At 38.8% G+C, this 144,179-nt stretch overlaps 10 protein-coding genes and 4 non-coding genes across 18 annotated transcripts; 2 read left to right on the top strand and 12 right to left on the bottom strand.

The window, feature by feature from the left end:
- Positions 1-12,209: 12,209 nt before the first annotated feature.
- Positions 12,210-12,316, top strand: LOC141610164 (small nucleolar RNA R71). The gene has a single exon (XR_012528060.1). It is a non-coding gene; the product is annotated as a small nucleolar RNA R71 (small nucleolar RNA).
- Positions 12,317-44,844: 32,528 nt separating this feature from the next.
- On the top strand, positions 44,845-52,606 carry LOC141606797 (uncharacterized). Of its 5 annotated transcripts, XR_012526826.1 has the most exons (8): positions 44,845-45,139; positions 45,275-45,333; positions 45,420-45,482; positions 47,084-47,316; positions 47,777-47,941; positions 50,893-50,975; positions 51,257-51,364; positions 52,129-52,606. XR_012526826.1 is itself a non-coding variant. In XM_074426104.1 (7 exons), the coding sequence occupies exons 4-6, from the start codon at positions 47,257-47,259 to the stop codon at positions 51,338-51,340; spliced, it is 309 nt and encodes a 102-aa protein (XP_074282205.1). In that variant the 5' UTR covers positions 44,845-45,139; positions 45,275-45,333; positions 45,420-45,482; positions 47,084-47,256; the 3' UTR covers positions 51,341-51,364; positions 52,129-52,606. The 5 variants fall into 5 exon arrangements, 4 of the variants coding, with proteins under 4 accessions (XP_074282205.1, XP_074282207.1, XP_074282208.1 ...); XM_074426104.1 differs by lacking the exon at positions 50,893-50,975; XM_074426106.1 differs by lacking the exon at positions 50,893-50,975 and having other exon boundaries at positions 44,860-45,139; positions 45,425-45,482.
- An 11,814-nt stretch (positions 52,607-64,420) lies between these two features.
- LOC141608821 (uncharacterized) lies at positions 64,421-65,128 on the bottom strand. The gene has a single exon (XM_074428167.1). The coding sequence runs from the start codon at positions 65,126-65,128 to the stop codon at positions 64,421-64,423; it is 708 nt and encodes a 235-aa protein (XP_074284268.1).
- A 51-nt stretch (positions 65,129-65,179) lies between these two features.
- On the bottom strand, positions 65,180-66,508 carry LOC141608820 (uncharacterized). The gene has a single exon (XM_074428166.1). It carries the CDS (start codon positions 66,506-66,508, stop codon positions 65,180-65,182), a length of 1,329 nt encoding a protein of 442 aa, XP_074284267.1.
- A 4,063-nt stretch (positions 66,509-70,571) lies between these two features.
- Positions 70,572-70,645, bottom strand: TRNAR-CCG (transfer RNA arginine (anticodon CCG)). The gene has a single exon. It is a non-coding gene; the product is annotated as a tRNA-Arg (tRNA).
- A 483-nt stretch (positions 70,646-71,128) lies between these two features.
- Positions 71,129-73,501, bottom strand: LOC141608819 (receptor-like protein EIX2). The gene has a single exon (XM_074428165.1). The coding sequence runs from the start codon at positions 73,499-73,501 to the stop codon at positions 71,129-71,131; it is 2,373 nt and encodes a 790-aa protein (XP_074284266.1).
- Positions 73,502-74,918: 1,417 nt separating this feature from the next.
- On the bottom strand, positions 74,919-76,931 carry LOC141608818 (receptor-like protein EIX2). Its single transcript, XM_074428164.1, has one exon. It carries the CDS (start codon positions 76,929-76,931, stop codon positions 74,919-74,921), a length of 2,013 nt encoding a protein of 670 aa, XP_074284265.1.
- Positions 76,932-83,562: 6,631 nt separating this feature from the next.
- LOC141608817 (uncharacterized) lies at positions 83,563-84,072 on the bottom strand. The gene has a single exon (XM_074428163.1). It carries the CDS (start codon positions 84,070-84,072, stop codon positions 83,563-83,565), a length of 510 nt encoding a protein of 169 aa, XP_074284264.1.
- Positions 84,073-96,458: 12,386 nt separating this feature from the next.
- Positions 96,459-96,565, bottom strand: LOC141609547 (small nucleolar RNA R71). Its single transcript, XR_012527466.1, has one exon. It is a non-coding gene; the product is annotated as a small nucleolar RNA R71 (small nucleolar RNA).
- A 13,530-nt stretch (positions 96,566-110,095) lies between these two features.
- On the bottom strand, positions 110,096-112,479 carry LOC141608816 (uncharacterized). The gene is made up of 3 exons (XM_074428161.1): positions 111,941-112,479; positions 110,822-111,168; positions 110,096-110,574 (listed from the first exon to the last, which is right to left on the bottom strand). The coding sequence occupies exons 1-3, from the start codon at positions 112,477-112,479 to the stop codon at positions 110,096-110,098; spliced, it is 1,365 nt and encodes a 454-aa protein (XP_074284262.1).
- Positions 112,480-112,609: 130 nt separating this feature from the next.
- On the bottom strand, positions 112,610-113,464 carry LOC141608815 (receptor-like protein EIX2). Its single transcript, XM_074428160.1, has one exon. The coding sequence runs from the start codon at positions 113,462-113,464 to the stop codon at positions 112,610-112,612; it is 855 nt and encodes a 284-aa protein (XP_074284261.1).
- A 2,294-nt stretch (positions 113,465-115,758) lies between these two features.
- TRNAR-CCG (transfer RNA arginine (anticodon CCG)) lies at positions 115,759-115,832 on the bottom strand. The gene has a single exon. It is a non-coding gene; the product is annotated as a tRNA-Arg (tRNA).
- Positions 115,833-116,132: 300 nt separating this feature from the next.
- Positions 116,133-123,210, bottom strand: LOC141606942 (receptor-like protein EIX2). Its single transcript, XM_074426325.1, has 3 exons — positions 122,337-123,210; positions 121,231-121,323; positions 116,133-118,704 (listed from the first exon to the last, which is right to left on the bottom strand). Exons 1-3 carry the CDS (start codon positions 123,135-123,137, stop codon positions 116,308-116,310), a joined length of 3,291 nt encoding a protein of 1,096 aa, XP_074282426.1. The 5' UTR covers positions 123,138-123,210; the 3' UTR covers positions 116,133-116,307.
- A 5,697-nt stretch (positions 123,211-128,907) lies between these two features.
- Positions 128,908-134,034, bottom strand: LOC141606941 (uncharacterized). Its single transcript, XM_074426324.1, has 2 exons — positions 131,598-134,034; positions 128,908-129,743 (listed from the first exon to the last, which is right to left on the bottom strand). The coding sequence occupies exons 1-2, from the start codon at positions 133,930-133,932 to the stop codon at positions 128,908-128,910; spliced, it is 3,171 nt and encodes a 1,056-aa protein (XP_074282425.1). The 5' UTR covers positions 133,933-134,034.
- Positions 134,035-144,179: the final 10,145 nt, after the last annotated feature.

Genomic DNA, 144,179 nt, shown 5'->3' with positions numbered 1-144,179 from the left:
TCAAACGCTAATCTAGAGGTGTCCTACCCGGTTCTCCTTTCGGTCTCAACCGAGGTCAACAATAGGGTCAAATCTCGGGTATCCAAATCACAACCTAACCAACTCTCGTTGGTGGTCAAGGGTCGTAAGTCGACACTACCCAAAAGTCAACCCATAACCCAAGTCATTCCTCTAAACTACCCTCACCAATTTTCCCAAATAATTAGCCTTTATGAAATTCAATTAATGAAATTACTCATGTTGGGTCAAACCGAGCCCTAGTGGAAGACTACTCACTAATCATGGTCCTAATTGCAAAATAAACAATAAAGATGGAAACTTTGGTCACAAACATGGTGAGAAGGTGAATCTTACTACTAAACATGCAATAATCCAACAATAGTTGTAAAGAAAGGTGATTTAATCTAATAACAAGGGTAATTAAACCTAAAGATGCAATCTTTAACCAAATCAACTCAAAGATTAAGTCTTTGAGGACAACTATCCAAGTATGAACAAATGAAAGAGAAACAAAGGAAAGATGAACAATAAAAAGATGAACAATGATGAGAATAACAACAACAAACAAACAACAACAATTTAACATAAACAATCAAACAAGCATGAAAGAAGAACAAAGTGTAAACAATTGAAAATAGGGAGAGAATTAATACCAACACAAATGCAAAAGAGGAATTTGGAATAGAAATAATAAAGAAGGAAATCCTTCAATCTTCTTACAAACCCAAATTCAAACCCCAATTAATTGAAGAACTAGCTTAATTAGGGAATGATTAGTGAAATAATTAACAAAGTTTGAAACTTGGAAAGGGAAATAATTCAGATCTAGGGTTGTGTGCAAAAGGGTTTAAGGAGAGGGGTATATATAGGTTACACAAGGATTAGGACCGAAATTGGAAATGGGCTTTGAAACACGTATATGCACTCCCGCCGGTCAGTCCGCCCACGGTCATTTGACCGGCTGGGAGTTTCCTGGATTTTTGGTTGAAGTTTTGAAGTCATCAGGTGTGCACGGCCGGTCAACCGGCCGCCGGTCCCTGACCGGCTAGGGCACCCTTGACTTCAATCTTGACTTTTGGCCTTTTGAGAGACTCCCAGCCGGCTAGCCGGCCGCCGGTCATTTGACCGGCTGGGAGTTTCCTGTAACTTTCTTCATTTTCTTTGTCTTCAAGCTCATAGTGTCTTCCCAGCCGGTTAGCCGGCCGCCGGGCCACCGGCTGGGGATGCTTCTCCATACTCCTTCCTTCATTTCCTTGTAATATGTACTCCCAGTAAATGGCTAGCCATTCGCCGCCTACCTACTGGGGTGCTCCTCAAAGATAATTCCCTTCATCTTTCATGCATAGCTTAGAAATCCCGTCTTTCTAGCTTCGTTTCGCCCGTTCCCGCCTCAATATCTGCAAGGGGGCCAAAGTGTCATAGTAAAGGGAATCGGGACTAGAAACGAGAGTAAAGGGGGCACAAAACCGCCTTAAATGGGGTCGAATAAGCATGAAAATAGAGGGGAAAAAGAGTGCAAAATGGTCCTATATCAAACCTCCCCACACTTGAACCTTACTCGTCCCCGAGTAAGTCCTCAACCAATTGCACAAAGCATTATTATGATAGATATGGAGAGTGGATGCACAATATAAGCATCACTCAACTAAACTATTACTTAAGCCGATCGAGTATTAGCGCACTCAACGCCCCTTCAACTCACAATTTGACACCCATGAGGGGAGAGTGCCCTATTGCAAGGCAAGTTGGGTCTTGCTACAAAACTTTCGACACATTCATCATGAAAGCACGTAATCAACAAGTAGAATGCATCTAACAAAATGATCCACTTTCCTCATCTAAGTGGCCGAATTTTTCAAACAACAAAACACGGTTTAGGTCGGGAGTACCGTCTCAGAAGCGCCAATTGAGGTGCCAATCCCCTAAGTATGACTCAAGCAACCCTCGTGTGACCAATGCTCAAGAAACAAATTCAAGAGCGGGGAAAGGGAAGAAAGGGGAAGTCCGTTGAGAATTACAAAACCGACACAAGATTCAACCAAAGGACCCATGACTAAGGAGACCAAGGCAACGACATCCTCACGGTTTTCCACTCGTCACTCAATGAAAGAACAAGGTGATTTTTGTGACAAAAAGGTAACCAAAATCACTCAACTAACTCGACTAGCGAAAACGTGCCCGCAATCTAATATGTAACACCGTACTATGTCCAATGAAATGCAAACAATGGGAAAATGCACAAAACATGAAGCAAGGGTTACAACGGGGCTAAGAAGAAGGCCGAAACGGGATTGGTGCACGCACCATTTGGACATGTGGGGCTCAAATCAAGAATCGTCGACACATCACATCCCATCTCTTATTGCAACACATGAGACACGTCTATGCCCTAACATAGCAATGATGACCAAAACTATGCAAAAATTGCATAAACCCAACTCAAGTAGGAAAAATTTGATAAAACTCCTTTTATTTCAACAAATGGTAACGTCTACACCGTAACAACGACTCGGTTTCCCAAGCCATGCAAAAAATGTGTAAACCCGACTCATCCTTGGAAAAAAATCAATTTGCCCTTTTAATTAGCAACGGCTTTTTCTACCCCTTTGAATGATGAGTAGGGGTGTTGCTATGCCTTTTTCTTTTCTTTATAACATATATACAACATGACTTACTATATTTTTTTTGATTTTTCAAGACTTTTTCACTTTTCTATTTTGCTTTTTCATTACAATTTACAACCTCTTATTTATATACAACACCAAATGTAGACAAGGTTTTTGACCCAATGGACTTGTACTTCGTCCATCACCAAATTCCGACTCCACCACCTAGACACTTCTACAAATCATGACCCATTCTTGATTAAGGAGGGGTGTTTTTGGGATGTAGCTCTTTTAGTGGGTATGCCAAAAGGAATAGGCTAAGGCTCAGAGGGGTGAATCAAAAAAGGAAATCAATGCAAGGGAGAAAACATGGCTATTTGGCTAGTGTGAGGTTCATAAAAACTGATTTTTGCTTCATATCATGTGCACAAAAATGTAATACAATTTCATGGTCTAAGGACGATGCGACACACTTATGCGTAATGATGTGACACGCCTCGCGAGGAGGCCTACTCTCAAACCTAGATGAGGGCGGGGTATGAATGTACCCACCCTAGGAGGCTCTACCCTTACCTTTGAGTAGCTAAGTCGAGCCAAAGGTCTAGTCTACGGCCCTAGGTCTCACAAGATCGGTCTAGACTCATTGGTCAAACCCTCCTTCCTCGGCTAACTAAGAGGCCACGGGTGCGAGTCACGAGGAGGGGAAAGGCACAATTGGGCACATAAGCTCATCATGGGGGTACTTGGTTCCCTTCCTTGACCATGTTCTTCCTTAAAAACTTATTTACAAACTCAATGCAAAAGAAAGAAATGCAACAAGTATTTACATGTGAACAAATGCACGCGGAAATTTAAATAAACATGAAATGAAACGTGCAACAAGTTGGCTAATCCTAGCAGCACATCAACACCACAATCCAATAGTTCCCCGAAGGAACATCCAAGGCACAAAAAACCCGTCCTCCTCCATATTATACAACGATATAAAAAGAGAGAGAATGGAAAAGGGGAAAGAGATAAGAACGTGTATACCAAGCGATCTTCTAGTCTCCCTTTTTGCCTCGAACGGTCAATGCCTATACCAATGGTTAGCCAACAAACAACATATATATACAATGCATTTTTTTTTAATTTTTCAGAAATTTTTCAATTTTTAGGCATTTTCTTGAATTTTCTTAAATTTACAAACATATAATGATATGAACAAATATAAACAATATTCACAAAGTGGATATTTCCCTCCCCACACTTGAAATGTACATTGTCCTCAATGGACAAAAGCATAGGGAGTGAATGAGAAAAAGAAATGAACATATTTTTTGATTTTTGATTTTTGAAATGAAAATAACATTTTTTTGTGATTTTGTTTTTGAAAAAATAAAAAGACATATTTTTGTTGATTTTTTGATTTAAGAACTCCCTCCCCACACTTATTTATTTACATTTCTTCCAAATGGAAATAAATGTGTGGAGGGATTTCAAATTAAAAGCATGTTTTTGTTTTTTTTAGGCCCTCCCCACACTTATTTATAGACATGGGAGGGCAATTTAGTGAAAGAAAATAAAGTGTTTTTGGTGATTTTTGTTCATTTTTCAATTTTTAGTTGGTTTTTTTTATTTTTAAAATGCAATGCATGCTCTATTCTATATGCAAAATTGAAATGACAATGCAAGTTATGCTAAGTGAATGCAATTACTACATGTGACAATATATTACAAAATTGAAATCTAATGCAATCCTAAATGATGCAACTAAATGAATTATCAACTAAATGCATGCGAAAAATTTAAACATGAATGAGAAATTTGGATAAAGGGGAGGGATCGTACTTGTCATTTGGATTGAAAAGGGGAGCATACCGACGGCTTTGGATTGGAAAGGGAAGAAGAAGTGGAGCCCTCATTACTAGGCTCTACTCAAAGTCATCATCACCCTCACCGTCTCCATCATCATCATTACCATCACCATCACCTTGAACTGCCCCGAACTCGGAGTCACGGATGAAATCGTCCGTGTTCAAGTGGACATCCGAGCTAAAATCCTCCATGGCTTGGCTCATACCAACAAACATCTCCGGGTGCCCTCCGGCACCACTAGACCCGCCCTCTTGGAAGATTGAAGGGGCACCCCCGAACCACCTCGCGTCATGTCCCTCCCCTTGGGTGGTAGGCGGGGTGGGAAAGACCGGGGCACTAAAATAGTCGGGCCGCAAGTTAATATCTCCGTAGCGGAAGGTCCCATCTTCCGGATGTCCGCCATCCGGGAATAAATAGTAGGAGGGGTGAAGGCCGGAGGGGTGTTTGTATTGGTTCCTCATACAATCATCATAGACCGGGAATTGACCAAGAGAATGGTCATAGTAAATCCGGTCTAGCCTTTGTTGAAGCCCATGCCGCTCACTTGCGGCGTTTGTCATATTAATTTTCATCTCCGCCATGAAGGAAATGAGGTCGGCATGGAGAGGGGGCGATTGTTGTTGTTGACTGGAGGACCCCTCTCCTTGTTGGAAGGGCCCGGGGACAAATGGAGTAGTCGGTGTGGCATACCGCAAGGTAGACCTTGCGGGAATGATGGGTCGGCCACGAGTATACCGAAGATTTGGGTTAATTTGTTGTGGGATAGAGGGGTCTTCAAGATTTTCAATCTCAAGCAAATAATGCTCCGAGTTGGGCACCACTTTCATTTTGTCGGGGTTGGGAAGAGGGATAGAATTTCGATCAACTCCATCCACCCGAATTTGCCAATAGTCTAGGCCATCATTCGGGTGGGTCTTCAACCAACCGAGGTTGTGGTGGATATAGCTTTTGATGAACATTGTATCACCGATCATAAAACGCATGCCACTCAAGTTGACTCTCCGGTTGAGCCGCTTAATCAAATGGGTGATGAGTCCACCCACGACAACGGCCGTGTTAGAGGCCGGAGAATTGCTAAGCCTTTGCAAAGTGAGGGCCAAATGGTGAGCGATGTCAATTTTGAAGGTAGTTGGGTTGGAACGAAGGTAAGAGCCGAGGATTTCCAATTCCTCCGTTCGGAAATTATGATTTTCCTCTCGGCCAAAGATGGTCCAACCCATGTACCGATGCCACACCCGAATAGCCGCATTATGGACGGTGTTAGCGGCTCTCTTGACCCCCTTGATATCATCCAAACCCGAAATAGCCTTCCATAAGGCCCCATGGTCGAAAGTCTCGGGTGCCTTGTGAGGCGGGCTAGTGTCAAGCCCGAAATGGGATGCAAAGGTCGGGAGGGTCAAGGAGTAGTCCTTGTTCATCAATCGGAAGTGCAAAAAGGCAACCTTTTGGGTTTGGCGATGCTTGTCAAGACGGAGGGAACTCAAAAACTCCCAAGTAAGACGGGCATAGGTCCGCTCATGAATTGCATACATCATTTTCATACCCACCCCCTCAAATAATTCAAGAGTAACTTGATCTAATCCTAATTCCCGCATGGATTGTCGATCAATAAATCGGGTAGGGGCAATAGGGCGTTTCTTGAATAAGACAAACTTACCTTTCATCGTGATTGAAGTGAATTGGATATCCGGGAAGTCGGGATCGGAGCTCATGTCGGTCGCCGCCGCCGCTACCGCCTCCGCTTGTTGAAGTGCCAAGTCTCCTCTCCTCACTCTTTTCTTTGGGGCCATGTTTGTGATTTTAATGGTGGGTAAAAGGTTAGGAGGGAGGTTGAGGTGGTTGTTGGTGGTTGAGGTGGTGGTAGGGGGTGGTTGGGGTGGTTGTTGGTGGGAGTGAAGAAGGGTGGTTAGGGTTAGAGTGAGAGAAGAGGGAGGAAAAGTGTCGAGAATAATGAAGAATTTGGGGCAATTTCGTGTAAAATTAAGCATCAGTGTACTCCCAGCCGGTCAGGAGACCGGCCGCCGGTCACCCGGCTGGGAAAACGTGAAGATTTCAAATCTTTTGGAATTTTACAGAAAACTCCCAGCCGGTCAGAAGACCGGCTGCCGGTCACCCGGCTGGGAGGACACCCTTCTTTCAAATCCTTCAATATGCATTCCCAGCCGGTGGGCCGGCTGCCGGCCTGCCGGCTGGGACTTCCCTCTTAAGCCGACTTGTTGAAAATCCCTCATAAGCGTACCCCCAGCCGGTGGACCGGCTGCTGGCCTGCCGGCTGGGACTTCCCTTCAATCCATTTTGATACATTTCCAATTGTATACGCACTCCCAGCCGGTGGACCGGCTGCCGGCCTGCCGGCTGGGACTACTCTTCCTTGTGTTTTCGTCAAAATTCCATTAAATTTACAGGAACTTCCCAGCCGGTCAGAAGACCGGCCGCCGGTCACCCGGCTGGGACTCCCTTTCATCATGTTTTCTCCAATAAACCCTTATTCCAATTCCCGTCATTTATTGGCCTCGATTTCCGTGTTTTCGACTTTCAAATCCGACTCGGGACGTCGGATAAAGGCCAATAAATGGTCAAACGCTTGTTCATCAAACAAAAACCCCAAATCTTCAACAATCATGGCCGACAACAATCAAATTGACAAGTAGTATCCATCCAAAATTCCTCAAATTCTACCTAAATGCATGATATATACAAAGTTGCATGGGTTGCCTCCCATGTAGCGCCCTTGTTTAATGTCGTAGGCTCGACGGAGTTATGAATAATGATCAATAATTTGGAATAAAAGTGGCGATGGAGCTCACATTCTTGATAATAGGGGTTCCGGCAACATAGTGCTTGAGCCTTTGCCCGTTCACCTTGAAGGGTTGATCCCCATCGGATATTTCAACGGCACCATGTGGAAAGACGCGGACCACGGTGAAGGGTCCCGACCACTTAGACTTGAGCTTTCCCGCAAACAACTTGAACCTTGAGTTAAAGAGGAGAACCAACTCTCCCTCCTTAAACTCTCTCCGAATGATGGCCTTGTCATGAAATCTTTTGGTCCTCTCCTTATACAATCTAGAGCTCTCATAAGCCTCTAGCCTAAATTCTTCAAGCTCGTTGATGTCAAGTAGCCGCTTCTCTCCGGCGCTTTTCAAGTCAAAGTTAAGGAGGCGGATTGCCCAATGCGCCTTGTGCTCCAACTCAACCGGCAAATGGCAAGGCTTCCCGTACACCAACCGGAACGGTGAAGTTCCTATTGGTGTTTTGAAGGCGGTCCGGTAAGCCCACAATGCATCATTGAGCTTAGTAGACCAATCTTTCCTTGACCGGCTCACGGTCTTTTCAAGGATCATCTTGATTTTGCGGTTAGAGATTTCGGCTTGGCCGTTAGCTTGTGGGTGATAGGCAAGATTCCGCCTATGTTGCACCCCATGTTTCTTAAGTAGAGCATCAAGGGTCCTTTCCCGGAAATGAGTTCCACGGTCACTAATCACAATTCGTGGAACCCCAAACCGTGGGAATATGATCGTCTCCATGAGTTTGGTCACCGATTTCGCGTCACAAGTCTTTGTTGGGATTGCTTCCACCCATTTGCTCACGTAGTCCACCGCTACAAGGATATACTCATTCCCATTTGATGACGGAAAAGGGCCTTGATAATCAATGCCCCATACATCGAATATCTCCACTTCAAGTATGTAGTTCATTGGCATTTCATGCCTCTTTGAAATGTTACCACTTCTTTGACACTTGTCGCACTTTTTGACATAGGTGGCCACATCATGGAATAGGGAAGGCCAAAAGAATCCACATTGGAGCACCCTTGCGGCGGTTTTTCGCAAACTACCATGCCCTCCACTTGGCATGTCATGGCAATGAGAGATTATGGGTTGGACTTCTTCATTCGGAATACATCTTCTAATTATCCCGTCGGCACAAGCCTTGTAAAGGCATGGTTCCTCCCAAAAATATTGCTTAAGATCGTGAAAGAACTTCTTCTTCTTATGGGAGTCATAACCATGTGGGATGACCCCGGATACCAAGTAATTGACATAATCCGCGTACCAAGGGACATCCATCAAAGCAAGTGCGAACAAATGATCATCCGGCAAGGAGTCATCAATAGGCAATCCATCCTTACCCTTCACATGTAATAGCCGAGAAAGATGATCGGCTACCACATTTTCTACACCTTTCTTGTCTCGAATTTCAATATCAAACTCTTGTAGCAAAAGAATCCACCGAATCAAGCGTGGTTTTGACTCCTTCTTGATTAGCAAGTGCCTCAACGCCGTGTGATCGGTATGCACAATTACCTTAGAACCCACCAAATAAGAACGAAACTTGTTCATGGCATATATGACCGCCAAAAGCTCCTTTTCGGTGGTGGTGTAGTGTGATTGAGCTTCATCCAAGGTCTTGCTTGCATAATATATGGCATGGAGTTTACCATTCTTCTTTTGTCCAAGCACCGCTCCCACCGCTACATCACTAGCATCGCACATCAACTCGAAAGGTTCTCCCCAAGTGGGAGGTTGCATAATCGGAGCGGTGATGAGAGCTTCTTTCAACCTATTGAAAGCATCCAAACACTCATTAGTAAATTCAAATGGCACATCTTTTCCAAGCAACAATGTTAAAGGTCGGGCAATCAAAGAAAAATCCTTGATAAATCTCCGGTAAAAACCGGCATGCCCAAGAAAACTTCTAATTCCTTTCACATTAGTAGGAGGGGGTAAAGTTTTGATCACTTCAATCTTGGCTTGATCAACTTCCAAGCCTTTACTTGACACTACATGACCCAAAACGACCCCGGATGTCACCATGAAGTGACATTTCTCCCAATTCAAGACTAGACCACTCTCTTGACATCTTTTCAAGACTTTACCCAAATTAGCTAGACAACCATCAAATGAGGTGCCTACGACGGAGAAATCGTCCATAAACACCTCCATGATATTCTCAACATATTCAGAAAATATCGCAAGCATGCATCTTTGAAACGTAGCCGGCGCATTGCAAAGCCCAAAGGGCATGCGCCTATAGGCGAAGGTGCCAAATGGGCACGTGAAGGTGGTCTTTTCTTGGTCATTAGGGTGAATCGGGATTTGGAAAAATCCCGAAAACCCATCAAGGTAGCAAAAATGAGAATGTTGGGCAAGTCTTTCCAACATTTGGTCAAGGAAAGGGAGGGGGAAATGGTCTTTCCTAGTTGCCTTGTTAAGGCGCCTATAGTCTATACACATTCTCCACCCGGTTGTGACTCTTGTTGGAATGAGTTCGTTCTTATCATTGGTGACTACCGTGACCCCGCCCTTCTTCGGCACAACATGCACCGGGCTCACCCACGCACTATCGGAGATAGGGTATATTATGCTTGCATCATAAAGCTTCAACACCTCCTTCCTAACCACTTCTTTCATAGCGGGGTTAAGGCGGCGTTGAGGCTCTATGGAAGATGCACTCTCATCCTCCAAATGAATGCGATGGGTGCAAAAAGAAGGGCTAATCCCCTTGATATCATCAATTGAATACCCAATGACATCCTTGTATTTTTTCACAACATCAAGTAGTTTTTGAAGTTCGGTGTCATTGAGTGCACTATTGACAATAATGGGGTAAGTGTCATTAGGGCCAAGGAAAGCATGTTTAAGAGTAGAAGGAAGAGGTTTCAACTCCACTTGAGGAGGCGTAGATCTCTCCTCCTTTTTACCATCTCCTCTCAAGCTTTCAAATTCTTTGTCCGGGTCTTCTTCAATTGTAGCTTCCATAGCTAGAGCATATTCCCGGTGTTCCTTGCAATCCTTTACCTTGCCCTCAAGGAACCCTTGTAAACCCTTGTCTTCATCAAATTTCTTCATATCAACCCATTCTTCTACCACATCGATCATATAACAAGACTTTTCTTCCGAAGGCTCTTTCATAGCCTTGTTCAAAGAGAATTCAACCTTATCCTCACCCACTTGTAAAGAAAGTTTCCCATTCTTCACATCAATCATGGCACCCCCCGTAGCAAGGCAAGGGCGTCCCAATATGATGGGGATATTTGTGTCCTCGGGGATGTCCATTACATAGAAATCACATGGAAATGCAAGTTTTCCCACCTTGAGTGGGACATCCTCCACAAGACCAATGGGGTATCTTACCGACCTATCCGCAAGTTGGAGAGAAACCCTTGTTGGTGAGAGCTCATAACCCTTCAATTTCTTGAAAATTTTGAGGGGCATAAGACTTATGCTTGCCCCCAAGTCACACAAAGCCCTCTCAATATGCACGGTCCCAATCTTACAAGGTATGGAAAAACTCCCCGGGTCTTCAAGCTTTTGAGGAGCCTCATTCATGAGAATTGCACTACACTCCTTGGATAAGTTCACCGTGGTTGTCGGGCTCAAGGAGTTTTTGTTTGAGATGAGCTCCTTCAAGAACTTTCCATAGCTTGGAATCTCCTTTACGGCATCAATGAAAGGCATAGTTATGTTGATACCCTTCATCATATCCATGAACTTCCCATACTTTTGTTCAAGTTTGGCTCTTGCCAACCTTTGTGGAAAGGGAACCGGTGGTACATAAGTTCTTACCACTTGTTGTTGAGGCTCTTCAACCACCCTTGTTGGTTCATCAATCACCTTTGGAGTTTCCACAACAATTTCCACGAGTTCCTCTTCTCCCTCCTTTTCTTCAATTACCTTAGGAGGTTCAATCACAACTTGAGGTTCAATGACATTACCCGGTCTACTACTCTTCCTTTTCTTGACAAATTCCCGGTCTTCCAAATCTCTACCACTCCTCAAGTGGATAGCATTCATGGTTTTCGGATTTTCCTCGGTTTTACCCGGGAATTTCCCTTGGGAGGCTTGTAGTTGGCTCATTTGGGAAGCCAATTGGGAGATTTGGTTGTCCGTCATCCGTTGAGAAGCTTGCATTTGGGTTCTTAGTTGGTTGATGGATGTGGTTGCCTCTTCTTGTTTTTGAGTGGTATGGTTGATGAATTGCGTTTGAGAACTCATTAATTGCTCTATCATGAGCTCCACATTTGACTTTGGTTGGGTGGGTTGTTGGAATGGTTGGAAATTTTGTTGGAAAGGTTGGGTGTTTTGTTGGAAAGGTGGGTTGCTTGGTGGGTTGAGTGGTTGAAATTGTTGACTTGGTTGGAAGGTTCTTCCTTGGAAATCCGGTGGACCTTGGTTGAATGTTGTATTTTGCTTTTGAGCTTGAAAGTTTGGTTGTTGTGATTTTTGTTGGAAGGTTGGGTTTTGGACATTTTGAGAGCCATAGGAGAAGTTTGGGTGGGCTCTCATTCCGGGGTGATATTGGTTGTTGTTAAATGCTTGCTTGGCCGGACTAGACTCCCATATCCCGTTCACTTGCTCCATACAACTTCCATCTCCAACCACCAAAGGGCACTCATTGGGTGGGTGTCCTTGGTCTCCACAAAGCTCACAACTATAGACTTGGTTTCTCATAGAAGAATTGCTAGATGTTTTGCTTGAGCTCATCAAAGCAACTTGTTGCTTAAGCTCTTCTATCATCTCTTTCACTTCCACATTGTTGGCCGATTCGACCGTTGACTTCCCTTTCCTCTTGTGCCTATCATTGTTCCAATGAAAGGTACGAGAAGCCATTTCTTCAATGAGCTCTTTCGCCGTCTTGTGATCTATCTTATCCAATGCTCCCTTCCCCGAGCCGGAATCAAGGTTCATCTTCATCTCATTGTTTAACCCTTCATAGAAATTGTTGATGAGCTCATCATCCCCAATACCGTGGTGAGGACATAGTCTTTGGAGGCCCTTGTACCTCTCCCATGCTTCATAGAGGGTCTCATCTTCTTGTTGGGTGAACCCTTGGAGCTCACTCTTGATTCTTGCGGTTCGTTGGGGTGGGAAATACTTGTTAAGAAAAGCCTTAGAGACATCGTCCCAAGTCCGAAGAGAGTCGGGTTCGCAACTTTTAAGCCATTCCTTGGCACCTCCCCTCAAAGAGTAAGGGAAAAGCCTAAGGCGTACGGCATCCTCCGTCACTCCATTGGCCTTGAACATGTCACAACTATCCAAGAAATCGTTGAGATGCTCGTTGGGGTTTTCGGTGGCTCCCTGTGGACAGCGGGCCGCCCACGGGGGCGCTTGGTGAAGGGGCTCGAAAACAAGCGTTTGCATTTTGTAAGGAGTCGCCACCAATTTTTATGGGAAATTGGAACCGTTCGAATACCTCATGTCATGTCAAGACATAAAGTAGTGACATGAACACTAAGCAATCGTTACCCTTAGCATTCTATGTCTAGAATGACTCTCGTGGATGCCAATGAACACGGGTGCTCACGGAGATCTGGAGTAAGGGGTGAGGGTACGTATTAGGAAGCTCTTTTGATCGAACACCTAATCCCGCCCGCCTCGATAGCGGCCTCTACTAATGATTAGGGAAGTTATTTATACTTGATATATCGTCGGCTATATGCATGCAATGCAACATCCATTAGATTAATCCTAACATATGAATTAAGACTAAGTCGGTTGACATGTAATTAGCAAACAATTGGGTCGAAATTGGAATTAATATTGATTTACATGTGAAAACATTCAAGCAATAAAAGAAATACAATAAAAGAAAATTACAATAAATGAAAATTACATGAATTACATTGGAATAGGCGATTTATGTCGAAAATACCTTTAAAAACGGATAATTTGATAAAAAGGGATAAAAGAACAAAAGTTAAATAAACGAACAGGAATTAGCGTGATATTACGGATAATAGTTGATTAATACGTAGACTAATTAAACTATGTCAAGGCAGAAAAGGGGTTCAGGGACAGAAATCACCCTGGAACAGGCGCAGCAGGCACTGCGCCCTTTGGAAGAGGCGCAGCAGTTGCTGCGTCTGTTCCAAGGGTGAGTTCTGGCTGTGAAGTTTTAATCGCAAAACCGTTAATGTTAATTGGTAAATTAATGGATTGATTGATTTTAGACTCGGATGAAAGTGATTAATGAATTATTTACATATGATTGAGGTCATAAAACAGTAAAACATGGATGAGACGGAAATAAACGGATTAATTATGTGAAGGGTCGATGTTAATGAATGATTAATTAAACTAACTAAACAAATTAGACTAAACATGATGAATTGACGATGGATTAATGACTAAACAGATGAAAATATATCAACAATGAATCCCAGAAACTCAACATGAACGAATTGAATCCCTAAAACTCGAATTGAATTTAATGACGAAAAACCCGCAAATATTGATTATTAGGGATTTAAGTCGGACTTATGACGATTTAAACATGTTAATGATGATGATGGTTAATATACCTATGAATTATTAAACTATCATGTGAAGAATTAACAGATTTAACAAAACAAAAGAAACAAATTTGATACGAATTACGAGAGGACGGAGGAAGAAGAAAAGAAGGTGAACTGGCGGCCCCTCACGAAGAGGCGCAAAGCGGTGCGCGCTCCTTCGAAGAGGCGCGGCGATTGCTGCGTCTCTTCTCGACGTCCCGTCTCACCGGAAATCCGCAAAAAAGGTTTTAAAGACGGTTTTAGAAATCGGTTTTAATGAGGTACTTTCGACATAAACCTTACAATTGTTATTAAAATACAATAAATAAAAAAAGATTAATACACCCTCAGACTTACATGTTGACGGAACGAGATGAACTAAGAAGATCGATTAGTGAATGCTCGACGCGAATGCAAGGAAAGAGTGCCCTCGAAAGAGGAAAACGATTTAACAAGTTGATTAATTAGATTGATTGAGTGTAGTGGTCAAATTGGTCGGTCATGCAACGGAAAGGCTGGTACCCGGAAGGATCCGAGCTTACGTGGTCGAATGTTCAAGCACGTAGGCGCCAATTAGTAAGAACGAAGTCTAGAATGCAAAGGGAGAAGAGAAGGGCGGACACTCGCGTGAGAAATATGAGGAACGAAAGCTCCTATTTATACTAATCACGTGAAGGTTTAAGGTTTCGGAGACTCTTTGGAAGTGAATCTCGGAAAGATATGAAAAAGATACGTAAATCATGCAAAGAAGGGCCTGGGAAGAGGCGCAGCAGCCACTGCGTCTCTTGGAAGAGGCGCAGCACCTGCTGCGTCTATTCCCAGGAGGTTTCCTCCCGTTTAAGAAAGATCTCCGTGTTTAAGTTATGGTAGGACGGAATTAATTCGATTATCTTTAATATCTTATGTAAATATTACGGGATATTATTTGCCAAAAGATAAAATTTGAGAAATATGGAATAGAAATATCCGGAACATTCCAGAACATTCTGACTCGGGATTTAACAGTTATCAGAAAATGGAGACGGTTTTTGACCCGGACTCCGAATGTACTCTAATTACTGCCAAAACGACCGTATCGGGACGTAGATGACATTTAAGAGGTTGACATTAATATTTGAGCAATCACTTGACGATAATCTTACGAACTGTCACAAATCGTTCCGCGAACCAAACATGCGGCCCAATCATCACCGGGTGGTTTGCGAGGGGTGCAGAAACCAGGTGTCTACAGAGCCCCCACTTTGACTGAGGCTTGGACAAGGCGAAAGTCAAAGTATAGCCATCAGGTCAATCGAAGATTACACCCTGACGACTATGGCGACGCGAGGCGGCTCAAGGGGTCTGAGCCAAGGACTGGCGTCGTCGGGAACATTTTAGAGTCCGTCGACTATCGGGAGGGTCGTTTAAAGTCCATTAGACTACGTGAGGAGGCTCGCCAGCCATAAGAAGAGATCATACCCGAGATTTAATCGAACTTTCATGGGAAACAAGAGATATTGAAAGCAAGCAGGACGTCGGTAGAAGCTGGCTGGGAATCCGCTGCGTCGGTCTCGAGCGAACTCGGCGAAATTTGGAGGTTGAATCTGCTTGCGTTGGTCTCAAGCGGACTCTAGGTTGGAGAATATGTCGACGACTAGGAACATCTTGATCGTCATGAAAGAAAGTCTCGAGTGAGCAGTACTGCAAAATACTACTGCGCTGGACATAAAAATTGAGCAATACTGCGAAATACTGCTGCGCGGGATAAAATGAATTCGGACAATACGCAAAATATCTGTCGCTACTGGATAAAACGCGGGCCGGAACGAAAGGAAATCGTCGAAACGGACCAAAATGATAAAATGTCATCGAGGAAGAGGCGCACCAAAGATGGGCCCACGAATAACGAACCCATAACGGATTTTTGAAAATCCATATGGAGGGAAACAAGGAAGAGGCGCAGCAAGAGCTGCGTCTCTTGGAAGAGGCGCAGCACCTGCTGCGTCTTTTCCCCAATTTGGCAATTCTGCGTAAAAACGCGAAAGTCAGAAGGTTTATGTTCATTTTATTCGAAACATAAATCACTCCATTCTCTCTCAAATCTTCACCATTTCCGTCGAGGTTGGATTCAAAAGCTTGCTTAAAATATGACTAATCGAGGTATGTGCTTTAATCTTGCATTAATCTTCCATATTTGTCGAATTTTGAGCTGCGAACATTAGGGTTTTCGACCCTTTTGATCGAAAATTTGGGGCTTTTCCCCCAAATGGATTTGTCGTGCCAAATTGATGCTAGGAATGGATAATAGGTAATGTTAGGAACATGACCATGTATTTGCTTTGAATTTTCATCGAGTTTTGAGCCCTTGAGCGAATTTTGAGACGGTTTCACAGCTAGACCGTAAATTGCTTCGAAAATGGCCTTAGGATTGCCCATTTGTGATAAAATTTGATATTTGGGACCCTTGGGTGATGGGTAAACCTTCTACCATCTTGGAATTTTGGTTTGTGACAACTTTTTCAGGACACTTTTTAGGGCATAACCGCCATTATAGCGAAATGCTGCCGAATTTCCGACTCGAACCCGGAACTAGGCTTTGACTCGGACTTGACTTGACCCAATTTGTCACATGAGTGATTGAATTGGTGAGAACATGGCCAAGGATGGCCAGAAATGGGGAATTCCCGGGCCTTGAAGGCTCGAAAATTTCTTAACAGAGGCTTGTCGTCATGGGACGCGGCCTGAATTTGCTTTAACGTTGCAGGTGACGATGCTTCTACTTCGGGAGGGATCCCATGGATGTAGACGCCGCCGTTGTTGAGGAGGCGCTAGAGCAGGCCTTCACCGCTGCGGTGATGGCTGCTGCAGACGAGGTTCCCGAGGAGGAGGCCGCTGATGAGGAGGAGATTCCGAGACGGGCCCACCTCGGACGAGGGGGTCGTCAGCTGAGAGAAGCTCCCGCGTGGGCTGAGACCTGGGAAAGTAGGCACCTTGTGTGGGCTGCAGAGGGTCACTTGTCCTACAGGACGGTGAAGAGCTTGGTAAATAGGAATTCCCTAACTCATTACCTACCCTTTTCTATCTTTGTTCAAATTTCTTTTGAATTCACTTCAAAACTAAAGATAGCTTTGTTTCGAATCATAATAGGAGGCTGGAAACATCCGGTCGTTCTCGGGGTACACGACGGCGATGGAGCACTACAAGCGGCTGTCGGCGGAGGAGAGAGCCATGATCGAGCGTGGAGCGTTTGGTCCTCTGGTTCAGGTCTGGAGGGATATCGTGAAGAGGAAGTTGCGGGCCAACCTTAGCCTGGTCCGCGCTTTCTTGGATCGATTTTGGGATACGACTTCCACGTTTCACCTGCCTTTTGGTGAGGTGGGAGTCACCTTGGAGGACTACGGCATGGTTTACAGTCCGTGTGGGACCGAGGAGATGGTGTGGCCGGAGGCCGGCATGAGGGCGGATTCGGCCGAGGCGAGGAGGTTGATCGGTGGAACCGTCGCCGAAGGGTTGTTGGTGCCGGGTTTGGTACCCGGTTCCTACGTTCGAGATTACTTTGAGGGGAAGACCCCGGCATCGGTGGTGATCGACGGGAGGGAGACGACTCCTCCTCCTTGTACAGTTGAGCAGAGGGCTCGTCTGTGGCTTTGGTGGTTCTTGTCTTCGATTTACCTCGGAGACAAGGGTGAGAGGCTGTCGACGAAGCTTCTTCCCTTTCTTTCTGACCTGAGTTCCCTAGGGCGTTGGGACTGGGTCACTGCTGGTTTTGCGGTCCTCATCCGCTTCATGAGGGCCATGGTTCGTCCGGATTTGATGGAGAAGGGGACTTCTCCTGGTGCCGTCGGACCTGGATTACTGTTGGAGGTATGAACCTTCTTTCTAATAGCAAATTCCTTTCTTAATCGAATTACGGAGGACCGTTATTGATCATTCTTGTTTTACAGGCGTGGGTGTACTCCTACTTCCCGAGTCTCGCGCCGAAGAGGACGGATCCACTGGAGAAGGCCTATCCCGTGGTGAGGGATTGGGTGATGTGCCGGACGAAGAGCAAGCGTTCTTCGCACAACGTTTACCGGCGGGATGTGAATGCCCTCCAGCTGAGCAGCGTGAGTATCCCATTCGCATTATTCATTTATATTTCTTTTGCTTTTCCTTCATCTGATCATAGGAATGATCTTTGCTTTATCTTGTCGCAGTGGGTGCCCAGACCTTGGGCGGAGTACGCTGAGGCGCCTCCTTTTGTCGCTGAGGTCCTTCGACCTAGGAGCTCGAGTCGAGCTCTTTGTTATGGACGTCGATGGGTCCCGTGTGGTATCCGGGCGAGCGTTTGGCTCGTCGGTGCTCTCGGGATGCGTTGACGGTTCCCGTTGATCCTCCGAGGACGATGTTCAGGGAGCCTACTGAGGCTGAGAGGGAGGCGGACTTGGCTGGTGCCAGTGGCGACGACCTTCTTCTGCCTGGCGAGGACTACTCGGCGTTTCTTTACGGGAGGTTGGCATACTGGCCAGTAGTGGTGAGTATCCTTTACTTTCTTTGTTTTGAGAGTTGGGAATTACGACGAAAGATCATCGATTAATGAGAGTTATTTGCCTTTTCAGGAGGTCGAGGCGGCGGGCATCGAGCCCCCAGTGTATCCCGAGACTCTCGAGTACACTGACGCGACCGGGAGGACGACGATCTCCGAGCTGCGTGACTTTGACGTAGCGGTGGCGGATGCTGGCCTAGACGACTGGCAGCATCTGATTCGGAGGGTGAGTCTCCAGCTCATTTACCTTTTGTGTAAGAACACATTTGATTAAACTTGTTCAATTTGCTGAGAATTTCTTTTGAAATGCAGGTCGCGCCATCTCGGTTCGTGGCACTATGGAGGGTGGCCAACCGGCTACGAGCTACTGCCATTGAGGCACTCGTCGGTGGTCGAGGTCGTCAGGTATGAACCTTATTTGATTTCTTTTGATTTTTGATTTTGGTTTTGATTGAATTGATCTTTCTTGAATTGATTGACATGAGAGAATTTGTTGCTGTTTACAGGGTGACCGCGAGCTGGAGCGAGAGTTGGCCCAGTCCCGGGAGGAGACGGCTCGCTTGTTGAGGGAGCTCGAGTTTCGGGATGCCGAGAATGCCGTTCTTGCGGCAAGAATTGCTGAGTTGGAGGGCGCCCAGCGGTAGTTTTGTGTAGTTTTTGTAGATTTGTGGATTTGTACATTTGGACATCTGATTTGGTCATTTTTGGACTTTGTTTTGGGGCGCAAGCCCCCAGTTTGCCTGGACTTTTGGAATTGTTTGGGGCGAAGCCCCCAGTTTACTTGCACATTTGGACCTGTTTGGAGCGAAGCCCCCAGTTTGCTTGTACATTTGCTTTTTGTTGTATATACGACGGCCTGAGTGCCTTTTGCTGCTGGGTTGTGTTGTTTGTACCTGCGGGTTAGCTTTTGAACAGGTTTGGTAGACGACGGTCTATGCCGTCATGCTGCCGGAATTTACATAGAAAATCACGTAACACATACATTTTTATATACACATAGGGCCTTAATTAGCGCAAAATGAGACTCGAAAGGACATGAAAATGCAAAAATTTTGTCGGAAATGACCGGACGGTAGGGAGGGTTACCCCCGAAAAAAGAAAAAAAGAAAAATCTATAAGTTAGAAAATGGAAAAAATAGAAATTAAAGAAAATGAAATGACTAAGTAAATGTTGAAATAAAAAAGAATTAAAATGAAAACTAAATATAAAAGTGTGAGAAAATGGCGGAAAATGTCGATGTCGCCTCGAAATGCGCGTCCGTGGATTAAGGAAACCTGAAGCATGGTAAATTTCTCGGATTTACCAAAATAAAATCCCGTAGGAATAGGAAATTATTCGTTTATAGAATTAGGAAAGATCCAAACGCGGAAATCACAGAAGTGAGGTGGGAAGAGGCGCAGCATGAGTCTGCGTCCCTTTGAAGAGGCGCAGCCAGTGCCGCGCCCTGTTCCCAAGCTGTGTCGGTTCGACGGATTTTTGGAAACAAAGAATTAGTATAAATAGAAGCGTCGACGAAGCTTTAAATCATATAATTCTTCCGTCTCTTCTTTGTCGATTCACACATAAAAACTCCCAATAAATTTTCAAGAGAAAATTATCATCATGAATACTTTGGAGATTCGCTTGAAGGAATGGACTAATGAGTTTTCGAACATTGAGAAGCACGATATGGGTGCTCATAACCTTGGGTCTTTGTTGAGTTTGAAACTCATTAAGGTTGTAAAACTGTTCTTGGATGCTTGCCTTGATTATTGGGACCCAAATTATCATGTTTTTGCGTTCCCAGGAGGTGATATTTGTCCTTTTCCGGAGGAAATTGCTGCTATTGGCGGATGGGACCCCGAACATTTACCTGCCATCCCTTCTACTGCTCAAGGGTATAAGAGCAAGTTTAGAGATTTGCTTGGACTTACCAGACTTGAGGTGGATCGCTTAGTTACCCCGAAAGGCGTGAGAATGTTGGACTTTATAGACCGATTCATCAACAGGGCCGACCCTACTGTCTCTTATGTTGCTAGGAGGAGAGCATTTGGCTTCTGTTTGCTTCATGTTTATGTCTTTCAGGGACATGTTGATGAAGAACTGCGAGGTGATCCCCGTCTATTGGGTCTTATTGAGCAAATGGAGCTGCGCAGGAGCCCAGCTTGTCTATGCTTAGGGGAGATTATCTTGGGCTTGGACAATAGGAAATCCGACCGCGATCTTCCATTTTTGGGGAGTCCCGTTATCCTACAGGTAAAAGACACCCTTCTTTCTTTCTTTTTTCTTTTTTTTTTCGTCGTCGTTTTTTTTTCTTTTTTTTTTTCTTTCTTTTTTTTTTCTTTTTCTTTTTGTTTGCGGGTGTCTAATACCTGTTCTTTGGTAGGTTTGGCTTATGGAACGGCTCCGATTGCTCGAGCCCCCAGTTCATGCACTTTCCTATCATGCCCGTATGATTTCGATGAGGACACGGCTGTACATGGTGGACTTCACCCGAGTCTGCGACTATTGGAAGAACAAGCTGAAGAATGATGATGGCCCGCTGATCAGGTGGGTCATACCGTGGTGGCACCTCAAGTCTGTCACTGGAGTGTCTTCTTTGGATCCTACTAGGTCCGTGCGCATTCCTGGATTGAAGTTTATGGTATGCATCTTTCCTGAGAGATTGATGAGGCAAGTCGGGTTGAAGCAGATGATCCCTAGGCTTGACACCGTTCCGCAAACTGCTATGGCGCTTACTACAGAAAGCCGAAGAGAGTGGGCTATGAGGTGGGCCCAAAGAAACATGTGGTTCTTGAACTTCTCCTCCAATGCCTTGTGGGTGTCGGACTCTTATCTGAGGTGGAGAAAGGCTGCAACTTCGGAAGAGCGCGAAAAACTGAGGAAGCGCGAGCCCGTTGACTACAAGTTGCGCGAGGGAGAGAAAGAGAAGGAGAAGCGTCTGACTGAAGAAGAAGAAGAAGCCGGGTTCCAAGTCATTCATCCTTCGAAGAAATCGAAGACTACTCCTGTCGCAGAGATGGTGGTTGGCAAGAATGGAAGAGTCAGGCCTCGAGAAAGACCGTTGGTGATTAGGTCTGAAGTGGGGCAAGAGCGCCCGGCTCGAGGTCGTGACAAGAAATATGACAAGAACGACAAGGGCAAGGGAAAGATGGAGGAATAGCCCAAGTCTTATTTATTATTTGATTATTATTATTATTGTTGTAATAAGAAAGGAGGGATCTTTAGAATCCTAGCCTAGTCTATTTTTATTATTTGCCGTATTATTATTATTAGAAATTGAATGAAATAAAAAGGTTAAGTGGTTATGAAACCGTTGTGATTTTCTTTAATTATTCTTGTTGAATTTCATATGCAATGCAAATGTCCTTCTATTTACATTTTAAATATAATGGTGGGTTGAATCCCGTGAAGGATTGCCTACGTATTCACTTAAAAAAGCGAAATCAAACCATTGCGCGTAGTTCGAGTAAATGTAAAAGAATAATTGTTCGAAGCAAGAGCTTGTAATGAACATAGAAAATAAGCATGAGCTTTTGCTTACTCGGGAGGTGCGAATTTAGTTTGTTTGATGATATGAGGATGACAAGTTTGCCAAGATGCAAGAGCATAGTGACATTCAAATGGGCCAGGGGCCGTTTATTTAGTGCCACAAGAGCGACACGTAGGTGTACGCGAGGCGCGTTTTTGTTCCTATTCTAGGCATAGTATCGTTTCAGTTGGTCGAGATTTGTGGGGTTTGAAAACTCATTCCCATCTAGGTCTGTGATTCTAACCGCACCCCCTGGGAGTATTGATTTGACTAGATATGGTCCGGCCCAGTTAGGTTTGAATTTTCCCCTTGGGTCGACAGGTAAAAGAGCTCTGACCGATTTGAGAACTAAATCTCCTTCTTTGATGTTTCTTGGCCTAACCCTTTTGTTGAAAGCTCGTTTGATACGTGCTTGATGTGTTTGGACATTATGTAAGGCACGTAGCCTACGTTCATCCAGGAGGATGAGTTCTTCATATCTATCTTTCTTCCAATCGGCCTCCGGGATTTGACTCTCTAGTAGGATGCGCAGGGATGGTATTTCTAGCTCAAGGGCGATGAGTGATGATGCTTGATCTTGTACTTGGCTAGCAATTGTTCGGTTTCGGCTTGGAAATGGGACCCATTATCGCTAATGATCTCATGTGGACAACCGTATCGACAGATGATGTTGTTTTGTATGAATTTTGCCACATTTTTAGCCGTGAGAGCGGTGTAGGAAGCCGCTTCTACCCATTTGGTGAAGTAGTCAATTGCCACTAGGATGAAACAGTGACCTCTTGTTCCGGCTGGGGTTATTTTCCCGATTATGTCAATTCCCCATGCGGAGAATGGCCAAGGAGATGTCATCGTATAGAGCAACGAAGGAGGGACATGTTGTACGTTCCCGAAGATTTGACAGTTGTGGCAATGCCTCACATATTTGATGCAATCGGATTCCATTGTGGTCCAATAGTACCCTAGACGTGTGATTTTCTTTGCCATCATAGGTCCACTTATGTGAGGACCGCATTCTCCGTCGTGGACTTCTTCCATCACCTTTCGTGCCTGTGAATGATCAAGGCAACGTAGGACTACACCAAGAGGTGTTCTTTTGTATAATTCTCCTTGCATGAGAACGTATTGTGAAGACAATAGGCGTATAGCTCGTTGTCCCCTTTTGTCCATATCTGGTGGATAGGTACCATTAAGTTTGAAGTTCAGGATTGCTTGGAACCAGGGTTCCTGTGCGATTTCTTCTTCATCGGTAATTTGATGGACATAAGCCGGCTCCGATCGTCGTTCGATACACAAAGGCATTTCCATCATGTAATCTGGCATGTTTATCAAAGATGCAAGTTTCGCAAGAGCGTCTGCAAATTGATTTTCTTCTCGAGGTAGGTGTAAGCAGGTTACGTGATCAAAGAATTGAGCGACTTGGTCTATCCTAGCCTGATAGGGTGCTAGGCTTTCACTTCGGATTTTCCAGGATCATGTAACTTGGTTGATGATCAGTGATGAATCTCCATGCACTCGGAGGTTTTTGATGCCTAAGCTTACTGCCGCTTGTAGTCCAATTAGACAAGCCTCATACTCTGCGGCGTTGTTCGTCACCTCGAAGTCGAGTTTGACAGCAATCGGTGTATGCTCACCTTCAGGAGAAATGAGCAACACTCCTATCCCAAATCCTCTCAGGTTTGATGCTCCATCGAAGTATAGATCCCAGGAGTCTACATCTGTTTGAAGTATATCCTCGTCGGGAAATGACCAAGTATCTATGGTTTGTGCGTCATTGATGGGATTTTCTGCGAAGAATTCGGCGACGGCGCGACCCTTTATTACTTTTAGTGGCACATATTTGAGGTCAAATTCTGAGAGCATCATGGTCCATCTTGCCAGACGTCCGTTGAGAACGGGTTTCTCGAAGAGGTATTTGACTGGATCCATTTTGGAGAATATCTTGACAGAGTAGCTAAGCATGTAGTGGCGTAGCTTCTTCGTTGCCCACACAAGAGCGAGGCATGTCTTTTCGAGTTGTGAGTATTTGCACTCATATTCCAAGAACTTCTTACTTAGGTAGTAAATAGCTCTTTCTTCACTTCCTACGGTTTGAGCTAGCATGGCACCCATGGCGGTTTCGGTTACCGTGAGATACAAACCAAGAGGTTGATCTTGTTGTGGTGGCATGAGTACTGGTGGTTTGGCCAATATCTCCTTGATTCGGTCGAACGCCTTTTGACAATCATCATCCCACATGGTGTGGTCTGTTTTCTTGAGTTTCTTGAAGATAGGCTCGCAAATCATCGTAAGTTTCGATATGAATCGACTTATGTATTGAACTTTTCCCAGGAATCCTCTGACTTCTTTTTCTGTTTGAGGTTGTGGCATTTCAATCAGAGCTTTGATTTTGGAAGGATCTATTTCTATACCTCGTTGGCTAACGACGTATCCTAGGAGTTTGCCAGATGTTACCCCAAATGTGCACTTTTGAGGGTTGATTCTCATGTTGTACTTCCGTAGCCTTGCGAAGAACTTGCGAAGGTTCGCAATATGTCCCTCTCTCTCCTTGGATTTGACGATCATGTCATCTACATATACCTCGACTTCTTTGTGCATCATGTCATGTAGGAGTGTAGTTGCGGTGCGTTGGTATGTAGCTCCGGCGTTGATCAATCCGAACGGCATTACCGTATAGCAATAGGTTCCCCATTGGGTGACGAACGCGGTCTTATGCATGTCTTCCATGGCCATTTTGATTTGGTTATAACCCGCATATCCATCCATGAAGGATAGTAATGCGTGGTGCGCAGATTGTCCACTAATATGTCGATGTGAGGCGGAGGAAGTCATCTTTTGGACTCGCTTTGTTCAAATCCCTAAAGTCAACACAAACTCGGATTCTCCCATCCTTTTTGGGTACGGGTACTATGTTAGCTACCCAGTCAGAATACTCGGAAACTTTGATGAACCCGGCTTTGAATTGTTTGTCAACTTCTTCCTTAATCTTTAGAGCCCACTCTGTTCTCATTCGTCGGAGCTTCTGTTTCACAGGTTTGAAACCTGGCTTAATCGGAATTCTATGTTCGGCAATATCCCTGTCGATCCCTGGCATGTCTTTGTAGGACCAAGCGAAGACGTCTTTGAATTCATTTAGGAGGTCTATGAAGTCGGCCCGTTCGGTAGAGCTCAAGGTAGTCCCTATCCTAAGTTCTTTGGGTTCTAGTTCGGTTTCTACATTGATGGGTTCGGTGTCCTCAATTACAGGTCCCCCTTCCCCTTCCTGTAGTATTTCTTTGGCTACGTAGGGAGGTATTTCGGTCAAGTCTGGGTCTTGGTCGTCCTCAGTATCATCATAAACAGAATTGCACTCAAGATAACGCAAAGAGTAAGCGAGAACCCGATTTATTCATATTAAGATTCGAGTAAAGTTGAAACAAAGAAGCCAACTGATCCATGGTCGGTGGCGGTAAAGGGACGATAATTGGGGCATTTCCCGAACTATCGTGGCTACTTGAAAATAAGCTAGGAGAAACGAAGGGAGTGGGGGTGACGACAGGAGTAGACTCTCTAATGACTTCTCTAGACTCGACTCGACTCCGACTCCGACTCGATTCCGATTCGAACTCGTCGTCTTGGTTCTTCTTTGAACATCTCTCCTTCTCCGGTGGTGAGCTTGAAGAGTCTTCCTTGATTGTTGGTCCATTTGATTGATTTTCTCCATCCTTTCTGCTGCTTTGTGTCGATTTCTGTGATCAATGTGGTGGGGTTGAAGCGATCGTCTTGAAGTATCGTAGTAATGATCTCATCCTGCGCGGCCTTAACAAATCGGTCCTCTCCAAACAAAAGGCTAACAGCTTGCTCGTCTAAGCAAGGTGCTTGACGGGTTTTGACGGTAGGAACCGTTTCTGGAGGGATGAAGTAGCAATCGTGAAAGATCTCGATTCCGGCTAACTTCCTCTCGAGGTAATGCCAAGGTTCGGGAAATCCATGAAAGAGTTCCGAACTTCCTTCTTGAACGAAGTATCCATTCAAGGTAGGGAGATATGGCCTCATTTGGACTCCTACATACGTGCGATTTTGGACTTGGGCAAGCATTTCGAGAACTTCTTCTGTTGTGGGTTTGTACCCTAGTCCAAGTGGTATTCTCGATGAGTTGCCTTTCTTGTATGGCGCGAAGGTGTTCTTCCGAATCGGGTTCAAAGGCATTCCAGGGAAGTATCCCTGATTTTTGAGTATGTGGTTGACCACCAAGTTAGAGTAGGGATTATAGTATAAGGGTGCCAACTCACTTTCTATGACATTTACACTTTGGAAGCCCCCAAGTTCGTATACAGGATCCGCAAGGACTTGATTATTTGATTGCTTCTCGATTATGGCCTTGATGGGTGACGAAGTGATCGTCACAACTTTGCCTTTTAGTGGGATCTTGATCTTTTGGTGAAGGGTGGATGTTACTGCTTTGGAAGCATGAATCCAAGGCCTTCCCAGAAGTATGTTGAATGAAGCTTCGATGTCCACTATTTGGAAGTTAACCTTTCGTTCGATTGGTCCCGTTGCTATGGTTAGGTTAGCAAGTCCTACCACTTTTCGTCGTGTACCGTCATATGCACGTACACCTTGATTTGTAGGGGTCCAGTCCGACTCTTTCATGCCTAGTTTGTATGCCGTTTTGAGGGGTATGACGTTGACCGCGGAGCCATCATCTACCAAGGTCATTGGCACATTTTTCTTTAGACAAATGACGGTGATGTATAGAGCAAGGTTGTGACTGGCGCCGAAAGGTGGCAAGTCTTCGTCTGAGAAAGTAATAGGATTACTTAGCTTCGGTGACTCTTGGAAGACCAAGTTGACTACATCTTCAGGAGTAGAGTTATGTGCTACATTTAATTTGGCCAAAGCTTGCAGTAAAGCTTGGCGATGTGGGAAGGAGCTTGCCACTAGTTGCCAGACTGAAAGATCAGCCTTGGTTCTTTGTAATTGCTTGAGCAAATGATCAGTGGGGTCATCTTCGTTGTCATTTGGTGTGATGACGTTGGTTGGACCGTTTTGAGTAGTGCTTTGGTATGGACGACCCGAACGGGTTAGGTGATCCACATCTTGGTCTTCACCATTTTGGACTATTTCTTTGACTAAGGAGTTTTCGATGAGATATTCGTCCTCGTCGTCATCGGCCCAAACCCCATTAACTGCAGCTAGTTCCCTCATTCTCATGATGTCGCTTTCTAGTCGTATGATTTGATCGACTAGTTTATCGACCACAGTGACTACTTCTTGCATAGTGGTATTTGGAGAGAAGATCAATGGTACGCGTTCTTTAGGTGTTGCATTGGGATTGCGTAAGATTATTACCATGTTTTCTAGTTCCCACACTTGCCTATCTATACTCCTTGCCCATGCGATTAAGTCGGAGATTGCAGGGGAGATAGTGGAGTAAAGCTTTTCTTTCTCAATTGCATGGATTTCGTTTTCGGTGGGAGAGATGAGGTGTGAGCAATCTAAGGTAGATTCGTCACTTGTAATCACTAGAACTCCAAGAGGATTCTCAGTGTTGTTGGGCTTACCTCCTGGTGGGATTGGAAGTCGACCATCTTCAATCATATCTTGAAGCACATGTTTCAATTTGTAGCATTTTTCTGTGTCGTGCCCTTTGCCCCTATGGTATTCACAGTAGGAATTTTCGTCCCAAAACTTGGACTTCCTTTCGGGTTCGGGAGTAGGTCCAATGGGTTGGAGTTTGCCTTGCTTCATTAGCCTTTTTAGAGCATTGGAGTATGTATCCCCAAGGTTTGTGAACTTCCTTGGTGGGCTAGTTTTCTTGGATGGCTCGAGAAGGTTAACTTCGTCGGTCTTGCTAGTAGAGCCGTATGAACGACTTGTGGACCCTTGATATCCTCGACCTACCGTTTTGGACAAGAGTCCTTTGCGGATGTCATCTTCAATTCGTGTCCCTAACACGGTTAAGTCTTTGAAAGTCTTGATATTTTGATATCTCAAATGGTTGGCATATATGGGCTTGAGATTGTCCACGAACTTCTCCACAAGAGTGGTCTCATCTGGGCGTTCTACTAATTGAGTACTAGTCTTCCTCCACCTACTTAGGAAGTCGGTGAATCCTTCCTTGTCATTTTGGGTAAGAACCTCTAGAGTACGCATATTGACTTGGATTTCGGCATTATCCGCATATTGTTTTGAGAATTCGATCGCGGCGTCCTCCCAAGTAGCGACCTTCTTGTGATCTAGAGTATAGAACCATTGTTTCGGGATGGTGTCGAGAGATGAAGGAAAGATCCTTAAGAACATCTCGGGTTTGATGTTGATAGACATATAATCCTTGAAAGCTCGGATGTGGTTTAAAGGGTTCTCGTGTCCTTTGAACTTAGGGATATCCGTCATGCTAAAGTTAGTTGGCAACTTGGAATTGACGGCCTCATACTTGCGATTGTTTTCCCTATATATGTCATCCCCCTTAAGGTACATCAATTGCTCCTCTAGATATTGGAGCCTTTTCTCAGCTGCGGTTGTCCCTATGATTGGATTCTCATCCTTAGACTCGTCATCGGAAAATTGTAGTACTTCACCTTTAATGGGAGGCAACCTTCCCTCTACATCAAAGATACGGCCTTCGATGAGCTCAAGGCGGTCATAGGTTTGGTTTTGGGTAACTTGCATTTGGGCTAGCGGGCTAGGATTCGATCATTACTTTCTTGAATTTGCTGGAGGTTCGTATCATCACTTGACCCAGGCATCTTGGAAACTGGACAAGAGATCGGCGACGAATCAAAACACGATCGACCATTCTATCACACTTGCTAAAAGAGGAAAAGACTTGACTCGTGAAGTGGGTGTGTGCCACTTGTGTTGAGTGAGTTTTGAAGAAAGACAAGGTCTTTGAAAATGTGTGTCCTAGCCAACTGTAGTGTAGTTGTAGGAGTGGACTCGAGGTGAGGTTTGAAATGGGCTTGTGGCCCGACAGAGTTTTGACCGGATTTTGTGCTAATTAAAGGCCCTATTTCGAAATTCTTGATTGAAATTGGGTTTTGATTTTTGAAAATGATTTGTTTTGAAATGGTGATCACGTAAGGTTTACATATTTATACAAGCATTATAACGGGATGCTGAGTGCATTTAGAAGGGTTTTGGTTTAAAGGGTGGGTTGCCATACCGAACCATCAAACCCGAAGTCTGTGGAGAGGCTCGTGCCAAACAAGAGTAAGGCCGATTCCTAGTCCATTTCCTCAAGTAGTGAAGGCCCTTGATACAAACAAGAGTAAGCATCATGGTATGGATGACGTCAATCGCTATCCATCTTTAGGCCCAAATAAGAATTAGGACCGTTTAGACGGGACGATTGGTCGAATGGGTTGGGTTGGGCCTAGGAAGGCCGAATTAAACGGTCTAGGAAGACCGAGTTATGAAAACCGACAATTGTCTTGTACAAACTTATTCCCTAACCTTGTTCAAGTTTCACCCTTGCTACACGTAAGTGTATTATCCCCAATGAGTCGCCAAAGCGTGGACAGCGGGCCGCCCACGGGGGGGCGCTTGGTGAAGGGCTCGAAAACAAGCGTTTGCATTTTGTAAGGAGTCGCCACCAATTTTTATGGGAAATTGGAACCGTTCGAATACCTCATGTCATGTCAAGACATAAAGTAGTGACATGAACACTAAGCAATCGTTACCCTTAGCATTCTATGTCTAGAATGACTCTCGTGGATGCCAATGAACACGGGTGCTCACGGAGATCTGGAGTAAGGGGTGAGGGTACGTATTAGGAAGCTCTTTTGATCGAACACCTAATCCCGCCCGCCTCGATAGCGGCCTCTACTAATGATTAGGGAAGTTATTTATACTTGATATATCGTCGGCTATATGCATGCAATGCAACATCCATTAGATTAATCCTAACATATGAATTAAGACTAAGTCGGTTGACATGTAATTAGCAAACAATTGGGTCGAAATTGGAATTAATATTGATTTACATGTGAAAACATTCAAGCAATAAAAGAAATACAATAAAAGAAAATTACAATAAATGAAAATTACATGAATTACATTGGAATAGGCGATTTATGTCGAAAATACCTTTAAAAACGGATAATTTGATAAAAAGGGATAAAAGAACAAAAGTTAAATAAACGAACAGGAATTAGCGTGATATTACGGATAATAGTTGATTAATACGTAGACTAATTAAACTATGTCAAGGCAGAAAAGGGGTTCAGGGACAGAAATCACCTCGAACAGCGCAGCGAGCACGCGCCCTTTGGAAGAGCGCGGCGATTCTTTGCGTCTTTCAAGGGTGAGTTCTGGCTGTGAAGCCGGAACTGCAAACCGTTAATGTTAATTGGTAAATTAATGGATTGATTGATTTTAGACTCGGATGAAAGTGATTAATGAATTATTTACATATGATTGAGGTCATAAAACAGTAAAACATGGATGAGACGGAAATAAACGGATTAATTATGTGAAGGGTCGATGTTAATGAATGATTAATTAAACTAACTAAACAAATTAGACTAAACATGATGAATTGACGACGGATTAATGACTAAACAGATGAAAATATATCAACAATGAATCCCAGAAACTCAACATGAACGAATTGAATCCCTAAAACTCGAATTGAATTTAATGACGAAAAACCCGCAAATATTGATTATTAGGGATTTAAGTCGGACTTATGACGATTTAAACATGTTAATGATGATGATGGTTAATATACCTATGAATTATTAAACTATCATGTGAAGAATTAACAGACGAACAAAACAAAAGAAACAAATTTGATACGAATTACAGAGGACGGAGGAAGAAGAAAAGAAGCAGGAACTGCGGCAGCCTCACGAAGAGGCGCAGCAGGTGCCGCGCTCCTTCGAAGAGGCGCAGCAGTTGCTGCGTCTTTTCTCGACGTCTGTCTACTGGAAATCCGCAAAAAAGGTTTTAAAGACGGTTTTAGAAATCGGTTTTAATGAGGTACTTTCGACATAAACCTTACAATTGTTATTAAAATACAATAAATAAAAAAAGATTAATACACCCTCAGACTTACATGTTGACGGAACGAGATGAACTAAGAAGATCGATTAGTGAATGCTCGACGCGAATGCAAGGAAAGAGTGCCCTCGAAAGAGGAAAACGATTTAACAAGTTGATTAATTAGATTGATTGAGTGTAGTGGTCAAATTGGTCGGTCATGCAACGGAAAGGCTGGTACCCGGAAGGATCCGAGCTTACGTGGTCGAATGTTCAAGCACGTAGGCGCCAATTAGTAAGAACGAAGTCTAGAATGCAAAGGGAGAAGAGAAGGGCGGACACTCGCGTGAGAAATATGAGGAACGAAAGCTCCTATTTATACTAATCACGTGAAGGTTTAAGGTTTCGGAGACTCTTTGGAAGTGAATCTCGGAAAGATATGAAAAAGATACGTAAATCATGCAAAGAAGGGCCTGGGAAGAGGCGCAGCAGCCACTGCGTCTCTTGGAAGAGGCGCAGCACCTGCTGCGTCTATTCCCAGGAGGTTTCCTCCCGTTTAAGAAAGATCTCCGTGTTTAAGTTATGGTAGGACGGAATTAATTCGATTATCTTTAATATCTTATGTAAATATTACGGGATATTATTTGCCAAAAGATAAAATTTGAGAAATATGGAATAGAAATATCCGGAACATTCCAGAACATTCTGACTCGGGATTTAACAGTTATCAGAAAATGGAGACGGTTTTTGACCCGGACTCCGAATGTAACTCTAATTACTGCCAAAACGACCGTATCGGGACGTAGATGACATTTAAGAGGTTGACATTAATATTTGAGCAATCACTTGACGATAATCTTACGAACTGTCACAAATCGTTCCGCGAACCAAACATGCGGCCCAATCATCACCGGGTGGTTTGCGAGGGGTGCAGAAACGAGGTGTCTACACTCCCCCTCCGAATTGATTCCCTTGGACAAGTTGAAGCAAGGTGGCTTTCACATCGAAATTGTTGGCTTGAATGGGTGGTTTGACGATACTCGGATTCACCACCTTTTTAGGAGCCAAGTTGTCTCTCATAGGAACCGCGGCCATTGTTACTTCCGTTTCCGGTGTTGCAAAAGGGTTTTCGAAAGCTTCAAAGACCCGTGGTTCTTCTTGAAGGTCCTCAATTACTGGATTTTCTTGAGGAATCGGTGTTTCTATAAGCCCTCTTCTACGGAGTGAATTTAGTCTTCTCGCGGTTGCTTCGATCTCGTGGTCAATCGGACGTATTGGTTGACCTCTTCGAGCTCTCCTAACCATGCAAAAAGTCCTACACACTCAAGAGAGGGGTTAGTAACAAAAGACTTAGTCTAAACAAGAACGAAAACAATTAATATCTAGCCGAACTCCCCGGCAACGGCGCCAAAAACTTGATGGTGTCAAGCTATACCTCGCAAGTGCACGATTTTATCATTGTACACTATTAAGGGTCGATCCCACAAGGAGTTGAAAAGATTACTAATTGTTCTAATCCGATCGTTTAGCTAAGTCGAAAATAAAGATGAGGTTGTTATACTAGTGCTACCTAAAACAAAATGAGAAACAAACTTAACAAAAGCAAGGAAAACAAGCAAGAACGAAGGATAAGTTGTATTCAAATGATTAAACGGCCTAAGACTCGGTTCTTCCCAAACAATTCGCAATTCCACATAGTTAAATCTCTAGGCTAATCACAAGGGTAGTTAGGTGAGGAGGTGACGGCTCTAATTCGCCTAAGACCCCCCTCTCGGGTTCGAAATAGGACACTAGCACTACCCACCAACCCCCCTCTCGGGTTCGAAGGTCGGAATCCCTAACTCAATACCCGACTACCCCAAAAACATGCATTTTCCCAAGATAGTCCGATATTTGCTAAGGTCATTAAGCCCCATCAATTCCCGGGTCATCCCACTCCCTCTCTCGAGGGTCGATTTCAAACGCTAATCTAGAGGTGTCCTACCCCGGTTCTCCCTTTCGGTCTCAACCGAGGTCAACAATAGGGTCAAATCTCGGGTATCCAAATCACAACCTAACCAACTCTCGTTGGTGGTCAAGGGTCGTAAGTCGACACTACCCAAAAGTCAACCCATAACCCAAGTCATTCTTCTAAACTACCCTCACCAATTTTCCCAAATAATTAGCCTTTATGAAATTCAATTAATGAAATTACTCATGTTGGGTCAAACCGAGCCCTAGTGGAAGACTACTCACTAATCATGGTCCTAATTGCAAAATAAACAATAAAGATGGAAACTTTGGTCACAAACATGGTGAGAAGGTGAATCTTACTACTAAACATGCAATAATCCAACAATAGTTGTAAAGAAAGGTGATTTAATCTAATAACAAGGGTAATTAAACCTAAAGATGCAATCTTTAACCAAATCAACTCAAAGATTAAGTCTTTGAGGACAACTATCCAAGTATGAACAAATGAAAGAGAAACAAAGGAAAGATGAACAATAAAAAGATGAACAATGATGAGAATAACAACAACAAACAAACAACAACAACAATTTAACATAAACAATCAAACAAGCATGAAAGAAGAACAAAGTGTAAACAATTGAAAATAGGGAGAGAATTAATACCAACACAAATGCAAAAGAGGAATTTGGAATAGAAATAATAAAGAAGGAAATCCTTCAATCTTCTTACAAACCCAAATTCAAACCCCAATTAATTGAAGAACTAGCTTAATTAGGGAATGATTAGTGAAATAATTAACAAAGTTTGAAACTTGGAAAGGGAAATAATTCAGATCTAGGGTTGTGTGCAAAAGGGTTTAAGGAGAGGGGTATATATAGGTTACACAAGGATTAGGACCGAAATTGGAAATGGGCTTTGAAACACGTATATGCACTCCCGGCCGGTCAACCGGCCGCCGGTCATTTGACCGGCTGGGAGTTTCCTGGATTTTTGGTTGAAGTTTTGAAGTCATCAGGTGTGCACGGCCGGTCAACCGGCCGCCGGTCCCTGACCGGCTAGGGCACCCTTGACTTCAATCTTGACTTTTGGCCTTTTGAGAGACTCCCAGCCGGCTAGCCGGCCGCCGGTCATTTGACCGGCTGGGAGTTTCCTGTAACTTTCTTCATTTTCTTTGTCTTCAAGCTCATAGTGTCTTCCCAGCCGGTTAGCCGGCCGCCGGGCCACCGGCTGGGGATGCTTCTCCATACTCCTTCCTTCATTTCCTTGTAATATGTACTCCCAGCCGGCCTACCGGCTGCCGGCCTACCGGCTGGGGGTGCTCCTCAGCATAATTCCCTTCATCTTTCATGCATAGCTTAGAAATCCCGTCTTTCTAGCTTCGTTTTGCCCGTTCCCGCCTCAATATCTGCAAGGGGGCCAAAGTGTCATAGTAAAGGGAATCGGGACTAGAAACGAGAGTAAAGGGGGCACAAAACCGCCTTAAATGGGGTCGAATAAGCATGAAAATAGAGGGGAAAAAGAGTGCAAAATGGTCCTATATCAATAGTTAACACAAGCAATACACATACACCAATACTAACCATGCCAAACATGGTTAGCAACAAGATTAAACAAACAATATAAGATGAAATGAAATACATGTAAACAATTGAAATAGAGTGAAGTTAAGATAAGAAATATACCAACTTAAATTAAAGGAGCAAACTTGGATTGAAAAATGGAGGATGAATGTCTTCTTGTCTTCCAAAATTACAACCCAAAACTAATTGTAAACTAATGAAAGGAGAGAAATTTGTATACTAAGAACAAGGAAAGATTACAAATTTAATTAGGGAGAAATTAAGAGGAAAAATAAGATGGATTTTCTATATCTACCAACTACTCCCTACTGTTTTGCTATTCTAACTCAAGGCTGCCACGGTGGCCAGAGGTGGTAGTAAAAGCTCAGCAAAGACCGTCTGAAATTAGCAGCTGCTCCTTTACTTAGTTTATTTTTCCATGATTTGGCTTATTTTCACCTCCGCCATTTCTTCTCATAATCCCGTCTTGCTCTTCCGCCTCACTTTTTCGTCTTACCTGCACATTAAATTAATATAATAATAATAATACTAATATTATACATAAATACAATTAATTATTAATTATAAACTAATACGACTAATTATTATAAATTAGTAAATAAATGAGCTTATTAGACAATTAAGCACACAAAATCAAGTCGGAATAAGGTATAAACGCGGGGTAAAAAGCGACTAAAATACTACTCATCAAATGGGAATTGGAAAATTCCATGAAATAATATAAAAGGGGGAGTGTTTGGTGGTCAATTATTTGGCAAAATGTAGGCATTCAATTTTTCTAGGCATTTCGAATTCCTACTACACGTTAGCCAAAATACGACGACCAGACTAGACCTTGAAATAAAAATGCGATGACTGATGAATTATACGATGCCCTCAACACATGTCTAAGGTTCCTAGTTTCCTACATATTTTTTTTTTTTTTTTGGTGACGAGGGGGTTGAGTCCCCCCGGGCCCATGCATTCCCGCACCACCACATATGGACCATGTAAGCCACCCCTTCGGGGGCTGCAGTGGCCAAGTGATCATCGCCCCAGCTGGTAGTCGAACCTGGGACCGCTCAACTCCTGTATTTCTGCAAGCTTTAAGGTTTAACCCAGCTACCACTGGACTAGCACTACCTGGTTAGTTTCCTACATATATACTTACACAATATGTATATCTTCGATAGATTACTAATTGTAGTGGATCGTCTACTGCACTTTCCTAATCCTCCTATTCAATAGGCATATGAGTACGTAGGGGAAAAAAAGGTAATAGTTTCGAGGTAATACCCTTTTTTTGGTCGAGGTACATGTCTGTCGAAAGAGCTACCAAATTTTTTTGGACGAAATAAAATAGCATACCTTGGTATGCCGAGAAGAGGCTAAACCAAGTTGAAGCAGGAAGAGTAAAATTAGAAATAATGATAGAGCTGATACACAATGCCAGGCTCAGCGAGGTAATCAATTACACAATTGCGTCCAAGAATACTGGCCGGACTTCTTCATCATTCCTCAAGTGCGGCCCTTTTCTGGCATACCTCATTTGACGTTCAGTTACACATGATGGACTAACGTAGTAACCTAAAACAGTAAACATAATCAATAAATGCAATTCAATCTTGGAAAAAGGCGTCCTGTGTACAGCGAGAAACGAAGTAGAAAACGGTACAACTATACAAGGATATAGGCCATTGACAATAACTATACGAGTGATAAAACATGACAGAAACGAACCATCTTATCTCCTGTTAATCTTAGCCTTGGCTGCTCGCAGCCTCACAGCAACTCTCACATACAACCAGTTATAACCATCCTCAAGACGACGGAAAAATGCATGCCTCCACCTCCTATTCAACACCAAGCACCCAACAACACCCCAAATACCAGTAGCAAATCCCGACATCACAACCAAGTCGGACCCCATTTTCTTGAGCATCTTTTCATTATCGACATTGCCTTCATTGCTTGTACCCTTATCTTGTTTGTCAACTTTGCTTTTGCATTTCTTAGGCAGAAATTCTGCACAAAGATAAGGATTTCCGGCATATACTGAGGCTTGGTCAGAGAGGGCTTGTAGTTGATTTCCAGTCGGGATTTGGCCTGAGAAATTGTTGTAGGACAGGTTAAGGTGGCTCAAGGTGTATATTTCACCTATGCTTATAGGGATACTTCCCCTGAGTTTATTCTTTGATAAGTCCAGTGAGATCAATGATTTCAAGCCCCCAATATTCTCAGGTATCGTTCCAGATAACTGATTATACGACAAGTTAAGACCCATCAAGCCAGAGATCTTTGTCATGTCATCAGGAATGTTACCCACCAAGTTATTACAGGAGAGGTTTATATCCACCAAATATGGCAGAGAGCTCGTATATGAACGCTCTATTCCTTGCATTACCTCACTAACGACACCACGGGAGAAATCCAACAATGGAACATGTGAAGTCATGCCTTTAATGTTACTTAAACAACGAGGGATGTATCCCGTAAAATGGTTATGTCCAAAGTGTAATACTACGGTTTTATGAGTCTTTGGGTACTCTATCGAGTAGGGCTTACTCGGTCGAGTAAGTAGTTTTTGACGCAAATCAGTAGTCTGCCTGTAGGGTACTCGATCGAGTAGGGGGCACTCGATCGAGTAAGTCACTTACTCGATCGAGTAAGTGTGTTTTACGGGTTTGTTTTGACGGGTTTTGCTAATAACGCGAGATTAATATAAAAGGCTTCCGTCATTTTCTTTAATCACTTTTTACCTTTCTAAACCTTTCAGAAGAAAAAGAAGTTACGTAGTTCTCTCTCGTCGTGTTGTTGGCAAATCGTAAGGGCTAGAGTCATCGGATCGTTGTGTTCTTTACGCCGTTGAGACTGTCGTATTGTGGGTAAGGTCCTAGTACAATTTTTATGTTGTTTCATTGATTTTAGTTGAAACCCTAATTGGGTAATTTGGGGGTTTTGGGAGTATTGTGTTTATTAGATGTTGATTGTATGATTGTATGTTTGATAGGAGGTGATTGTATTGAAGAACGATTTTGATTAGCTGCTAGACCGTCTGTGATGGTTGCATTCCAGGTAGGGTTTACCTACTCAGTATTAGTTACATGATGTGTGTGGTGATTGTGCTGTAGTTAGTGATTGTTGATTGATTCAGACAGTTGTGATTTCATATTGTTGATTGATTCAGACGGTTGTGATTTCATATTGTTGATTGATTTAGACGGTCGTTTATGTTGTATTGTGGTTGCTGTTTATCTGTCTGTGTTCTTCGGGGTGCGTACCTGGCTGAGTGGAGTCACTTGAGGGAGTGGCTTCACACCCTTGATTTGCCTTCTGTGGAACCCGCCACATAAGGGATGTGCACATTAATGAACATGGGTTTATCGCTCGATAGAGATGAGCGGGGCTTAGGTGGGAACGGCTGCGGTCCCCCACTGGCGGCGAGGAGTATCTGTTGCGATGAGTACTCCGGCAGGGCTACACACTTTAGTGTGTAGTCAGTTATGAGGTGATTGGAGATGGAGACTGGGATTGTGTGTGAGCTGTTTGTATGATTGTTTCAATGTGGCTTTGATTGTGTAATTAGTACTGACCCCGTTTATTGTTTTAAAAACTGTGGTGATTCATTCGGGGATGGTGAGCAGTTATTGAGCAGGTTTGATATGAAGCGTATGGGATAGCTGGGATGAGTCATCACGTGGCAGTTAGAAGTCTTCCGCTGTGCCAGACGATGTTTTATAGCTTTGATAGTTTTAGTAGTACACCGTCTGAGAACCTTGTATTTCAGTTTAACAGTTTTGGTTTTGATCGTGTAATCACTTTAAACTATATTGTTATTTAAATCATGTTTTTTCATTGTCATTCGGTTATCATTGCTCGGGTAACCGAGATGGTGACGTTCTCATACCTTAAGTGGTCCTGGTAAGGCACTTGGAGTATGGGGTGTCACACAAAGTCCATAATTTGAAGTCGACGCAAAAAGCAAATCTGCTTAGGAATAGAGTCACTAAACTGGTTTCCTCTAAGCCGGAGTATTTGCAGTTTCTTCAATTTGTCGACACTAAACAAGTTGAATATTTCGCCTGACAACTGATTACCACCAATGTCTAGAACACTCAAATATGTGAGATTGCTCAAGCATAAAGGGACCTCTCCGCTCAACATGTTGTCATTCAAATGCAAATAAAAATGAGGATCAAACCCATTTATGTTTTTATTATTAAAACATGGAATATGTCCTTCGAGCTTGTTGTACGAGAGAGTACGTACACATGAAAGAGTTGAAATATTGGTCCAACATTTTGGAATTACCCCTGACAAGCTATTATATTCAATATCTAACTCACACAATGATGTAAATTGGCACAAAGAATTGGGGATTCGACCATTAATTTGATTATTGGTAAGGTAGAGTGTTTCCAAGTTAGGCATTATATGACCTAAACCTTCTAGAAATGGTCCATAAATGAAATTATGTGAGATATCTAAATCTCGCGCTTGATGATAGACTTCACTTTTACTGTAATTTGACAAAAAATCCCAAGAGAGCGAGTTATTAGAGAGTTTAAAGCAACTGAAGTTAATGGGAAAAATAGGAGACCCGCTAAGCTTGTTGTTATAGAGTTCCAACCAGACAAGTTGTTGCATTGTGTGAAACCAGTTGGGCATGACCCCGGAGATGTTTGCATTAGACAAATCGAGATATGATAAGTTCTTTTGAGTTTGAAGCCATGGTGGAAGTCGTCCGTTGATTTTGTAGTGATTGGCAACGAATGATCGAAGTTGAAATGGAGGCACTCAATTAGAAGACAAGTTGATTGTTAGCATGGCATGATCCATGTATAAATACGTCAATCTTGAGAGGTTAGCGAAGTGTGGTTCAGACAAAACTGTACCTTCCAATGAATTGTAACTAATATTTAAAGTTTAAACCAAATACTATTTCACTTTCGGAAATTAGATGATAAAGCGCTCCCAAAGAGATCAGACTTCCAGCATAATACTATATATATACAACACAATTTACATATCAAGGCAAGATGTATCATGTATCATACGGAGCAGCTTTTATAAAGAACAAAAATTCCTAATTGAGCAATCAAGCACCTCCAGAATATGATCCTGAAAAAAATCAGTAACTGGATTACAGTAGAAGCTCCTTAAACATATAAAAACATCAGAAACAGAAAAACAGAATCAGCTCCGAAGGAGACAGTCAAAGAGTTGTTGTTCAGCTCTTTACTAATGGAGTCACAGGGACATAAAGATCATAAGCTCTTTACTAATGGAGTCAATGTGCGGACAGCTGGCTCTAGTCGACTGATCGTAAGGTTCATATCTATATTGAAGTACAAGTAGCATGGAACCAGTTTGTGTCTTGCTCAAGACTGTCTTCACTCAAGACCTCTCATACTTTCAAGTTTCACGTTTATTTTAATCTTATACTCCTATGATCTTGTGTGAGAATCGTCTTAACTTCAGACGGCTATCTGGCCATTTCTACATTTCGAATTTGCAAAACAGATACTCCGTACATGTCAAGCCAATGCATCTCTTAAAATGGACAGTAACAGTATATTCATATCTATAGTCCAAACTAACACTATGTTAAATTCTTCTAATGATACTGTTGTTAAATAACAGTATAACTATAATCCGTATAAAACAAAACTATAAATTTCAATTACTAGATTTGTCACAAAAAACTTCAATTAAAATAATCTGAGAAAAATAATACTAATATGATATCATCAATTTAGTGGTAAAACAAATATTGTAACTAACATCATTATTACGCCATTTCAACTCAAATTGAACATACCAGGCGCCATAGTAGTCAAATTATGGATGAGAGACTTGCAAATTAGGCCACAATCAAATTGTTGGAACTATGCCCCAGAGCAATCGTTATGAAACGTTTTTGAACAAATTTCATACAGTGTAATTATTAATGGAGATTAATAATTAGATGGCTTTTTCTTATTATCTTATTAAGGTATTAATGCGATGATAAGTCCTTGATTAAACTGGTATACTTGACATCATAATGGAGATTATGATAATGAGAGTCGAGTATTATAAAGTTTAGTCTAAAAGTGTTCTTGGTCGTGGGATTATCAGAATGGGACTATGATAATCCGGATAGACCAATATATTGATAACGGTACTCATAAGATGAGTATTAATGGATCTCATTCATTAAAGTTATAATATAGATAATGCATATGGAGATATGATTATTGAACGTGATCAACAGTGAGATTTCCCAAATGGTTATTATTACCTATGCACTGTCAATGTGGAAATTCTCTTAAGGAGTAATTGTATATTTTATCCTTTGACCTGAGATCATCATTGTAGTTAATAGACTACTTATTGTACTTAGATACCGGACACCTAGTGTGTAAAAATGCTAGTTGAATGGTCATTGGGTATAATTAAGTACCTATGCAATTAGTGGTGAGTCAAGATGGAATCCGTCAGCTCAAGGTAATGAGTTTGAACTCTATGTTGTCATTAATCTTATTGGTCATATAAAGACCTTGGCCAGGGCATACGAATGTTTTAAGAAAGGAGTTTCTTAAAGTCATTCTTGACCGATAATGATTGACATGTAACATAGTGGTCGTCTAGTGGGGTTTGTGATCAAACCATACCCTAAAACGATCCGGAGTTGGAACGATGGAGGAAATAAATACAAGATATCCTTTACCAGGTTCGATGCGGTGAAGTACAGTGAATATTGGTATTCACGCTATCCGGCCGTCGGGGAGTGTTGTTAGACGCCAACCTCGATTAATAGTTTATGAGATTAATTATTACCGGTTTAGCGATGAACCTATGTGGTCACACACTTACGGTCGATATTTAACGTTTACGGTTATTTAATTTATTATGAGATAATTAATTAAATAATCTCGACGACATATTTTTATATTGTCCGCTAACACGGAAATATAGTTAATATCGGAAACACGTGTTTGTATAAGAGATGGAATTGGATTGGCCAAGGCCCACGTGAATTGGCATGTGAAATATTGGCATGCAAATCAAAAGCAAAGTTGGTTTCATGTTGTTACGTGCCTTTCTCAATGTGGGTATGCTATTGGTGACCCCACATGCTATGCCTTGTTGGTTAAGAAATTGCACACTATAAATAGGAGGCGTGGCCATGAATTTTGTAAGCACAAGAACAAGTTTTGATTCCGTCTTACACTCATACATACACAAAAGGGAGAAAAGTGTTTTCTCTATATCCGAGGTCGTCTCAAGGGTTGAGAACGTTAGTTTATCTACCGGTGTGGATACACTAGAGACTCCGTATTTTCGGGGTTAGACCAATTTATTGTCTACACATAAAGTATGTGTCCCTTTACCCAGTTTTACAAGTTTTTAAATACAATAGGTCTCAGAAGGACCGCGTTTTCGTCTTCCACTGCTACGTGTGATGTGCCGCGGTCCCTTCAATTGGTATCAGAGCCAATTTTGCATTTACATTTTGTAAATTTGGGTCATTTTTTTTAACTTACGGACGCATGGTTCTCATTATTCGTAGGTTTGCATTGCCTTTGTAAAAAGTGGTTGCTTGCTTGACGTTTTACACTTGAGCAAATAGGCATGAAAGCATGATCAATTTGATTTATTTGTTCAATTATTAGTGTAATGATTGTTTAATGAGCTTATTGATTATACCCCATGTTTATGTACGTATTTGACTATACATATAAGAGAAGAGTTCTCTTAGTAGTGCAATTTTTTTTTGACAAAGGTAGACTACAAGTGTTATATGATGGCTATTTGTAGTTCTGTAATTAACGATTATATGAGATATAGTTGTTAGTGCTAATATACGATATAAGCACTCGTGTTATTCAAATTGTTTGAGTGACATTAAAACTTGACCAGTTAAAGATTATTGAGTTTTTAATTGATAAAATATGAGGTATTTTGTCAAAGGTTGCCACTCAGGTAGACAATAAAGTTATTTTATTTTCGTTTACAAGAAGCGACCTGACAACCAGGGGGCTTGTAGTTCGGAGATATAATAATATTGTCTATTGTATATGATACGGGGGTGAAGAAAAGTTAACTAATCTTGTACTTTTAGTCTGGACAACCCAGAGGGTATGACATTTATTAATTTTCTGTCACTAGAGTGGATAAACTCAACTACACTGATAGGTACGACCTGACAACCAGGGGACTATGTAGTGTAGAGCCTAAAATGATTTTATAAGATAAAATCAGATGAATTTTAATTATGATGAGAAGCGACCTGACAACCAGGGGGCTCATGCATGTTTTAAAATTCTTATATATCATTATGAGGAAGTCCATATCATGATGATGTATGATTATGTTCTTATTGGATTGTTTTCTTTCCGATTTATATTTCTCAAAGAAGGCTAGTGGGAGTACAGTCATTTTCTTAGTGCTATATGTGGCTGACATATTGCTATAGGAAATGATGTGCTAGCCATGAAAGAGATAGAGATTTGGCTATCTGAACAATTCTCCATAAAGGATATGGGAGAAGCGGCTTATATTCTTGGAATATATAAGAATCTATGGAGATAGATTCAGGAAGCTGCTAGGGCTCTCCCAAACTTTGTACACTGAGATGGCATGTTGTACAAGGCCTGGTGTGGCTTATCCGCTAGGAGTAGCGAGTAGGCATCAGACAATCCGAGTGAGGAACATTGAAAAGTGGTGAAAACCATCCTTGAGTACTTGAGAAGGACTAAGGACCAATTCCTCATTTTTTTGGAGATGGTGAGCTAAAAGTGTTTAGCGGTACTGATGCAAGTTTCGCATTGGATAAGGATGATATCAAGTCTATCTTTGGTTATGCTTTCACCTTAAAGGGTGAGCAGTGAGTTGGAAGAGTTCCATAAAAGCTGAAGTAGCTGACTCAGTAACCGAAGTAAAGTACTTAGCCGTATGTGATGTTGTTAAGGAAGTCGTTTGGATAAAAAAGTTCTTAATTGAACTTGGTGTTGTTCCTTCAGTGGAGGAAGGTATTCCTCTATTGTGTGTCAATAAGGAGTTATTGTACAGGCTAAAAAGCTAAGGGGACCACCAACGATCTAAACATGCTCTTCGGAAATTTCACCTGATGAGAGAAATGTTCGAACATGGAGATGTTCAAATTCATCAGGTGTAAGGGAAAGAAATGATGCAGATCCTTTCACTAAGGCGCTTTGATCAATGGAGTTTGACAAGCACGAGTGGAATATAGGATCAAGGTTCATGACCGATTGCCTCTAGGTCAAGTGGGAGATTGTTGGAACTATGCCCCAGAGCAATCGTTATGAAACGTTTTTGAACAAATTTCATACAGTGTAATTATTAATGGAGATTAATAATTAGATGGCTTTTTCTTATTATCTTATTAAGGTATTAATGCGATGATAAGTCCTTGATTAAACTGGTATACTTGACATCATAATGGAGATTATGATAATGAGAGTCGAGTATTATAAAGTTTAGTCTAAAAGTGTTCTTGGTCGTGGGATTATCAGAATGGGACTATGATAATCCGGATAGACCAATATATTGATAACGGTACTCATAAGATGAGTATTAATGGATCTCATTCATTAAAGTTATAATATAGATAATGCATATGGAGATATGATTATTGAACGTGATCAACAGTGAGATTTCCCAAATGGTTATTATTACCTATGCACTGTCAATGTGGAAATTCTCTTAAGGAGTAATTGTATATTTTATCCTTTGACCTGAGATCATCATTGTAGTTAATAGACTACTTATTGTACTTAGATACCGGACACCTAGTGTGTAAAAATGCTAGTTGAATGGTCATTGGGTATAATTAAGTACCTATGCAATTAGTGGTGAGTCAAGATGGAATCCGTCAGCTCAAGGTAATGAGTTTGAACTCTATGTTGTCATTAATCTTATTGGTCATATAAAGACCTTGGCCAGGGCATACGAATGTTTTAAGAAAGGAGTTTCTTAAAGTCATTCTTGACCGATAATGATTGACATGTAACATAGTGGTCGTCTAGTGGGGTTTGACAGTCAAACCATACCCTAAAACGATCCGGAGTTGGAACGATGGAGGGAAATAAATACAGTATCCTTTACCAGGTTCGAGTACAGTGAAGTACAGTGAATATTGGTATTCACGCTATCCGTCGTCGGGAGTGTTGTTAGACGCCAACCTCGATTAATAGTTTATGAGATTAATTATTACCGGTTTAGCGATGAACCTATGTGGTCACACACTTACGGTCGATATTTAACGTTTACGGTTATTTAATTTATTATGAGATAATTAATTAAATAATCTCGACGACATATTTTTATATTGTCCGCTAACACGGAAATATAGTTAATATCGGAAACACGTGTTTGTATAAGAGATGGAATTGGATTGGCCAAGGCCCACGTGAATTGGCATGTGAAATATTGGCATGCAAATCAAAAGCAAAGTTGGTTTCATGTTGTTACGTGCCTTTCTCAATGTGGGTATGCTATTGGTGACCCCACATGCTATGCCTTGTTGGTTAAGAAATTGCACACTATAAATAGGAGGCGTGGCCATGAATTTTGTAAGCACAAGAACAAGTTTTGATTCCGTCTTACACTCATCCTTACTCTTTAAAAAGAGAGAACTTGGACCACTGTAGCAATGAATAGTAGCCTTTCATTCTCCACCCTCGACCTCTCCCTATCAATCCTAACCCTCCCTTCTCACTTTACCGTATTTTATTCAACAGCCTTTCATCCTTTCATTCTACATTTCTGCCTTTCCATCTTGCTGCTCAATTAATACAAACCTACACCACCTTCAAAAACCCTTTTCTCGCTCCGCTGCGCAACAATCATTTTCTTCAATTCCCATCACCTTGTTGTTTATCATCTCATCTCTTTCACTCAAAAAGGTGAATTCTCGACTACCATTTTCATCAATCTTTACATTAGTTCAATTTTTTGGGTTTATTTTTAGGGTTATTCATATACTAATCATAATATTTATGATTTTTACTCTTTTTTGCGATTATCTATTTGATTATCAGGTATTGCAAGATGACATTAATCTTAAGTTCTTCATTTTTCTACTTTGTTTATATAATAGGTATATCATGCTCTTTGTGTGATTTTTGTTATTCTTAATAATTGGGTTGTTACTGTTTTAATGCTTTGTTTATATTTTTACATCAGTTCAGTGCTATAGCGCAGTCCCTGATTTGAGCTGATAATCCCAATTTTCCTTGTTGGGTTGTGGTGAGTGCTCTGATTTATACTTTCCTCTTTTTTTCCCCTTGTGGCCATTCAAGTACCTTGTTGAATTTTGTTCTTTGATGGTGGTCATTTCATGTTTTGTTTGTTCTTTAGCTTATTTTTATTGCGTTTTTTAGTGACTTTCGATTTATTTTGTTGAGCTTCGTTGTCCTGTGCAAATCATATTGCATACAGTTTTATAAAGTACAGTATTGCTACACTTGATTACCTTGTAGAAGTTTGTTTACAATATCTATAAAAAACGGTTATCGTTACATTTTTTCCTTTGGGAACTTATTATCATGGGGTCCGACTATTTTCCTTCAATGTGTACTGTGTTTATTGGGTATTACTGTTATTGTTATTGTTGAAAGTTTATGGAAGCGTCGTTATATGTGAGTTGTACTATTGGTTTCTCAGTCTTTTGTTCACTACACTGTCGTCTTTTCATTGAGTTGGTGTATTTCTTTTAACTCAGTTGGTGTGCGTTTAGTTGACGATACATGTGAGGCTGTTGGAACGTGGATTGAGTGACTATGAATTATGTGATGGTTATAGATTGGGTCTAGAAACTTTTGCGTGTTTATTGGTGATAACAGATTATATTACCAGCATCAACGGGGCTTATTAGAGGTGGTTGTCAAACATCGACGAGTGTAATTAGAGATAGAGGCAACTGATCCGTTGTTGGGATTATTAAGGCCGGTCTCTAGATCATACAACCTAAACCTCTCGCCTATACTATACTTTGGTGACACAATTTAGCACCCGCGGTTTTGTGTGCCCTTTGCTTAGCTGACAGTAGATGTGAGGTTATTGGAATGTGGATTGAATGACCATGAATTCCGTGATTGTTATGGATTGGGTTTGAAAGCTGTAGGTGTTGCGATTGGGTGTCTCTTGATGAGAATGCTTTATAATCTAAACATTAACAAGTCTTATTAGAGGTGGCTTTCAAATATAGGCGAGTGTTATTTAGAGCTAGAGGCAACTAACCCGTTGTTAGTATCAATAAGGTAGGTCTTGAGATCATACAACCGAATCCTCTTGCTTATATTATACTTTGCTGACAGGACTTTCGTTTATATTACCATATAAGAATATGCAACGACACTCCCGAAGTTTCTGGCAAGAAGTGTATTAACCGAAGTGCTAAAATTAGGACAACTCACATATATGTGGAACTATAGCCAATTCTTTTCATATAACATCAAAACAATGAAAAAATAGGTGTACAACATTAGCTTACTAATATGAATTGTTTTATTGGTTTGCTTTCGATTCCGTTGGCGAATAATTTTGATGTGATATGTTTCTTTAATGTATTTATATATGTGGTGTGTATTGCTGATTTAATCAAATTTAAAACTATTGTGAGTTAATTTGGTGTTTTTGTTAATTTAATATATCGGTGATTTCTGTTTCAGTCAAATTTGAAAGTGCGGCGAGTTAATTTATTGTTTTGATTTTGTTTGTAAAGTGATGGAGACATTGCATCATTTGCATGAGGAGTTTTTTCGCTGATTTGAGCTACTAATAATTAGATGATTGTTTGGGCTTTGTTTTTCGTTTATTGAATGTTTTGATGTTAATGTCGATTGCAGCTAGAAGAGTTGAAAGGGTGTAGAGGGAGGTGTTTTAGAGTCTGGGATATGGCTGGAACTGCAAGTGATGAAACTGCTGGTGGAAGAGCAGCGAATGGATTATCGAATGGGCAGCGTTGTCAATCGAGTGATGCATTAATCGACCGGAGGTCTTCTCGAAAGCGAGGTTGAGAATGGTACCCCCTCGACCTCACCTCCGTATTGGGATACTGATGATAGTGATGATGATGGAGGTAATAACATTGATGGCTGCTTAAATTTATGCTTAGCTCATTGGCTTTTGTTCTTCCTGGAAGCCATGCTTAATCAAGACTCCTTTATGTGGCAGCATTTATTAACTTGTGTTTAGAGTATTGCATGTTTATGTGGTGTGCCAATCAATTTCCAAAAAATTAACCCCCTTTCCTTCTAAATTGTTTTATAAAATCTAGCTTTCCTCTTGCCTAGGAGTTGCAGTTGTTGGGCGATGCAGGCCAGTTGCTATTTTATTATAGGATTTTTTGGGTGTTCTTTATTAGAAGTGGCTTTCAAATATCATAGTGTGTGTAATGGACACAAGCAAGAGGTTGCCGTTGGTGAGGGTGATAATTAGGTTATCGTCTAACGCCAGCCAAATTACTTATCTCTGCTGTGTTTTTATACCTTTCAAAGCATTTTCTGGCCTGTGTTATATTGGGTTTCTTGCATTTCCAGGTATTTGCCCTTTCTAGGATTTGGTGTTCTTTGTTTGCGGCAGAGACGGTATTCTTATTCGGATGTATCTGGTTTAATTTTTTGGTTTGCTTGATCAAGCTTGTAGCTGTTCTTTATGGTGTGTGTGTGTGTGGGGCGAAGATTGCTGATGGCTCGATAGTTCAGGTAATTGCATTAATGGTATACCATTTATTGTGAGCCTTTTGTGTGTACATAGCGCATTCCTCCTCTTTTTATACTTGATCACGTGTTATAATAGTCTTAAAGTTAATTAATCCTACTCTGATGATACAAGATAAGTTATTGGTTCATTAATTGTGTCTTTTAAGATCATTGTTTTGCGTATAATGGTCTTATAATATTTATGCGGCTCATTAATTGTAATTATTAAATGAGGTGTAAAAGCTATTTCTTATGCGTCATACAATGTGAGAACATATATATCCTTTGAGTTTAGGCTGCATCATCGCAACCGGAGAATAAAAGCATGTATTCATGGTGGTCATATAGCCCTATATTGAGTTTAGTAAAGGGATAAAGGAGACATGTGTAAGAAGTTGGGATGTATTGTTGCTTTTTGGGCGGCTCATTTCCTTTTTTATAAGGAAAAAAAACTGGTTGGAGTTATGGAATTTTAGAGTTGGCTTTTTAATGAGATGAGCTTATCGTACCAGTTGGTATTAACAACGAGGTTATCTTTTGAAGAAGGCTATTTTGGTGATTGTGAGGTGTTGTGTTGTAGCTGAGAATAATAGTAACAAGCTTGAACTTGGCAAGTGATTCGTGGAGATAATAGCTTAGACATGTCTTATACATGGGGATTGTTAGGGACAAAGGAGAAATATAAATAAGGTTTCTTGATAGTTTCTTACTTTCTTGGCATGATCACAATTCTCTGTTGTTTTTTTCATGATCAACCTCTGTGGAGATTTGAAATTAGCAGGTGCTTTTTTTTAGGATATCTAAAACTAGCAGGTGTCTTTTGTCCCTGTTCAGTCTTTAAAATAGACGGCGTCATCGACATAAGTTGGTGGCACAAGTGACAATGGCAATTGTGAAGTGGCGGAATCAGGGAGTGTGATTGTTGAGTTTAGGGAGGGTTGGCAGGGATGCGAGGTGCAGGGAATTGATCACAGTAGTAGACATGAGATTGGTGATTGATTCGTAGAGATAGTGGCTTACACTCTTATTAGGTCTTTGTCTCATACATGGGGATTGTTGGGGAGGGAGGAGAAATACAAATTAGGCTTCTTGGTAAATTCTTATTTTCTGAGTATGATCACTTTTATGTTTTTTTTTGGTTGTTCCATACTACCTCATTGCTTTCCTTACAATAAGCTTAATCATTTTATCTTTTCTATTGTGTTCTCTGCATTCACTAAGAACTATGTTCTATTGCTTGTGTACAATAAAATTAAGCTTCTGGCATCAGCTGTTACACCTAGACTTTGCGGTTGCAAAACAGTTTTAGCAGCCCGGTACCACAACCTTGATAAACCAACAGTAATTTGCATGACCACCGACTATGTATAACACTTTACCCCAGATAACCTTCTCCATTTCCTCGCTTTTATTCCCTCAGTCCTCTTAGTTTCCCATGTAAAATAAATCTGGGTCAGAATTTTGTGTACTACTGATCGCGGGACCCCAGATTTTCTTTCGTGACTGCGTATCATGCTGTTAGAGTGGGAGCGACGAACACGGTACAGTGGTTGCGAGTGTGTGCTGGAAGTAGTGTGTGACGGGTGGTGGTTTTTTTTTTTTTTTTTTTTTTTTTTTTTGCAGACTTATCGTTATTATTGGGTTTGCTTAATTGTTGTCATTCTCTTAGTTTTTGAGTTGTTTTTTAGATTTAGTGCGGTGCTTGGGTTTAAATGAATGGCATCTTTAACCTATGTTGGAGTCTTTCGTGGGTAAGAGTTAGAAATTTTTGATCGGATTTCCGAGAGTTTGAGATTTTCGATCAGAATTCTGAGGTTTCAGACTTAGTGCGGTGCTTGTTAATTTGTTTTTGTATTGATTTGTCTTGGCAATTGACTTCTGAACGATTCATTTTGATTTAATTGGGCGATGTTAATTATTATTGCCTTTCCAAATGATGTGATAAGGAATCTTCCTAATTGTCGGGCGTACTCATTGTTTATTATTACAGTTCACTTTTGTGATGCAAGAAGAGGGCAATAGCCCTTAACTAGACAAGAGTAGTTATTTTTACTTTTTTCTTCCTTTTTGAGGTTTGTAGAATTAGATTGGGAAGAAATTTTGGAAGATTGTTAATTTGTTATAGGTTTATTGATTCATCGCATTGATGTTGTGGCTTGGTTCTCTTGCTTGGGTTTGTTGAGAATATCTAAAACAATAGAAGTTATGAACCTTTTTAAGCTCAAAAGTTATAATGACTTGTATTGGTTAAACATGGGATTTAGTTGTAATCTCAAACTTGGAGTAGCAATTAGGAGATAAGTAGTGTATACATATTTGGAGTTGTTGATAATATGTTGCTCGTCTCCTGATCACAATTTGGCTCTCGAAAATATTATTATTTTTAGTCGGACTCTAAATATGTACTCCCTTCGTTCCGGTCATTTGTTTGCCTTTATTTTTGGGCACAAAAACCAAGGAGATAGGAGGGGATCATTTGCGGTTCTATCTAATGGATGACAAGTGGACAATAGTTTTATTGGATGAGCAAATTACTTTTACAAAACCACCCGAATATTGAAACATAGACAAATGAAAGAGACACCATAAAACGGAATAGGTGAACAAATGACCGGGACAGAGAGAGTATACAGCCAGTATTATATGATTATCTAATTATCTGAACAACATTGGTTATACTTTGAAAAAGTTGTCCTTGGTGACTTGGTGAAATTTCATTTCCTATTGCTCAAGATAGCAATAGTACTTCGTAGTTTGTAATATTGAACTCTTGCCACTGGGAACAGTTGGGAGTTTGGTCATTTGCTATTTAATTCATTTTCCGAGTGATTTTGACTTGTTAGTTATGTACGTCGCAATCCTTTGTGCTTCTTTATGAATTGCATTCAGCGGGGTCCAACTCACATTGTTTTTGACTCGTCATGCTCTTGGTAATTAATTACTTAATTTTTTAGGAGTGTTCACACCTCTTTTCCAAACATGAAAAATGATGTGGATGCGAGACTCAATCGAAGTTACCCAATGTGACCGTTTTCAGGTGGGTTCTTCAAAAAGAAATTGTAGCAAACACATGAGAATATAATATGGCCGACATCTCTTATTTTGTAAGTTTTGCAATTTACTGACCTCTCTGTGAGAGGTTGGTGGCTTATAGATTGCAAATGTTCATAAGCGAGAAATTTTCCTATTTACTCAGTTTTACACTCATTTTATCCCTTCATCTTGATGCGAAAATTTTGTTCTAATGTGAACTGCTTTCGCCTTGGGCACCGTGAAAATATCATGTTGGTTAGTACTTTAGCAAATTTTATGTTTCAGGTCAAACAAACCCGGGCTAATTGCATGTCATTGTTTGGCCAGTATAGTGCTGAGAAATGCGGATGGTCTAACCAAAAAAGCTAAGTAGCATGACCAGATATTAAACAGGTAATGCTAAGTCTTATTACCATTATTAAATGTGTTTATTAAGGAATACTTATTACTAAGTAATGAGCATACTTCACTTATATAAAATTAGGCTATCTGTTTATTACCAAGATTCACGTCCTGGCATAAAAGTTGTAGCAAATGTTGGTGATCCTATTTTTAAACCAGTGTCCGAATCACAACAATATAGTTAAATTATTAAAAATTTCAATGGAAGATTGTATTTTTAGCTTCACTTAGGGGTTGCGAAAAGCATGTTGTTTAAGGATCCCGGAGATTTTTTTACAAATAGATTGGAATTACAATGTTTTATATGAGAGAGAACTTGTCCTCTCATGCTCTCATAATTTTGATGGAACTTTTTTCTATAGAAAAAGTATTAGCCCATAATTGGAGTTTGTCTGAGTATGTTGTAAGAGGTATTTTTCTTACAAAACAATACTTTGTTAACTAGAATTTTCATGATTAGGGGACTTGAAAAAAGGAATAATTAGAAATCACCTTGTGTAGGTTGATAATATCTCATAGAAATCATATATATATTCCTAAAGGTCATTTTCTCGTGAATTCGATAACGAAAAAATTTCATGAGGGAGTAATTGGTTATCAATGTTAGTCTTGATATTAGTAAAAGTCTTTTAGTTGTGAATTCTAAAACGAAAAAGTTTCCCTAGGGATTAACGAGTAATTATAGTTTGCCTTGTTTTGGCCTTATTGTTATATCATCAAATTTAGATACGCACTAGCTAATATGAGGCTTACAGCTTTCCACTGCGTCATTCATGAATGGGTCAGAATGAGCAACGGGTGGTAACTTTCTGGCTTCAAAGATGCAAACAAGTGTGGCGGTCCTTGCAAATGAAGGTTGGTGATTGCTATCCGGAAGTCGATGCATTGTAATGTGTAATAATGATCTTTAATATTAGATATGTGATACGCTCAAGACCTCACAACCAACATGTTCTACGTATCTTGTAACTTTTAACGATTTAAGCAAAGTAAGTGACAATTGAATCCTTCACTTGTGCTCCTTATATTGTATTGTATTAAGTTTATCGGTTGTTGGTGTAAGGTCTTGTGTTGTTGTTTAAGTGATACTAATTTCAACTGAAAAGATAGGGTTACGAGTGATTTGTATTCCGTGTTTACGAATAGTATGCAAAAATGCAACCAATGTAAATGGTTCACTTTTCATTCTCCTTCTCAAACATAAGGGTGGGATTATCCGTCAGATTCTCCCAAGTCTTAAGACTCTAGCATATTAGTTTTTCACTAACTTTTATTATTTCTTTATTGTTCAGACCTATCTCAGACTCACCTCAGACTTTATATATTATTTGTCAGACTCACCTAAGACTCTACTTTTTCACTCCACTTTTTTTTTTTAACAAAAAGAAAGGACACTTGTTGCCCACTCATTAGATAATTTTCCTTTAAGGTGGGGTCAAGACTCACCCAAAGTCTTAAGTTGAGTCTTGGATTTCTAAGACTCAACTTAAGACTTTGTTAAGACTCTCTCAAGACAAGGGTAGATTATTGGTAGTCTTGAGTGAGTCTTATCTAAAGACTTACCAAAGTCTTGTCTCAAGACTACCAATAATCTTACCTTAACCTTGAGTCATAAGCTTCTTGACAGTTTGTTGATCATTTAATATAAATGGAGCATATTTCACATGCACGAATAACTCGGCTCTTCAAGGCTTTCAATAACTGAGCTTAGATCCGTGATCTGGATCTTAAATGATTTAGAAGTTTTAAGCCCATTACTACATAATTATTTTGTATCAAACATCGTGTTTTTAGGCATTTTTGCCAGTTAGGTGATCACTACGATGTGCGGTTCATAATTTCTAAATACAGGAAGGACCACTTCCCTTTCTTTTTCCATACTTCCAACTTATTTCCTCTTAGCATTTCACCAATTTGGGACGTCGCACCCGGTCATTTTACTCAACTTAATAAGCATATCACGTTATAGTCCGACTTTGGCATTGTTACCTTGTCTTATATTTCCATTTGTACCATGTGCTTTTCTTTATAGAAAAAACTTATTGGCCGCGACATTTTAATTTATATTATACTCAAGCTGTACTTTAAGTATTTTACATAGATGTCTTCTTTTACGCTACTCCGTTCTACAAACGTTTTTTTGACCAGGTGAAAGGCAGTTTGCGTTTTTATTTCGATGTCTACTAATGAGGTTCACTAGACGATTAGCCAAATTGGGGCACCGCGCCCGGTAGGGCGCGGAGCAACAACTAGTACATACACAAAAGGGAGAAAAGTGTTTTCTCTATATCCGAGGTCGTCTCAAGGGTTGAGAACGTTAGTTTATCTACCGGTGTGGATACACTAGAGACTCCGTATTTTCGGGGTTAGACCAATTTATTGTCTACACATAAAGTATGTGTCCCTTTACCCAGTTTTACAAGTTTTTAAATGCAATAGGTCTCAGAAGGACCGCGTTTTCGTCTTCCACTGCTACGTGTGATGTGCCGCGGTCCCTTCAATTGGTATCAGAGCCAATTTTGCATTTACATTTTGTAAATTTGGGTCATTTTTTTTAACTTACGGACGCATGGTTCTCATTATTCGTAGGTTTGCATTGCCTTTGTAAAAAGTGGTTGCTTGCTTGACGTTTTACACTTGAGCAAATAGGCATGAAAGCATGATCAATTTGATTTATTTGTTCAATTATTAGTGTAATGATTGTTTAATGAGCTTATTGATTATACCCCATGTTTATGTACGTATTTGACTATACATATAAGAGAAGAGTTCTCTTAGTAGTGCAATTTTTTTTTGACAAAGGTAGACTACAAGTGTTATATGATGGCTATTTGTAGTTCTGTAATTAACGATTATATGAGATATAGTTGTTAGTGCTAATATACGATATAAGCACTCGTGTTATTCAAATTGTTTGAGTGACATTAAAACTTGACCAGTTAAAGATTATTGAGTTTTTAATTGATAAAATATGAGGTATTTTGTCAAAGGTTGCCACTCAGGTAGACAATAAAGTTATTTTATTTTCGTTTACAAGAAGCGACCTGACAACCAGGGGGCTTGTAGTTCGGAGATATAATAATATTGTCTATTGTATATGATACGGGGGTGAAGAAAAGTTAACTAATCTTGTACTTTTAGTCTGGACAACCCAGAGGGTATGACATTTATTAATTTTCTGTCACTAGAGTGGATAAACTCAACTACACTGATAGGTACGACCTGACAACCAGGGGACTATGTAGTGTAGAGCCTAAAATGATTTTATAAGATAAAATCAGATGAATTTTAATTATGATGAGAAGCGACCTGACAACCGGGGGGGCTCATGCATGTTTTAAAATTCTTATATATCATTATGAGGAAGTCCATATCATGATGATGTATGATTATGTTCTTATTGGATTGTTTTCTTTCCGATTTATATTTCTCAAAGAAGGCTAGTGGGAGTACAGTCATTTTCTTAGTGCTATATGTGGCTGACATATTGCTATAGGAAATGATGTGCTAGCCATGAAAGAGATAGAGATTTGGCTATCTGAACAATTCTCCATAAAGGATATGGGAGAAGCGGCTTATATTCTTGGAATATATAAGAATCTATGGAGATAGATTCAGGAAGCTGCTAGGGCTCTCCCAAACTTTGTACACTGAGATGGCATGTTGTACAAGGCCTGGTGTGGCTTATCCGCTAGGAGTAGCGAGTAGGCATCAGACAATCCGAGTGAGGAACATTGAAAAGTGGTGAAAACCATCCTTGAGTACTTGAGAAGGACTAAGGACCAATTCCTCATTTTTTTGGAGATGGTGAGCTAAAAGTGTTTAGCGGTACTGATGCAAGTTTCGCATTGGATAAGGATGATATCAAGTCTATCTTTGGTTATGCTTTCACCTTAAAGGGTGAGCAGTGAGTTGGAAGAGTTCCATAAAAGCTGAAGTAGCTGACTCAGTAACCGAAGTAAAGTACTTAGCCGTATGTGATGTTGTTAAGGAAGTCGTTTGGATAAAAAAGTTCTTAATTGAACTTGGTGTTGTTCCTTCAGTGGAGGAAGGTATTCCTCTATTGTGTGTCAATAAGGAGTTATTGTACAGGCTAAAAAGCTAAGGGGACCACCAACGATCTAAACATGCTCTTCGGAAATTTCACCTGATGAGAGAAATGTTCGAACATGGAGATGTTCAAATTCATCAGGTGTAAGGGAAAGAAATGATGCAGATCCTTTCACTAAGGCGCTTTGATCAATGGAGTTTGACAAGCACGAGTGGAATATAGGATCAAGGTTCATGACCGATTGCCTCTAGGTCAAGTGGGAGATTGTTGGAACTATGCCCCAGAGCAATCGTTATGAAACGTTTTTGAACAAATTTCATACAGTGTAATTATTAATGGAGATTAATAATTAGATGGCTTTTTCTTATTATCTTATTAAGGTATTAATGCGATGATAAGTCCTTGATTAAACTGGTATACTTGACATCATAATGAAGATTATGATAATGAGAGTCGAGTATTATAAAGTTTAGTCTAAAAGTGTTCTTGGTCGTGGGATTATCAGAATGGGACTATGATAATCCGGATAGACCAATATATTGATAACGGTACTCATAAGATGAGTATTAATGGATCTCATTCATTAAAGTTATAATATAGATAATGCATATGGAGATATGATTATTGAACGTGATCAACAGTGAGATTTCCCAAATGGTTATTATTACCTATGCACTGTCAATGTGGAAATTCTCTTAAGGAGTAATTGTATATTTTATCCTTTGACCTGAGATCATCATTGTAGTTAATAGACTACTTATTGTACTTAGATACCGGACACCTAGTGTGTAAAAATGCTAGTTGAATGGTCATTGGGTATAATTAAGTACCTATGCAATTAGTGGTGAGTCAAGATGGAATCCGTCAGCTCAAGGTAATGAGTTTGAACTCTATGTTGTCATTAATCTTATTGGTCATATAAAGACCTTGGCCAGGGCATACGAATGTTTTAAGAAAGGAGTTTCTTAAAGTCATTCTTGACCGATAATGATTGACATGTAACATAGTGGTCGTCTAGTGGGGTTTGACAGTCAAACCATACCCTAAAACGATCCGGAGTTGGAACGATGGAGGGAAATAAATACAGTATCCTTTACCAGGTTCGAGTACAGTGAAGTACAGTGACTTGAGCGTCGGAGTGAGTACGCTCGGCCAAAGCCGAGCCCTCAGTTTGTTCATCGTTTCAGGAGATCGCAAGGAGGATTCAAGCAAGGACATCATTCTACTAGCTACGAGTGGTATCAAACATCTGCTCTGGAATTATACCCGGAACAATTGGCGCCGTCTGTGGGAAAGACACCAAAAGCTAGTCACATTCATTCCCAAACAACAAAAACAAAAACACAAGAAAAACCCACCCCAAAAGCTGAGAAGATGTCAAAACAACAAGTAGTCGTGACCGACGAAATCGAGCTACACCAGGATGATACATTTCACCATTCTGGAGTAGTACAACCCTCCACCGGCGGAGTAATCCAACCGGAATTCGGAATGCCGATAACACCGGACACACCGCCGCCCGTCAACCAGGTCACCATCATGGGACAGGTGGTTGACGTAGCAAAACTGAAGACACTCCTGGACCTAATTGGGAGTGCACCAGCTCACACAGGCACGCCGACACGAGCGACGGAAGCCATCCAGGAGACCAGAGCCCAGGGCGTGACTCCAAGAAACTTGAACGGAGCACTGGGAGAAGCTGGCGCTATCAAGACGCCGGAGGAGCCCAAGGTGGTCGTGGTAAACATAAGTCCTTCTCGCACTCGGGAGAGGACGGCGTCGCCGCAACACCGACGAGGCACACCCCGGGGGAACCAGCGAAGCCCGACTCAGGAGAGTCGGAGAAGAAGCCCAAGTCGGAGAAGGAGTCCTTCCCGCTACGAGGAGAGAAGCCGGACTAGGAATGCGAGGAGTCGGTCGCCGCGTGTCATTCGACACGTGGTCAAATGACCCCTCGGTGACTATGTCCTAGACACCGCCGTGCCACCCAAGCCGAAGTTGCGGCGCTAACATACAAAGGAGATAGTGACCCAACCGACCACGCCGAGGCCTTTGAGTCTCACATGTCGGTATGGGAGCAGCCCGATGAGGTGCAGTGCCGGGTCTTCCCAACGACTCTGCATGGGATGGCTCAGAGTTGGTACAAGGGGCTTCCCGACGGCTCGATATACTGTTTCGCCGACCTAAAGGACGCCTTCTTGGCCCAGTACTCTTGTAATAAAAGGAGGGCCGTGGAGACATCAGACCTCCTAACTATCAAACAGGAGGAGGGCGAGCCCCTACGAGGCTATGTGAAGAGGTTCGAGGACGGGGCAGTGCAGATTCGGGAGATCAACCCCCCGGGCGGCGGCGTTCGCACTAATGAAGGGCCTCCCAAATGGAAACTTAAAAGACGAGCTCATCAAGCACGGGGGCCTGGGCATGGACGCCGCACGGAAGATGGCCGACCAGGCCATCAAGGTGGAAGATTACCACAAGACCTGGGTAGGCCCCAGCGAGGCCGAGCCCTCAGTTTGTTCATCGTTTCAGGAGATCGCAAGGAGGATTCAAGCAAGGACATCATTCTACTAGCTACGAGTGGTATCAAACATCTGCTCTGGAATTATACCCGGAACAATTGGCGCCGTCTGTGGGGATTGTTGATCTCCCTCAACAAATTCCTAGGCACCTGCTCTCCGCCGGCCACATGATCGACCAAGCCAGGAAGCACCGGCCGGGGGCAATCAGAAATAACCGGCACTCTCAGCCCTGGTCTCAGCCAGCGTCAACTTCTTTTCCACATCGGATGCCCATTACACATCCATGTGGAGGGGGGATATGGTAGGCCTACGAATGATCAAGCCGATGCATCAGAAGAAGCCGATACCAAAAATTTTGCAAAAATACTTGCGCAGAATATACGCTCAACATACATCGGAGCCCATGCCACGGCATAGACTACGCTGGGGGCAAATTGATGGGGCATATTCTGCACCGCTGACCAAAGTCAACATATTGAGCAAGGTCAAAGATATCCACAAGCAAGTCAACAACTTAGATGCCCTAGCCGATGAAGCTCATCGGCTGTCACCCAGTCTCGGCGGACAACTAGCCAGTAGGGACACACATCCGCGTACTCATATCCAAGACCCTCGGCGAGCCCGCCGCCACAGTCCATCGGCCGAGGGTACAACGGTCTTTCCACCTGATAGCCACTTGGCCACTTGGCCACTACGTGACAAAAGGTGAATGCCTATAAATACTCCTCAACCTTCATTGAGGAAAGGATCCACAAAAATTGACCTAATAACCACTATTCATCTGGTATTATCTTCCTTATCTCTCTACAATACACTCTTAGCCAAGTTACAACAACTTCTCTCTAAGTTTACTGACTTGAGCGTCGGAGTGAGTACGCTCGGCCAAAGCCGAGCCCTCAGTTTGTTCATCGTTTCAGGAGATCGCAAGGAGGATTCAAGCAAGGACATCATTCTACTAGCTACGAGTGGTATCAAACATCTGCTCTGGAATTATACCCGGAACAGTTATAATATAGATAATGCATATGGAGATATGATTATTGAACGTGATCAACAGTGAGATTTCCCAAATGGTTATTATTACCTATGCACTGTCAATGTGGAAATTCTCTTAAGGAGTAATTGTATATTTTATCCTTTGACCTGAGATCATCATTGTAGTTAATAGACTACTTATTGTACTTAGATACCGGACACCTAGTGTGTAAAAATGCTAGTTGAATGGTCATTGGGTATAATTAAGTACCTATGCAATTAGTGGTGAGTCAAGATGGAATCCGTCAGCTCAAGGTAATGAGTTTGAACTCTATGTTGTCATTAATCTTATTGGTCATATAAAGACCTTGGCCAGGGCATACGAATGTTTTAAGAAAGGAGTTTCTTAAAGTCATTCTTGACCGATAATGATTGACATGTAACATAGTGGTCGTCTAGTGGGGTTTGACAGTCAAACCATACCCTAAAACGATCCGGAGTTGGAACGATGGAGGGAAATAAATACAGTATCCTTTACCAGGTTCGAGTACAGTGAAGTACAGTGAATATTGGTATTCACGCTATCCGGCCGTCGGGGAGTGTTGTTAGACGCCAACCTCGATTAATAGTTTATGAGATTAATTATTACCGGTTTAGCGATGAACCTATGTGGTCACACACTTACGGTCGATATTTAACGTTTACGGTTATTTAATTTATTATGAGATAATTAATTAAATAATCTCGACGACATATTTTTATATTGTCCGCTAACACGGAAATATAGTTAATATCGGAAACACGTGTTTGTATAAGAGATGGAATTGGATTGGCCAAGGCCCACGTGAATTGGCATGTGAAATATTGGCATGCAAATCAAAAGCAAAGTTGGTTTCATGTTGTTACGTGCCTTTCTCAATGTGGGTATGCTATTGGTGACCCCACATGCTATGCCTTGTTGGTTAAGAAATTGCACACCATAAATAGGAGGCGTGGCCATGAATTTTGTAAGCACAAGAACAAGTTTTGATTCCGTCTTACACTCATACATACACAAAAGGGAGAAAAGTGTTTTCTCTATATCCGAGGTCGTCTCAAGGGTTGAGAACGTTAGTTTATCTACCGGTGTGGATACACTAGAGACTCCGTATTTTCGGGGTTAGACCAATTTATTGTCTACACATAAAGTATGTGTCCCTTTACCCAGTTTTACAAGTTTTTAAATGCAATAGGTCTCAGAAGGACCGCGTTTCCGTCTTCCGCTGCTACGTGTGATGTGCCGCGGTCCCTTCACAAATTTGGTATTCGCCTCTATGGAATTTGGTTATCAGATCGGATACGACTTAATTATTTCCCTTTTATTACGATTTAGTTACTATTAAAACATACCGACCAGCAGTCCTGCAGTCGGAGCATGTTGTGCAACTCATCTTCTATTGATCCCCCTGACTCTTACAATCAAATGAGGAACACATAACTAAATTGGTTGGTCTCACAAGTCATGGGAGACCGTCTTGTACAACTCACTGACTAATTATAACCAGCCTGAAAACAAGAATTACTTCTGGTTCGTTCAACAATTTTTATGTGCGCGATTAACATGCTGAAGAACTCCATAAACAATAACAACACCAATATCGACATTCATTTATCAAAATTATTTAACTTATCAAACTCACTCAGCTTCTAGAAAAATAGTACATGGCAAATGCCCCTATTATATTGTGCAAGTCAATTACTTGGAAACATCACTACATTAACAAATTAACCATCTCATTTCCTCTTGATCCTCCTAGCTTTGGTCACCCTCATATACAACCATTTATAACCATCTTCGACACGTCGGAAAACTGCATGCCTCCACCTCCTATTCACCACCAAACCCCCAACAACACCCCAGAAACCAGTAGCAAATCCTGACATCACAACTAGGCCGAACTCCATTTTCTCGAACTTCTCCTTATTATCGCCTTTGTCTTTATTGCTCCTACCCTTATCTTGCTCGTCTACTTTGCTTTTACACTTTTTAGGCAGAAAATCGCCACAAAGATAAGGATTTCCGGCATATATTGAGGCTTGATCAGACAACGTTTGTAACTGATTGCCAGTCGGGATTTGACCTGATAAATTGTTGTAGGACAAGTTAAGGTGGCTCAAGCTGTATAGTTCACCCATGCTTGTTGGGATACTACCCCCGAGTTTATTGTTTGATAAGTCTAGTGCGAACAATGACTTCAAACCCCCAATATTCTCAGGTATCGTTCCAGATAACTGATTATACGACAAGTTGAGACTTATCAAGGCAGAGAGCTTTGTCATACCATCAGGAATGCTACCCGACAAGTTATTGTAGGAAACGTCTATATCCACCAAGTATTTCAGATTGCTCGTATATTCTCTCTCTATACCTTGAATTACCTCACTAACACCAGTTGTATCGAAATGCTTATCAAAATACTGTGATGTTATAGGAATAGTCATGGTTGTAAGGTTACTTAAACAACCAGGAATGGATCCCGTAAATTGGTTATGTCCAAAATCCATGAGCTGAAGCTTAGGCAATGAACAAATCTGCCTAGAAATAGTGCCACTAAAATTGTTATCTCGGAGCCTAAGTATTTTAACTTCCCTTAATTTTTCGGCACTAAACCAACTTAGCATTTTGCCCGAGAGGTGATTTCCACCAATGTCTAAAACTGTGAGATTTGTGAGGTCAGTCAAGCACGAAGGGATCTCTCCGCTCAACTTATTGTCATTCAAATGCAAATAAAATTTATTGCCCAATGTCTCGAGCTGGTTCGAATCTTTATTATTAAAGCAGGGAATATGTCCTTTTAGCTTATTGTGCGAGAGACGTAGAAAGTAAAGAGTTGAAATATTAGCCCAACAATTTGGAATTACTCCAGATAAGCTATTATTATGAATATCTAAACCAATCAACGACTTAAGTTCGCACAAAGAATTGGGGATTGGACCCCTAATTTGATTACTTGAAAGGAAGAGGATTTTCAAATTAGGCACTCTATGATCTAAACCTTCTCGAAGCGACCCATAGATGGAATTATTTGAAAGATCTATAAAGGTAGCATTTTGATATACTTCTCTTTTACTGCTATTTAGCAAAAAAAAATCCCCTGACAGATAGTTATTAGAGAGACTGATTATGGAGAAATTAATGGGAAAAATAGGAGACCCGCTAAGATTGTTGTTAGAAAGAACCACAGAGTCAAGTTGTTGCATTGTATGAAACCATCTAGGCATGAGCCCCGAGATATTTGCATTAGACAAAATGAGATCATATAGATTTTTTTGAGTTTGAAGCCATGGAGGAAATTGTCCATTGATTTTGCAGTTATCAGCATAGAATTCTAGAAGTTGGAAAGCAGGCACCCAATCAGAAGACAGGTTGAGTGTTAGCATCGTATCATACATGTCTAAATATGTCAAGCTTGAGAGGTTCGCAAAGTGGGGTTCAGACAAAACTGTACCTTCGAATGGATTGTAGCTAATATCTAAACTTTGCAACTTGAACAGTTTACCTATTGATGTTGGTATTTTACCACTCAACTTATTATAAGAAAGATCAAGCTCATTCATTTTTGATAGTTTACTTATTGATGTTGGTATTTTGCCACTCAACTTATTATAAGAAAGATCTAGTTTTTTCAAATTTAATAGATTCCCTAAAGACGCTGGAATCTCACCCGATAACATGTTACTATTAAGATCAAGGAATTCTAGGTTTGTGAGGTTACCTAATTCATAAGGAACTAACCCACCGAGAGAAGCAAATGAGAGATTGAGATACCTGAGTTGCTTCATTGAACCCATGAATATCGGAATTGAGCTATAATTGAAATCATTGACGCTCAGGTCTAAGCTATGCAGTTGTCTCAGCTCAAGCAAATACACCATGGATTCAAGCTTCTCCATTTTAAGTAAGTTATTATAGTCGGCTCCATTAAGATGGAGCTTGAGAATATGACCGGTTGTGTTATCACAAACCACCCTTCTCCAATTGCAGCATTCCTCGCCTTTCCACGAAGATGATACATCTTTGTCGAAATAGGAGATATTGTGCTTGAAGTTGAGCAATGCCGCTCTTTCATAAGGTTTACATCTTAAGATTGAGTTATTGACTGAGTTTCCATTGCAGCTACACCATCTTGTATTCAAAAAGATGAATGTGTAAATTAGTAGGCAAGTTATTAACTGAGTTTCCATTGTTAATGCTATTGCTATACAAGTTTGTGGAAAACACAAGTTAATAGATACCTTACAATCTTACATATATAATGTACATGTTAATGTCATGAGTTGGAGATCGACAAGGCATATAGTGCCACTAATTTGGTTTCCTCTTAACTTGAGTATTTTTAATGCCCTAAACAGTAAACTGTTTTCCACCAATGTCTACAACTTTCAAATTTGTGATTTCTCCGCTCAACATGTTGTCGTTTAACCAAATAAAATTTAGCGTACCGTCCGCCCCATAATTATCGGAATCTTTTGTTATTAAAGCAGAAAATGCGTCCTTTGAGCTTGTTGTAAGAAAAGCGTACAAATGGAAGAGTTGAAATATTGGTCAGGAATTTGGAATTACACCGTATATTAAAACCGTAATGTATATTTTTGCCCAACCTTAAAGTGTATGGCTAATGAATAGAAATGAAACTATTTACACAAATATTTACATCTACTCCATAAGGCATCATTCTTTTTTTGACAAATACAAATTTAGTGCGCAACCGCATGCAATGCAATATTCTTACCTCTTGTCCTTAAAATAACACGTTTATAACACTCGTGAGTGGAAATGTTAGCGAATGACAACATTTTTTAGTGAAGTGTTGAAAACTTGTGGTGCTGACGCATAGGCGATTTTATGTGACAATCAATCAGAGGCTTCTTTGGTTGTTGCTTTAGTAAATATGAGATGAGATATGGTATACGTCGAGATATCGACATCAACTAATTAAGGAATATGATATATCATATAGAATAAAGGACGATTTTTTTTTTCTTTTTTATTTTTGACAGCAAGCAATGAATTACTTACAATATCCCAAGATATTAGGGAATAATATAAGGTAGAATAATCGACAAGGAAATGTCATGCCGATTTGTATTGGCATTGTATACTCCTGAGACAACATTAGAGTAGCTTAACTGAAGATTAAAACAAATTATGTATGAGAGACTTGCAAAGTTATGCACAACTGCACATGGATGTTGCCGCGTTAGGCTCCAATAACAAGAAAAAAAAAAATTCAGCTTCGGCGATAATTGCATGTTTTGGTTGAAACAAAGATTACTTCTGGTTCCGGTAATTTTTATGGGTGCATAGTAGTAGAGTACAGGGTAGAGCACCAGTGCATTACGCTTGGTGTACAACAATAAACGAAAATGTTTGCGAAAAATAAGAAATGATAAACACGACAGATCCCCTTATTGTGCAAGTCAATTAGTTGGATACATCACTACATCAACAAATGAACCATTTCATCTCATGTTGATCCTCCTAGATTTGGTCACCCTCACAGCAACTATCACATACAACCAGTTATAACCATATTCGACACGCCTGAAAACTGCATGCCTCCACCTCCTATTCACCACCAAACACCCAACAACACCCCAGAAACCAGTAGCAAATCCCGACATCACTACCAGGCCCAACCCCATTTTCTCGAGCTTCCTTTTATTACCGCCCTTGCTTTTATTGCTCCTACCCTTATCTTGCTTGACCACTTTGCTTTTACACTTCTTAGGCAGAAAATCCCCACAAAGATAAAGATTTCCAGCATATATTGAGGCTTGATCAGACAGCGTTTGTAACTGATTGCCAGTCGGGATTTGACCTGATAAATTGTTGTAGGACAAGTTAAGGTGGCTCAAGCTGTATAGTTCACCCATGCTTGTTGGGATACTTCCCGTGAGTTTATTCTTTGACAAGTCCAATGAGATCAATTTCTTCAAACCTCCAATATTCTCGGGAATGGTTCCGGACAACTGATTATACGACAAATTGAGGCTCAACAAGAGGGAGATCTTTGTCATGTCATCAGGAATGCTTCCGGCCAAGTTATTGCAGGAAAGGTCTATATCCACCAAAAATGGTAACGAGCTCGTATATGCACGCTTTATACCTTGCATTACCTCACTGACACCACTCGAGTCATAACCCCTCGGTGTATCAGGTGAAGTCATGGCTGTAAGGTTACTGAAAAAACAAGGAATGGACCTCATAAAATGGTTATGTCAAAGGTCCAAGAGTTGGAGATTAGGCAATGAGCATATCAGCGTAGGAATCGGGCCACTAAACTTGTTTCCTCTAAGCCTAAGTATTTCTAGTTTCTCAAAATTTTCAGCACTAAACCACTTAAGCATTTTGGCTGAGAGCCGGTTTCCACCAAGGTCTAAAACTTGCAAATTTGTGAAACCACTCAAGCATGAAGGGATCTCTCCACTCAACATATTGTCATTCAAATGCAAGTAATTTACTTCGCTTGACTGAGACTTGTTGCAATCTCTAGTATTAAAGAAGGGAATATGTCCCGTTAGCTTGTTGTACGAGAGACCTACAAATAAAAGGCTTGACATATTGGCCAAACAATTTGGAATCACCCCTGATAAGCTATTGTTTTTAATATCTAAAACACTCAAAGACGGAAGTTGGCACAAAGAATCAGGGATTCGACTCTTGATTTGATTATTGGATAGACTTAGTCTTTGCAAATTTGGAAAAATCTGACCTAAACCCCACCAATTTGGATTCAACCATGTTAAACTATTGTCTTGCAAATCTAAATTAATCAATGTAGTAGATTGGCACAAAGAATTCGGGATTAAACCCTCGATTTGATTATTGGCAAGAATAAGGTTTCTGATGTTAGGCATTAAATTACCTAAACGTTTTGGAAGCGGTCCGGCTATAAGATTATTTTGCAGATATATATAGTTAGCTTGGCGATATATTTCAGTTTTACTGCTATTTGACAACGATAATAACCCAGAAAAAGTGTTATTAGAAAGGTTGATTGTGAAAAAGTGAATGGGGAAGATAGGAGACCCGCTAAGCTTGTTGTTAGAAAGATCCACAATGTTAAGTTGTTGTATTGTATGAAACCAACTAGGCATGACCCCGGAGATGTTTGCATTAGACAATTTGAGATATGTTAGATTCTTTTGAGTTTGAAGCCATGGAGGAAGTTGTCCGTTGATTTTGCAGTTATCGGCAAATAAGCATTCAAGTTGAAATGGAGGCACCCAATCAGAAGAGAGGTTGAGTGTTAGCATAGTATGATCCATGTATACATATGTCAAGCTTGAGAGGTTAGTGAAGTGGTGTTCAGACAAAACTGTACCTTCCAATGGATTGTAGCTAATATCTAATATTCGCAACTTGGAAAGTTTTTCTACTAATGTTGGTATTTTGCCACTCAATTGATTGTAAGAAAGATCTACGGACTCCAAGTTTGATGGAAACCTAAGAGAGGATGCTATTGAGCTCAAGTTATTTGCTGAAAGAGCTAGTTCCTTCAAATTTGATAACTTCCCTAAAGACGCTGGAATCTCGCCAAATAACATGTTATTAGAAAGTCCAAGGAATTCCAGGTTAGTGAGGTTGCCTAATTCATAAGGAATTAACCCACTAAGAGAAGCATATGAAAGATCAAGATACCTGAGTTGCTTAATTCCAGGTTAGTGAGGTTCCCTAATTCCAGGTTAGTGAGGTTGCCTAAAATCAGTGATACCTATAACAATAATGGAAAAACTAATTACATACGCTTACCATGTTACTTGATGTTTTACAACTGAATTAATAACTACTAAATGACAAAACTCCTATGCAAAAGCACTAATAGTTCATTGATCAACTATACCAACCACGAACTTTTGTTTATCAATGATTTAAACATAATTGAACTTTTTTATATCAAATATAGAATATATTTATACAGATGACCCTAATGAGAGCCCCGTGCATCGCACGGGCTTTTCAGCTAGTAATAGTAATAAAAGTAAAAGTAAAAATAATAATTTAATTATAATAATAATAATAATAATAATAATAATAATAATAAGGGTTTTTTGATAACTGCTACCACAGGTAAACCAGTTTTTGAGAACTGCTACCAATGTAAAAAAAGTTTAAAAACTGCTACCATAATCGTTGGTTCGTTAAAAAATCAGTACCAATTCATTAAACGAGGCTAAATGATTGAATCTCAGCCATTCATTTAAGATCTTTAGATTAAGTTATAATTCTGATTCCTATTTTGCCCTCCCCCCTCTTTATAACATACACTGATACACTCTTCCTTACCCATTAAACTCTTCAACTACATTAATCCCTCTTCAATTTCTCAACTATTTTTCCCTAATTCATTGAATCTTTCTCTTTGAATCTATTATCAGGTAACAATTTCTTTCAATTCATTCATTCTCTTTCCTTCTACTCCATTAATTCATGTTAAATCTGTACTTTGTTTTCAAATTAGGGTTTTACAAAATCTGGGTTTTTGCTATTTGAATCTTGTTGGAGAAGGTACCAAAATTGTGATTTGATGATGATTAAGTGTGAGAATGAATACTTGTTGGAACAAAATAAGAGGTTCAAGGAAGTCACAGCCATTCTTAGGCAAATTAAGGCATATGATGATGAGGTTGTGGTCAATTAAAACAATAATTAAATGGGACAAATTTCAATTATATTAAAAATTCAAAATTTAGGGTTTTATGAAATCTAATAAACAATTCCGACAAAAGGCTTTTTCAGGTAAATAAAGTTAAGTGATGAAGGTTAATTTTGTCAGGTTAAATTCTTCAAATGAGTAGGTTAATAATTTGATAGATTATGAATGATGAATTTGAAAAGTTAAGTGAAGAAGATGAACTTGATAGAAGATGAGGGTTAAATTGTGTTTCTATGACTGAATAAAAAGGGGAAAGGTTGAAGAAGGGGTAATTTTGTCTTTTCAAGTCAAAAATTGCGCTTCGGTGTTAATTGGTACTGATTTTTAACCGAACCAATGAATATGGTAGCAGTTTTTAAACTTTTTTTTACTTTGGTAGCAGTTCTCAAAAACTGGTTTACTCGTGGTAGCAGTTATCAAAAAACCCTAATAATAATAATAAATATTAATACTTTATACTACTAATATTGCCATTAATCATAATAATAATTAAATATATTAAATATAAATAAAATAATAAAAATAATAATAAAAACAATAGTAATATAATATTTATAAAAAAGATATATTAATATAATAATAAAAATATTAAATATATTAATCAATATCTATCTATCTATCTATATTAATAAAGGAAGCTTTTTTCGAGCGATTATAGAGTCTCCAATTTTTACGAACTACTTAATTAATTTACTAATTTAAAAGATAAATAATGAGAAGATTAAATAAGATTAAATCAGTTTACAACTACAACTAGAATTTCCAAGAGAATTTTTATCCGATAGTCACAAGTATTGATAATTTATAAGAATTTTTGTCGAAGATAATACGAAGTATTTGTTTCTATCAAATTCTTCTATCAAATTCTATGTTTGATCAATATAGCAGAGAAACCAAGGTGGGGTCTAATTTAAAGTCTTGTCTTGCATATGATTATAAATAGCCAAGGATCTTCGTCATTCCCCCACTCAATATTTTCTTAACAACACACATCTTTTATTTTATTTTTCTGCTAAATATTTTGTTATTAAATTTGTGAATTTTTTTAGCATCTTATTATTTGTTATTGTTTGTATTTTCATTGTACGACTATATTACAATAATATTGATATTGATCAACACCTGAATTTAATCGTGCCAAATTATTTGCAGGTTTAACGATAGTTTGATACGGTGAGTCGGTGATGATAGCTTTGGAATTATTATTGTACTATGAGTAAAGAGGTATTTCTGAAATTTACGGTTCACAAATTTATTTAGTTATTTATTGGCGTCATACAATACAATTTCTTTACGTTTTAATACACATATATTACAGTCAGACATTAATGTCGATGGCAGAGTTCTATTCAATCTATAAAATTAAGAGATATAGTGAGTATGATCATGATTCACTTGAGATACACAAGAAGTAACATTATTTATTAGTCCTGCGAATATACAAAGATTTAAGATTCCCATGGTGGTAAAATTTGTTATTTATATTAGTCCTTTGTCTTCATCTATGTATATGAGTAATATACTTAACGCGTTGTAACTATAAAACGGATATCTAACACGACTCACATCAAACAATACTTCTTTTGTCCCAATTAGTAATTCTTAACTGAACCCAAAAACTAAGCTTCTAATATAATTCGTGGATACATATAAAAATATAAAAGTCATTACAGGAAAATTTGAACTGATGTCCACATCAATTTGTAAAAGTAGTTTATAATTTTATTTTATTTTATCTCAAGTCTCAAACAACAAAAGAATTCAACTACAATCTTAACTACACTATAAAACTCAGAGAATTGTATTGTTAGCAAACCAATGTTAACAATTGTACACAAATCAAGTGTTTTCTCAAGTTAAAATGTTGAATCTTAGGGGCGCTAGATTTAGTTTTAAACAATATGAAGAAAATATATAACTTTGTAAGTATAATGATCAAGTTTATTAAAAAAAGTAGTAGAATTCTAAAACTAATTAATTTTCTCTTTGATAAAGCCAAATTGCTATTGTCGGCTCGCCGCTAAAACTTAAATGGAAATTGAAAGGGGATTTTAAAACAATGTTTGGAGTGATTCAATCAATTATTGTTAATGCGGGAGAAGTGGAATTTTTAGAGCAAAAGAAGTGGCTAATTCATGTTTACAACGTACACTTGGGGTAAGAGTAGTAGCAAACAAAGTGGCTAATTCAGGTTTAATACATTATGGAATTAAACGAACTAACGCAATATGATAGTAATTCTCATTATCAATAACTCAATTAGGTTATATGACTTCCGCGTCGTCAGTATTGCAAGTACATTACACTTTACTCTCCTTTCCGTAGTTATTTTAGCTTTATATTGATTTTTTTTATCTCACGAAGCGCGCACATAGTTTCTTTACAATAAAGGGGAGAGAGAATTCGAATCTGGGACTTATTGTCCACAATACCTCCGTCTTAACCACTAGACTAAACATCTTCGGTTTTTAGCTTTATATTGATGTGATTAAGTATTGAGTAACACCGAATATTACAAGTGGCCCGTGCATCGCACGGGCATTAAATCTAGTAATTGAGTAAATCGGATGCAATATGTTTATAACCTGACCAGGTAGTGATTTGAACTAAACCGAAGTCCGATTTATCACCCAATTAAGACCCAACAAAGGGATCTCTCCACTCAACATGTCGTCATTCAAATGCAAAAAATAATTCGTGTCGTTAGCATATTGGTGGAATTCACCATTATTAAAGTCGAATTCATTAATATTAAAGTCGAATTCACTAATATTAAAGAAGGGAATATGTCTTTTGATCTTGTTGTATGAGAGATGTACAAGTGAAAGACTTGGCAAATTGGTGAAACAATTTAGAATTTCGGCCGATAAACTATTATTATTAATATCCAGAGCAGTCAACGACGTAAGTTAGAGTCGCATTTTTTACGACTGATCGAAAAAAATAGATTATCATACGTCACAGTGGGATTTGAACCCACGACCTTTAAATTCGGAGTCTAACGCAATATCCACTCCGCTATGTGATCACACACTGCTTGTTTCTGGCCTTGTTAGTTGTTCACCACAATTGATATTCATCCGCATCCGTACAATATCCAAAACACACAGAACAAAAGAAATGAACGCGACGTGTATCTCCATTACATTCGCAATTCCAAACATCAGATCAAACACATACATGATTAAAAGGTAATCAATCACAATTCAAGTTTATCTACAATAATAAAAAAAAAAAACATTCAGCTTGGACGATAATTGTTTTAATTGAAACAAGGTTTACTTCTGGTTCAGGCAATTTTTATGGGTGCAATTAAGTTGCTAACAAAATCCTTGAACCACAACATCAATCAAAGTATGATAAGATGCTACAGTAGACTGACTGGTAAAGCACAACAACCAGAAACTAAAATGTTTGTGAAAAAATAAGAAACGATACAACATGACAGATTCCCTTATTGTACAAGCCAATTACTTGGATAATACATCACTACATTAACAAATGAACCTTCTCATCTCCTCATGATTCTCCTAGCCTTGGCCACCCTCACAGCAACTATGACATACAACCAGTTGTAACCATCTTCGACACGCCGGAAAACTGCATGCCTCCACCTCCTATTCACCACCAAACCCCCAACAACACCCCAGAAACCAGTTGCAAATCCTGACATCACTACCAAGCCGAACCCCATTTTCTCGAGCTTCTTTTTATTACCGCCCTTGCTTTTATTGCTCCTACCCTTATCTTGCTCGACCACTTTGCTTTTACACTTCTTAGGCAGAAAATCCCCACAAAGATAAGGATTTCCAGCATATATTGAGGCTTGATCAGACAGCGTTTGTAACTGATTTCCAGTCGGGATTTGACCTGATAAATTGTTGTAGGACAAGTTAAGGTGACTCAAGCTGTATAGTTCACCCATGCTTGTTGGGATACTTCCCGTGAGTTTATTCTTTGACAAGTCCAGTGAGATCAATTTCTTCAAATCTCCAATATTCTCGGGAATGATTGCGGACAACTGATTATAAGACAAGTTGAGACTCAACAAGCCAAAGATCTTTGTCAAGTCATCGGGAATGCTACCTACCAAGTTATTGAAGGAGAGGTCTATATCCACAAAATATGGTAGCGTGGACCTATATCTACGCTCTATTCCTTGAAATACCTCGCTGATATCAGTTACAACGGTCATTTGAGATGCATTGGGTGAAGTCATGGCTCTAAGGTTACTTAAACAACGAGGGATGTATCCCTTAAAATGGTTATGTGCGAGGTCCATGATTTGGAGATGAGGCAAGGAGCATATCAGACTAGGAATAGGGCCACTAAACTTGTTTCCTCTAATCCTCAATATTTGCAGTTCCCTAAATTTTTCGGCACTAAACCATTTGAGCATTTTGCCTGAGAGCTGGTTTCCACCAATGTCTAAAACTTTCAGATTTGTGAGATCGCTCAAGCACGAAGGGATTTCTCCGGTCAACATGTTGTCATTCAAATACAAATAAAATACCTTGCCGAGAATAGACCGGTAGGAATCACTGTTATTAAAGCATGGAATACTTCCTTTGAGCTTGTTGTACGATAGACGTACAAATGAAAGACTTGAGAAATTGACCAAACATTTTGGAATTTCACCCGATAAGCTATTATTTTGAATACTTAATGATTTCAACGATGTAAGTTGGCAAAAAGAATTGGGGATTGGACCACTAATTTGATTGTCGGCAAGGATAATGGTACCCAAGTTAGGCATTATATGACTTAAACGTTCTAGAAATGGCCCAGAGATTAAATTATTTGAGAGATCTATATAGTTGGCATGATGATATACTTCTGATTTGTTGCCATTTGACAAAAAATCCCCTGACAGAGAGTTATTATAGAGGTTCATATGAACAAAGTTAATGGGGAAAACAGGAGACCCACTAAGATTGTTGTAAAAAAGATACACAATCTCAAGCTGTTGCATTGTATTAAACCATCTTGGTATGAACCCGGAGATATTTGCATCATACAAATACAAAAGTGACAGCTTCTTTTGAGTTTGAAGCCAGGAAGGAATTGGACCGTTGATTTTGCATCTACCGGCCGAGAATAATTGAAGTTGAAATGGAGGCACCCAATCAGTAGACAGGTTGAATGTAAGAAAGGTGTCATCCATGAGTAAATCTGTCAAGCTTGAGAGGTTAGCAAAGTGGGGTTCACACAAAACTGTATCTTCCAACGGATTGGAACTAATATATAAAATTTGGAGCTTGGAAAGTTTTCCTATGGATGTTGGTATTTTGCCACTCAACTGATTGAAAGAAAGATATAGTTCGTTCAAATTTGATAGGTTTCCCAAAGATGCTGGAATCTCACCCGCTAACATGTTATAAGAAAGATGAAGGACTTGCAGGTTAGTGAGGTTACCTAATTCATAAGGAACTAACCCAGCAAGAGAAGAATTTGAGAGATCGAGATACCTGAGTTGGTTTATTGAACCCATAAATCTCGGAATTGAGCTATTACTGAAATAATTTTCGCTCAGGTCCAAGCTCTTCAGTTGTCTTAGCTCAAGCATATACACCAAGGACTCAAGCTTATCCATTTTAAGTAAGTAATTAGTGTCGTTTCCATTAAGATCAAGCTTGAGAATATGGCCAGTTGTATTATCACAACCTACCCGGCTCCAATTGCAGCATTCCTCACCTTCCCACGAAGATGAAACATCTTTATCGAAATAAGTGAGGTTGTGTTTGAAGTTGAGCAGTGCTGATCTTTCAGAAGGTATACACCTCAAGGTTGGGTTGTTGAGTGAATTTCCCTTGCAAGTACACCATCTTGTATTGAAAAACATAAATGTGAAAATGAGAAGGGATGTTATTACTACGTTTCCCATTGTTATGAAGAAACAACTGTAATAGCAATTTAGTACGAGTATTTTGTTTAGCTTATAACCTTCAGAAACTAACGGATACCCTTTATATAGTGTCCATGTTAATGTCGTTATTGTCTTTATATAGTGACTGTTGTAATTAACTAGAATGATTGGAAAACCAAAGGGCATAGTATGCGCATACAATTCTTACATCGCGGGTCCCTCCCTCCCTTATAAGTACTGTAACAGACAAACTAAACTAAACTAGACGAGACGTTATACAGATTTGTGAGTGGAAATTTACGCTTCACGACGGGCGAAGACTTTGACTTAAAATACACATTGACTGATGACTACTGTTGTGAGTCATATTCTAACAACTACTGTATCCTTTCCATAAGAAGGAAGAGCCTAGTTTAATCGAGTTACTACTGATGTTAACATGTGATTTGGCCGGGTTATTTGTCCGACTTCATGAAAGATTCGTGGAAACGTGTTCTTCCAAAGTTGTTTATTGATGTATGTATAATGTATATGCCTCTAGATGTTTTAGGGAGCGTAAATTCTTGTTTCAGACAGCCATTTTGGTCTTACACAATATAATTGTTAAGAGTTTAATTTAGTGGAGGTATTAACTTTATTATTTTGTCTGTACTGCGCTTATTGTTTTGGTGCTTATTTTGTTAGCGCGTATTTATGAAAATAATAGTACAAATTACCGCGTGCGTAATTAATCCAGACCGATTCTAACAATAGCAATTACACCAGGAGAATGAGTCGATTAGTTTGGGGAACAGTTTCGATCAATCATTCACGTAAGGTTACTCAGGTGGACTCCTCTTGATGAGTCTATTCTGCCAGACTTAATCGAGCTGCCTGACTGTACATGAACTTCCTGGTTCTCATATGCACTCCTCAATTCCTTTTCTTTTTTGGACGGAAAGGAACACATTAAATTAAAAAGCAAACCTCAATTCCTTTCAGCTACTACACAAATTTCAACAATACAAAAAAACTGTAATGACCGTTTTGATACATTTGCATTGTAAAAATTGCAAGCAACTGATCACCATTGTAAGAAATTCAGCTTCGACCATAACTGTTTTAGTTCAGACAAGGATTACTTGTAGTTCCAAGCATTCTTACGGGTGCGATTAACTTGCTGATCAACTCCGGAAACCACAAGATCAATATCGACATTCATTTATCAAGATTATTTAAATTATTCAAACTCCCTCAGATTCTATAATAATATACTCATGCTTATGATAAAATGCTATAGTAGTATAGTACAGGGTAGTGCATCAGTGCATTACACATGGTGAACAATAATAAGCGAAAATGTTTGCGAAAAATAACAGATGATTAAACATGACAGATGCCCTTATTGTGCAATTCAATTACTTGGAAACGTCACTTCATTAACAAATGAACCATCTCATCTTCTGTTGATCCTCCTACCTCTGGCCAGCCGCACTGCAACTACCACATACAACCAGTTATAACCATCTTCCACGCGCCGGAAAACTGCATGCCTCCACCTCCTGTTCACCACCAAACTCCCAACAACACCCCAGAAACCAGTAGCAAATCCCGACATCACTACCAAACCAAACCCCATTTTCTCGAGCTTCTCCTTATTATCGCCTTTGCCTTTATTGCTCCTACCCTTATCTTGCTCGTCCACTTTGCTTTTACACTTCTTAGGCAGAAAATCACCACAAAGATAAGGATTTCCGGCATATATTGACGCTTGGTCAGACAGGGTTTGGAGCTGATTACCAGTCGGAATCGGGCCTGATAAATTGTTATAGGACAAGTTAAGATGGCTCAAACTATATAGTTCACCCATGCTTGTTGGAATATTTCCCCCGAGTTTATTGTTTGATAAGTCTAGTGAGACCACTGACTTCAAACCCCCAATATTCACGGGAATGGTTCCAGACAAATGATTATACGACAAGTTGAGACTCAACAAGCCGGAGATCTTTGTTATGTCAACGGGAATACTACCCACCAAGTTATTGGAGGAGAGGTCTATATCCACCAAATATCGTAGTGTGCTCGTATATGCGTACTCTATTCCTTGAATCACCTCACTAACATCATATGTATAGGTATCTTGCGATGCATTAGGTGAAGTCATGGATGTAAGGTTACTTAAACAGCGAGGAATATATCCCATAAAATGGTTATGTGCAAAGTCCATGATTTGTAGATGCGGCAAAGAGCATATCTGCTTAGGAATAGTGCCACTAAATTTGTTTCCTCTAAGCCTAAATATTTGCAGTTCTCTAAATTTTTCGGCACTAAACCACTTGACCATTTTGCCTGAGAGTTGATTTCCACCAATGTCTAAAACTTTCAGATTTGGGAGATCATTCAAGCAAGAAGGGACCTCTCCGCTCAACATGTTGTCATTCAAATGCAAATAAAATTCCAAGTCTAAACCACCTTGGTAGGTATCACGATTATTAAAGCAGGGAATATGTCCTATGAGCTTATTGTACGAGAGACGTACAAATGTTAGACTTGTAAAATTGGCAAAACAATTTGGAATGTCGCCCGATAAACTATTATTATTAATATCTAGATAATTTAACGAAGTAAGTTGGCACAAAGAATTAGGAATTTGACCATTAATATGATTATTGGAAAGGAGCAGAGTTGTCAAGTTAGGCATTATATGAGTTAATCCTTCTAAAATTGGCCCAGAGAATAAATTATCTGAGAGATTTAAAAAGTCAGCTTCACGATATACTCCTGTTTTACTGCCATTTGATAAAAATTCTCCTGACAGAGAGTTATTAGAGAGGATCATTAAGTTAAAGTGAATGGGGAAAATAGGAGACCCGCTAAGGTTGTTGTTAGAAAGATCCACCATGTTAAGTCGTTGCATTGTATGAAACCATATTGGCATGATCCCTGAGATATTTGCATTAGACAAATAGAGTGATAATAGGTTCTTTTGAGTTTGAAGCCATGGTGGAATTTCTCCGTTGATTTTGCAGGTATCAGCACCTAAGTCTTGAAGTTGGAAAGGGGGCACCCAATCAGAAGACAGGTTGAGTGTTAGCATTGTTTCAATCATGTCTAAAAGTATCAAGCTTGAGAGGTTAACAAAGTGCGATTCAGACAAAACTGTACCTTCCATTCGATTGAACCCAATATTTAAAAATTGCAGCTTGGAAAGTTTACCTATTGATGTTGGTATTTTGCCACCCAATAACATGTTATAACTAAGATCGAGGACTTGCAGGTTAGTGAGGTTGCCTAATTCATACGGAACTAACCCACCAATAGAAGAAGATGAGAGAATGAGATACCTGAGTTGCTTCATCGAACCCATGAATATCGGAATTGAGCTATAACTGAAATCATTGTCGCTCAGGTCTAAGGTCTCCAGTTGTCTCAGCTCAAGCAAATACACCATGGATTCAAGCTTCTCCATTTTAAGTAAGTGATTAGTGTCGTTTCCATAAAGAACGAGCTCTGTAACATGGCCCGTTGTGTTATCACAAATCACCCGTTTCCATTGGCAGCATTCCTCACCTTCCCACGAAGATGAAATATCTTTGTCGAAATAGGTGAGGTTGTGCTTGAAACTGAGCAGGGCCGCTCTTTCAGAAGGTTTACACTTTACGATTGAGCTGTTGGGTGAATTTCCGTTGCAGATACACCATCTTGTATTGAAAAATATAAATGTGAAAATGAGAAGGGATGTTAATACTACGTTTCCCATTGGTATGAAGAAACAGTGGTAATTGAATAGATGAATTAGATTTTAGTTAAATGTATAAAATTCATTTAAAAGGAGGGAGTATATATAAAACAAACCAAAACTACACGTTGCACAGGCTTGGCCGTGGAAGTGCTAGGGGGCCAAAGGGCTACTAGAGAAGACTACTGACTTGAAAAGTATGAAAGTCTTGAAAAGTATGAAAGTCGTCGTCTGTTGTGGGTGGCGGGTGCCAGGAAAATGTGGCAACAAAACCTTCTTTTTCTTGAAAAATTAGTGGGTTACATCATGGGTCCCTTCCCTATAATTACTGTAACAAACAAACTAAACTAAACTAAACTAGACATTATGCAGATTTGTGAGTAGAAATGTACGCTTAACGACGGGGCGAAGACCTTGACTTAAAATACACATTGACTGATGACTACTAGACCTGACAAACAGATCGGGTCGTGTCGGGTTCGTGTTCGTGTCACGTGTTGTGGGTGCCAGGAAAATGTGGCAACAAAACCTTCGTTTTCTTGAAAAATAAGTGGATTACATTTGTTCATCCTAATGCATTGGAGCTAAAAATTTTGATATTTCTTTTGTACGAGTAAATATCTTACGGCTTCCAAACCTTTGCATTTATTTTTGGCATTAGGATTAAGGAATGTAAGAGATTGTGAATGGAGTTGGGAGTTGTTTAGACCAATTTTTACGCAGTCTAGAATCCGGCCAGGGTATTCCAGTCAGGGTTGATCATGGTGAGGTTAACTAATATCATCCTATTATGATGGTATTGTGGTCATACCTTTATAGGGTTTTATTATAAAGTAAAAAGAGATAAATTAAAAATAAAGAATAATAAAAGAGACATGACACAAAGATTTAAACGTGGAAAAATCCTTAAATGAAAAAAAAATTACGGGCACTAAACCAGGAGAGAATTTCACTATGTATTTTCCTTTTACAAATGACAAAATTCAAAGCCTATTCAAAAAGGTTAGAAATGTATTCATACTGTGATATTTTCATACATTCATTACACGGATAGTTCTTTGCGGAGGAAGGATTCTCGAAAAAAGTTCTAAAATTTCAACAAAAAACCTTGAAATTTTTGCCCTTTGGCATGGGCGAGCGCCCCGTCTAGCCCTCCCCTAACTTTACCATCACTGATTCTCATGATATGGTTAAGGTTTACATTTCTTTTCCCAAATGTCGCTACTTTTCTCAAAAATTATTTATGTGGCTCATATACCTCTTATTCACGAGTTTATTAAGCCACAATACATTTTTCTAAAATCGTAAATCTCGAAACGACGGTCATTTTGAAAAAGAAAAAAAAACATTTTATGAATGTATGCCCAAACTTTCTTTAACGACTAAACTTTGTCAGATTGAAGAACTCGTAAAGAGGACAATTTAATCAATACATATATATAAAGCAGAAACTTTTCAAGCGATATTAGAGAGTCCAACTTTTTTAGAAATCCTAGCAAGAGTAGATTTCGAAAAAAAAGTTGATAAATAAAATAAAACATTCAATAAATTGAAATCCTAACAATAGTAGATTTCGAAAAAAAAATTAATAAATAAAATAAATAATTTAATAAATAAAATTATCCTAAGAAAAATAGATTTCTTAATATTGAAAACAAATTTTATTAAAACTATCCTAACATAAGTAGATCAAATTATCCTAATATAAGTAGATTAAAATGATCAAATAAATAATGGACATTGGTAATAGTTCAAGTTATCGTTTTTATTTTTGCCCCACTTATGGTATCATACATTTGTAGTTGGTATTCTAGCATTAAAATAAATTTAACGAGCTGGTGGATAAATAATGAATTTATTTGATTAAAGTGCTATATTAATATGATGTAATGTAATATTACGTAGTTACACAGAGTATAAACTAGATTCCATTAAAATTTAGTCACTAAATAATCATTGAAGTGTATATATACATCGTAAATGTCTCCATATACATTCAAGTGATCAATGCATATAAAACAATACACCGATCTATATATGTTACTATTTTTGTTTCATCAATTTACTCTCTATAAGAATGTAGAGATAATTAGGTGGAGAAACGAAAGAATTAAATTAGAATTTGGCAGCTTGGACAACTCAAGGCTTTTTGTAACAATGGAACAACTCATAGTATTATTCATATGATGAATTACTGATCATTTCTAAACTCACACATTAGCCTAGATTTCGAATAAGATTAAGTTTGAAAGAGTTTTAATAATTTATACTACAAATTATTAAAGGCCTCAAGAGTAAGGGTGGGCATAATCCGGTCCGGGCCGGAATCGAGTGGACCGGAACCAGAGTTAAAAATTCTGGTCCGGTCCGGTCTAGGACCGGTATTTTCCGGTCCGGACCGGTTTGGACCGGAATGCCCGGAATTATTGTTATTTTTATTTTTTTTTCTTAAAATTGAATTTTTATTCCGGTTCAATCCGATCCAACCGATCCAATCCGGTCTAATGGACCGGAATTTGAAAAAGTGAATAATTTCAGTCCAACCGGTCCGGTCTTGGACCAGAATTTTTTCGGTCCGGTCCCAGACCGGAATTTTTGTAATCCGGTCCGGTCCCGTACCATGAATTTTTCCGATTCCGATTCCGGTCCGGTTTTGAACCGGTGCCCAGCCCTACTCAAGACTGTACATATGTTATGGTCATTAATTAATTAAATCAAAAGAACGCACATTATGTTTTAGTTTAACCAAATCTTGCTTGTGCACTACGTAGTATTTACTCAACCATGTATCTTTGTGTTTTAGTATTGGTTTTACATACTAGGTAGAATTCTATTTACTCATATTTTTAATTAAATTTATATTTACTTAGATTTCTATGTATATAGGGGTAAAATTTGAGATAGATGATCAAAGATTATGCAGCCTTCGAAAGATTTTAAAGTATATTGATTTTTTCGAACTTTTGATGTATTCGAAAGCTTTTAAAGTATATTGATTTTTTGAATTTTTTATGTATGTATATATTTTACTAATTAACCGAAAGGTATTTGATTTTTTGGTAAAATGACATAATAAGTACTTCATATTTTTTTTTTGGTACAAATGAGGGGCGAAGCCCCGAAAACTAACTACTAACTATAACACGAGGAAAAGCGACACCAAAAACATCCTCCCGAAAGACGAACATAGCTCCGGAAGAGGAGCGTCTAAATGCGTAATGAAGGAACCCGAATTGACCCCAAAGTTTGCTAAGAAATCAGCGGCTCTATTAGCTTCCCTATAAGTGTGTTCCAGCTTCACTGTCCACCTCGTCTCTATAAGTACTTCATATTTAATATTATAAATAGAAGGATTAAAAAATTGGTAGCTTTCTCATATGTTACTCTTATTTTGGTAAATAATTTATCTACCAAATACTTACAAAAAATTAAGATAAATGAAATTTTGGTCAAATAAGCTTAAGCTTATTTCTTGGGAACAAGGCCATATGATATTTTTCATGATCTTCGAACCATTCTCATATCAAATTGATTTGTTTTTGATGTTTTATTCTGGGAATGTTTACTTGCTTTTGAGCCTATTGTTAGTAGGGATGGCAATGGGTCGGGTTGGATCGGGTTTTGCTAGATCCAAACCCTATCCACTAACTTATTGGATCACAGATCCATATCCATACCCGATCCATATCCAAAATTTTAAAATCCATACCCGATCCATTATACTTTTTTCAAACCCATACCCGCTCCAAATCCATACCCGATCCACTACATAATCCAAAACCAAATACGAAACTTTATTTGGCTACATAAAAATTTAATCTTATATAAGATTATCTAAATTTCAAGGTTAGTAAAGCCTAAATTTTCAATAATATCCGCATGGATCGGGTTCGGGTATGAATGGATCGGGTTTGGATTTGGTTTGGATTTTCCAATAGTGGATATGGATATGGGTTTTTAAATAGTGGATCGGGAATGGGTTTTTAAAGAGTGGGTTTGGATCGAATTTTTTCCTTCGGTTCGATTCGGGTTCGGTTCGGTTTGGGTCATAATTGCCATCCCTAATTGTTAGGAATTGATGTAAAGTTTTTTTTTTTAAAAAAAATTTATAAGTTGATTAATAGAATAAATAGTTATTGGTTCAGAATAAATGTTAGCAATTAGACATTGTAAATTTGTAACGCAAAGTGTATATAGTCCATCATCACGAGGAACAGAATAATAAGTAATTTTTCTATTAAATACGGGTATGAGAAGGTCTGCATCCGTCATGTCCCCTCCCCCGTATGACATCCTTGCTTTTAGGAGTCGTTTTTTTGGTTCTGCGAGACTTAACAGAGTATTTTAGTCGTGTTATATTTTGGGAGCAAAATTCATTACTTTAGGAATTGACTAAATGTACTTCATCCTCTTCGCAATGATTGTTTGTATTGCTTTTACACAGTCATCAATGGGGTAGTGTGACCATGATTTTAGACATATTAATAGTCAAAGTTATTAAAGTTTGACCCCTAAAATACAGGTTGGAAGATGTTTAAGAACGGAAGGGATTATCCATGATGATTTTTTTTAATATTATAACTCATAATGATTTGTTTAAGAAGCAAGGTGAGTCTTAGACCAAGTGCGGTATGCCGATTATGTTGTTGAGAATTTAGGAACATTAACTCTGTAAGAGGATTATGTAAGGGGATCTGTCTTATTATAAATCGCCTTGGAAAATTCGTAGTAGAAGGGAAGATAATTACAGGTTTCAAAGTCGGTAAAATGTACTTAACCCGAGGATAGTAATGACTTCCTCGGATGCAAAGATTCCTTTCGTTCTTAAGCGGAGACAATATACATTGAACCTGTTCTACACCATAACAATAAACAAGAGTCATGGACTCTTGTTTATGTGTCGAAACCAGTATTTAGTAATGGCCAGCTTTACGTAAAAGCATCAAAAACATTATCATCCGAGGGATTTAAGTTCTCATTGATGACAGAGACCAAAGGTATTAAGGCCACACGAAGAACATTGTTTACAAAGAAATTTTCACAAATTTACAAAATTAGGTGTCGTAATAGATATTTTGCATGAAACTCCAAAGGATAAGTAGTCTTAAGTATACATAGTCAAAGACTATTTTGGTAAAAAAATTGATGGTGCGTGAAACAATAAGAACGATAACTCTAAAATCCAACTATATCTATGAATGTTATACAAGTGATATAGTTAAATACCAAATGCTAAAACGTTTTCGTTGCGTTTTTGTTATTGGAACTGATGATTAATCGATCCTCATCTAAATCAACCCCCGAAATTTTGTTTGCTCCCATTTTCAGCACGATTTGACTTTTTGTTAAATTTAAAAATTTTCTGTTACTAGACCATGGTAACTTAGACCAACGCTTTCAGTGATTCATTTTGGATTTAAAAAATTTGCCATAAAATACTAACTTGGTAACCCAATGATTTTAGTGATGCCATAAACTACTAAATGATGTTGCCAAAGATAATACTACTAAGCACCCCCTGGCCCCTGCATTCTATTTAATAGAATCACAAATATTTTTGATTGTTGTTTAGAGACTACTAATTCTGTTGAAATTCATTTTGGATTTGATTTTGCGAAAGGTATATAGGGAGCAAATACTCTTAATTGTAAAAATAGTCAAGGTAAAATTAAAAATTATGTTGTAAAACATTTTCTCTGAACATATTAAGTATATATAATCTTGACACCTGTTATTTTACATAACATTCATATCATTTTTTTAATTGAAAACCAGTTCTGCCGGTAACAATGAAAAAACTAACAACATACTATAACTATGTCACTTGATATTATACTATTGAATGACAAAGTTTTAATGTTAAAAACACTAATAATTCATCGGTGATCAACTAAACCAACCACGAATTTTTTTTTCATCAATGATTCAACATAGTTGAACTTTTTTTATCGACTTTAGTATATATTTTAACATATAATACTATTAGGAACCCCGTGCATCGCACGGGCTTTCCAACTAGTTGGGATTAATTTTGAAAGGAGAAAATAAAGACAATAAAAGTGGGATGGAGAAGCAATTGAACTAATAACTCAAACAAAGACTTGCGTATGATAAGGGAAATTAGAAGAAGAGAACGGTGGTGGCATTTCGTTATTTGGTGGTCGGAGCAAGGAGAACGGCGGGGACAAAGTAGCTTGTCAAACACCTTGTTATAGCAAGCAACTTCTCGCTGTCCCACACAGCGAGAAACTAAGAAATCATCAAAAAAAATAGAAAAGCGAAAATAATGACGTGGACCCATTTTTGGTAAATAGTTTGAAACCGACACCATTTTGTTAAATAGTTTCGGTTTCAACCCCATTTAAGCAAAAACTTCCCAAAAACCAGTAGCAAATCCCGACATCACTACAAAGTCCAACCCCATTTTCTTGAGCTTCTTTTCATTATCAACATTGCCTTCATTACACGTACCCTTTCCTAGTTCGTCAGCTTTGCTTTTGCACTTTGTAGGCAGAAAATCCCCACAAAGATAAGGATTTCCGGCATAAATTGAGGCTTGGTCAGATAGGATTTGTAGCTGATTACCGGCCGGGATTTGGCCTGACAAATTGTTGTAGGACAAGTTAAGGTGGCTCAAGCTATACAGTTCACCCATGCTTGTTGGAATACTTCCCCTGAGTTTGTTCTTTGACAAGTCCAATGAGATCAATGACTTCAAATTCCCAATATTCTCCGGCATCGTTCCAGATAGCTGATTATACGACAAGTTAAGATTCAACAAGTCGGTGATGTTTGACATGTCATCGGGAATGCTACCTACCAAGTTATTGCAAGAGAGGTCTATATCTACCAAGTATTGTAGAGTGCTCATATATGCTCTCTCTCTCTCTATATGCCTTGTATTACTTCACTAATGCTACTAAAAGGGACACGCCACAATGTAGTGGGTGTGGTCATGGCTGTAAGGTTACTCAAACAAAGAGGAATGAATCCCGTAAAATGATTATACCCAAGGTCCATGATTTGTAGCTGAGGCAAGGAGCATATTTGCCTAGGAATTGTTCCACTAAACTTGTTTCCTCTAAGCCTAAGTATTTGCATATACGTCAAGTTTTCGGCATTAAACCACTTGTGCATTTTGCCTGAGAGCTGATTTCCACCGACGTCTAAAACTACAAGACTTGCGAAATCATTGATGCATGAAGGGATCTCTCCGCTCAACATGTTGTCATTCAAATGCAAATAAAATGCAGTGCTATTTATGTTATTAAAGCATGGAATACGTCCTTTGAGCTTATTGTACGAGAGGCGTAAAAATGAAAGATAAGAAGCATTAGCCCAACAATTTGGAATTTTCCCTTAGAAACTATTATTTTGCATATCTAAATACAATGACATAGATTGACACAAAGAATTAGGGAATGAACCCTCGATTTGATTATTGGCAAGAACTAGAATTTCCATGTTAGGCATTACATTACCAAAATCTCGGGATTGAGCTACTACTAAAATTATTTACGCTCAGGACCAACCTCTCTAGTTGTTTCAGCTCAAGCAAATACTCCAAGGGCTCGAGGTTCTCCATTACAAGCAAGAATCCACTATTATCGAGTTTGAGAATATGACCGGTTGTGTTATCACAAGCCACCCCTGTCCATTTGCAGCATTCCTCACCTTTCCATGAAAATAGAGCCTCTACTTTGTCGAAAGAAGTGAGGCCGTGCTTGAAGTTGAGCAGGGCCGCTCTTTCGGAAGGCTTACAACTCAAGGTTGAGTTGTTGGGCGAGTTCTCATTGCAGCGACACCATCTGTTATTGAAAAAGATAAATGTGTAAATCAGTAGGCAAGTTATTACGACTGTGTTATTGAAAAAGATAAATGTGTAAATCAGTAGGCAAGTTATTACGACTGTGTTACCCATTGCTATGAAGAAATAGTGGTAATGATAATTTTAGTACTCCGTACTTTGTTTAGTTTGTAACAAATACTCCCTCCAATCCTCTATTTTCTTCCTCTTTACTATGGGCACAAGAATTAAGAAATAGAGTATTATATTGATAAAAAGTTGGGCAGTAAGTAGATCATACATCTGATGTACTACCATAAGTTTTATACTTTCTGAGCATTATAATAAAGTTTTTGAGCTTTGTTTTAAAAATTATGAGTCTTACTATAAAGTTTTTGAGTTCATTCACTAAAACATTAAGCTCAAAAAAATTACAATAAAGCTCAAAAACATTATATACAAACTTACTTAAATTTGAGTTTTGAAAGGAAAAAAATTAAAATCTAACTTATAAACTTTAATAAGCTCAAAAAAAATACACATATGCTCAAAAACAAATAAAATTTGAGGTAATAAGCTCAGAAAAAATACAAAAATGCTCAAAAACAAGTAAAATCTGAGGTAATACATCCTATGTATGTTCCTTTTTCTCAAAGTTGGGTGGGGTTTGGTAATAGGATAGAGGGATGAATAATTGATAGCGGTAAAACTAGGTGTCGTAAAAAGCTAGAATTAACCTATCAAATTAACAATTTATAAACCAAACTCAACTCTACACTATGCAATTAAGAATAGTAGTAAAGGGAAGTAAGGGTCGGACCCAAGAGAAGGGATTTAAGACTAAAAACTTGAATTTAGATTAATTAATATGGACAAAGCACAAGACTATGCACAAACTATGGGTATTAACAATGAACAACAATAGAGAGACATATATGGAGAATTGTCATGGAGAAAACAAGTAACAAAATCAAGGAGATGTGATTTTCCCTATGAGACAAGGTAACAAACACTTGGTATGCAAGTAACAATTATAAGAGGTGGGAACTTGGTATAATCCTACAAGTTTCAACTTTTCTCAAAGCAAGACTCTTTTCTCTCCAATTTTCATTTACCCAACAACAATCCTCAAGCAAGTGATTACCACTATCTAAGCCAACAATGATAATCCTACTTAAACTACAAATTCTAACATTAAACCATGTAGGAATTGTAGCCAAGAGCATGAAGAACAAAACCAAGAGGAAAGTAAATGAGATATCACAAAGATATGTTTAAACCAACAAACCCAATGATATAATCAATTTCTACTCACAAAGGTTGAAACTTTAAACCAAGATAACAACAATTATGAGATGCTTCAACAAGTTATCACAAAAGCAAGGAACTTTGCAACAACAAGCAATAGATGAATATTAAAGAGGCAAGGGTAATTACTTCTCACAACAAAACATTCATCATGACATTCAAACTTAGAAATTGAAATAAATGAAAGAGTAGAGATTAAGGAGTCAATACAATGATAAAGATGAAAACTTGCAATGGATTACACCAAGTAGGGAAGGATTTAGCCTTCCATAGTCTTCATAAACCCAACAATAAAGAAAGATTACAACTTGAATGGAAAATTGTCTTCTAAATTATTACAAGATTAAAACCCTCAAAATGAGATTAGATGAGATGATAGAATGGTAGGTGAATGCCTTAGGTCTTCAAACTCTCGGATATATATAGGGCTTCACGAAAACCTAGAAAGATTTCCACTTAAGAAGCCCAAAAAGAAGATTAGAAAACCCGTATAGCAGAGCTGCGCAGGCTGCGCAACCACTGTTCTTGCCTGCACAATAGTGCGCACCTGCGCACCCTGTTTGCGCAGGCTGCGCACAGGCTCACATTTCTGGACTTCTATTTTCCACGAGCTAGACCTCTTCAATTGCCTTCATTTCTTCTAATCTTCATTCTTACTTCTGCCAACTAGTTTTTGGGTTACAAGTGATCCTCTCGTGCCTTGTCTTGATCTTTGAAAGATGCTCTATTGCCTCTCGGGTTCCGTGCATTAAGATCAAGTGTCCAACCGAGGTAAAGTGCACAAGTTACCACCAAATAACCAATTGCCAAATGCTAGGAAAAGTGTACTAAAAGACCCATATTAAAAGACACGAGGGTGATAAAATCACCCTCTTAGACCGACACAATACATTACTATCAAACTCCCCCACACTTAGACTTTTGCTAGTCCCGAGCAAAACCCAAAACAAGCAAACATGAAGTCTATAAGAGAGTGTAGGAGTGAATGATCACTCTCCCCTTTCCTCTTCCTTCTTACATCTCCCTCAAAACACAACCACCAATTAAAAAGAAAATAACTTGACTCAAATTTGACACAACTCTTCACTCACTCCCCCGCCTTATGTCTCCCTCAAACAAGGACACGACACACCACCAACGCCGACTCATCACGCAACTCCACCCTTCTTATATCACCAAAGTAGAAGTGGTCACTCTTGCCTTATCCCAAGGCAATGGCAAAGTGACCCAAACAATCCTCCACTCATTCATCTTCTCCTTATAGCACCCCCTTATCACTCCAAGCAATGCAAGTTATGCTACTAAGTTGGACAAACACCAATAAAGATCAACAACCTAGTAGCCAACATGAAAAACCACCAATTTGAAGCAATTTTTTTTGACTCAAAAAGAAATTAAATCCTAAATCTAACCTCCTTCCAAGACCCTCCTTATTGCTCCCTTCTTATCCCTCCATCTTTTTGGTGTTGCATTTTTCAATTTTTCGATTTTTTTGTTTGAAAATCCCTCATTTTGCCTAAGGTGCCCTTTCGGGTTTTCACCTTAGCTTTTTCCTTTCCTCTCATCGGTGGCTCGCAACTCGATTCTTCATTTTGCCCGGAATGCCCTTTCGGGTTTTCACTCCGTCCTCGGCCACCTTTTCCAATCTTGCCTAGGTGCCCACCCTTGTGGGTTTTCACCTAGCCGGAATTTTCAATTTTTCAATTTTTTTTTTCTATTTGCATTGATTTGAAAGACAATTTACATATGTTACAATTTCTCACTCCCCCACACTTAAATCTCACATTGTCCTCAATGTGGAGGAGTGCCAACTTCTTCAAAACTTTTAGTTGGAGGGGCCCGAGCCTTCTCCTCGCTCATATGCCCCCCCGGTTCATTCTTCCTCTTTCTCTTCTTTCTTTTTCTTGCTTGGCCCTTATGTAGGCCGCATTGACTTGAGTTTCATCAATGGTGGGTTGGTAGTCGGGTTCATTTTGGTGGAGAGTCATTCCGAAAAGGCCTTGAATAAGGCCGAAGGAGTCTTCATGGGCTTGAGAATCATAGTAAGAATCCTCAAGGTATTGGTGGTGCCTTTCGTTTTGCACCCCAAATTGGTGGCTCACTTGTTCACGCCACTTGTTTTGCTCTTGCCACATTGCTTGATTCTTCGCCCAAGCCTTGGCGCTTTGTTGTTGCCACGCATACGACTCCTCTTGCCTCTTGGCAATCCCCTCAAGCATTTTTCTTTGGGCCAATTCGGCCTCATCTCCCAACCTTTTATGCTCTTCAAAAGATTTCCGAAATTGATCAAAACTCTCCAATCTTGGCGCTTGTTGTTGTTGCTAAGAATGGGAGCTCTCAACCCTCCCACTAATTGCTTCCAATGTCCCCCGGGTCTCCTCAAAGTACTTGAACATTTGGTGTTGCCATGGTGCTAAAGGTGGACTTGAGGAACCCCCGGCCTCAAACATAGAAGTGTCTTGAGGCGGTTGGTAGGATGAAGGAATGTGTGGGGTCTCATGGAATCCCCCCTCAATGATCTCAAACTCTCTCTCTTCCTCTTGTTGGGGGCCTTGGGAAGACTCAACCGCTCTTCTCTTCCTCATTCTTTGTGGGGGTGGGTTGGGGAGGTTGCTCTCGGCGGGGCAAAAGAAATCCCGAGCTCTTGGTCCACTTGGAAGGGGGCCATTCAAAGGTAGCTTCATATATTTGATACCCTCTTCCCCCAACCAATGACAACTCCATGGAACCGTGTCCAATGGATGAATCATATGGGTTTCCACCAACCCCGCTTCATTATAAAGGTTATTCCCCCACACTCGAGGTTGTTCATTCGTAATATCACCCACCAAGCTAGCCACAAAAAGAGTGGCCAATCCTCCACAATTAATGCTCCCTTTGTTTTCTCGTTGCTTTGATGCACCAACCACAAAAAGCTTTGCCCAATCCGGCACCCCCTCCCCATCGGGCAACATCGCCCATATGCACTCACGGACCCCCTCATTGAGTTTGGTAGGCTCCCCCATCGTAAAGAAGAAACACGAAATCATACGTGTAAGAATCCGGATGGGGGGGTTTCTGATTGAGGAGATCTTGTCGTTATTGGTCATGTGTGTTTTCCCCGTGAGTGCACACCAAGTATCGTTCAAGGCCATTCCCGGAAGGTTTATGGAGGAAGGTGGCTTAGTGATCCTCAAAATTTCCCTCACCCTCTCAAAGGTTAGAGTGTGCCATGTCTTGTTCAACCTAAAACTCACCCTTTCATTCCCTCTTTCCCCCGTGATTACTATGGTAGAAAGGAACTCTAAGGTATAGGCGGAGTATGTATGAGGTTGGAGGTTCATGTACCTCTCTAATCCCACCTTGGTGAGGAAGGCAAGGGTTTGGTCATAGATCCCCATGTTTCTCAAGGTCCCCGGGTGAAGGAATTTTGAAATCGGTAAGGGCTTACTCTCAAGGAACTTAAAGTAAGTCTTGGTGTTGTTTGGTAACCCTTCATCCCCTCTAAAAGGTTTGGGTGGTGCATTGGGTGGAGGTTGGGTTGAGGACTCACCCTTTTTCTTTGATTTTCCCTTGCCAAGACCAAAAACCATCTTGCTTTCTTTCAAAAAATGCAAAAACAACCACTGAAAACAACCAAAAATCTGAAAAAAATTTTAAGGGGCAATTCAACAAACACCTTGTGTGCACTAGCACAATCTTGTGTAGTTAAGGTAATTTTGTTGAATTTTTGCCTTCCCTAACAGAAAATGATTGCCAACAATCCCCAAATAAGCAATTACAAGCAATAATTCAACTCAACTACTCAAAGGAAATTGAATTGAATAAATTTAAGACAAAGATAGTGAAGAAAGTTGTTATACCTTCTCGGAAATCCTCAATCTTGCTTGAATAAAGAAGAATGTTGCATAAAAATCCCTTTATAACCCAGAAATTCACTTGAAATAGCTTCAAATTAACCCGAAAAAAATTAGGGTTCTTGGGAGATTGGGGGATTTTTGTCATAAATTGGGATGTTTGAAGGTGTTTTTGATATCCAAGATGAATTTGCTGAAGAATTTGGTGAAGAAGTTGGGGTTTGTTGATGATAAGTGGTGATTTGGTTGGATTTGGAGTGAATGAGAGGAGGGTGTTGGGGCAGTTGTCGAAGAAAGCTTAGTAAAGAATGAGGTTGAAAACGGGATTGGGAAAGATAAGGAATCAGGATTACAGTCCTGCGCAGGCTGCGCATATTTTTGCCTTGCCTGCGCAATCGTGCGCACCTGCGCAAGCCCGATGCGCAGGCTGCGCCTAGCTTCGCAGATTTGTTCTTGGTCCTTTTAATTGCAATTCAATATTTAGTTCATTTTTTCTTCTCCCATTTCCCTTCTCCCTTCTTCAAAGCTTCTTCCAATCATTTTGCCTAGTAAACCCGACTCTCATCTCCTCTTGGCACGCCTTCCAAGAGGGTACTTGCAATTCACTACATCATTTAACAAACCTCAAGTGCCTTTTTACATGTCAATGCAAACGAAATTGATTCAATGAAATTAACATGCAAGTAAATAAATTGCGGAAATAAACTACGCTAGGAAAGCAATTAATTTGGGATAGAATATTTACAAATTTGTGCCGTATTTTTAACGTCGATGGCTCGACAAAGTGCTTCTCATGATCATGCTTGATAAATGGGGTCTTCCAAAGTGACTTGTTCAACGATTTGTGCTTCCATGCCTTCATGATACTCTTTAAGTCGTTGTCCATTCACCTTAATTGTCTTTCCCGTGCTCGGGTTCTCAACTTCGACCGCTCCATGAGGGTTGACTTTGCTCACAATGAATGGTCCAACCCATCTTGATATTAACTTCCCGGAGAACAACTTTAACCGGTTTTGAAAAACAAGAACCTTGGTGCCTTCCTTGAAAACCCGCCGACTTATCATTCGATCATGCTATATTCTAGCTTTCTCTTTGTATATGGCGGCATTATCATAAGATTCAAGACGGATTTCTTCAATTTCTTGAAGTTGAAGCTTCCGATGGAGGCCCGCATCATCTATGCTTTGGTTGAAGGATTTGATGGCCCAATAGGCTCTATGCTCCACTTCCAAAGGAAGATGACATGCCTTCCCATAAATGAGTCGGTACGGAGACATACCAATTGGTGTCTTGTAAGCGGTGCGATACGCCCAAAGAGCGTCATTCAACCTTTGACTCCAATCTTTCCTATCCGGGTTCACTGTTTTTTGTAAGATATTCTTGATCTCCCGATTGGATACTTCCGCTTGCCCATTGGTTTGTGGGTGGTAGGCGGTGGAGACTTTGTGCACGACCCTGTACCTCTTTAACAATTCCTCCAAAATCCTATTGCAAAAATGAGTCCCCCGGTCACTTATCAACGCCCTAGGATAGCCAAACCTTGAGAAGATATTGTTGTGAACAAAGCTTGAGACCGTCCTTGCGTCATCATTCCTAGTTGGTATAGCCTCGACCCATTTTGAAACATAGTCCACCGCTAATAGGATATAGAGATACCCATCCGACTTGGGGAATGGACCCATGAAGTCTATCCCCCACACATCGAAAACCTCCAAATAAAGCATCGGTTGTTGGGGCATTTCGTTTCGTCGTGAGATGTTGCCAACCCGTTGGAATTTGTCACAAGTATTGACGAAAACGTGAGCATCTTTAAACAACTTGGGCCAATAGAACCCGCACTCAAGGATCTTACGTGCCGTTCTATGAGGCCCAAAGTGATCCCCACAAGCGTACTCATGGCAATGTTTGAGGATGGATGGGATTTCTACATCCGGTACACAATGTCGGATGACTTGATCTTGACACATTTTCCATAGATATGGTTCATCCCATATATAGAATCTAGAATCGGACTTGATCTTATTTCTTTGACTCGATGAGAGTGAGGTGGGAAACTTCTTGGTTACCATGTAATTGACAAGGTTGGCATACCAAGGCTTAACGGCCTTCATGGAATAAAGAGATTCATGTGGTAAGCTACCGTCAACTACTCCCATGGTCTTCACGAGATCCTCATTGATGTGAAGCCTACTCAAATGGTCGGCTACCACATTAGCACTCCCTTGCTTGTCCTTGATCTCGATGTCAAACTCGCTCAACAAAAGCACCCATCTCATTAGCCTTGCTTTGGTGTCCTTCTTGTCTACAAGTTGCCTTATAGACTTGTGATCGGTATAGATGATGACCTTGGCACCCAAGAGATAAGCCCCGAACTTTTCAATGGCATACACCACTACCAAAAATTCCTTTTCCGTGACGGTGTAGTTCCGTTGAGCATCATTCAAGAGTGAAGAAGCATATTGTATCACATATGCAATCTTCCCGTCCCTTTGGCCTAAAACAGCGCCAAGGGCATAATCACTAGCATCGGTCATGATTTCAAACGGGAGGTCCCATTTTGGAGCTTGAATTATCGGGGCCGTTACAAGATTTTCCTTCAAATTATCGAATGCCAACCTACAATCATCATCAAAAACAAACTCCATATCCTTGTGCAAAAGCTTCCACAAGGGGTAAGCAATCTTGAAAAGTCCTTAATAAATCGACGGTAGAAGCCCGCGTGTCCTAGGAACGACCTTATCTCCTGAGTATTAGTAGGATATGGCAAGGTTTTTATCACTTCAACTTTAGCCATATCCACCTCAATCCCTCTCTTTGAGACTATGTGACCTAACACGATGCCGCTTTTAACCATAAAGTGACATTTTTCGGAATTCAACACAAGGTGTGACTCCATGCATCGTGATAGGACCATAGTTAGGTGGTCCAAGCAAGCTTCAAAACATCCATGAAGACTTCTAAGACTCTTTCTACAAGATCCGAGAAAAGACTCACCATGCAACGTTGAAATGTACCCGGAGCATTACATAGACCGAAGGGCATCCTTCGGTATGCATATGTTCCGAAAGGGCATGTGAATGTTGTCTTGGATTGATCCTCCGGACGTATGGGAATTTGAAAGTATCCGGAATATCCGTCCAAGAAACAATAGAATTCCTTCTCCCCTAACCTCTCTAGCATTTGGTCTAGAAAGGTGATGAGTCGTATTTTGGTTATATTTTGCCCCGCATTTATAGCTTATTCCGACTCGATTTTGTGCGTTTCATTGATTATATAGCTCATTTAAATTAGTAATTTATAATAATTAGTCCTCGTAGTTATCTTTAATATTCAGTCGGGTTTTTATATAATATCAGTATTATTGCTATTATTGTGTTATTATATTAATTATTTTATTAATTATAATTTGTAGGTGAAGGAGAATAATAAAGACGGGATTCAAGTTAGAGTAAATCGAGATGGAATTGAGATGGGTCAAATACGAAGTATAGCATTAATCAAATGTAGCAAAGTCAACTTTGACTTAAACGCATATTCACTGTAATCAGGACATTGCTTCTTCATCATCTTCCCCTGCATCATTCATCACCATTTTTTCCGTCATACGAAATCACCACAGCAGCCCAACTTTCACCTTCATTCAGTCATCCCCATCATCAACGCCATTAACATACCTCCATTTTCACCATCTTCATTTCACCAACTTCCCCTGCCATAAACACCTCCCCTGCAAACCACCATTGACGTCCCCTGCTCCGTTTCTCAATGCAACGACAACCAGCAACAATTCCTCTATCAACCCGACATCCGCATTCAATCACCATACCACCACGACAACAAAAGCAACTCCACCATCACCAAAGCATAATCAGATTCGAACTCGGAATCGAAACGAGTTATTTGGAAACCATTGTTCTCCATGCCGGCTTGCCGGCAGCCGACATGCCCTGCCGGTAGCCGCACACGCTATTTACCTCCTTTTTATGAAGACTCGCTACCGGTCCTAGCCACCGGCAGCCGGGCTACCGGCACGCAACACCACAATCCACCTTGCATCAATTTCTTGTGCTCTATGCCGGTTGCCCGGCAGCCGACAGGCCGGCATAGACTACACCCCATTTAATTCAACCCCTTTCTTCAAGCTACGCGCTGCCGACACCTCGCACCGACCGCCGGCTGACCGGCAGAGCCCCCCCTTTGCTGCGTTTTGTCGTCTTTTTCCCGTGTTTCCCCTTCCTCTTGAATTTTGTTTTGTTTGTGTCATATGTGTCGATAGATGAGGAGTATTATTATCATTATTAGGATTATTATTATTATTATCATTATTATTAGTAATTACTAATTAGTAGTATTATTAATATTAATAACTAGTATAAAAGACCACACATAAGAACTTTAGAAACACATTAGACTACCATAGAATTAGATAGAAATTAGTTTACCTTAGTTTTATTCTCTCTAGTCTCTCTATATTGTAACTCAAGAACCCTAATATTTTCATTCTCATTTTTCATTCAATAAAATTTGCAATCTTTCTTTAATTATTAGTTAAATTCTTCCTTTGTTTATGCAAGTTCTTCATCTCTCATTAGTATACAATTAGTATTTTGGGTTGTATTTGAAGATTAGAAGAAATTCATTCTTCCATTATTGTCCAAGATTGTTACTTTCCTCTTTGTTGGTACAATTCTCATCTTTTGTTTACATTATTTTCGTTTGTTTACATTTCTTATGTTGTTTAATTGTTATTCATCAAAAGTATTAGTCTTTATCATGTTTGCAATGTTTACTTGTGTTTTGTTGGAATTTGTTGTTAATTTCTCACCCATGAACATGTGTGAGTAGTCTTATCTAAGGTCATAGGGGAATTTGGGTAATTAAGGGGATGAATTTGGGTTGTTAACCTTTTGAATTGGGTGATTATTTGGTTTCTACTCTGAATGCATTTGAAGTGTTTGTGGAAATGCCTCAATGAAAATTGGACATTTTATTAACATGTTTGGCTTACCTTGGTGCATTGTGCTATTAGATAGTTTTAGAAGTGCTTATCGATGAGTTTTAATGAAAGTTAGAACATCTCTTTGATGCATTCGATCCGTCTTGGTGCTCATGCTATTGGGTAGTCTTAATGCTTTATTTGTAGCTAGTTCATCTCGATCAAGTGACAACTTATTGAGGAGCTTAAGGTGACTAAGAAATTAGTCTTAAACTCTTGACCACTATTATTACCCTTTTCTTGTTAGACCTTGTTTCTCCCCCTAATTGCCCTTTGTGAACCCAAAGACCTTAGCCTTCCATCAATTGAATACAATCCCATTTAGTTTAATTTAACTTGTTTGCATCTTAATTTAGATAAATCAACATCTTATTTTGTTTGACTAAACTAAAGACTTAAACAAACCAAGTATCTAACCCCCGCCATCTTCGTGTTCGACACCCGAATAAATACTACTTTTATTTGGTTTTATAAATTGTTTTTGATTGGGAAGTGACGGCAAATCCTTATATCAAAATGGCGCCGTTGCCGGGGATGGCGTTAGGTTATGCTTAGTTAGTTGAAGTTTCTAGCTTTAGTCTTTACTTGTTGTTTGCTTGTTTGTGTAGCTTGTGTGCTTCTTGTAGAGTGTGTGTGATTTTTGCCTTACCCTAGTGTGTAAAAGCACTAGGAGTCTTACGGTTTGTCAAGTTGTATGCCTAGGAGGAACCACCAAGCTTTGCTCTTTGACTCCGACCCCGAAAGGCTTTTTAGAGCCTTAAGGAATAGGACCATTGCAAGGGTTAGAACCTCTTCTCAAGCAACCATAAACCAAGCAAATTCACCCACCCAACCTCTCTTTGAAAACACAACACAACAACAACCAAACAACACCATTGATCACCTCCTAGAAAATCCTTTCTATAATTTCCAACTCCCAAATACTCCACCTCAAACACCACCCCCTCATATACCAAATCTACCACCAATGGCTTTACGTGACCATAACCGTCCTAACCACAATGATGCTTGTGACCCAATTAATTTTGGCGCCTTGGCTCCCAACAACTTTGAGATGCATCCCGCCCAACTCGGGTTGATTGAGAAGGATTTGTTCGGGGGGGCATATTGAAGAGGATGCCCATGCTCACCTCCGGAAGTTTAAGAGGAAGGTTTCAATGATGAAAAAGAATGGGGTGTCCGAGGACACCTTGAGAATGATGTTGTTTCCGTTTTCATTGACGGGCAAAGCGGACCGATGGTTGAACATTCACCCACCGGATACTTTCACTACTTGGGATGCCTTGGCTAAAGCATTCATGGCCAAATATTACCCTTCCTCAAAGACCGCGATGCTCCGTAATGAGATTCATACATTTCAACAAGAGGAAGAGGAGTCTTTGGGTGAAGCTTGGGACCGTTATCAAGACTTGATAGCAAGTTGCCCCCACCATGGAATACCGGAATGGTACATCACTCAAACATTCTTCCAAACTTTGCTATCGAGGACTAAGGAGATGGTAAATGCCTCCGCGGGGGGAGGATTTGATCACTTGAGTGATGAAGAGGGCACGACATTGATCAAGAAAATGGTAGATTCGGAAGCAAACTATGGTTCTAGAGGTAACATGCTAAGAAGGAATGTGAAGTTTCCTAAGGAAAACTCCTCCAACTCCGAGACAAATGCCAAGCTCGACTTACTCACAAAATAATTTGAGAAGTTTCAAAGAAATCAAGTGCACCAAGCCGCAACCTCACATGGGGCACCCATGGAGGAAGTGGGTCAAGTCTCAAGTTGTGAACTTTGTGGAGGAAGTGGTCACACATATGACTTGTGTGCCAACAATTACAACAACTTTGATGGGAACAATGTGCAAGAGGTGAATGCTTTCCAAGCATTTAACAATTTTTCCAACCGTCCACCTAGACCCTCATTCAACAACAACCAAGGATCCAACCAAAACTTTGCCAACCAATCTCAAGCATACCAAGATTATAGGGGTAACCAAGGGAACCAAGGTAATCAAAACTTTTACCAAGGAAACCAAGCTAACCAAGGGTTTGGCCAAGGATTCAATCAATGGAATAACAACAATGGGTTCAATCAAGGATACAACAATAATCAAAGGTACAACCAAGGGCAAAATCAAGGGTTCAATCAAGGGTACCAAGGGAACAACCAAAATTCCAACTTTAAAGATCAAGGATATGGCTTTTCTCTTCCAATTTCCAACCAACCTTTCAACCAAGAGCCACCACCCCAAGCAAGCAATACCATGGGAGATGATAAATATGAAAACTTGGTGAAGTTGATAGGGGATTTGGCAAGTAATACCCAACAACAAATCAAGAGTCTTGAAGCTAAAGTGGCTTCCCAAGCTCTCATGAGTTCTCAAAAACCACCGGGTGTATTTCTAAGACAAGGGCAAAACCCAAGAGACCCTATGAAGGCAAAGGAAATTAATGCTATCATGGTTGGAGTTGAAGAGGAAAGAGAAGAGTCATTTGATTTGCCAAGTCAAGAGGAGTTATCTTACACTACTCCCTTTTCCATGGCTATGGAAACATTCCAAGAAGTTGACCGTGAGCCCGAAAAAGAGAGCATAGAAGACTATGTGCTTGAGCAAATAATGACAATTCATGGTACAAGCTTGGATGTTGAAGTTGACCCGGGTAAGGGAGAGATGATTATGACTTCACCAACCACTATGAGTGAAGAATTTGTGCTTGAAGAAATTGTGAAATCACCAAATGTGAGGGTAGAAGTTGAGAGGAACCCGGAAAAAGAAGAGATGGTGATGGTAGAAGAGCACTCTTTGGCCAAGCAAGAAGAAGTCATTTCTAGAAGAGTGGATATTAGTAGCCATGAGCTTGATTTCTCAAGTGAGAAGTGCAATGTGGTCAAATATAAAGAAATCCCCATCAAACTTGATGACCCCGGGAGTTTCTCAATTCCTTGTACCGTTGGTGACCAAAAGGTGGATAGTGCTTTATGTGATTTAGGGGCAAGTGTGAGTGTCATACCACTTGCCCTTGTGAAGAGGTTGAATATTTCAAGCTTAGCCCGCACTTCCATTACAATCAAGCTTGCCGACGGGACAATCAAATCTCCGAATGGGATTCTCAAGGATATCATGGTTCAAGTTGGTAAGCTTTCAATTCCTACCGATTTTATTGTGTTGGACATCCCTATGGGAAGACGCTCTCGTATCATTCTTGGTAGGCCATTTTTGGCCACGGGAGGAGCTACCATAAATGTCAAAGAGGGACAATTGTCATTCAAAATTGGGAAGGAAAAAGTTGAATTCAAGCTACCACATGCTTCAAAGAAAACCGTGGTTCAAAACATGTTTGCCGTGGAAACATTAGAACTCCATGAGAATGAAGATGAGAACATGGAGCTCTTAATTTCTTGTGAGCCAAAAGTTGATGATGAGCCACCGGATAAGTTCCTTGAAGAAGAAGTGAATGTTAAAGATAAGTGTGGGGAAATGGGCAAGACTTGGGAAACTGAGTTCAATTATAGCACCAATGCCCCTCCAAAATCAAAACCAAGAATTGAAAAGAAGAAACCAAAAAGATGGAGGAAGAGATCGAAAGTAAATAGGGTATGTGACCCTAATGTTGACAAAGAGACTAAGGAAAAGCTTGAAGAAGAAATGAACCGAAAATGGCAAGAAGTTCAAGATGCCATGAGTAAGTTGCATACTTTGATGATGAAGAACAAGGGTTCATGTGTTGTTGATCCTTGTATTGAAGGTGGAAGGTTGGTGGGATCTCGGGATATTGATCCCGGTTGAATGAAGTCCTTGAATGAAGAGGTTTGGTGGAGTTACTTAAGAACCACCGCAATGTATATATTCTCCTTCTCTTTATTTAAGTTTTTACCGCATTTTGCATTTAGTGACATGATTCGATTAGGAGTTAATCTAAATTAGCTCTCTTTGCATTCATATAGTATAGGTTGCATCGTATTTCAACATTGCATATAGGTTAGATCATGCATTGCATGCTTATTTGAAAATCACTAAACATTTGAAAAATCAAAAATCACCAAAAACATGTATTTCATTTCCGAATTTCCTCCACACATTTATTTCCATTGGAAATATGTAAATAAATAAGTGTGGGGAGGAAATTCCATCATTTTAAAAATACAAAAACATGTTATTTATTTTAAAATATTCAAAAAAATCCAAAAACATGTTCTTTATTTTCGAAAAATTCAAAAACCACCAAAAATATGTTATTTATTTTTCATATTCTCTCCCTATCCTTTGTTCCATTGAGGACAATGTAAATTTCAAGTGTGGAGAGGGAAATATCCACTTTGTGAATATTGTCTATATTTGTTCATATCATTATATACTTGTAAATTTAAGAAAAAAAAAAACAAGAAAATGCCTAAAAATTGAAAATTTTCTGAAAAATACAAAAATATTGCATTGTATATATATGTTTGGCTAACCTTTGGCATATGCAATGACCATTTGAGGCAAAAAGGAGCTAGAAGTCGCTTGGTAAACTCATTCTAATCTCTTACTCCTTTACCGTTCTTTCTTTATATATCTTGCATATTTGAAGGAGGATGGGAATTTTTGTGCCTTGGATGTTCCTTCTGGGAACTTTTGGATTGTTGGTATTGATGTGTTGCTAGGATTAGTCAAACTTGTTGCACGTTTAAATTCATGTTTGTTTAATTTCCGCATGCATTATGTCTTGTATATATTTGTTTGTGCTTAATTTGCGTTTGCATTGAGTTTGTGAATACATGTTTTCAAAAAATGTGGTCTAGGGAGGGATTATGATACCCCAATGATGATTTATGTCTTGACCGTGCCTTCCCCCTCCCCATGGCTCGCACCCGTGTCACATGGTTAGCATATGGGAAAAAGGGCATGTCCACCAAGTTTTGGCCGCCTTGTGAGACCGAGAGGACCGTAGGCTAGATCTAGACCTCGACCGAACTACTCAAATGTAAGGATTAGAGCCTCCTAGGGTCGGTGCATTCATACCCGACCCCCACTTAGGATTGTGAGTATGTCTCCTCGCGAGACGTGTTATGTCTAGACGCATAAGTGTGTCATTCCGTCCTTAGGCCATGATTTGCATTTCATTTTTTGTGCACAAGTTATGAAATAAAATTTGTTTCCACATGCATATGAACCTCACATAGCCAAATTGCCTTGTTTTGTCCCTTCCATTATCTCCCTTTTTGATTCACCCCCTTTGAGCCTCAACCTATTCATTTGGCAAACTCACTAAAATAGCTACATCCCATAACCACCCTTCCTTGATCAAGAATTGGTCGGTTTTGTAGTAGTGTTGTAGGAGGTGATTCGGGTCATAGTGGTGGATAGTATACATATCCACTTGGGTCGAAATTTGGTATGCATTTGGCATTGTATATAATTAAGAGGTTTTGAAAAAGAAATGAAAAACAAAATAGAAAAGTGAAAAAGTTGTGAAAAATTCAAAAAAAGAGTTGGTTGTTTTGTATATATTTGTGTTAAAAGAAGAAAAAGGCAAGCAACACCCCTCATCATCATTAAACGGGGTAGAAAGAGCCGTTGCTAAATAAAGGGGCAAATTGATGTTTTTCCAAAATGAGTCGGGTTTACACAATTTTTGCATGACTTGGGAAACCGGATTTTTGTTAGGGTGTAGACGTTACCATTTGTTGAAATAAGAGGAGTACTTTTAAATTTTTCCAATTTGAGTTGGGTTTATGCAATTTTTGCATAGTTTTGGTGATCCATTCTATGTTAGGGCATAGACGTGTCTCAAGTGTTGCAATAAGGAAAGGGATGTGATGTGTCGATAATTCTTGATTTGAACTCCACATATCCAAACGGTGCTTGCACCAATCCCGTTCCGTCCTACTCCTTAGCCCCATTACAACCCTTATTTCATGGCTTGCGCATTGTTACATTTTGCATCTCATTTGGACATAGGACTGTTTTACACATTAGATTGCGGACACGTTCTCACGAGTCGTAGTAGGAGAGTGTTTGGCTACTTTTTGTACAAAAACACCCGGTCTTTAAATGAGTGACGAGTGAAATCCGTGAGGTTGTCGATGGTCTAAGTCCCCTTAGCCATGGGTCTCTTTTGGTTGAATCTTGCGCGTGTCGTGTCATTCTTGGAGGACTAGCCTTGCTTCCCCTTTTCCCGCCTTAGAATGTGTTTCTTTGGCTTTTGTGAACATATTTGGGTTGCTTGTGCCACGCTTATGGAGTTGGCACCTCGTTGAGGTTTTGAGACGGTTTCACCTAACCTAGACCTTTCAATTTGAAGCAAAACCCCGCTTAGATGAGGAAAGCGGGTGACTTTTTGTGATGCATCCTATATGTCGATCCGTGCTTAATGTTGGATGTGTCAAGAAGTTTTCCGCAAGCTCCCACTTGCCTTGCATCGGAATGCATACCTCATTGTGTTTCGGTGTGAGTTGAAGGGACGGAGAAGGCCCGTTAATTGCCTTTCATCGGATATTATTAGTTTAGCTAGTTCTCTTATATTACGGGTCTTAGTTTAATTTAATGAGCTTACTCGAGGACGAGTAAGGTTTAAGTGTGGGGAGATTTGATGAGTCGTATTTTGGTTATATTTTGCCCCGCATTTATAGCTTATTCCGACTCGATTTTGTGCGTTTCATTGATTATATAGCTCATTTAAATTAGTAATTTATAATAATTAGTCCTCGTAGTTATCTTTAATATTCAGTCGGGTTTTTATATAATATCAGTATTATTGCTATTATTGTGTTATTATATTAATTATTTTATTAATTATAATTTGTAGGTGAAGGAGAATAATAAAGACGGGATTCAAGTTAGAGTAAATCGAGATGGAATTGAGATGGGTCAAATACGAAGTATAGCATTAATCAAATGTAGCAAAGTCAACTTTGACTTAGACGCATATTCACTGTAATCAGGACATTGCTTCTTCATCATCTTCCCCTGCATCATTCATCACCATTTTTTCCGTCATACGAAATCACCACAAAGATTTCAACTTTCACCTTCATTCAGTCATCCCCATCATCAACGCCATTAACATACCTCCATTTTCACCATCTTCATTTCACCAACTTCCCCTGCCATAAACACCTCCCCTGCAAACCACCATTGACGTCCCCTGCTCCGTTTCTCAATGCAACGACAACCAGCAACAATTCCTCTATCAACCCGACATCCGCATTCAACCACCATACCACCACGACAACAAAAGCAACTCCACCATCACCAAAGCATAATCAGATTCGAACTCGGAATCGAAACGAGTTATTTGGAAACCATTGTTCTCCATGCCGGCTTGCCGGCAGCCGACATGCCCTGCCGGTAGCCGCACACGCTATTTACCTCCTTTTTATGAAGACTCGCACGGCCCTAGCCCACCGGCACAAGCACGCACGCAACACCACAATCCACCTTGCATCAATTTCTTGTGCTCTATGCCGGTTGCCCGGCAGCCGACAGGCCGGCATAGACTACACCCCATTTAATTCAACCCCTTTCTTCAAGCTACGCGCTGCCGACACCTCGCACCGACCGCCGGCTGACCGGCAGAGCCCCCCCTTTGCTGCGTTTTGTCGTCTTTTTCCCGTGTTTCCCCTTCCTCTTGAATTTTGTTTTGTTTGTGTCATATGTGTCGATAGATGAGGAGTATTATTATCATTATTAGGATTATTATTATTATTATCATTATTATTAGTAATTACTAATTAGTAGTATTATTAATATTAATAACTAGTATAAAAGACCACACATAAGAACTTTAGAAACACATTAGACTACCATAGAATTAGATAGAAATTAGTTTACCTTAGTTTTATTCTCTCTAGTCTCTCTATATTGTAACTCAAGAACCCTAATATTTTCATTCTCATTTTTCATTCAATAAAATTTGCAATCTTTCTTTAATTATTAGTTAAATTCTTCCTTTGTTTATGCAAGTTCTTCATCTCTCATTAGTATACAATTAGTATTTTGGGTTGTATTTGAAGATTAGAAGAAATTCATTCTTCCATTATTGTCCAAGATTGTTACTTTCCTCTTTGTTGGTACAATTCTCATCTTTTGTTTACATTATTTTCGTTTGTTTACATTTCTTATGTTGTTTAATTGTTATTCATCAAAAGTATTAGTCTTTATCATGTTTGCAATGTTTACTTGTGTTTTGTTGGAATTTGTTGTTAATTTCTCACCCATGAACATGTGTGAGTAGTCTTATCTAAGGTCATAGGGGGAATTTGGGTAATTAAGGGGATGAATTTGGGTTGTTAACCTTTTGAATTGGGTGATTATTTGGTTTCTACTCTGAATGCATTTGAAGTGTTTGTGGAAATGCCTCAATGAAAATTGGACATTTTATTAACATGTTTGGCTTACCTTGGTGCATTGTGCTATTAGATAGTTTTAGAAGTGCTTATCGATGAGTTTTAATGAAAGTTAGAACATCTCTTTGATGCATTCGATCCGTCTTGGTGCTCATGCTATTGGGTAGTCTTAATGCTTTATTTGTAGCTAGTTCATCTCGATCAAGTGACAACTTATTGAGGAGCTTAAGGTGACTAAGAAATTAGTCTTAAACTCTTGACCACTATTATTACCCTTTTCTTGTTAGACCTTGTTTCTCCCCCTAATTGCCCTTTGTGAACCCAAAGACCTTAGCCTTCCATCAATTGAATACAATCCCATTTAGTTTAATTTAATTTGTTTGCATCTTAATTTAGATAAATCAACATCTTATTTTGTTTGACTAAACTAAAGACTTAAACAAACCAAGTATCTAACCCCCGCCATCTTCGTGTTCGACACCCGAATAAATACTACTTTTATTTGGTTTTATAAATTGTTTTTGATTGGGAAGTGACGGCAAATCTCTATATCAAAAGGGTAGAGGAAAATGATCTTTGAAAGTCACGGAATTTAGGCGGCGATAATCGATGCAAACTCTCCACCCGGTTTGAATCCGGGTGGGAATTAAAGCTCCTTCTTTGCCCTCGATTACCGTCATACCACCCTTTTTAGGTACACATTGAGTGGGGCTTACCCATTGAGAGTCACTAATTGGGTAGATGATTCCCATTTGGAGTAGCTTGATGATCTCTTCCTTCACCACCTCCATCATTGGTGGGTTCAATCTTCTTTGTGGTTGACGAACCGGCTTTGCTTCCCCTTCCAAACAGATCTTGTGCATGCAAACGCTTGGGCTTATCCCTTTTAGATCCGCAATGCTCCACCCAAAAGCTTCCTTGTACTTGTGCAAAACATCCACCAATCTACTTTCTTGATCACCCTTAAGTTGGTTTGAAATTATGAGGGGTAGAGTGTTGTTTGCCCCAAGAAAGACGTACTTCAAGTGGTCGGGGAGTGGTTTTAGATTGGGGGTGGGTGGCTTAATGATGGATGTAAGTGGTCTTTCAAGGGAGACCTCTAGGGGAAGGAATTTGGATGGGTTGTCATAAGAATAGGAAGAAAAACATGATTCGGATGAGCTGGGAATTGCGCAGGCTGCGCTAGGGGTCTGTGTAGGCTGCGCATTGGGCTTGCGCAGGCTGCGCCTGTGCTCGACATTTCTTCCTCAATTTCTTTCATTTCTTTTTCTTCCTTTTATTCTTCTAGTGGTTCTTCCTTTTCCAATGCCTCTATATTTTCCTGCACATCATAAGACAACAAAAACTGCAACCCTTCCTTCTCGACATTGTTAGTGAGGGTCACCTCAAGTGGGTCCCTATGACTAATTTGGTAAACTCGATTTGCCAAATATTCAATTTTATCAAGAAAGTAGCAACAACTCAAATCATCGGTCTTTTTCATCGTCTCATACACATTATATTTCAAAACTTTCCCTTCAAATTCCATGGTCAAAGTTCCATCATACATGTCAAGTTTGATTTTGGAGGTTCTCATAAAAGGCCTCCCTAGCAAAAGGGGTGTAGTCTTAGAGTCCGGTTCCATGTCCAAAACATAAAAATCGGCCGGGAATATGAACTTATCAACCTCTACCTACACATCCTCTACAAGACCTTTAGGGTGAATTGTAGAACGATCCGCCAATTGGATCACAACATTGGTCTTAGACAAGGGAGGCAATTCTAAGGTCTCATAAATGGAATAAGGCATGACATTAATGGAGGACCCCGAGTATAGCATAGCTCTAACAAAAGCTTTGCCTCCAATTGAGCACGGTATAGTTAGCATGCCCGAATCATCGCACCTTTTGGGAAGATTTTGTTTGAAAATTGCCGAGACATGCCTACTAACCGTGACTCTTTCAACTCCTTTCCTTGGCTTCCGTTTAGGGGTGCAAAGTTCTTTGAGGAACTTTGCATACCTAGGAACGGTGTTAATGATAGTAAAAATAGGGATGTTGACCTCATATTTCCTAAAAGTCTCATAAAGATCGGAGTCTTTATCAAACTTCTTGGGACTTGTGAGGGCACTCGGAAATGGTACCTCCGGTTCATACTCTTGTTCAATCTCTTTGAGTTGATCCTTTGTGTTGGTGCTTCCTTCCTTTCCTTTGTCAATGCTCCAAGGACTCTTTTATTTTTCCTCATTAGCTTTTGAAGATGACCCTTTCTCTTGTTCAACCACAAGCTCTTATTCAATTTGCTCTTCAACCTCAATAACCCTTTCTTGTGACTTGCCCCTTCTCTTCTTCTTGGGAGGGGATTCTAAAGTTCTCCCCTTCCCCAATGTCATAGCACTAGCATTCTCTCTAGGAGGAAATGTAGTGGAGGGGATAGAAGTGGAATTTCTTTGGTTTTGCTTGGCAAGTTCTTGAGCAATTTGTCCAAGTTGGACAAACACCCTTGTCGGCTTCAATCTTGTCAAACCTCTTGTTTGTTTTGACTTGCTCTTGCAAAATGTTCTTAAGCAAGTCTTGAACACTGGGTTCCTTTTGAGAATTGTTGTTGTTACCTTGATTGCCAAATTGGGATGATTGACCTTGGTTTTGGTTTCTACCTTGATTGTTGAAATTCCCATTCCTATTTCCTTCTTGATTGAAATTCCCATTCCTATTTCCTTGAGAATTTGAACCTTGACCTTGTTGGGAATTTTGGTCCCTCAAGTGGTTGAATTGACCATTCACAAAACTCTTTGAGGTGTCACCACCCCAACCAAGTCGAACATTGTCCCTACTACCAACATTGTAAGTATTTCCACTAGGGTCATAATTGTAGTATCCTCCCCCGGGAGGATTCCTAGCATTGTAATTTCCATACCCCATTGCACTTACATTCTCCACTCCAATTCCTTCTTCAATCATGATGGGGCAATTTTCCTCCAAGTGAGGACCTTGACAATAGTTGCATTCCACTTGATTCCCTTTGCCCCCATCTTTGTTTGGATTGTTCACTATCATATTCTTCACTAAGTGAGTTAAATCATTCACACTTTGCTCAAGGCTTTGAGTAGATGAGGAAGATGTTCCCATTTAAGAAGTATTCCTTGTTCCCCTTTGAGTTCTTCCATAATTCCTCGTAGTAGAGGCAAGTCTCTCAATGATTTCCTTGGCCTCCGCTATGGAAAAATTTTCCAACCCTTCTCCGGTAGCGGAATTGACCATTCTTTGATCATCTTGGCCTAACCCTTCATAGAAGTTCACAAGAAGATCATCATCGCTCAACCCGTGATATGGGCATTGAGCCACCAACTTTTTAAACCTCTCCCAATACTCATACATGGTTTCACCATTGAGGTCTTGTTCTATGGTGGTAATGGCCTTCTTAGCACGGTTGTAGCGTGAATCGGGGTAAGATTTTTCAAGAAAGACCGCCTTCATTTCCTTCCAAGTTCTTATAGACCCCGGAGTAAGGTAGAAGAGCCAATCTTTGGCCGCGTCTAGCAAGGAGAATGAGAAAGCCCGTAGTTTGAATTGATCCTCCGTTACCCCATTCGGAATTGCTCCCTCACAAATCATATGGAATTCCGAAAGGTGACGGTTGGGATCATTCCCCGCATGACCGTGAAACTTAGGCAAGTTATGAATAAAGAAGCCTTTGAGTTCGAAATTTGCATTGGCTCCTAGAGGAGGGTAGGTGATACACAAGGGTTGCTCATCATAATTTCTTGCTCGTATCTCCCGGATGGTTCTCGTGTCATTCGCCATAGGGGGATACTCTACTTCAATCGGATTTACTTCAATAGGTTCTTCTAAAGGTGCTTCTTCTACTCGATGTTCTCTTTGTGCTCTTTGGTACCAAGCATTAGTAAATAACCACGAATATGCTCCAAAAGCGTCCTCTTCCACGGGGGTTGATTCACCGTGTTGTGGAGAACTAAACATAAACCTTCGCACTACACACACAAGTTAGAACTTCCACTTACTTATCAAAACAAAGAGAAGAGAAATAAGTAACATGCAATTTAACAATCAAGCCTTTAGCTATGTTGCCCTTCCCCGGCAACGGCGCCAAAATTTGATAGCGGTAAAACTAGGTGTCGTAAAAAGCTAGAATTAACCTATCAAATTAACAATTTATAAACCAAACTCAACTCTACACTATGCAATTAAGAATAGTAGTAAAGGGAAGTAAGGGTCGGACCCAAGAGAAGGGATTTAAGACTAAAAACTTGAATTTAGATTAATTAATATGGACAAAGCACAAGACTATGCACAAACTATGGGTATTAACAATGAACAACAATAGAGAGACATATATGGAGAATTGTCATGGAGAAAACAAGTAACAAAATCAAGGAGATGTTATTTTCCCTATGAGACAAGGTAACAAACACTTGGTATGCAAGTAACAATTATAAGAGGTGGGAACTTGGTATAATCCTACAAGTTTCAACTTTTCTCAAAGCAAGACTCTTTTCTCTCCAATTTTCATTTACCCAACAACAATCCTCAAGCAAGTGATTACCACTATCTAAGCCAACAATGATAATCCTACTTAAACTACAAATTCTAACATTAAACCATGTAGGAATTGTAGCTAAGAGCATGAAGAACAAAACCAAGAGGAAAGTAAATGAGATATCACAAAGATATGTTTAAACCAACAAACCCAATGATATAATCAATTTCTACTCACAAAGGTTGAAACTTTAAACCAAGATAACAACAATTATGAGATGCTTCAACAAGTTATCACAAAAGCAAGGAACTTTGCAACAACAAGCAATAGATGAATATTAAAGAGGCAAGGGTAATTACTTCTCACAACAAAACATTCATCATGACATTCAAACTTAGAAATTGAAATAAATGAAAGAGTAGAGATTAAGGAGTCAATACAATGATAAAGATGAAAGCTTGCAATGGATTACACCAAGTAGGGAAGGATTTAGCCTTCCATAGTCTTCATAAACCCAACAATAAAGAAAGATTACAACTTGAATGGAAAATTGTCTTCTAAATTATTACAAGATTAAAACCCTCAAAATGAGATTAGATGAGATGATAGAATGGTAGGTGAATGCCTTAGGTCTTCAAACTCTCGGGTATATATAGGGCTTCACGAAAACCTAGAAAGATTTCCACTTAAGAAGCCCAAAAAGAAGATTAGAAAACCCGTATAGCAGAGCTGCGCAGGCTGCGCAACCACTGTTCTTGCCTGCGCAATAGTGCGCACCTGCGCACCCTGTTTGCGCAGGCTGCGCACAGGCTCGCATTTCTGGACTTCTATTTTCCACGAGCTAGACCTCTTCAATTACCTTCATTTCTTCTAATCTTCATTCTTACTTCTCCCAACTGGTTTTCGGGTTGCAAGTGATCCTCTCGTGCCTTGTCTTGACCTTTGAAAGATGCTCTATTGCCCCTCGGGTTCCGTGCATTAAGATCAAGTGTCCAACCGAGGTAAAGTGCACAAGTTACCACCACATAACCAATTGCCAAATGCTAGGAAAAGTGTACTAAAAGACCCATATTAAAAGACACGAGGGTGATAAAATCACCCTCTAAGACCGACACAATACATTACTATCAATAATTAAGAGTTAAATAATGAATTGTGGGCCACAAATATTAAAGTAAGGAATAAAATAGGATTAAAAGAGTTGGGTGGGTGGGGTAATAGGAGAGAGGTATGAATAAAATAAGAGTAAAAAGTTATCAAAAATAGAAAGGGGAAGAAAACCTGAATAAACGTTTTAGGAAATAGGGAAGAATATGGTGAATTGGAGGGAGTAACAAGTTTGCAGAAGACGTCTTATTTCTTACAAAAGCTGATCGACATAAAAGCAGTTCACGGAAGACAGCCTATAAACACTATAATACTCCCTCCATTTTTCTGTTTTCTTCCCATTTCCCCTAATATATATTTATATATGTGAGGAGCATTTTCGTAAAATGGGAAGAAAACAGAAAAATAGAGGGAGTACGTGCTATCGTCAATAATGTCGACAGAATACACTTAAGTCAAAAGTTAAAAATAAACTAATCCCCAATAAGAGCAACAAGCAAACTAATTATGTTAGTCGCGATTAAAAAAGAAGCATTTCAGGAAAATTGCGAGTGGAATATTAGCGACAAATGAAGACGACTTTGACTTACAATATGTAAACTTGTGACTAGAATTATGTGATGAGTGATGACCTGGCAACATACGTCTGAAGTTCCTGCATAGATATGAATTTGATAAAACAAGGAGTGAATACATATATATTCATCTTAATGGTTCAGAGTTCTAAAACGGTTTTATACTAACGGCTTTTCTTGACACTATATTACTATATGTATACTAAAAAAACAGGGGAGTAGAGAAAGAGAGGAGCTCACAATATTATTCATTTATTCTGATCTTAAATCCGCAAGACAAAACCCGATTTGAAGCTCACAATACTATATGAGTTTTGATTGGGTTGTATATTTCTGAGACAACCTTATAGCTCGCCCAAAGTGGATTTTTGGTAGTCTTTCGCAAAATGAATAAATGAAAGGTAGTTGAAAGCCAGAAATAAAATGAAAGGTAGTTGTTCACAAATGACCTTAAATAAAAAGGCAGTTTCTGACAAAAAAACTCTATATATTACTTCCATATTATGGTAAGCCTAATATCATAGTAGTGTCCTAGCATATTTTTACAAGATCTACCAAAGCCATCATACTTGAATTCTTGACAACATTTAATATGTTCAACATTTGGGGTTGTCTTATTCATTTCGCCGAAAAGTAAACCTTGTGATGATCCTACATACAGGTTGGCATCAATAATTAGGGAGGACTCAACTGGCACAGCAATAGCAGGTTTTAAAAGGGGCAGTCTTTGATGACGACCATACAGCTCGAGACCATTTCCGGGAGGTTCATCGTAAAGGGTAGTACGATAGTACTTGGTCTCGTAGCTGGTTGAGTAATTGAAGCACTTATATTGAGCTACAAGTGTTCCATAGACCTCAGGATAGACGACATTGGAAGAATCCTTGGAGACGATAGAAACCATCACCCTAGCCTCTACCGCATATGAAAAGATAGTGTAGTGAATTGCCGCATAACCACCACCTTTACCTGAGAAAAAAGATTATACATCAGACTTTTTGAGTTTTTGTGTATTTTTTTCGAGTACAATAGAGTTTATAAATTACATTTTAGTGTTAGATGTTAAAAATCAATTTTTTTTGAGCTTATAATTTTTTTCAGTTATAATTTAACTTTTTGAGATTAAAGTTTAAGTAAATAAACTCAAAAACTTTAAATTAAAACTCAAAATTTTTAGATTAAAACTTTATCTTAATGCTCCACTTACTGCCTTTACCTTGAATGCCGTTTAAAATTTTTTCATTATACCATGTTTTTTTTCCACCTTGGAGCATAATATCACACCAATCGAAGGAACCTTTGATGGTCAAACCGCCATTGATATCCTTCAGGTCGACATCCATGCCTACATGATGGCCGTCGAAGGCTTCACAGGGACCACGAATAGATATAGTTCTGCTAGAGGGAGACAAATGTTGAGGTCTGTTCTTGTCCCTCTTAAAAAGGCTATAACTACCAGAAAAGGTATAAACCACGATTCTCCCATACACACTCAGATTCTTATAACTGTTGTGCCCAATAAAAATTGAAAACACCTCCATCCTTTGTGTTATAAATATGTTCCTGGAAAATAAAACTAAACGTAATTAACGTAAAATAATAACTCTACCTTAAACGAACTTAACATAACTAAAATTACCTTAACTTAATTAGACTTAAATTGACTAAAACCAAGTTAACATACTATGTTTGGCAAGACAAATAAGTTAACCTTATTTGACCAAAATTTCAGCTATCTTATCTGTTTTTGGCGTGTTTAGAAGGTAGCTTACTTAACAAATAAGCTAGCTGGAATAAAAAGCTACATATAATAGCATTTGGGAAATAAGCTACCTGTTTTGCCCCTTCAATTTATAATATTACATTGTTATTATGTCATTTTTCTCAAAATCAGATACCATTTTAGCTAATTTACAAGATGATAATGCTTAAACAATCGGTTTGTTTACTCCATAATACGGAGTAATAATTATATTTTGGCTTCTATACACATTGAAAAATAATTATACAAACAATTGTATACCATGACAAAATAAGAAAGTAAACCAAAGATACAACAAACCATAACATTGATAAATTCTGCAGAAGTGATCAAACATAAAAATGTGTTTATTTTACTACAGTGCCAGTCACTTTATTGCGTACACAACTACACATGAACCATCTCATCTCCGGTTGATCTTAGCTTTGTCCACCCTCACCTTCAGAGCAACTATTACATACAACCAGTTATAACATCTTCAAGATACCGGAAAAATGCATGCCTCCACCTTCTATTCAACACCAAACAACCAACAACACCCCAAAAACCAGTAGCAAATCCCGACATCACTACCAGGTCCAACCCCATTTTCTTAAGCTTCTCCTTATTATCGCCTTTGTCTTTATTGCTCCTACCCTTATCTTGCTCATCCTCTTTGCTTTTACACTTCTTGGGCAGAAAATCCCCACAAAGATAAGGATTTCCGTATAAATTGAGGCTTGGTCAGATAGGATTTGTAGCTGATTGCCAGTCGGGATTTGACCTGATAAATTATTGTAGGACAGGTTAAGGTGGCTCAAAGTAAACATTTGACTTATGCTTGTCGGGATACTTCCCCTGAGGTTATTCTTTGACAAGTCAAGTGAGACCAATGACTTCAAATCCCCAATATTCTCGGGAATGGTTCCCGACAACTGATTATACGATAAATTGAGACTCAACAAGCCGACGATCTTTGTCATGTCACCGGGAATGCTACCCACCAAGTTATTGCATGAGAGGTCTATATCCACCAAATATGGTAGAGTGTATGTATATGCACGCTCTGTTCCTTGATAAACCTCACTAATATCTTCTGCAGTGGTCATTTGAGATGCATTAGGTGAAGTCATGGCTGTAAGGTTACTCAAACAAAGAGGAATGGATCCCGTAAAGTGATTATATCCAAGGTCCATGATTTGGAGATGAGGCAAGGAGCATATCTGACTAGGAATAGTGCCACTAAACTTGCTTCCTCTGAGCCTAAGTATTTGTAGTTCTAATGAATTTTTCGGCATTAAACCACTTTTGCATTTCGCCTGAGAGCTGATTTCCGCCAATGTCTAAAACTTCCAAATTTGTGAGATCGCTCAAGCACGAAGGGATCTCTCCGCTGAACTTGTTGTCATTTAAATGCAAAAAAAATTTCGGGCCGTTAGCATATTGGACAAATCCATGATTAAAGCCGGATTCACTACTATTAAAGTCGAATTCACTAACATTAAAGCAGGGAATATTTCCTTTGAGCTTGTTGTTAGAGAGACGTACAAGTGAAAGACTTGGCAAATTGGCGAAACAATTTGGAATTTCGCCGGATAAACTATTATTATTAATATCTAGAGCAGTCAACGAGGTAAGTTGGCACAAAGAATTGGGGATTTGACCACTAATTTGATTATTGGAAAGCAACAAAGTATTCAAGTTGGGCATTATATTACCTAGACCTTCTAGAAGTGGCCCGGATAATTTATTATCTGAGAGAACTATAAAGTCAGCTGAGTGATATACTATTGTTTTACTGTCATTCGACAAAAACTCCCCTGACAGAGAGTTATTAGAGAGGTCCAATGTGAAAAAGTTAATGGGGAAAATAAGAGACCCGCTAATCTTGTTGTTAGAAAGAATCACAAAGTAAAGTCGTTGCATTGTATGAAACCAGCTCGGCATGGGTCCGAAGATATTTCCATCTGACAAAATGAGTTGTGATAGGTTCTTTTGAGTTTGAAGCCATGAAGGAAGTTGTCCGTTGATTTTGCAACTATCAGCCAAGAATGATTGAAGTTGGAAAGGAGGGACCCAATCAGAAGACAGGTTGAGAGTTAGCAACGTATGAGACATGTCTAAGTCTGTCAAGCTTGAGAGGTTAGCAAAGTGGGGTTCAGACAAAACTGTACCTTCCAACAGATTGACGCTAATATCTAAACTTTGCAGCTTGGAAAGTTTTCCTATTGATGTTGGTACTTTGCCACTCAACTGATTATTAGAAAGATCTAAGGACTCCAAGTTAGATGGAAATCTAAGAGATGATGCTATTGAGCTCAAATTATTTTGGGAAAGATGAAGGATTTGAAGGTTAGTTAGATTACCTAATTCAGAAGGAATTAACCCACCAAGAGAAGCATTTGAGATATTGAGATACCTGAGTTGCTTCATCGAACCCATAAATATCGGAATTGAGCTATAACTGAAGTTATTGAAGCTGAGATCCAAGTTTTCCAGTTGTCTCAGCTCAAGCAAATACACCAAGGATTCAAGCTTCTCCATTTTAAGTAAGTGATTAGTGAGGTTTCCACTAAGATCGAGCTCTAGAATATGGCCAGTTGTGTTATCACAAACCACCCGTTTCCATTTGCAGCATTCCTCACCTTGCCATGAAGCTGAAACATCTTCGTCAAAATAGGTGAGGTTGTGCTTGAAGTTGAGCAGAGCCGCTCTTTCAGAAGGTATACACCTCAAGGTTGAGTTGGTGGGTGAATTTCCATTACAGCGATACCATCTTACATTCAAAAAGATAAAGGTGTAAATCAGTAGGTAATGGTAATGTAGAATTTTGTTTAAGACTGTGTTCTCCATTGTTGCGAACGTACAATGGTAATGGTAATGTAGAATTTTGTTTAGTTTAAATATTACACCAAACAAATTTAACGAAGGCAAGCTAAGACTTATAAATTACAATAGTCAATACTACTACACTTAATGAAGAAGCTATCTTCCATCTCTCGAACAATTTGATAGGCTGTGTGTGATTCGTTAGTCGTTACATATGACAAAAATCAAAGCGTATTCACATTATAGTTGAAGGTGACTTGTAGACAAGGTAAGAAATATATTCATACTGTGATATTTTCATACATTCATTACACGGATAATTCTTTGCGGATCAAGGATTATTGGAACTCAGCGGCGGGAAAGAACTCCACAAGGGGAGAACGGGTAATAGTATATGGAAACTCGAAAAAAGTTCTAAAATTTCAATTAAAAACTTTGAAATTTTTGTCCTCTGATGTGGGCGAGCAATATATAGTGAAATATTGTTATAAACTCATATCATTATGATTACCCTTTCTTTAGAATCGACCTCACGGTTGAAGTAGGAACAGGGGCGAGGCCACTAAGGCTTTCGGTGTCGTAGCCGCTGCACCAAAGGCGAAAAATTTGGTTAGAATTTTGTGATTTGCTACACCAAAATTTACTACTTCCACACTAATTATCTATACATTTTACCTTGAATATATATTTTGCTACACCGAAATCAAAATCCTGGACTCGCCACTAAGTAGGAAAGCTCGTTGTCTATTACCAATTGAGTTAACTCTTGTTCTTTATCATTACCGTTTCTAATCAACCAAAATTGCGACAAGTGGTCACTGGAGACGACTTTGACTTAAAAATATGTGATGAAGACTTTAACTTGAAATATATGATGACTTTTAAGTTGTGTGTGCTGCGAAAACACGTCTAATAAGTGTCTTACATACATACATATGAATTTGAGAAAACGAAAGATCTCGTTGAATGTTCATTCTTTCTTAATGGAGTTAAATATTTTCAAAAATAATATCAATGCATTACAATTCAACTCGACTCGACTCTAAACCGTAACAAATAGACCTGGAAAATGAGTCAATCGAGATTGGGGCCCGAAGTTTAAGATAAATTATAGTGCCTACTATTCACTCATTTCTTCCCTTTATCTTTTCTGCATAATAAATAACGAAATCAGTTTGAACTACACAAAAATACAAAATACACAACCCACATGCAATATGTTTATAACCTGACCAGGCAGTGATTTGAACTAAACCGAAGTCCGATTTATCACCCAATTAAGACCCAAAAAAGGGATCTCTCCACTATTAAAGTCGAATTCACTAATATTAAAGAGGGGAATATTGCCTTTGAACTTGTTGTACCAGAGAGGTACAAGTGAAAGACTTGGCAAATGGGTGAAACAATTTGGAATTTCGGCCGATAAACTATTATTATTAATATCCAGAGCAGTCAACGACGTAAGTTGGCACAAAATTCTAGCTTAACACTAAAAGTGTTTTTCATTATTGAGTAGAATACAATTTCGGTTTAGATCTAAGAGTCGCATTTTTTACGACTGATCGAAAAAAATAGATTATCATATGTCACAGTGGGATTTGAACCCACGACCTTTAAATTCGGAGTCTAACGCAATATCCACTCCGCTATGTGATCACACACTGCTTGTTTCTGGCCTTGTTAGTTGTTCACCACAATTGATATTCATCCGCATCCGTACAATATCCAAAACACACAGAACAAAAGAAATGAACGCGACATGTATCTCCATTACATTCGCAATTCCAAACATCAGATCAAACACATACATGATTAAAAGGTAATCAAGTTATGTCAATTCCAGTTTATCTACAATAAAAAAAACATTCAGCTTGGGCGATAATTGTTTTAATTGAAACAAGGTTTACTTCTGGTTCCGGCAATTTTTATGGGTGCAATTAAGTTGCTAACAAAATCCTTAAACCACAACATCAATCAAAGTATAATAAGATGCTATAGTAGACTGACTGGTAGAGCACAACAACCAGAAACTAAAATGTTTGTGAAAAATAAGAAACGATACAACATGATAGATTCCCTTATTGTACAAGCCAATTACTTGGATACATCACTACATTAACAAATGAACCGTCTCATCTCCTGATGATTCTCCTAGCCTTGGCCACCCTCACAGCAACTATGACATACAACCAGTTATAACCATCTTCGACACGCCGGAAAACTGCATGCCTCCACCTCCTATTCACCACCAAACCCCCAACAACACCCCAAAAACCAGTAGCAAATCCTGACATCACTACCAAGCCGAACCCCATTTTCTCGAGCTTCTCCTTTTTATTGCCTTTGCCTTTATTGCTGCTACCCTTATCTTTCTTGTCCACTTTGCTCTTACACTTCATAGGCAGAAAATCCCCACAAAGATAAGGATTTCCGACATATATTGAGGCTTGGTCAGACAGAGTTTGTAACTGATTACCAGTCGGGATTGGGCCTGATAAATTATTATAGGACAGGTTAAGGTGGCTTAACATATAAAGTTCACCTATGCTTGTTGGGATACTTCCTCTTAGTTTATTGTTTGACAAGTCAAGTGATTCCAATGACTTCAAACCCCCAATATTCACGGGAATGGTTCCGGACAACTGATTATACGACAAGTTGAGATTCAACAAACCGGAGATCTTTGTCATGTCATCGGGAATGCTACCCACCAAGTTATTGGAGGAGAGGTCTATATCCACCAAATATCGTAGTGTGCTCGTATATGCGTACTCTATTCCTTGAATCACCTCACTAACATCATATGCATTGGTAACTTGTGATGCATTAGGTGAAGTCATGGATGTAAGGTTACTTAAACAGCGAGGAATATATCCCATAAAATGGTTATGTGCAAAGTCCATGATTTGTAGATGCGGCAAAGAGCATATCTGCTTAGGAATAGTGCCACTAAATTTGTTTCCTCTAAGCCTAAATATTTGCAGTTCTCTAAATTTGTCGGCACTAAACCACTTGACCATTTTGCCTGAGAGTTGATTTCCACCAATGTCTAAAACTTTCAGATTTGGGAGATCATTCAAGCAAGAAGGGACCTCTCCGCTCAACATGTTGTCATTCAAATGCAAATGAAATTCCACGTCTAAACCAAACCGGTAGGAATCACGATTATTAAAACAGGGAATATGTCCTTTGAGCTTATTGTACGAGAGAAATACAAATGTTAGACTTGTAGAATTGGCAAAACAATTTGGAATGTTGCCCGATAAACTATTATTATGAATATCTAGAAAATTTAATGAGGTAAGTTGGCAAAAAGAATTGGGGATTTGACCATTAATTTGATTATTGTAAAGGAACAGAGCTATCAAGTTAGGCATTATATGAGTTAATCCTTCTAAAATTGGCCCAGAGAATAAATTATCTGAGAGATCTAAATAGCCAGCTTCACGATATACTCCTGTTTTACTGCCATCTGATAAAAATTCTCCTGACAGAGAGTTATTAGAGAGGAGCATGAAGTGACAGCGAATGGGGAAAATAGGAGACCCGCTAAGATTGTTGTTAGAAAGATGCACAAAATCAAGTTGCTGCATTGTATGAAACCAGCTCGGCATGGGTCCGGAGATATTTGCATTAGGCAGAAAGAGTTGTGATAGGTTCTTTTGAGTTTGAAGCCATGGAGGAAGTTGTCCGTTGATGTTACTGGCTGAGAATGATCGAAGTTGGAAGGGAGGAACCCAATCAGAAGACAGACTTAGTGTAAGCATGGTGTTAGCCATGTATAGTACTTTCAAGCTTGAGAGGTTAGCAAAGTGGGGTTCAGACAAAACTCTACCATTTAATGAATTGGATGTAATATCTAAAAATTGCAGCTTGTGAAGTTTTCTTATTACTGTTAGTATTTCTCCACTCAAGTTATTATCGGAAATATCTAGGCTCTTTAAATTAGATAGCTTTCCTAGAGATGCCGGAATTGCGCCCGATAAGTTGTTTTCATAAAGGTAAAGGACTAGTAGGTTAGTGAGGTTCCCTAATTCATACGGAACTAACCCACCAATAGAAGAAGATGCGAGATTGAGATACCTGAGTTGCTTCATCGAACCCATGAATATCGGAATTGAGCTATAACTGAAATCATTGTTGCTCAGGTCCAAGCTCTCCAATTGTCTCAGCTCAAGCAAATACACCGTGGATTCAAGCTTCTCCATTTTAAGTAAGTGATTAGAGTCGTTTCCATAAAGATCGAGCTCTGTAACATGGCCCGTTGTGTTATCACAAATCACCCGTTTCCATTGGCAGCATTCCTCACCTTCCCACGAAGATGAAATATCTTTGTCGAAATAGGTGAGGTTGTGCTTGAAACTGAGCAGGGCCGCTCTTTCAGAAGGTTTACACCTCAAGGTTGAGTTACTGTTGGGTGAATTTCCGTTGCAGATACACCATCTTGTATTGAAAAATATAAATGTGAAAATTAGAAGGGATGTTATTACTACGTTTCCCATTGGTATGAAGAAACAGTGGTAATTGAATAGATGAATTAGATTTTAGTTAAATTTATAAAATTCATTTAAAAAAGGAGGGAGTATATATAAAACAAACCAAAACTACACGTTGCACAGGCTTGGCCGTGGAAGTGCTACTAGAGAAGACTACTGACTTGAAAGTATGAAAGTCGTCGTCTGTTGTGGGTGGCGGGTGCCAGGAAAATGTGGCAACAAAACCTTCTTTTTCTTGAAAAATGAGTGGATTACATCATGGGTCCCTTCCCTATAAGTACTGTAACAAACAAACAAAACTAAACTAGACGTTATGCAGATTTGTGAGTAGAAATGTACGCTTAACGACCGGGCGAAGACCTTGACTTAAAATACACATTAACTGATGACTATTGGACCTGGTAAACAGATCGGGTCGTGTCGGGTTCGTGTTCGTGTCACGTGTTGTGGGTGCCAAGAAAATGTGGCAACAAAACCTTCGTTTTCTTGAAAAATGAGTGGATTACATTTGTTCATCCTAATGCATTGGAGCTAAAAATTTAGATACGGAGTATTTCTTTTGTACGAGTAAATATCTTACGGCTTCCAAACCTTAGGAATTGTCGCATTTATTTTTGGCACTAGGATTAAAGAATGTAAGAGATTGTGAATGGAATAGGGAGTTGTTTTGACCGATTTTTACGCAGCCTGGAATCCGCCCAGGCTATTTCAGGGTATTCCGGTCAGGGTTGATTATGGTGAGGTTAACTAATATCATCCTATTATGATGGTATTGTGGTCATACCTTTACAGGGTTTTATTATAAAGTAAAAGAGATAAATTAAAAGTAAAGAATAATAAAAGAAGACATGACACAAAGATTTATTCGTGGAAAAATTCTTAAATGGAAAAAAATCACGAGCACCAGACCAGGAGAGAATTTCACTATGTATTTTGCGTAGTATTAGAATTTCAAAATTTGTGTGACTCGTTAGCCATTACAAATGACAAAATTCAAAGCCTATTCAAGGTTAGAAATGTATTCATACTGTGATATTTTCATACATTCATTACACGGATAATTCTTTCCGGAGGAAGGATTATTGGAACTCGCGGGGGGTGTGTGTGTGTAAGGAAACTCGACCACCACTGATTCTCGTGATATGGTTAAGGTTTACATTTCTTTTCCCAAATGTCGCTACTTTTCTCAAAAATAATTTATGTGGCTCATATATCTCTTATTCACGAGTTTATTAAGCCACAATATGTTTTTCTAAAATCGTAAATCTCGGAACGACGGTCATTTTGAAAAAGAAAAAAAAAAACATTTTATGAATGTGTGCCCAAACTTTCTTTAACGACTAAACTTTGTCCGATTGAAGAACTCGTAAAGAGGACAATTTAATTGGGATTAATTTTGAAAGGAGAAAATAAAGACAATAAAAGTGGGATGGAGAAGCAATATAGAGTGAAATATTGTTATGAACTCATATCATTATGATTACCCTTTCTTTAGAATCGACCTCACCGTTGGAGTAGGAAAACTCTTTATCTATTATCACTCGAGCTAACTCTTGTTCTTTATCATTATCGTTTCTCATCAACCAAAATTCCAATAAGTGGTCACTGGAGACGGCTTTGACTTAAAAATATGTGACGAAGACTTTGACTTGAAATATATGATGACTTTAAGTTGTGTGTGCCTGCTGAAAACACGTCTAATTTTTAATTTTTATAGATTGTGTCATATAAATATATTGTCGACGAAAGTAATGAATTTTGGTAAACGATCTTCGTCCTTTTTTCTATATATATATATATATATATATATATATATATATATATATATATATATATATATATATATATATATATATATATATATATATATTTAAGCTAAAACTAATAATATCCCCACTTTGACAATGATGAAAAGATAGAGTGGTATGCTAAAACTGAGGAGTCGTTTGGTTGTATGTATGAATTTCCATTGCCTAGGAAGTGAAAGATCACATGAAGTTAGAATTCATGTGAATTAGAAAATGTTGTTTGGTTGCATATAGGAATTGCAATTCATGTAGGCATTTCCACTTAGCTAGGGGACCTAGGTAAGCAACTTCCTCCATTATGGAGGAATTAGAATTCATGGGAAGTTCCAATTCATGTGAATTGGGGTAACCAAACAAGTTACCCATTTTGCAATTCACATGAATTGTACTTCCTGTGTTTCTTAGTGGGTAACCAAAAGACCCCTAATAGTATACCCACCTTAATAATTCACATTCATATACTTTTTGGACGAAAAATATTTCTCATTGTTCGGTCTCTCCTATCCGACGCAAACTTACATTGGTTGATTCCATCTTCTCGTTTAATTTATTTTGATTTTCATCTAATTGAAATCGGTAACTACAATTTGTCAATACAGGAGAACATTTTCATCAAATAAATTAAATAATAAGTCTGTTAGGAAATAAGGGGGTGTTTGGTTCACACAAAAAAGTATGAGGTATGGGTTTGGAATGAGTCAAACCCATACCAAGTGTTTGTTTCACAAATACAAAGATTTCATACACATACCTCAAACCCATGACGTATGGGTTTCTCATGCCCAAGGAGGGAGGTAGGTATGAGATTGATACCCATGGGTATCAAATTAGAATGAACAAATATCTGAAAACAAAATATGGCATATTGTAAATCCAATTTTTTATATACTTTTTTATTAAATAATTATTTTCATGATTTTATAATATTAAAAATTATTATTTGAAGTATTTTATTTTATGCATTTTAACTCATACCACCAAAAATTGAAACAAACACAAGGTACGAGGAATCAAGTTCCAAACCCATACCACCGGGTATGATTCCTGATTCCAAACTCATACCCGTACACGAAACAAACGCCCCCTAATATAACTTCCCTTCTATTAAAATACTTTTTAGTCGTAGTAGAACATTGCTAATATAGCTCCACAAATTCCAGAATAAGACGGTCTCATACCACAAATTCTAGAATAAAAGAGTGATTTTTAAATAAACCTTCCCACGAATATGAAACATCTTTGTCGAAATAGGTGAGATTATGCTTGAAGTCTAGGAGGGCCGCTCTTTCAGAAGACTTACACCTCAAGGTTGAGTTATTGTTGGGTGAGTTCCCGTTGCATCTATACCATCTTGTATTGAAAAGGATAAAGGAGAAAATCAGTAGGCAAGTTAATTTTGTATTCCTCATTGTTCCGAACGTACAATGATAATGGTAATGGTAATGGTGATGTAGTGCATATTTTGTTTGATTAATCCTTATTACTCCTTACATAATTGATGGACAACCAATAAAATAATTTACATGCTAATGTCAGCTTGACGGGTTCTTGAGTAAAAAGGGATTTAATGTACGCAACTTACATAAACTTTATTTAACAATAAAGATTATAGTCAATACTACTATTCTACCTAACAGGAGCAACTAATCAAACTAGTAGTCAGACTTTGAAGTCTTAAACTAACATGCTTTCAGACTTCTTATTATCGAAAGATTATGAAATTCCGACGAGCAACTCTCTTATAAAACGATTTTATAGTTACTGTTTTTTCTTGATATATAGACTAAGAAAACCAGAGACAAGGACAAATCAATGAAGTTGGACAAATCAATGATGGATTGTAGCTAATATCTAAACTTTGCAACTTGGACAAATCAATGATGTTGGTATTTTACCACTCAACTTATTATAAGAAAGATCAAGCTCATTCATTTTTGATAGTTTACTTATTGATGTTGGTATTTTGCCACTCAACTTATTATAAGAAAGATCTAGTTTTTTCAAATTTATTAGTTTCCCTAAAGACGCTGGAATCTCACCCGATAACATGTTACTATTAAGATCAAGGAATTCTAGGTTTGTGAGGTTACCTAATTCATAAGGAACTAACCCATCAAGAGAAGCAAATGAGAGATTGAGATACCTGAGTTGCTTCATCGAACCCATTAATATCGGAATTGAGCTATAATTGAAATCATTGTTGCTCAGGTCTAAGCTCTCCAGCTCTCTCAGCTCAAGCAAATACACCATGGATTCAAGCTTTTCCATTCTAAGTAAGTTATTATAGTCGTCTCCATTAAGATGGAGCTTGAGAATATGACCGGTTGTGTTATCACAAACCACCCTTCTCCAATTGCAGCATTCCTCGCCTTTCCACGAAGATGATACATCTTTGTCGAAATAGGAGATATTGTGCTTGAAGTTGAGCAACGCTGCTCTTTCATAAGGTTTACATCTTAAGATTGAGTTATTGACTGAGTTTCCATTGCAACTACACCATCTTGTATTCAAAAAGATGAATGTGTAAATTAGTAGGCAAGTTATTGACTGAGTTTCCATTGTTAATGCTATACAAGTTTGTGGAAAACACAAGTTAATAGATACCTTATATAATGTACATGTTAATGTCATGAGTTGGAGACAAGGTAAGGAGCACATCTGCTTTGAAATTGAGTTTCTAAGAAGTTCCAATTCATATAAATTGGGGCAATCAAACACGTAGCTATTTTTACACTTCCCATCAATTATAATTCATGTATTTTTGACGAGTAACCAAATGACCCCTATATTTACATCTACAAGGCATCATTCTTTTTTTGACAAATACAATAGTGCGCAACCGCATGCAATGCAATATTCTTACCTCTTGTCCTAAAGTGGCGATTAACAGACAAACCTAGAACACATGTTTATTCCACTCGTGAGTGGAAATGTGAGAATCAATCAGAGGCTTCTTTGGTGGTTGCTTTAGTAAATAAGAGATATGGTATACGTCGAGATATCGACATCAACTAATTAAGAAATCAATATCTATCTATATTATTAAAGGAAGCTTTTTTTGAGCAATTTTAGAGTCTCCAACTTTTACAAACTACCTAAAATAAATCTAACTTATAATACTATTTAAAAATAAAGAGGATAAGAGATTGACGGGAAGAATTTGATCGTGAGTGAAGTAGTTTCATTTAAAATATTATGTACAACAACTCACACAAGATCTATTTAACTAGGACACTAGGTCTGTATAAGCAATTTAATTGTACTAAGTTCCACTATAAATATTAGAAACTACGGAGTATATAGCTGATCTTATACTCCTATAATCGATTCCTTTAACTTTTTGTATTGTAAATTTTTATTCATGTTATTGTCTTTGTTTGTTTACTTACGAGATCAGATGTGTCTACACACTATTTCGATACTGTTTTGATTTCGTTATCAACCGCTTCAATTTAATACGATTCTTTTATCTTGCAGGTGTCTAGAATATTGTTCAGGTTGCAGTAAAACCTCGCAAACATGGAAGGGCGGATCTGTGAGCACGCGTCGAAGGAGGCGGATCGGAGGAAAAACAAGGTTGGAGATGAGATGTGTGTAGGGTTGGAGATAAACAAGGGTGTTACGTTGTATGCACTATTGCTTAACTTTCTAAATGCATCACGTTCATTTTGCCACACCGAATATACTTTTATATTGTGAGATCTAATTTTGCGTTTCTTTTTTAATTTTTCAGAGAATTATGAGGGGTAAACATCGGACATTGAATTATTTTACTTCGTGGTATCATATCGATGTTATAAACGGTAACTCAGTAACTGTGCCTTCTTGAGAACATCGTTACAATTTCATTGACTTATTACGATCTATTTAAGTAGGTGTTAATGTGTTCTCATGCATGTGAAGAAGTGAAGAACATCCAGCCTTTCATTATAATGCTTACTGATTTCGTTATTGATCGTTAGAGTAATAAAGTTATAGAGTACGGAGTATTAATATTTGTTGCTAAGTAATGATTTTGTCATTAATCGTACATAGTAAATTAGTAATAATTAATATTTGTTAGTAGATTATATATAGAATAAAGATGACCTCATCACGAAAGACGGTCTATTCAATAGAAAAATATATCTATTTGATATTAATAAACGAGTTGTCTTTTAGGGGTCGTGTCACAGTGTGAAACCGTCTTAGTTATTAGTTATTGATTGTATATTTGTTTTTTTTTTTGGGTCAATCGAAGCGCGCACGTAGTCGCATTACAATAAAAGGGAAGGGGGGATTCGAACCTGAGACCTATTGTCCACAATACCTCCGTCTTAACCACTAGACTAAGACATCTTCGATATTGATTGTATATTTGTGTTAATCAAGTTTACACATGATAATAATGCTAACACCAAGCACTTTCTCCATATATAAGTTTGATTTTCCCTTAATTATTTGTGGTACGTATAAAGAAAAATATTGAATTGTAATAAAATTACTATAGATTTATACTACAAGTATAATATTGATAAGAGTTAGGCTGAACATATTTAGTACGAAGTATAGTAATTTGTATCAAAAAATTGTGCCACACTGGCAATAGAATTCGATCTATTAACCAATTACTTCGTATATGTTATATATTTATAGTCTAATCACAATTATACAACTACTAAAACAAAATTATAGATTTAGTTATTTTGAGTATTATATGAGAGGTCATTAAAAGTATATATAAGATAATTCAATATTTGTGTAACAAGTTTAGTGTTTATGCGGAGTTTGCTACCTAAATTGATTTAATTGAAAGGGGGAATGATTTGCTCACGAATACAAACAGAACAACCGCAATTCAAAATCCTACATATATCACAGTCGATGCATTAGAATTCGAACCGTGTAAGTTAAGAGCCTATGAAAAAAATGTCAAAGATGATATGTTTACGGTTCTACATACTATCGATCTCTGAGGCAATCAAAGTGATTGAGATTTGACAAAAAATAACTAGATACACCATGGTTCCCTATTTGTTCCACGTAGAGCATATATATGAGCAAGTAATTGCAAAAGATATTAAAATTTAATGTACATAGACAACGTTCTATCCTTATACGGAGTATATGTCTTAAATGTAAAACGGGTCAAATATTTTTGATATTTTCTTAGAAACTTTGCCATGCCATTTAGTATGTATTTAACCCAACTTAAAATTTAAGACATAAATTTAGTCTTAAACAAGAATTTGTGATCGAGTATATGCTAACACTATAACACAAACTCTAGAATTCACTATTCTTGCTAAGTCTAAGCTAACACAAATCACAGGTGGCTGAAATTGAGTTTGAACATAGTAAGAATATCACGTAGTTCTAACCGTTGAATTTGAAATGTGTTATGGTTGTTACCTTTTATTTTTTTTTACTTATATTTTAGCACTTTACACCACCATAACGAGAACGTAGTGTTTAATTTTATTGATTCTTATTTTGTTCGTTTCCGTTTAAGTTTTCTTAAAACTTTAAGAGATATTTAATTCAACTCCTATAAATTCAGTTTAAAAAAAGTTAAGCTCAATATATACCATTTTTTCTATAAGTTAAGCTATATGTTTAATTCAGCTCCTATAAGTTCGATTTAGAGAAATAAACTCATATAAGTCAAGTTCAATTTCTATATATATATGTTCGTTCAGCAAAATTAAGTACAAAAGTTCAGAGCCTTGAGTATTATTACATCATAATCATAGATTATTACAGATAATCATAGATTATTACAGATTGGCCCGGGCATTGCCCGGGCATTAAATCTAGTAAATATATATTTGAGGCTTTTTTCGAGCGACGTGGTAGTCTCCAACTTTTTTAAAACACTTAATTAAATTTTAAAATTAATTACTTACAATTTTTCTATTAGAATTAGGAAATCATTAATAATTTACAATTTTCCTATTAGAATTAGAAACTTAATATTTAATATTTGTGCACTTATTATTTTAAAAAATATTTTTTCAAACTTTTCTATTAGGATTAAAATATTATTTCTTAATATTCGTGTTTATTTCTATATATGCAAACTTCGATGTACTATAGAAAAAAAAAATTTAGATATATTCATAGTCTCCAATTTTATACGCATTATTCAATATGATAATTCACAACATAAAACGTCTGTAAGCTCAATTTTTTAAACACTTAAAATAAAATTAAAAATTAACATAAAGAAATACTATAGAAATAATATTTAATAAAAATTAACGTATAATAATAGTTTCGAGTCTTTGTAATTAATCCAAGTGACTTAATTTTGTTTAGTACTAACTACTCTCGAGAATGCAAATAAATTCCATAAAAATTCTCACATTCTAAAATTTTTGTTAAATGACCTGATTGCTTCCTATGACAAGTTGAAAGATCATTACACGATCCATTCATTGTGTATTTTATGATTATCAGAGTAAGAATGCCCATTTTATTTCATCATAATAAATTCAACTACTATCTAAGCAATATTTATTGTCAATCAAATATGTTAGCATTAAAATTAATCTATAGTCCCTCTTTATATAATAAAGGCTAAAACATCCTTACGCATTTTACATTTATTTAGACAATTACTTTAGAATCCGTGCAACGCACGGGCATCACACTAGTATATAACATTTGGAGCTTGGAAAGGTTTCCTATTGATGTTGGTATTTTGCCACTCAATTGATTGAAAGAAAGATATAGTCCGTTCAAATTTGATAACTTCCCAAAAGATGTCGGAATCTCACCCGATAACATGTTATGAGAAAGGTTAAGGACTTGCAGGTTATTGAGGTTACCTAATTCATAAGGAACTGAACCAGCAAGAGAAGTATTTGAGAGATTGAGATACCTGAGTTGGTTCATCGAACCAATAAATCTAGGGATTGAGCTATAACTGAAGTAATTGAAGCTGAGGTCCAAGCTCTCCAGTTGTTTCAGCTCAAGCAAATACACTAAGGACTCGAGCTTCTTCATTTCAAGCAAGTAATCAAACTTGTCTCCTTTGAGATCAAGCTTGAGAATATGGCCGCTTGTGTTATCACAAACCACCCGTCTCCACCCGCAGCATTCCTGACCTTCCCATGAACGAAGATGAAACATCTTTGTCGAAATAGGTGAGGTTATGCTTGAAGCTGAGCAGGGCCGCTCTTTCAGAAGACTTACACCTCAAGGTTGAGTTATTGTTGGGTGAGTTCCCGTTGCATCTATACCATCTTGTATTGAAAAGGATAAAGGAGAAAATCAGTAGGCAAGTTAATTTTGTATTCCTCATTGTTCCGAACGTACAATGATAATGGTAATGCTAAGCCCTTATTAGTCCTTACATAATTGATGGACAATGAATAAAATAATTTACATGCTAATGTCAGAGCATCACCCTGATGCTTGACGGGTTCCTGAGTCAAAACTTGTATTAACAATAAAGAGGCCGACGCATTTAACAAAGGCAAGAATTATTAGTCAATACTACTATTCTACCTAACAGGAGCAATTAACCAACTAGTGGTCAGACTTTGAAGTCTTCTCCATTACAATCATAACTCATACGGAGTACTCGGTAATATTTAACAAAACTTGTGGTATCTACTACTCATATCATTATCACTACTTATTAGCCTTTCTAATTAAACTTAAAAGGTCTTAAACCAACCAAAACTGCTGACAATTGGGGATGACTTTGACTTAAAAATATACGCCTAAGGTTTGGGCATAGATGTACATTTAAAAAAAATACTAACGAAATTACCTTATATACAATTTCAATACATCATTGTCATTTATGAAGTATGGAGTTTAAGGCATTGCTTATCATTTCCCGTCTTTATATGATATCATCTTTCATTCATACCAAAATATCTTAAACTGAACCACAATTGTGTTATAATATACTCGGTATATGCAGCGTTGTAATAAACTCCATATCTAGGCGCAATTCATTCATCAAGATTTTAGTACAAGTAAGTGTGTACAACAAGAGACGAAGATCCAAAAAAAAAAAAAAAAAAAAATTGACAGAAACTACAAAAGTGATCAAACATGACAGATATGCTTATTGTGCTACAATGTTAGTCACTTAGTTGGATACATTAACACATGAAACATCTCATCTCCTGTTGATCTTAGCTTTGGTCAAACCCTAACCTTCACATACAACCAGTTATAGCCATCTTCGAGATGCTTGAAAAATACATATCTCCACCTTCTATTCAACACCAAACACCCAACAACACCCCAGAAACCAGTAGCAAATCCCGACATCACTACTAGGTCAAACCCTATTTTCTTGAGCTTCTCCTCATTATCGCCTTTGCTTTCATCACTTCTACCCTTACCTTGCTCGTTAATTTTGCTTTTGCACTTCATAGGCAGAGCATCCCCACAGAGATAAGGATTTCCAGCATAAATTAAGGCTTGGTCAAATAAGGTTTGTAGCTGATTCCCAGTTGGGATTCGGCCTTCGGCCTGATAAATTGTTGTACGACAAGTTAAGGTGGCTCAGTGTATATATTTCACCTATGCTTGCTGGGATACTTCCCCTTAGTTTATTCATTGACAAGTCAAGTGAGATCAATTTATTCAAACCCCCAATATTCTCAGGTATCGTTCCAGATAACTGATTATAGGACAAGTTGAGACTCATCAAGCCGGAGATCTTTGTCATGTCATGAGGAATGCTACCGACCAACTTATTGAAGGAGAGGTCTATATTTACTAAATATGGTAGTGTGCTCGTATATGTACGCTCAATACCTTGGATTACTTCACTGACATCACCTAAAAAGTTATCTGATGATGTATCAGGTGAAGTCATGGCTATAAGGTTACTAAAACAGCGGGGTATGGATCCCGTAAAATGATTATGCCCAAGGTCCATGACTTGGAGATGAGGCAAGGAGCATATCTGCCTAGGGATAGTGCCGGTAAACTTGTTTCCTCTAAGCCTAAGTATTTCAAGTTCCTCAAATTTTTCGGCACTAAACCACTTGGGAATTTTGCCTGAGAGCTGGTTTTCCCCAATATCTAAAACTTTCAGGTTTTTGTGATCGCTTAAGCATGAAGGGATGCCTCCGCTCAACATGTTGTCATTTAAATGCAAATAAAATTCATCACTTATCTCAGACTTGTTGGAATTTATGTTCTTAAAGCAAGGAATACGTCCTTTGAGCTTGTTGTACGAGAGACGTACAAATAAAAGAGTTGTATTCGCCCAACAATCTAAAATTTCCCCCGATAAACTATTATTTTGAATATCTACAAAAATCAAAGATGTAAGTTGGCACAATGAATCAGGGATTGGACCCTTGATTTGATTATATTGGAAAGGATTAGGCCTTGCAAATTAGGCATTATCTGTCCTAATCCCCAACAATTTGGAATCACACCCGTTAAACTATTACTTTGCAGATCTAAAGTAACCAATGATGTAAAATGACATAAAGAATTAGGGATTGGACCCTCGATTTGATTATTCGAAAGGTATAGGATTGTCAAGTAAGGCATTATATGACCTAATCCTTCGGGAAATGACCCATTAATCGGAAGAGAGGTTGAGTGTTAGCATGGTATGAGACATGTATAAATATGTCAAGTTTGAGAGGTTAGCAAAGTGGGTTTCAGACAAAATTGTGCCTCCCAATGGATTGTAGCTAATATCTAAACTTCGCAGCTTGGAAAGTTTTCCTAATATTGATGTTGGCATTTTGCCACTCAACTTATTATTAGAAAGGCCCAAGTACTCCAATTTTGATGGAAACCTAAGAGAGGATGCTATTGAACTTAAATTATTTTGGGAGATATATAGTTCCTCCAAATTTGACAGTTTCCCTATAACTGCTGGAATCTCGGCCGATAACATGTTATATGAAAGATCAAGGACTTGCAGGTTAGTGAGGTTACCTAATTCTTAAGGAACTAACCCCCTGAGTTCCTTCATCAAACCCATAAATTTCGGGATTGAGCTATAAGTGAAATCATTAAATCTCAAGTCCAAGCTCTCCAGTTGTTTTAGCTGAAGCAAGTACACCAATGACTCGAGCTTGTTCATTTTAAGGAAACTATTAGTCCCATCTCCACTAAGATCGAGTTCGAGAACATGTCCGGTTTTGCTATCACAGACCACCCGACCCCAATTGCAGCATTCCTCACCTATCCAAGAAGATGAAACGTCTTTGTCGAAATAGGTGAGGTTGTGTTTGAAGTTGAGTAGGGCCGCTCTTTCAAAAGGTTTACACCTCACCGTTGAGTTATTGGGAGAGTTCTCATTGCAGCGACACCATCTTGTATAGAAAACGATAAATGTGTAAATCAGTAGGCAACTTATTACTGTGTTCCCCATTGTTATGAAGAAACAGTAGTAATGTTAATTTAGTTTGTAACAAAAAACATGTTTGCCGAAGACACCTTATTTCTTACACAAATTGATTAGGGTGAGATTATAAGTCAAACCCTCCCAAGTCTTAAGACTCTGCCACATCGGCTTTTCACTAACTTTTATTATTTCTTTATTGTTCACACTCACCTCAGACTTTATACATTATCCGTCAGACTCACTTCAGACTCTACTTTTTCACTCCACTTTATTTTTTTAACAAAAAGAAATTTTGTACGCGAAAAATGGACAGCAGAGAATATTACAAGGAAATGAGGGACATAAGGAAAGTCTAGGAACGATAAGGTATGAAATCGAAAGCCAGTGTTCAGGAACATACCAATTAGCGACCAGCAATGTTCGGATTTAATCAAGTTATGTTAATTCCATTTGTTCTACAAGAATTGCTTCAAGTTCATAACAAAAAGATAAAGATTTCAGCTTCGGCCATAAATGTTATGGATTAAACAAGGATTAGCTCTGCTTACAATACCTTTTACAGGTGCGATTATTTAAATTATCAAACTCAAATCAGTTTCTATAATAATATACTCATGCTTCTATAATACGAGTAGTATACTAATATGCTATAGTATTATAGTACAGGGTAGAACACCAGCGCACTACACTTGGAGAACAAGAAGAAATGAAAATGTTTGCGAAAAATAAAAAATGAACCATCTCATTTCCTGTTGATCCTCCTAGCTTTGGCCACCCTCACTGCAACTACCACATACAAGTATACAACCAGTTATAACCATCTTCCACACGCCGGAAAACTGCATGCCTCCACCTCCTTTTCAACACCAAACTCCCAACAACACCCCAAAAACCAGTCGCAAATCCCGACATCACAACCACGACCAGCTCCATTTTCTCGAGCTTCTCCTTATTATCGCCTTTGCCTCTATTGCTCTTATTCTTGTCTTGCTCGTTCACTTTAGTTTTACACTTCTTAGGCAAAAAATCCCCACAAAGATAAGGATTTCCGGCATATATTGAGGCTTGATCAGACAGGACTTGTAGCTGATTGCCAGTCGGGATTGGGCCGGATAAATTGTTGTAGGAAAGGTTAAGATGGCTTAACATAGGTGTTTCACCTATGCTTGTTGGGATTCTTCCCGTGAGTTCATTCATTGACAAGTCAAGTGAGATCAATGACTTCAAATCCCCAATATTCTCGGGAATCATTCCAGATAGCTGATTATATGACAAGTTGAGATTTAACAAGCCAACGATCTTTGTCAAGTTATCAGGAATGCTACCTATCAAGTTATTGCAGGAGAGGTCTATATCCACCAAATATAGTTGCGTGCTTGTATATGCACGCTCTATTCCCTGAATTACCTCACTAATAGCATCATTTAAATGGCTAACTTCTGACAGATTAAGGGTCATGGTTGTAAGGTTACTTAAACAAGGAGGAATGGATCCTGTAAAATGGTTATGTCCAAGGTCTACGATTTGGAGATGAGGCAAAGAGCATATATGCCTAGGAATAGTGCCACTAAACTTGTTTCCTCTTAGCCTAAGTATTTGTAGTTCCTTCAATTTTTCGGCACTAAACCACTTAAGCATTTTGCCTGAGAGCTTATTTCCACCAATGTCTAAAACTTTCAAATTTGTGAGATTCCTCAAGCATGAAGGCATTTCTCCAATGAGCATGTTGTCATTCAAATGCAAGTAAAATTCCACACCAACACCATTTTGGTAGGAACCACTATTATTAAAGCAAGGAATATGTCCTTTTAGCTTGTTGTACGAGAGACGTACAAGTGAAAGACTTGACAAATTGGCTAAACAATTTGGAATTTCGCCTGATAAACTATTATTATTGATGTCTAGAGAATTTAACGACTCAAGTTGGCACAAAGAATTGGGGATTTGACCACTAATTTGATTATTAGAAAGGATAAGACTTGTCAAGTTGGGCATTATTTGACCTAAACCTTCTAGAAGTGGCCCAGATATAAAATTATTTGTGAGATCTATATAGTTAGCAGAGCGATATACTTCAGGTTTATTGCCATTGGACAAAAATTCCCCTGACAAAGAGTTATTAGAGAGGTATATTGAAAAAAAGTTGATAGGGAAAATAGAAGGCCCGCAAAGGTGGTTGTTAGAAAGATCAATATAGTCAAGTTGTTGCATTGTATGAAACCAGTTGGGCATGTGCCCGGAGATATTTGCATTAGACAAATAGAGTACTGATAGGTTCTTTTGAGTTTGAAGCCATGGTGGAATTTCTCCGTTGATTTTGCAGGTATCAGCACCTAAGAATTGAAGTTGGAAAGGGGGCACCCAATCAGAAGACAGGTTGAGTGTTAGCATCGTATCAATCATGTCTAAAACTATCAAGCTTGAGAGGTTAACAAAGTGCGATTCAGACAAAACTGTACTTTCCATTCGATTGAACGCAATATTTAGACTTTGCAGCTCGGAAAGTTTACCTATTGATGTTGGTATTTTGCCACTCAACTGATTACCAAAAAGATTAAAGTACTTCAAGTTTGACAGCTTCCCTAATGACGCTGGAATCTCACCCAATAACATGTTATCAGCAAGATCAAGGTGTTGTAGGTTAGTGAGGTTACCTAATTCATATGGAATTAACCCACCAAGGGAAGCAAATGAGAGATCGAGATACCTGAGTTGCTTCATCAGACCCATAAATATTGGAATTGAGCCATAACTGAAGTTATTTAAGCTGAGGTCCAAGCTATCAAGTTGTCTCAGCTCAAGCAAATACACTATGGATTCAAGCGTCTCCATTTTAAGCAAGTTATTAGTGTCGTTTCCATAAAGATCGAGCTTGAGAATATGGCCGGATGTTTTATCACAACCCACCCGGCTCCATTTGCAACATTCATCACCTTTCCACGAAGATGAAACATCTTTGTCGAAATAGGTGAGGTTGTGCTTGAAGTTAAGCAGGGCAGCTCTTTCAGAAGGCTTACATTTCACGGTTATTAAGTGATTGGCCGAGTTACCCGCCTTACAGCTACAGCATCTAGTAGTATTGAAAAAGATGAATGTGTAAATCAGAAGGCAAGTTTTTACTACATACGCCATTGTTTTGAAGGTAGAGTAATAACGATAATGTAGTACTCGTATATATTTTGTTTAGTTTATACGGAGTACAACTGATGGATAATGTAGTACTACAAACTTGTATTAACACCACCACAAAATCTCATTTAAGACGGATATAAAAACTGTCTAAAGTTGACTAAGGCAAGACTTATATAATAGTCTTGCAATACTACTATACTACCTAATAACTGCAACTAATCAACTTATGGTCAGACTTTGAAGTCTTGTCCATTACACAAAAACAAACAAACGAATGAATTATGATTAGCGACGACTAGAGAAGACTTTGACTAAGTCAGTATGTGACGAGTATGACTGATGATCCTAATTTATTTGTGAGGTGTCCCGTAACATAACGTAAGTTTCATGTAAAACGGTTTTACAATAATCTTTTTGTAAAGAAACATGACATCAATAATTATTCGTATGAGCAATTTATCTTATAAAAAAGAAAAACTAGAGAGTAGGGAAAGAAAGTAGCTCACCAAATCAATCAAGTTAGATTATCATCATTCCGCAACTCGAAACCCGATTTGAAGCTCGCTCAACGAAACCCCTAATTTCATAAACCCTAACCCCTAATTTTCAAGCTGATTTTTGATAAAAAATTTGCACTTTGTTTCTAATTTGAGGAACCGATTTCATGAATTGCCAGTTGCCACCATAATTGTATTAATTGAATTCAATTTTGCTGATTTTTTATATGAGATGTTTTGTGTTGAGATCAGCACAAAAACAGAGATGCTAGACAAATCCGGTAATTTTGTGTGTGAAAAGGTTCCCAATACGGAAATTAGATTTAATTGTATTAATTGAATTCAATTTGGGTGATTTTTTATATGCGATGTATGGGTTGTTGAGATCAGCACAAAAACTAAGAAAAACAGAGATGCTAGAGAAATCAGGTAATTTTGTGTGTGAACAGGTTTCCCAATACGGAAAGGGTAATGATATATTCACGGGCTTATTGTATTAAGCCACGGAAAATTAGGCAAGAGATAGTGGCCTCCACATTTGCATGTAAAAGCAAACTTCCGTGTAGCAATACAAAATACCCGCGGCATTATCTCTACCCTACGGAAATGAGGTACCAAAGTTGGTGATGTGACTGGTAACTGATAAGGACTTCTATTTCTTAAACAAGTAGTAAGAGGTTTGATTTTTGATTTTTGCAAATGAAAAAGTCAAATTTAAAAGGGTCAATCCATTAAATTGTCTTTAGTATTCTAAAAGAGATTGCCCCAACTTTCAATAGAATACTCCTGGTTAATACCTAAAAAAATACGAAACCTTACTTATCAACTAGTTTTATACCCGTGCAAAAAATGCACGGGTCGTAATAACAGGTGCTATTATTAGATACATGAACATATAATTGAGCGTGATTAAGTGTTCAATGTCGTGATAATATAAATAGTTCATATTTGGAAATTCGAATATTTGATAAATATTAGATAATATACGACCGTATTTTATTAGAATTGTACTAAAGGTATTTGACATGTTAGACCCGTTGAATGTATGTAAATTGCAATATTTTATGTAAATCGTGACATTTTAACTTATGTGTTTAACATAAATAATTAAAATAGGAATATGAGATAGGAATAGGAGGTGTGTTGAGGAGAGAAGGTAATTAAATAGCAAAAGAAAACATGAGAGGACCCACCTATAAAAACTCAACAGCCAATCAAAAGCCAAGAAAAAACCTAGCTTTTATACTAGGTAGATTAGTTTTAAGATGAAACCTACACGACTACACGTGAATCATGTTTAGTTTATCTAAATTAGTTGTTTAATAATGTGTCATTTATATATCGGTTCTTCTCAGTAGCAGAGTCGGTATCACCGGATGCGAGCCTCGCATGTCATTAAAAATTTCTATGTCAAGTAGTCTCTTAGTAAAATAGACATGTAATATTGTTGTGATTTGCCTCCTCATTGGCATAAGTAATGAATTGCCCATTACATTTTTTCTTCATTTTCCCCCCGATAATATTAGTTGGACACTTGCTCGTTCGCCCTTAATTGATTTATTTATGCGTTCGGCCTAAACGAACCATTATCTAGGCAATTCATTCATCAAAATTACTAAACAAAAATTACACTTAATAATCTTTATTATAATACACTCGCGCCAGAATCATAATTATATGCCGTAATACAGGTGTACACAGGACACCACCAGACACCAGTAAAGTGCATTACACTTGGTTTGCACAAAAGCGAAGGGAGTAAACAACAAGAAACGAGGAAAATTAAGGTAGTAGAAAACATAACAGCTAGTGTGCTACAATGCTAGCCACATTGCTGGATACACAACTGTATTACCATCTTATCTCCTATTTATCCTCGCTTTGACCACCTTCACTTTCAGAACAAGTATCACATATAACCAATTATAACCATCCTCAAGACGCTGGAAAACTGCATGCCTCCACATCCTATTCAACGCCAAACTCCCTACAACCACCCAAAACCCAGTAGCAAATCCCGACATCACTACCAGGTCGAACCCCATTTTCTCGAGCTTTTTCTTATTATTGCCTTTACCTTTATTGCTCCTACCTTTGTCTTGCTCGTCCACTTTGCTTTTACACTTCTTAGGTAGAAAATCCCCACAAAGATAGGGGTTTCCGGCATAAATTGATGCTTGGTCAGATAGAGTTTGTAGTTGATTGCCAGTCGGGATTGGGCCTGATAAATTATTGTAGGACAGGTTAAGGTGGCTCAACCTATATATTTGACTGATGCTTGTCGGGATACTTCCCCTTAGTTTATTATTTGATAAGTCAAGTGATTCCAATGAATTCAAACCCCCAATATTCTCCGGAATGTTTCCAGACAACTGATTATACGACAAATTGAGATTCAATAAGCCGAAGATCTTTGTCATGTCATCGGGAATGCTACCCACCAAGTTATTGCAAGAGAGGTCTATATCAACCAAATATCGTAGTGTGCTCGTATATGCACGCTCAGTACCTTGAATTACCTCACTAATAGCGTCATATGTATCGGTAATTTGTGATGCATTAGGTGAGGTCATGCCAGTAAGGTTACTTAAACAACGAGGAATGGATCCCGTAAAATGGTTATGTCCAAGGTCTAATATGTGGAGATAAGGCAAAGAGCATATCTGCTTAGGAATATTGCCACTAAGCTTGTTATCTCTTAGCCTAAGTATTCCGAGTTCCCTAAATTTTTCGGCTCTAAACCACTTGTTCATTTTGCCCGAGAGCTGGTTTCCACCAAGATCTAAAATATTCAGATTTATGAGATCACTCAGGCACGAAGGGATCTCTCCGCTTAACATGTTGTCATTCAAATGCAAATAGAATTGATCGCCCAACCAAGCATCATTATTGTTTTTAAAGCAGGGAATATGTCCTTTGAGCTTGTTGTACGAGAGATGTACAAGTGAAAGTCTTGAAAGATTGGCCAAACAATTTGGAATCACCCCTGATAAGCTATTATTTTGAATATCTAAGAAACCCAGTTTTGTATGTTGGCATAGCGAATCGGGTATTGGACCATTGATTAGATTATTGGAAAGGCTTAAGAATTCCAAATTAGGCTTTATCCGAGAAGAACCCCAACAATTTGGAATCGCCCCTGTTAAATTATTATTTTGCATATCTAAAGTACTCAATGATTTAGATTGACATAGAGAATCAGGGATCGGACCATCAATTCGATTACTGGAAACGTTTAGGATTTCCAAGTTAGGCATTATATAACCTAAACGTAAAGGAAGCGCCCCGACGATAAAATTATTATCGAGATATACCTCCCTTGCCTGACCATATACTCTGGTTTTATTGCCATTTGACAAAAACAACCCAGAAAAAAGGTTATTAGAGAGGACCAATGAGATAAAGTTAACGGGAAAAAACAGGGACCCGCTAAGATTGTTGTTAGAAAGATCCAGAAAGTCAAGTTGTTGCATTGCGTGAAACCAGCTGGGTATTGTTGGAAGTAATGCAAAGGCTAACAATGTCGTCTAGATACATTACATTGTAGAGAAGCCTTCTATTACCTCGTAAGAGAATCTCTCCACTAAATGCATATGTTTATAACCCCATTAACTCCATGTTTATGGTAGTGGTTAGTGCTAATTAATCACTACAAATATGAGAAGTATGTAGTCATTTGAGACACACATCTTCCATATATCTCTACTATTTCTCTATGATAATTTTGAGCATACCATATGAGTTCCAACTCCTAACGGTTGAGTACACAACTTTTAGGAGTGTTGTGTGACCTTGGGGGACGACGCCTATATCGATTTGTACCATAGTCGGGGCGATTTCGTTTCTCATTCAGTGGCCTCCATACCACGACACAACAATAAATATTCTCTAATTATATATTCGCCCCTATAGTGATACTATATTTCCAACAATTGAGAAACGAAATTTTGTCACTATTATTGTTGTTGTATTCTCGTCATTCAGAATCATTTGATTGGAGAAAATATTTATTTTCGTCTAGAAGATTCAGCCCGTATGGAGTTAGACAGCACGTCGGTATTTTGGCCATAACTCGGTCTCTAGACCTTTGTTTGAGGCGTGTAATATGGCGTTGGAAAGCTAAGAATAAGGGCTACAACTTTGTAGTTTAAGCCGTGAGCAGATTCTGTCATTTAGCTTCCCTAAAATAGCCAACAATGTCATGGTAGTGTGCTGGAAAGTTTGTGAAGGTTCATAAAAGAATGGTATTATCTATAATTTTATTGCTCAATTCATTCTTGTGATTAAGGTATGTTCCCGTGAATTACCTTTACAAATATTTATGATGATAAATATGAAGGTTTGGTCAAATTATATGTGTCTTAATTGTTCATATGTTTAAGCTACTAATTTATTTGGTAATGTCTATAATCTTGGTAAAATTACTTGATAATTGATTTCGAGATTAAGTGAATGAAATTGTTCCAAGATTTTGAATGACAAGTAGCTTGAATGATTGAGTGACCAAAATATTGTTATGTGTATAATATGTTTATCAAGCAAAATATTTCACACATTTGGATTGATTTTTTAGTTTTGATTATGAGATGAACTAAAATTGATATTTGAGTTATGAACCAAATGTGGGGGCTAAATATTTTGTTTTAAATTGATATAGTATCTTGGATATGTGTGACAAAAATTGAAAATGATTATTTGTCAAAGCTTCATAAAAGTAGATTATGGAGAACATAATTTGTCCATGATTATATGATATCTAAAAGTTGAGATGATGAATAAATAAATAATGTGTATTTTTTGTTTGAACGATTATGTTTGTCACTAATTTGTGGCGTGACAACATGTGGGGGAAGACGTTCAACTTATTTGATAAATTTATTCATCATGTTTAGAGTTGATATCTTATAATTTGTGAAGAGCATGTATATCTTTGATTGTGGGGGTGTAGAGAAAATGATAATCGCATGTTTTATACGTGACTAATTGAACCAAAATTAGAAGTATTAATTTGTTGGATAATGGCTATGAAATATAAATAATGGTTGCGTAAGGTTCAATTATTTATGTTACATTTTGCTTACACCACACTATATGAGATTATGATGATTGATTTTATGTTGGTAAGAAGTCAAATTCTTTTTGTAAAATATTGTGGATTTACAAAGAGTAAATATAAGTGAAACAATCATCGAGATTCGTTGTTTTCTAATATAAGAATTATGATGTATATAGAGCTTTTAGTAAATAATATGATTTTGGGTGCAAAATCACAAATACTCCGTGTATGCTTTATTCTATGTCAATTTATTAGAAAGAGAAAATAATATAGAAGATTATTTGTTCTTTTAAACGACATGAGAGTACGAGCTCTATATTTAATTAGAACAATGATGCTAATGAGTTATAAGAGAACATGTTTTGACTATTGTGAGAAGTCTAATATGTATAATTATAGTTGCTTCAATGTAGCTTATGCAGCTAAGTACATTTTGTTCGTGTATTCATTACCAAAGTTATCATTCACATCTGGTGAAGTGTCTAAGGTGCAATATTAAGAATTGCACTATGTTGGATATCTAGAAAGATATTGGATCGACCAAAAGGTAATGACGATCGACAAGGTGAGATCTATGGTGAGTACTATACATTTCCACCTTTAATGGTGATATTGTTTTAAGTCTATTGAGAAGACTATTATAACCTTGTCTATTATGTAAGCATATTATATTGCTCTTAATCTTGTTGGGTAAGATGCAGGGTGATTGTGAAGCTATTATTAGCTACTACTTAATTGTGGGGGCATGAAGTTTTGCCTAATGTTTATCTTTAGCATAATGCTAATATCAACTTAATAATGTTAAAATAATGTGTATAATGACTTGAAGATTTACACATTTTATGCAGATTTGAGATTTGAGAAAGTTGATTGAGAATAATATGCTCACAAATTATTATCTTTGTGAAATTTGAGTGAAGCATATTTAAGCTAATGGACTAAGAAAGAAAGAAGTTCTAGAATTGTCGAGGGGAATGGGGCAAAAGCCTATTAGTTGAGGAATTTGTGGTGGATACCGGAACTTGCTTATGCAAGGGTGGTCTAACGAAGCCATAGATAACTCATACTTGTGTACACTTCCCATTCCTATGACATGTACACTATTTTGGAAGGTTGAACATATAGCTCTTAATGGTCTTATAGCCCAAAATTGGGTGGTCCTTGTGAGACGGACTTGATGAGATCACCGTAATGAAGGAGGTTGAGATATTTCTCTTAATGAATCTATATCCCTTTATTTGGGTGGTCCTATTGAGAAGGACTTGATGGATTCACCGCTATGTTGAAAGGTTGAGCCTTAGAGCTTTTAATGAATCTATATCCCTTGATTTGGGTGGTCTTATTGAGAAGGACTTGATGGATTCACCGCTATGTTGAGAGGTTGAGCCTTAGAGCTCTTAATGATTCTATAGCTCATGCGTGAGTGGTTTATATGGAGATAGACTTGTTGGAATCACCTACGTGAGTGTGAAGGATTGGCCTCCTTCTATGAGAGATTAGGCTATCTCTCTAGAGCACTCGTGAGAATCCCAAGGTTCATTTGGCCATAAATTTGTTGAATTGTATCGCGGAACTCGTTTGGAACTTAAGGTGAGATATGTGTTTGGAATTTACCCCGGAGTCTAGGAGTTCAAGATTTGTTCACTCTCTAGGTGATGAAAGAATTGTTCCATTTCACTATGTGTTAATTCAAATCGAAAGATATTAATGCTTAAGTATCAATCCTTATTAATATGCTCAGAATTTTGTCTATCATTTGCATTAGTGGGGGATTGTTGGAAGTAATGCAAAGGCTAACAATGTCGTCTAGATACATTACATTGTAGAGAAGCCTTCTATTACCTCGTAAGAGAATCTCTCCACTAAATGCATATGTTTATAACCCCATTAACTCCATGTTTATGGTAGTGGTTATGCCTCTTTATAGTGCTAATTAATCACTACAAATATGAGAAGTATGTAGTCATTTGAGACACACATCTTCCATATATCTCTACTATTTCTCTATGATAATTTTGAGCATACCATATGAGTTCCAACTCCTAACGGTTGAGTACACAACTTTTAGGAGTGTTGTGTGACCTTGGGGGACGACGCCTATATCGATTTGTACCATAGTCGGGGCGATTTCGTTTCTCATTCAGTGGCCTCCATACCACGACACAACAATAAATATTCTCTAATTATATCTTCGCCCCTATAGTGATACTATATTTCCAACAGGTATGAGGCCGGAGATATTTGCATTTGACAAACTGAGAAATGATAGGTTCTTTTGAGTTTGAAGCCATGGTGGAATTTGTCCATTGATTTTGCAATTATAAGCATGGAAGTATTCAAGTTGGAAGGGAGGCACCCAATCAGAAGACAGGTTGAGTGTTAGCATGGTATTAGACATGTCTAAATCTGTCAAGCTTGAGAGGTTAGCAAAGTGGGGTTCCGATAAAAGTGTACCTTCCAATGAATTGTAACTAATATCTAGATAATCCAACTTGGAAAGTTTTCCTATGGATGTTGGTACTTTGCCACTCAACTGATTGGAAGAAAGAATTAGATCTTTCAAATTTAATAGAATCCCTAAAGACGCTGGAATCTCACCCGATAACATGTTATTAGAAAGATCAAGGAATCGCAGGTTAGTGAGGTTACCTAATTCATAAGGAACTAACCCACCAAGAGAAGCGTTTGAGAGAATGAGATACTGTAGTTGCTTTATCGAGCCCATCATTATCGGAATCGAGCTATAACTGAAATCATTGAAGCTCAAGTCCAAGCTCTCCAGTTGTCTCAGCTCAAGCAAATACACCATGGATTCAAGTTTCTCCATTTTAAGTAAGAGATTAGTCCAGTTTCCATTAAGATCAAGCTCTGTAACATGGCCTGTTGTGTAATCACAAAACACACGTCGCCATTGGCAGCATTCCTCACCTTCCCATGAAGATGAAACATCTTTGTCGAAATAGGTGAGGTTGTGCTTGAAGTTGAGCAGCGCCGCTCTTTCAGAAGGTTTACACCTCAAGGTTGAGTTACTATTGGGTGAATTTCCGTTGCAGATACACCATCTTGTATTGAAAAATATAAATGTGAAAATTAGAAGGGATGTTATTACTACGTTTCCCATTGGTATGAAGAAACAGTGGTAATTGAAATAGATGAATTAGATTTTAGTTAAACGCATAACCCACACCTAAATGAATTACGGAGTAGATTTTAGTTAAATGTATAAAATTCATTTAAAAGGAGGCACGTTGCACAGGCTTGGCCGTGGAAGTGCTAGGGGACCAAAGGGCTACTAGCAGGGACGAAGCTAGGGCAATATAATGACCAGGGCCGATTTCATCAATTATTTCGTTAGTCTAAACTCGTTTATCATAAATCACACCCTTATTTAACATTGTTGATATCTATTACGCCTTCCGCTCCAATTATTTGCGTAAATTTTATATTATTTGCGAAAGGTATTTTAATCAAAAGTAAAGTAACGAATGAAATTGAAGATGTATTATTTTTAGATTATTGTATTAAACTTACAAGTAAATGCATAAATTATACCAAGCTCATTACAGTATAGTTTAGTTGGGGCGAGAGGGCTCGGTTTAGTGTAATTCATTACATTTGACTAAAATACTCTTTATAATGAACATAGAAGATAAACGAATAAATGAGACCGAGGGAGTACTAACAAAGAGCACTAGCAATAATAAAAATGTTCTCATTCTCTAAATATTATGTAAACATTTAGTATTAGTTAAAAGAATTAACGGTCACAAAAATGAATGCTAAGGGCGAATTATATGGACACAACAAAGATTGTAAGATTAGCCAAAAGAAAAACTACATAAAATACTCTTGCCTTGAATCGAAGACGTGATCTCAAGGAGTAATCACTCTTCCATCACGTTACCACTACACCAGTTACAAAATGCTTGGCAATTAATTATTCCGTTTGAGCTTACCTGGGCCATAGCCCATTAGGCCCGGGAATAGCTCCGTCTCTAGCTACTAGAGAAGACTACTGACTTGAAAGTATGAAAGTCGTCGTCTGTTGTGGGTGGCGGGTGCCAGGAAAATGTGGCAACATAACCTTCTTTTTCTTGAAAAATGAGTGGATTACATCATGGGTCCCTTCCCTATAAGTACTGTAACAAACAAACAAAACTAAACTAGACGTTATGCAGATTTGTGAGTAGAAATGTACGCTTAACGACCGGGCGAAGACCTTGACTTAAAATACACATTGACTGATGACTACTAGACCTGACAAACAGATCGGGTTGTGTCGGGTTCGTGTTCGTGTCACGTGTTGTGGGTGCCAGGAAAATGTGGCAACAAAACCTTCGTTTTCTTGAAAAATGAGTGGATTACATTTGTTCATCCTAATGCATTGGAGCTAAAAATTTTGATATTTCTTTTACGAGTAAATATCTTACAGCTTCCAAACCTTAGGAATTGTCGCATTTATTTTTGGCACTAGGATTAAGGAATGTAAGAGATTGTGAATGGAGTAGGGAGTTGTTTCCACCGATTTTTACGCAGTCTGGAATTCGGCCAGGCTATTTCAGGGTATTTCGGTCAGGGTTGATTATGGTGAGGTTAACTAATATCATCCTATTATGATGGTATTGTGGTCATACCTTTACAGAGTTTTATTATAAAGTAAAAAGAGATAAATTAAAAGTAAAGAATAATAAAAG

The sequence above is a fragment of the Silene latifolia genome, chromosome 10 (assembly GCF_048544455.1).
Source record: "Silene latifolia isolate original U9 population chromosome 10, ASM4854445v1, whole genome shotgun sequence".
Lineage (NCBI taxonomy): Eukaryota > Viridiplantae > Streptophyta > Magnoliopsida > Caryophyllales > Caryophyllaceae > Silene > Silene latifolia.
Note: the sequence above shows the minus strand (reverse complement) of the source record. Positions and strands in the feature narration are given on the sequence as shown.

Bases quoted from the DNA above. Each gene is read 5' to 3' on its own strand.
- LOC141606797 (XM_074426104.1), top strand. From the start codon at position 47,257: ATGGTACCCCCTCGACCTCACCTCCGTATTGGGATACTGATGATAGTG. The intron at 47,317-47,776 runs GTAATAACATTG...TTGCATTTCCAG, and splicing joins TGATAGTGATGATGATGGAG to GTATTTGCCCTTTCTAGGAT. The intron at 47,942-51,256 runs GTAATTGCATTA...TTTATGTTTCAG, and splicing joins CTGATGGCTCGATAGTTCAG to GTCAAACAAACCCGGGCTAA.
- LOC141608821 (XM_074428167.1), bottom strand. From the start codon at position 65,128: ATGACTTCACCTGATACACCGAGGGGTTATGACTCGAGTGGTGTCAGT.
- LOC141608820 (XM_074428166.1), bottom strand. From the start codon at position 66,508: ATGTTATTTGGCGAGATTCCAGCGTCTTTAGGGAAGTTATCAAATTTG.
- LOC141608819 (XM_074428165.1), bottom strand. From the start codon at position 73,501: ATGGGAAACGTAGTAATAACATCCCTTCTCATTTTCACATTTATGTTT.
- LOC141608818 (XM_074428164.1), bottom strand. From the start codon at position 76,931: ATGGAGAAGCTTGAATCCATGGTGTATTTGCTTGAGCTGAGACAACTG.
- LOC141608817 (XM_074428163.1), bottom strand. From the start codon at position 84,072: ATGAGCACTCTACAATACTTGGTAGATATAGACCTCTCTTGCAATAAC.
- LOC141608816 (XM_074428161.1), bottom strand. From the start codon at position 112,479: ATGACTTCACCTAATGCATCTCAAATGACCACTGCAGAAGATATTAGT. The intron at 111,169-111,940 runs GTAGTGATGTCG...TTTATTTTCCAG, and splicing joins AGAAAATGGGGTTGGACCTG to GAACATATTTATAACACAAA. The intron at 110,575-110,821 runs GTAAAGGCAGTA...CTTTTTTCTCAG, and splicing joins AATTTTAAACGGCATTCAAG to GTAAAGGTGGTGGTTATGCG.
- LOC141608815 (XM_074428160.1), bottom strand. From the start codon at position 113,464: ATGTCTCATACGTTGCTAACTCTCAACCTGTCTTCTGATTGGGTCCCT.
- LOC141606942 (XM_074426325.1), bottom strand. From the start codon at position 123,137: ATGTGCTCCTTACCTTGTCTCCAACTCATGACATTAACATGTACATTA. The intron at 121,324-122,336 runs GTTTAGATATTA...TTTTGTTTTCAG, and splicing joins TGATTTGTCCAAGTTGCAAA to ATATTTGTTCATTCTAATTT. The intron at 118,705-121,230 runs GTATGTGTATGA...CTAATTCATCTA, and splicing joins CCATACGTCATGGGTTTGAG to TTCAATTACCACTGTTTCTT.
- LOC141606941 (XM_074426324.1), bottom strand. From the start codon at position 133,932: ATGGCGTATGTAGTAAAAACTTGCCTTCTGATTTACACATTCATCTTT. The intron at 129,744-131,597 runs GTATGTGGTAGT...TGATTTTTGTAG, and splicing joins TTATAACTGGTTGTATACTT to ATATTCAAAATAATAGTTTA.